The 144179-nt window shown below is 39.2% G+C and overlaps 1 non-coding gene and 3 pseudogenes across 1 annotated transcript; 1 reads left to right on the top strand and 3 right to left on the bottom strand.

The window, feature by feature from the left end:
* Positions 1–3290: 3290 nt before the first annotated feature.
* On the top strand, positions 3291–3391 carry LOC150040133 (U6 spliceosomal RNA). Its single transcript, XR_016534081.1, has one exon. It is a non-coding gene; the product is annotated as a U6 spliceosomal RNA (small nuclear RNA).
* A 31709-nt stretch (positions 3392–35100) lies between these two features.
* LOC150040131 (vomeronasal type-2 receptor 116-like) lies at positions 35101–122863 on the bottom strand (annotated as a pseudogene).
* On the bottom strand, positions 102513–107275 carry LOC150040132 (vomeronasal type-2 receptor 116-like; annotated as a pseudogene).
* An 87-nt stretch (positions 122864–122950) lies between the features above and the next one.
* LOC150040130 (vomeronasal type-2 receptor 116-like) lies at positions 122951–127886 on the bottom strand (annotated as a pseudogene).
* Positions 127887–144179: the final 16293 nt, after the last annotated feature.

The following is a 144179-nucleotide window of genomic DNA, read 5'->3' as shown; positions in this document are numbered from 1 at the left end:
TGTGACAGCTACCATGCTTGGTTCTAATTACTAACAATAAAAACACATGAACAAAGTTTTAATAATTTAAAACATAAGAACAAATGTTTAATAATTTTAAATGTTCATTTTGGGGACAATAGGTGCTTTTAGGTTCCTATTTTCAAATTTCACCAATTTTTTTTAACTTTTTATTTTCCAGATTTAAGAAACTGATAAACTTTAAAAAAAGCTGATTAAGTATTTTTAAAAACCGAAAAGCCTATGGCTGGGGGTTTGGCCTAGTGGTAGAGTGCTTGCCTAGCATGCACAAAGACCCGGGTTCGATTCCTCGGTACCCCACATACATAGCAAAAAGCAGAAGTGGAGCTGAGGCTCAAGTGGTAGAGTGGTAGCCTTGCGAAAGTCCAAGGACAGTGCTCAAGTCCTGAGCTCAAACCCAGGACTAACAAGGAAAGAAATTAATTAATTAATTTTAAAAAAAGCCTAAAAGAAAGCATCCTTGCCAGCGTAACTTTGGACCTGACACTTTGCAAAAAGATTTGACCTCAAAGTTGTTTTTTATGGAGAGTGTATTTCATGCGCAGATCTTGTCATCCTCATCACCTATGCTGAAACAGCCTACACACAGGGGAGAAAGCCAGGCTGTCTGAAAACCCACCAAGGGAAGTCAGGGTGGCCATGTCCCAACTTTTGACCTGAAATGATTCAAGGATAAGAGCAGATTAAACATAAAATCAAAGCAGAGAAATAGGAAAAATGCATCAATTTTCCAAATGTATGAGATCAAAGAGTGGGTAAAGATCGTGTATAACACTTACAGTAGGTATTCGAACAAACATCTTTTATTATCACACACACAAAAAAGAGCAACCAATGAAACCTCAAAGGCGTCTTGGAGCATATTTATTTCCAAGGAGGAGCAATAAATGCAATGTGATATATTTGAGAAATAAGTATCTAGCCTTTTAATTCTCTCACCCTAGCCTTTAAATTCTGTCAATTGTTTTTTCACTCTTATGTCACTGGTGGTTTCATTCAGAAATGTAAATAAGCACATTAGCCTCAACTCAACAGAAAAGTAAAAATTAAGTGGCTATTGTCTAAAATGCAAGGTACGTTATACTCAGAGGAGATTCCCTTTCCCAGTGCATGCCTGACATTTTTAGTACTGACACTAATAGGACAGAGTTCTGAAACAGAAAAGGAGAATGACTGACCCCATTTAGTCTCACTCAAATTAGAAATCACTGTTCTATGAAGCTGACTGAAACAAACCACTTCCTACATCCTAGCCATTGATGTAGAAAGTAGCAGCTGATGGTCATCTTCAGTTTGCAAGGACATAAACTGAACATGATTCTGGAATGATTCTCCCCTTCTGTGGGTGTGCTACAGAGAGTCTACTTCCATCCTCCAAATTGGGTGAAAACCCACAACAGTATCTCACCTGTCTAAGGAAAGAACAAAACTATTAGCTCTCTCTCACACAAGCAATTTGGAATGAGTTATGATGAGCAAGGGTCTGGTTCTCAGTTGTAAAATAATTTCATTGCTTTTCTTTCATGTGTGCCAGGACTGTGGCTTGAACCCAGGATTCTTTCTCTTGGCTTTTATTCTTATAGATACCATGCTGCCTATTAAGTCATAGCACTATTTCTGGGTTTCTCACTGCTTAACTGGAGATAAGTCTCATGGTATTTCTTGCCTGGGATGGCCTGGAATACTGATCCTCAGATCTCAGCCTCCTAAGCAGAGGATTATAGGCATCAGCCATCAAAATCTGGCATAAGTGTTCCTCTCATAAAATTCAAAATGGCGCTGAGTACAGTGGCTGACACTTGAATTGTAATCATAGCTACTAGCCACTAAAGAATGTGAGACTTTTTTTGCCACTCCTGGGCCTTGAACTCAGGGCCTGAGCACTGTCCTTGGGCTTTCTCAAGGCTAGTGCTCTATCATTCCAGCCACAGCATCATTTCTGGCTTTTTTCTATATATGTAGTACCAAATAAAAGAACCTAGGTCTTCATACATGCTTGGGAAGCATCTTACCACAAAGCCAAACTCCTGGCCCAAGAAGGAGAGCCTCTTATCTCCAGTTAATCACCAGAAAATGAGAAATGGGGCTGTGTGTCCAGGGGGAGGGCAGTAGCCTTGAGCTAAAGAGCTAAGGGAACAGCCCAAGGCCTGTACTCTGGCTTTAAGTTCAAACCCAAAAGCTTGCAAAATAAAAAAAGTCTCAAGGACTCTCCTGCCACATCTCAGATCTCAGCCTCCTAGCAGATAGGATTACAGGCAAGTGCCACCACTGACAAGTTTGAATAACTTTCGTGCCATCCCCCGGAATGTGGAATCCCCAAAACACTAGTAGACAAAACACACATGTGTCACAAGGCAGTGGGCACTAACTGCACTCAGGTTTACACATGGGTGTGTGCACAGAACAGCTAGCATCCCATGGGCCATAGGTGGAACAGTGTGCAGTGGGCAAAGCATGGACCCTTTTTCAGGGCCGAGGATACTGAGGTGCTGGGGACAAAGCAGGTCTTGGCCTGAGTCCCAGGCCAAGGCATGTGAGGAGCCCCAGACCCAGGGAGCTGGATACCAGCGAGTCTCCAGCACTATCTGCAAAGCGGGAAGAGATGGACTCATTGCACCAGCAGCAGAGGAGTCCGGGATCTGATCTGGAGTTTCAAGGGACCTGGGCTAAGTGAACCCTGGGTAGCAGTTCCCAGTGCACACCAGTAGATTACCACCCAACCCACCCCTGGCACTTTCTCACCACCAAATGGGTGGGGGGGTGGGGAGCTGGATGTATCATTGAGGCTGTAGGGGGAGGTCTAATGAAGGAACTACCAGATTGCACCAGAGAGACTGGAAAGCTCCACAAGAAGGCAGATCTCCATGGATATAGGTGTTTGCTAGCAAGTGTATAAAAGGGCACCCAAGCCTGCAGGCTCCATGTTGCCCAACACTGGTGTTGGGGGTGGGACTCCCCCCACAGCGCTGACTCAGTGGAAACTTGGACCTGTGGGGCCTTGCTGGAGACTGTGCTCCAGCAGCCTCTGCCTCTGCCATGGTGGAATCTAAGCACCTAACACCCTGAGGAGCTAGGATGATAGGCAGCTGCCAGTGGCTCCCAAAGCTAACCTTATCTTTGTTTTAGAAACACTTTGTCAATAACAGTTCAGTATGAAGTAACAGGATATAGTAATTGGATAAAATTAAGTGGACATACATATGTGAGAAATTTGCAATTTAGAAATAATGTCAGGAATCAAATCTGTTTACACTTGTATAAACAGTAAAATACTTAGGAATAAATACATCTAAAATGAATGATACAGAGAAGATTGGCCTGGCCCCTGTGCAAGGATGACATGCAAATTCATGAAGCATTCCATAGTTTTGTATATATCTTTGTTTATTTGGAATAGGATAGGGAAGTTGGGAAAAGAAGATGATTGGGAGGGGTGGGGGTAGGAAATGGGACAAAAACATGAGAAAGGGGGCCGGGAGTTTGGCCTAGTGGTAGAGTGCTTGCATAGCATGCACGAAGTCCCGGGTTTGATTCCTCAGTACCACATGCATAGAAAAAAGCTGGAAGTGGTGCTGAGGCTCAAGTGGTAGAGATGTAGCCTTGAGAAAGTCCAAGGACAGGGCTCAGACCCTGAGCTCAAGCTCAGGACTGGTAAAAAACATGAGAAATGGTAGCAATGTTTGTGAAGAATGCACGATCTACCCAGCAAATATAATGTGATCCTTCTATTAATTACAATAAAAATATATTTTTAAAATATATCCAAAATGTTGCCTTGGACAATGAAAATTACACTGCACAAATAGTCTTCAAGTATCCCAAGTTTTGCCTGATCTGCTTGCCTCTGAGGAATTTTCTTTTAAGAAAGTAATTTATTAGTTTGTATAATTATACTTGCTGTCAACTTTTTCACCCAATATTTCCTAATCATGTTGTGTGTAAAAAAAATCATCAAAAATCGTAATAAACTGGGCCTGATAGCTCACACCTGTAATTCTAGCTACTCAGGAGGCTGTGATTTGACGATCATAGTTCAAAGCCAGCCGGGCACTAAAGGCCATGAGACACTTATTTCCAATTAACCATGGGAAATGCATAGGTGGCGCTGTGTCTCAAGGGTAGGGTGAATCCGTTGAGCTGAAGAGCTCGGGGACTGTGACAAGACCCAGAGGCAAGCCCTAAATATAACACAACGAGAGAGAGAGAGAGAGAGAGAGAGAGAGAGAGAGAGAGAGAGAGAGAGAGAGAGAGAGAAACAAATAAAAGGAATGACACTTCCCACTGACAGAAATAGTTCATCTAAATAGAACTAATAGAACTAACTTCACCTATCCACTAAAAACAAATCAGTTGATCTTTCAAGATCAGGTGATTTTTGCTTACCCAAGGAAACCAGGTTGCTGCAGTTCCCCAGCTTTACATCTCTATATGGGGTCCTTGAGCAATGTTTAGGTCCTGCCACTCCTCACAACTGAAGTCCACAGCCACATCACCAAATGACACCACCTCCTGCAATGACACATTTCCTTCAAGAAATTAGATTTGAATCATGAGCACATCAGTTCTAGAATTTTATTCTTCTGCATGTGTGCTTTTCTCTTACATAAAATATTTCCAGCTTCCTGTGTTATCCATAGAGTGGGAGAAAGAAAACTCAAAATACACAATTTCCCCAATATTATGGAGATAATTACAAATACAAAGTTTCCCTAATACATTAGAATACATTTCTGCTGCTAGCAATAGAGACAAACAACAAATTAAGGAGGTAATGATTGATATGACAAAGTGAGTTATAAGTAGGTGTCTGATAGAATAGTTTTAGCCCATTTTGATAAAATTCACTAACAAGGAAGTAAACAAATAATAATTCCTGCATGTTCATATCCTGCCTCACTGAAAAAGCCATGTAGAGCTACTATTAAAAGTGCCCTCACAGCTGGGAGTTTAGTCTACTGGTGGACCCAGGTTCGAATCCTTGGTACCACATACATAGAAAAAAGCCAGAAGTGTTGCTGAGGCTCAAGTGGTAGAACTCTAGTCTTGGAGAAAGTCCAAGGACAGTGATCAGACCCTGAGCTCAAGCCCAGGACAAAGAAAAAAGAAAAGTGCCTTCATATGCAATCAAAACCTGCAGGACCTCATAGGGAATACAAACCACATCAGTAGATCTTCAAAAATCATAGCTTAAAGGTGAGTGTTAAAGGGAGCAGCAATACTTGAGAAAGTAGGTAATGATTAATTTGGTCCTTACAAAATTTCATTTAGGTCCCCAAATAAAAATATGCTAAAAAATAAAAGTAAGTAGCACAAAAACATGCTATTGTAATCAATTTTGTTATCAAATTTCCAAAGATTAAGGCTGATCATTGATAGCCTGATATTTCCTTCCTAAGCAAAAGAAACGTTAGCACGAAGTTTTGTGAACATTGCCTACCTGCTACAATACAGAATATAGTTGGAAAATGCATCATGTATTTCTTGATAAAATTTTCATTTATGCTCAGCTATGTTATCCTAGCTGTTAATCAGGCTGAGAGCTGAGGATCATGGTTCAAATCCAGCCTAGGCACTAAAGAATCTGAGACTCATCTCCAATTAATAAGTAGATAGTGGGATTCCTTATCTCCAATTAATCACTAGATCTTATCTCTGATGAGTCCCTAGAGAATGGAAAGAGTGATTTCTAAAAGCATCATAAACTATATCAAAGGAAGCTTAACTTTCAAGTAAACAAAGACCACAAAGTACTTCAAAAGCCTATATGGAGAGTAATTTAAGGACAAATAGCTAACTCATTCCTCCAGAATATTTGAAGGTGTGTTTGACCACACTATTTCATTAACTGCACTAGCACTTAACACAGTTTAATGTTAGGCATGAGAATGAGTTTTCTGATAAGTTGATAGTGAACATTTACCTTCCATGGGAAGTTACTTCCTAGGTGTCCTTGAATCACATAACATGTGTGACTATTTTTTACCAGAAACCAGAAACCAACTGAAGCAAATCTGCATTAACTTAGACAGAATGTAAGATGTTATAATCTGCTGAATCCACAAACCATTTTATCCGACTTATGAACCTGTTCCTAAAGCTGAATCTGTTTTTCTATTTTTAATTCTTGGACACCCTTAGATTCATAAAATGCAATGTAAGAAATAAAAAGCAACTCACAAGAGACTTTGTCATTCTTTCCTCCTGTTGACAATGAACAAAAGATTCTGGAGCATGGATGGGAGAGAAGGCAAATGAAGAGCTCAGGAAAGGACCTGTGTGATTTTGCCCCACAGTTTGTGGAGAAAATCTAGGCACAGTGACTCACTTCTGTAATCCTAGCTACTGAGGAGGCTGAGGCCTGAGGTTTGCTGTTCAAAGCTAGCCCTGGCACTAAAAAGTCCATGAGACTCTTACTCTTACCTTCAATTAACCATCAGAAAACCACAAGTAGGGCTGTGACTCAAGGGGTGAAGCAGTATCCTTGAGCTGAAGAGCTCAGGGACAATGCCTAGGCCCAGAGGTTAAGTCATAAACACACACACACACACACACACACACACACACACACACACACACACAAATTATACATGGGCTGTAAAAGCATAAATCCTTCTTATGGGAGAAGAATCTTTTCTATGTTAAGTAGAATGTTATACTCTCCACTAAAGATGAATCCCCAGTTCATTAGATATAGATTTTATATAAGCAATTCCATTCTAAATATACATACAGAATTTCTAAACTAATGTTCCCATAAAAATAATTCAATAACTGAAATCAATTAATACGAATTACACCTTCACTAAAACTAGTTATTACTGAAAATACTCCTTCGGGATGTATCAACTACTTCTCAATTCATGCTAACTTTCCATATTCACAACTGAGACCAGAAATGTCATGATTGCCTGGTGGGATAATTTTTTACATTAAATCCAACCCATTTGGGAGGGATTCAAAACCACGGCATTAAAGTTAATTGCACTCAGTGAATACAGTTAGGAGTCATTTTAATAGTTGTACAGAGATAGCTCTCTGCCTTGGGACTGGTTGGAAGCAGCCCTCAGCTTCAGTGGGGCTGAGCTTTCAAAAGGTAAACTCCATATGCAGGTGGTCAGGCAGGTTAAACTGGACTTCTTGATTTAGGATTTGGACTATCCTCATACACATTAGTAACCGAACATCCCTGTTATAAATTACAAGTTTTGTATTTTGGATTATTTTCTTAGAACTATAATTTGTGCCAGGCATAGTGTTTCATTCCTATAATCCTAGCTATTCAAGCATTGCTTGGGCATGGACAGTGTGTGACAGGGGCACTGTGTGACAGGGGCAGTGTGTGACAGGGACACTGGGTGACAGACACAGTGCATGGCAGCTGCTCCTTGCAGAGGGAATGGGGTAAAGCTGACAGGTATGGGTCATGTCCTTTGGAGTAAAGCCCAAGCTCATCCACTACTTTTTTGTTGTTTTTTGTTTTGGGGGTTTTTGTTTTGCCATTTGTGGGACTTGAATTCTGGACCTGGGCTCCTCCACTCAAGGCTGCCACCCTACCCCTGAAACACAGCAGCACTTCCCTTTCTAGTGATGAATTGGAGGTAAGAGTCTCATGTTCTTCAGTGCCCAGGCTGGCTTTGAACATCGATACTCAGATCTCAGGCTCCTTAGTAACTAGGATTAGAGATGTGAGCCATCTCATCCACTATTTTGTGCCTTGCAAAGACCACTTGAGAAGAAGTTTGCTGATTCTCCAAAGAACCTCAAGCCAAGAGGAGGACAAAGACCCCTGAGCCCACCAGGCGGCATTGTCACAACCAAGACAATAGGGACCAACTGTGCGAATGCAGTCACCTGTGAGCCAGGGGGCGCATCTGACTCAGCACTCAGGAGCAAGTGGCTGGCTGAGTTCTAAAGAGTTGGTGGGGACCTCAGAAGACCAGATCACCTTCAATGGAGAGGTTTAGAGGGCCGCCGTGGTGACCTGCAGAGTGGAGTGTTGGGGGCAGAGTGAAGGACCTGTGTGGGCACGGGGCTGGAGGGTGTGTGTTTTGTGGTGGGCTCTACACGCTTGTGGCTTGGGCCTGAAGCAGTCCATGCAGGCCAGGTTCTGGGAGCCTATAGGGCTCACCTGCCAGGCAGGTCCATTCGCCAGGTGGGGCCTGTCACCTGAGGAGGTGGGCTGGACTTTCACATTCTGGTACCATAGACCCCCATCAGGACCTACTGCAGTCCTGCCCACTTTCCACTGGATCCCAAGAAAGGCTGTGTGCCCCATCTCCACTCCACCTTCCCACTCCACTCATGTGCCAGACTCTTCCAGCCTGGCGCCCTCCCAAGGGCTCCACCCCCCGGACTCACTGCCACGCTGGATGCCCTCACCATGCCAGCTGCCCCACCTATGGCCTCACCGCCAGGCTGGATGCCCTCACCACACCAGCTGCCCCAGTGACAGCCTCACTGCCATGCTGGACGCCCTCTCCAGGCTGCCTTCATCAGACTTGTCCCCCCCACCACCTCCCACTTCCCCCCCCCACCTCAGCATGATGAGCTGGGCCTCCTCAGGTCTTCCTTCTAGCCCACCCTGCAGAGGTCTCTGCTCAGTCAGTGGGAGCCTTTTGTTCTGGCATTTTTTTGGGTACAGGGTCCACTGCCCAGGCTGTCTCTTTCATGACTGATTCCTGGCTGACTCCATCTGGTCACACAGCCCATTCTACTGGGGGACTCGGTGGGACCCCCCTGCTTTCTTCCCACTTGGTGAAATTGCAGGCTTAACTGCACACCCGAGCCCCACTCCAGAACCCTGCCCCACATGTCTCCCCTGCAGTGCAGCTACACCCAGCATTGCCACCACCTGTACCAGAACCCACGGGCCATTCTGCACATCGGTCCATCCCAAGACCATTGTATTCGAGGCCTCTAGCCCCTCCTCAGCCAGAATCAACCCTCTTCCCTCTATGCTTAGGTGCATATGTGGCTTCTGTAGCTCCTTTCCACACTCTCAAGAGCTCCCTTGGGACGTCTCAAAGCCTCTGGAAGAAAGCCTCAACATTACAGCCTGTCCTCTGCCTCCTTCTCCAGCACCTACATCCCTGCTCTTCATCCTACCGTCCCTGGAATTCTTCAAGGAACACGAGCCCCTCCATGATCCAAGTGAGTCTTACCTGAGCCGGCCATGCCTCCTTTCAGAGCCATGTGCCCTGAGTGACACAACCTTTCCATGTGGCTATTGATTTTGCTGGTCCTGGGACTTGAACTCAGGGCCTGGGGTCTGTCCTTGTACTTCTTTTGCCCAAGGCTAGCACTCTGCTTCTTGAGCCACAGTTCCACTTCCAACTTTTTCTGTGAGTGTGATGCTGAGGAACTGAACCTGGGCTTCCTGCTTGCTAGATGTACCCTCCATCACTGAGCCACTCCCCTGCCTCCATGTTATTGTGATCACTTTGTCCCCAGACACTCCAATTTGCTGCAAGTTTGATAAAGCAGGCACAATTCCCACTTACCACTGGCATGAAACTAGCAGGATGCCTGCCATACATTTAGCAATAAATATCCTATAATATCACATTATACTATATTAACTATTATATTCACATACTTGGAGGTAAGAAATGTTAGTACAATGGAAAATAAAAATGCTATCAGTAAAGATCTTTTTTTTTCCAGTGCTGGGCTCTGTGCTTGAACTGGCCTGTCTTTGGACTTTCTCAAGGCTAGAGTTCTACCACTTGAGCCACAGCACCACTTCTGGCTTTTTCTATGTACGTGAATCGAACCTGGGTCTTCATGCATGCTAGGCAAGCACTCTACCATTAGGCCAAACTCCCAGCTCTCATGCCGGTAATTCTAGCTACTCAGGAGACTGAGATTAAGGATTGCAGTTCAAAGCCAGCCCAGGCAGGAAAGACCCCATGAGACTAATAAACTACTCAAAAAAGCTGGAACTGTTGCTGTGGTTCAAGTAGTAGAGTAATAACCTGAGCACAAAGAGGCTCAAGAGAGTGGACGGTTCCTGAGTTCAAGCCCCACGTCCATCAAAAAAAATTAGGCCAGCAAAAAAATAGAATGGAAGAAAGACAGCCTCTTCAACAAGTTGTGCTGGCAGCACTGGTTAAGCACCTGCAGAAAACTAAAGTTGGATCCTTCTTTGTCACCTTGCACTAGAATTAACTCCAAATGGATCAAAGACCTGGAGGTAAAAGCTGACACACTGAAAACTTTACAGGAAGGAATAGGAGATACACTAGGCCTCCTTGGCACAGGTCGAAACTTTCTTAATAAGGACCAAGAATCACAACAAATCAGAGAAAGGCTGGATAAGTGGGACTGCATTAAACTGCAGAGCTTCTGTATGGCAAAGGACATAGCTAGTAAACTAATCGGGAAGCCTACAGAGTGGGAGAAGATCTTCACCAACCAAACAACGGACAAAGCCCTCATATCTAAAATATACCAACAACTCAAAAAATTGAATCACTCCAAAACTAACCTCCAAAGTAACAACCATCCGATTAAAAAATGGGCCAAAGACTTAAAGGGAGTCTTCTCTCAAGAAGAAATGAAAATGGCCTATAGACACATGAAGAAATGCTCAACATCTCTGGTCATAAAAGAAATGCAAATCAAAACAACTCTAAGATTCCACCTCACTCCAATTAGAATGGCCAGCAACAGGAAAACGAATAATAACAGATGCTGGAGGGGATGTGGCCAGGAGGGATCACTACTACACTGTTGGTGGGATTGCAAACTCGTTCAACCAGTATGGAAAGCAGTGTGGCAGTGCCTCAAAAGGCTAAACATAGAACTCCCCTATGACCCAGCAATTCTACTACTTGGCATTTACCCAACCATCCACAAACAAGGACATACTAAATCCACTAGCACAACAATGTTCATTGCAGCACTATTCACCATAGCAAAGATATGGAACCAACCTAGATGTCCCTCAGTTGATGAGTGGATCAACAAGTTGTGGTATTTGTACACAATGGAATTCTATGCTGCTGTCAGAAAGAATGACATCGCCCTATTTGTTAGGAAATGGTAAGACTTAGAAAAAATCATATTAAGTGAAGTAAGGAAGACTCAAAGGAACTTAGGCTCAATAGTTTCCCTCATTCTTCATAATCAGTAGAAACCTTGGGCTCTACTAGCAGAGATCTGCAATAGAGCAAAATCTTGATACATAAGGCCATATAATGTGAAGCTAATTGAAAGGACCTCCAGGATAGTGAAACAAAAGCCATATAATGAATGATTGTTGTCCTTAATGTACTATGTTGTCTCTCATCTCCTTTGCTGTACCTTGATTATCTCATATTGGTATAGTATCTCACTTTGTTATCTGATATATTGAATTTATTTGTATTTGGATATTTGAAATTTGATAGGGAAGGGGGGAAAACCAAGACGGGTAGGGGGTGTGGGGGGGAGGGAAATGGGTACCAAGACATGTGAAAGGGTATCAATGTATGTGAATTAATGCACCTTCAATCTGGCAAATATCATGTAACCCTTTTACTAATTACAATAAAAAAATTAGGCCGGGCGTGGTGGCTCATGCCTGAAATCCTAGCTACTCAGGAGGTAAAGACCTGAGGATCAAGGTTCAAAGCCACCTCAGATGCTAAAGTCCATGAGACTCTTATCTCCGATTAATCATGAGAAACTGAGAAGTGAAGCTGTGGCTCAAGGTGTAGGGCTGTAGCCTTAAGCTGAAGAGCTCAACCACCACCACCAACAACAACAACCAAAATTTTAAAGAAGGCCAAAAGTGTGGCCTCGTGGTAGAATGCTTACCTAGCATGCATGAAGCCCTAGGTTCAATTCCTCAGTACCACATAAGCAGAAAAGCTGGAAGGGGTCCTGCGGCTCAAGTGGTAGAGTGTTAGCCTTGAGAAAGCTCAACAACAATGCCCCAGCCCAAAGTTCAAGCCCTAGAACCTTCCCCCCCAAAAAAATTAAAAGAAAAGTCACAGGAGTGCTGCAAATATGAGAGGGACTTAACAAATGGGGTTACATCAAAATAAAAAGTTTCTGCACAGCAAAGGACATAGTTACTAAACTAGAAAGACAAATATCAGACTGGGAGAAGATCTTTGCCATTCATATATCCAATAAGGGCCTACTATCCAAAATAGACAAGGAGCTCAAGAAATGAATCCCACCCAAACTATTAACCTGATCCATACATGGGCAAAGGAGCTGAACAGAGATTTACCTGAAGAAGTAAAAATGGTTAACAGACACATGAGGAAATGTTCAACATCCCCAGCCATAAATAAAATACAAATCAAAACAACATTGAGCTCCCATCTCACCCCAGTAAGACTGGCCAGGACAGAGAATTCAAACAGTAACAGATGCTGGCTGGTATAGGGGGAGAAGACCCCCATTCCACTCTTGGTGAGAATGCAAATGAATACAAACCACTGGAAGACTGTCTGGAGGTTTCTCACAAAACTAAACGCAGAACTTCCCTACTATACAGCCATACCACTCCTGGGTACCTATCCAGATCATCACAATCCAGGAAATTGTAAAGACACTTGCGCATGTACATCCACTGCCACACTATTCACAACAGCCAAGTTATCGAAACACCCAATGCCTACAATAGAGGAGTGAATCAACAAAATGTGGTATATACATGCATCATGGAATTTTACTCATCCATTAGAATGAATAATATTATGTTGCTTTCAGGAAGATGGATGGACCTAGAATAAACCATGTTAAGTAGGCCAGGCTCAGAGAGACAAATGGTGTATGTAAATGGTAGACGTAAAATATCACTGGACATGGTAACACACACATGGCTCAAGGCATTTACACACAAACAAGCTCTGTAAAGGAGGGTTTACTTAGGGGAAAGTGTAACTCCTCTGAACAACTAAGATAGCTCATCAAGATAAGTGCTAGGAAGTGGAAATGTTTTTTGGGGGTGTGCAAAGAGGGGGCACAGGAAAGGAGGGAGGGATGGAGGGTAAAACATGCAGTCCTAACCTAGCGTGGTGGGCAGGGAGAGAGATGATGCAAGGATGAATGAAGGGATGGCACTGATTATGGAGCACTGTGTTCCTAACCTGACTTATGGAAATGTAGTCCCTTTGCAAAACTCTTCAATGGCAATTCAAACAGAGAGTTTGCTCTTCAGGTCTTCAGCTGATTGATCAGACGATCCGTAGGTAGACGGTAACCTCTCTTCTTTCAAAATGCCCTTGCAGCACTGTCTAGCGTGGTATTTACCAAAATCACAGATGACATCTACACTCAGAGCTCAGCTGTCTCCATGGCTGGAGAGGAGCCAGGTGTCATGCCAGTACTCCTCTCCACAGGAGAGCACAGGGCTTTCCCTGCTCCCTGGGGCATCCAGTCATCCAGCCTTGATCTACTCCTCAATGTGAGGTCCAGGTGGACTGCTAAACTCCCCATCCCTGACTGAGCTCCTCCTCCTCCCAGGCCTCTACACCATCTGGGCTGCCCGCTGACCTGAACCTGACTTCACCCTCTGTTTCCGGTCCTGTGAATGGTTTGGGATCCAGTGCTGGCATGAGTGTATGGCCTCCCAGCTGGCCAGTGGGTAGAGGCCCCTGCAGAATGCTCTGAGAGGAGGGAGGGAGCGCCATGAGGACAGGGGGAGGGAGCGAGTGAGCCAGTGCCCTGAGTCTTGAGTTCCTGGAACTGGAAGAGAAAGGCTGGGGAGCAGGGATCCAGGGGCAGAGGAGTAGCCCCTGGGGATGGAAGCTGAATCACAAAGCACAGAAGGCCCAGGATGTCATGGGGAGTCCCAGGACCCACAGCCAAATGAGGAGCCAAGGTGCCCAGGGTCAGAAGAAGCTGGGCGTCCAGGGTGGAGCCCTCTAAGTATAAGGCTGGCAGGGCAGGTTGGGGCAAGCTCAAAAGGGGAAGGGAAAGGACACCCATCCAGGAAGGCAGCAGTGAATTGTCCATGGCTACCTACCTACACCAAGCCAGGCCCTTGCAGCGTGCTGGTCATTCCTGGAACAGGCCCAGCCCCTGCCTTCACTGCGATGCCAGGGACAGCATGAAGAAGCTCGCTGGACAGAACAGGATAAGTGCTGCAACATGGGGCACAGCTGTAGGAGAAGGCCTTGCAGAGGGGCACATGGGGGTGAGGCTGGACAGAGAGACTGGGCATTCCAGGCCATTCAGGGCCTGCACACAGGCCTGTAGGCACAGAGATATCCTGTGATGCAGGGGCAAGTATGTGGGCCCAGCCTCTGATCTCACAATACCCAGGGCCTGCTCGGCCAGCTTTGCAGACTGCAAGGCTCAGGGCTCTGGGCAGCCTCCAGGTGCAGCGCCCTCCCCACTAGCCTGGGGTATGTCTTTACCCATAAATTATGAGGGTCTTTGGCATCAGATAGACAAGCTGGTGCGGGAAAATGAGGAGCTGAAGAAGCTGATGCGGCTTATCCAGGAGAATCAAGAGCTGAAATCTGCCATCAAGACTCAGGCTAGCAGCCTCAATGGTGGGCTTGGTAAGGCCGGGGCCAGCCCTTCCCAGCACCCAGGTAACCAACCAGAAAAGACCATGCTCAAGGACAGTGGGGGGTGATGCCTGGGCCAGGGGTCAGGTAAGCCATAGATAGTACCTAACTTGGGACACGGGACCCAAGTAGGATAAAAGGTAAATCTTTTCCTAATTCTACTCACCTGATAAGGAGCACCTGCCTTCCCCTGTTCCGCTCAACCAAAGCAACACCAAGACTGAAAACCAGCCCTGCTGGTCCAGCCTAGAACTAACCCTCCTGCTCTCCTTTCCTCTCCTCTTCTGCTTGCCTCTCTTCCCCTCCCCTCCACTCTCCTCCTCACTCCTCTTCTGCTCTCCTCCCCTTTTCTCTCCTCCTCTCCTCACCTGCTCTCCTCCCCACTCTCCTCTCCTTTCCCCTCCCCTCCTGCCCTCCTCTCCCCTCCCTGTGAAAGGGGTGGAGAGCCCGGAGGGTGGACATGGATTCCAGCAGGGACCCCATCCCCTGAATTTTTCCCTCATCCCAGACCTCCTGTGCCCTGCGAGGCGTGGCAGCCCTCCCCATACAGGAGCAGCAACCCAGCAGTGGCTCCAGGCACCACACTAACACTGGGAGGGTTGTCATCCTTAGGGGTCCCATTAAACACACGGAGGACCCTTCACCACAGCCAGGAGAGTCCTCCTCCAGTCCTCTTCCCTCATGATCTCCTTGTCTCCTCAAGACCTCCTACTCTTCCCCTTCAAGACCTCCTCCTCCTCCTCCTCCTCCTCAGGACCTATTACTCCTCATCAACACCTCCTCCTCCTCCTCCTCAGAGCCTCTTCTCCTCAGATCCTCTTCCTTCTCCTCAAGCCCTCTTCATCCTCTTCAGGACCTCCTCCTCCTCCTCCTCCTAAAGACCTCTTCTTCAAGACCTCCTCCTCCTCCTCCTCCTCCTCCTCCTCCTCCTCCTCCTCCTCCTCAGCACTTCTGCCTCCTCCTCAAGATCTCCTCCTCCTTCTCAGCACCTCCTCCTCCTCCCTAATGAGGGACCAGAAATCCTCCCAAGTCCCCCTCTGATACACTCTTAATAAAACCCTTAAGTGAAAATTAACTTCTGTATTTCATGTGGCCCTTTCTTTAGGTTACAAAAATGGCTTGTAAAAGATGCTTGCTAAACAATTCTGTAAGAATGCTTGCTAAATGATTTCTGTTAAATAATTGCATAAAAATTATAAATGGAATAAGGAAGAAGTGTATGTGCAAGACATACCTGTGGTTCAACTCTAAAACTGTCGTTTCTGCTTGCTCAAGCAGTCAGTTTGTGGTTTTTGCCTTTAAAAGGACTGTGCAAAATGTAACCTGTAACTCCCCCTACTCCGAGCTAGAGGGTGAGTTCCCAGCCAGGCTGGTTCCCTGCAATAACGATTGCGGTTGCATTTCGGCTCCTCGATCTCGGTGGTCTTCACTGGGGAACCCCTCCACTGGGCATAACATCTGGGGGCTTGTCCGGGATACCCTAGGAACCCCACTGGGACACTCAGGAGTCTGAAAGGTTTGTTGCCTCCCGATCGGTAAGAGTGCTCACTTGTCTGCTTTCTGTTTGTGTCAATCGTCCTTTTACTTTCGTTTTGTAGAGGTCGATCGGTTGCATTTGTATTTGCAGGCTCTCACTGGGGCAGAAGTGCCCGGACAGTGATCCTGGAGGGAACAGGAGACATCCCAATCCCCATTGTGGGCAGGGGTCTTCCAGACCCTAAGCCGTTTGAGGGCACCAAGCTGGTGTCTGTTCAATTTGACAGCGAACCCCAAGGAGGGGAGGAGGGAGTCTCTCTAATTCCTCCTCTCACCAAGTTTAGCGTATTTGGGCAGCTTCCAATCATTTGTGAAGAAGCGCCGTTTGGAAATCCCCAGGGTCGTCCTTTGAAATTTGTTAGTTTGAAATTGTTGACTGTTGTCAGTGTTGTGTTTGTCTTTGGTTTAATTGTGTTCTTTGTTCTTTACGAAATGGGGAATAACACCTCTTCTTCCCTAGATCTGACCCTTGCACATTGCGAGATGTGCAGGAGACTGCTAACAATAATAGTGTAACAATTTAAAAAAAAAAAAGAAAGAAAGTGGGTCACTCTCTGCTCCTCCGAGTTGCCCACATTCAACGTCAGGTGGCCCACTGGTGGAACTTTTGATTTAGCAACTATTCAGAAAGTGCAAGAGGTCATCTTTTGTTTGCACACAGGGCATCCTGGCCAAATTCCCTATATAATTACGTGGAGGGGATTGGTAGAAAAATAAGGAGGACCCTACCCCTGGGTAAGGTCAATTTTTACCTCCACAGGTTTCTAATTCAACTGTTCTGACCACCCGGATCAAAAAGGCACACACTCACGCTCCCATTTTACAGGTGGGCACTAGTGAGATTGAACTTTTCCCCCCTTCCTATGTACCCCCGGCAGCTCCAGATGAACCAGAACGTGCGGCTGTGGCTGTGGCTGTGGCTGCGGCCCCAGACTCACAGGGCTCAGATGAGGGCCCGGCTCGCTCCACCCAGAGTAAATGCACAGGGGCCCCACAAGCCGATTCTACTATTGCCTTGCCCTTGTGTCCTACAGGACCCCCAGATGCCCAGGGCAACCAAAGTTTCCACTACTGGCCATTCTCTACTAGTGACTTCTACAATTGGAAAGCTCAAAACACCCCCTTTTCAAAGGACCCCCAAGATCTTATTAACTTGTTAGAAACTGTTCTTTTCACCCTCCAGCTCACTTGGGATGGTTACCAACAGCTCCTGGGAGTTCTGTTCACAACAGAGGAGCGAAATAGAATCCTGGAGAACTCCCGCAGGCTGGTCCCAGACTTTACCGGGGACCCACCACGGACCCTACTTTGATTGCAGCTGCTTTTCCATCTGAACGCCTCAATTGGGACTACAATGAGGTGGAAGGTAGGGAGTGTCTTCGAGTCCATCACCAGGCTCTGTTGGCAGGTCTCAAGGCTGCAACTCGAAAGCCTACTAATATGGCCAAAGTTTATGATGTAAGACAGGGAGCTATTGAATGTCCAGCAGCCTATTTAGAGAGACGCATGGCAGCTTTTAGGCAATATACCCCTTATGACCCGAGGAAGAAGTAAACAGACAGGCAGTCATTTTAGCCTTTATCAATCAGGCAGCACCAGACATCAGGAAGAAATTACAGTCCTTGGAAAGACTTGGTGAGAAAGGATTAAGTGAGTTAGTAGCTGTGGTGGAGTAAATGTATAATAAAACCTATGTGCCTACTGCAAGAAAGAAGGGCACTGGGCCAAAAGATGCCCCAAGAATAGAAGGAAGGACTTTCAACCTTTGTCTCAGCCTCTGCACTGGGGGCAGATTACCAGCCCAGAGTTCAGGACAGGTAGAAAGAATGAATCTGACCCTAAAAGAGACTTTAACCAAATTGGCCTTAGAGACTGGCATGGACTCGGTGTCACTTCTTCCTTTTGCTCTACTTAGAGTAAGGAATTCTTCCTATCAGCTAGGCTTTACTCCTTTTGAAATAATGTATGGACACCCCCCACACCCATTGTTCCTAGTCTCCAGACTGATCTATTAACTGACCTGGATGATGTTAAACTTTTGCCTAAGTTTGATTATCTACAGCTCATGCACAAGAGTGTGTGGCCCCAACTCAAAGGCCTTTACGATTTTGCCTCCGTCCCTACCCCCATTTGTTAAATTCCTTATGTAATTAAGTTGCCTTGTAAAAAGTTTTGTTTTGAACCTGGTTCTCACCTGCAAGAGTAAGATTGGCAAAACTCTCATGATACTAAAACTTCCAGAAAATGAACGGCCAATATTAATTTTGTTCACTTTAAGATCTTTGAGTATGAATGTGTGTGGGAATGGGTGTGAGTAAACATGTTCAAGGTTAAATTGTCAACATGCTGTATAAAACAATGGATGAGCTCATATTTAAAACACAAAATCAATTGGGTAAATAAATCTAAGTCTAAACTTCAAGAAAATGATTAGGTTTGAATGTTTTACAATGTCTCAAAGAATAATTGCATGGTTTTAAAGAGGAACTGGTAAAAAGTATTTTTCTGAAGTATATTTTTCTAAAGTAGAAAAAGTATTTTCTAAATGAAATCTCCGTTTAAAACTGGTATTGTAATGCATAGAGCTGTTTACATCGTAAACATTGTATCCTGTTTAGCCCAGAGGCATTAGGGAATTTGGAATGTATTTCCTTTAGTTAAAATCTGGAGATAAATATCAGAAATTTAAGTGTGAATTTGTTTATTAATGTCAGAGGTGATGTGATTAGTGTTTTTTTTAATTTCCCCCTAAAATGTATTAAATTGGAAAAATGGGTTTTAAGAGAAATGTTTAAAGGTTTATCTCTTTATGATTTTAGTTTCATGCCACTGGATTGAAATTAAATGTATTTTAGAAAAAGAAGGAAACTAAGTCCAGACTTAAACTTTTGGTGCACTGATGGTGTTTGTAGTTCTTGCATTAAGGAAAAACTTATTTGAGTTAAACCTATTGTTGGAATTCTAGGCAGTAATCAAAACTGCAGAAGAAAAAAAAAGAAGCCTCTTCTAAAGGAGGCCTAAAGGCAATGGGAGTGTCTTTAGCCCATAAGAGTTCTTCAAATGAAAATAAAGTGTTAAGTGTTTAAGCAAACATAATTAAAAGTTTTAAAGAAAATTGAATTATATGAATTGATTTGCATACGTTGATCCATCTTTGCCTCCCTGTGATGAATCCTCTTTCATTAGAAAGTATACTTTTTTTTGATGAGTTGTTGTAGATGTTTGGCCAGTATTTTATTGAGAAGTATTGCATCAATGTTCATCAAAGAATTGGGTCTATAGTTCTCTGACTTTGATGAATCTCTGTCTGGTTTGGGGATGAGGGTTATACTGGCTTCATAGAATAAGCTTGGTAAAGAGCCTTCATTTTTAATTATATTGAAGTGCTTGAAGAGTATTGGTGTGAGCTCTGCTTTGAAGACCTTATAGAATTCAGCTGTGGATCCATGTGACCCTGGGCTTTTCTTAGGTGGAAGGTCTCTTATTACCATTTCTATTTCAGTGATTGAATTAGGCCTGTTTATATGAGTTAGTTCTTTATGGTTCAGTGTGGGTATGTTAATATTGGGTTGGAATTCATCCATTTTTTCTAGATTCTCAAATTTTGTTGGCAAAAATTTTGAGAAGTATTCCCTCATGATACTCTAGATCTTGGTAATTTCTGTTGTGGAAATTACCATTTTCACTTGTGATTTTGTTTATTTCTGTATGCTCCACTCTTTTTTTGGTAAGATATGCGATGGGTCTATCAGTTTGTTAATTTTTTCAAAGAACAAACTCCTTGTTTTGTTGATACTTTCTATAACATTTTTGGACTCCAATTCATTTAATTCTACTTTGATTTTAATAATTTGCTTCCTTCTATTGGGATTAGTGTTGGTTTGTTCCTCTTTTCACAGGATCTTAAAGTGACACATTAAATTGTTGGTTTGCGATATTTTCAATTTGTTATTATAGGCACTCAGAGCAATAAATTTTCCTCTGAGTACTACCTTTGCCGTCTCTGAAAGGAGCTGGTATTTTGTGTGCTCCTTTTTTTAAATGTCATAAAGTGTTGGATTACTGTCCTGATATCCTCGTTGTCTCATTGGTGATTCAACAATGTGTTTTTTAGTCTCCATGATTTACAGGGTTTTCACTGGTGGATATGGGTGTTTACTTCCAATTTGATGCCCTTGTGGTCTGAGAGAGTGGAGGGAATAATTTCAGTGCTTCTGATTCAGCCCAGGTTTGTTGTATGTCCTAAAATGTGGTCTATTTTGGAAAATATTCCGTGTGCTGCTGAAAAAAAAAACGTATATTGTGTTGTTGCTGGGTGGAATAATCTGCAGATGTCTGTTAGATCTAGTTGGTCTATACAGTTGTTCAAATCTAAGGTTTCTCTGTTGAGTTTCTGCTTGGTTGATCTGCCCATAGGTGAGAGTGGTGTGTTAAGTCACCAACAATCTGTGTGTTTCGATCTATGAATGTTTTCAATGAAAGTAAAGTTTGCTTGATGAAGTTCAGTGTATAGAGATTAGGTGTGTAGATATTTAGGTTGGTTATATCCTCCTGGAGGAAAGACCCCTTTAGTAGCATGTAGTAACCTTCTTTGTCTTTTCTCACTAATTTAAGATTGAAGTCCATTTTATCTGATATGAGGATGGCAACTCCAGCCTGTTTATGGGGACCATTAGCCTGATAAACTTGCTTCCAACCTCTCACTTTCAAAAATGTTTGTTTTTTGGGTAAGATGTGTCTCTTGAAGACAGCAGAATGATGGACCTTCATTTTGATCCAACTAGATAGTCTGTGTCGTTTAATTGGGGAATTAAGTGCATTGATATTGAGAATCAGGATTGAGGAGTATTTATTAGTTCTTGCCCTTTTAGAAAGCTTCCATTAGGCCCTGTGTCTTGACAGTTCTTGTGGTACTTAGATGGTATTAGTTTTAGGTGCCATTTCTTTCTCTCTATTATATTTGTGTTGGTTTTCTATGTGTAGAACATTTTTAAGAATTTTCTATAATGTTGATTTGCTTGCTATGTACTATTGAAACTTTTCCCTGGAATGGAATGTTTTTATTGTTCCCTCAGTTATGAATGAGAGCTTAGCTGGGTACAGTATTCTTGGTTGGTAGTTATTTGACTTCAGGGCATGACATATACCCTTCTAATTTCTTCTTGCTTGCATGGTCTCTGCTGAGAAATCTGGGGTTATTCTTACTGGTTTGCCTTTGTAGTTGATTGATCCCTTTCCCATGGCTGCCTTTTGGATCCTTTCTTTGGTCTCTATTGATTCAGTTTGGATTTTACTGCGGCGGTGGGATGTTCTTTTCTGGTCAGATCTGTTTGGGGTTCTAAGAGCTTCTTGTATCTGGATGGGCCTGCCCTTCCGGATATTTGGGAAGTTCTCTGAGATGATTCCCTGAAGTATATTTCCAGTACAATTGACCTTTTTCTCTAGACCCTCTTCAATACCAATTAGCCTTAAATTAGGCTTCCTAATTGTATTTTGGACCTCCTAAATCATTTTCTCATATTTCCTAGATTTGAATTGACTCATTTTCTCTTCTTTCTCTATAACAACTAAATTATCTTCAACCCCCAAAATTCTCTCTTCTCCATGGTATAACCTGCTTCGTACTTTATTCTTCATCTCCTTTTCTACTTGTTTTTTCCTTAGAGATTATGTACAAACTTCTCATGATTTCTGTGCACTCATAACGACTCAGCTGATATTTTGCTGCACATCCATGTAATTATATTTTATACTGCAATTCTTTTTGCTAGACATGGTCTTGATCTCAGGGCCTGAGCACTGTCCTTGGACTATCTCATATTTAGGCTACATCTCTACCACTTAAGCCTCAGCACCACATCCAGCTTTTTCTATGAATGTGGTACAGAGAAATCAAACCCGGATCTTCCTTCATACTAGGCAAGTACTCTACCATTATGCCAAACTCCCGGCCCTAAATTTTTTTTGTACTCAGAGATAACATATATTTTCCTTCTCTAGAAAATTCCTTTAAACAGTTCCTACAGTGCAGAAGCTGGTGATATAGTCTCTTCAGTTTACTTTTCTTCATGAATTTTTTTTGTTTTGGGTTTTTTTTTTTGCCAGTCCTGGACTTGAGCTCAGGGCCTGAGCACTGTCCTTGGTCTTTCTCAATGCTAGAGCTCTACCACTTGAGCCTCAGGACCACTTCCAGCTTTTATCAATTTATCTGGTAACAAGGAATCGACCCTGCGTCTTCATGAATGCTAGGCAAGCACTCTACCACTAGGCCAAATTCCAGGCACCATGAATGTTTTATTTTTTTGTCCTCTCCTCCTAGTGCCCCACTGAGCAAATGTAGTAAAGGCTTCCTTAAAGTGACTTTGTACATGCATAATTTCTCTGTAGGATTTCTGATCATTTCTAGTTATTCCTTAATATTTCTTATACATGCATAATTTTCCTTTGTTTCTGAGGCTTTCTTTTTCATTGTCATGCCTGTGAACACTTTCATTACATTTCCCAATTTCTAGTATGTTGTCTTTTATGTTTTGTTTCTGAGATTTGTTGAAAATTGTTTCATTTCCATTGAGAAATTATTTCCTTGTTTCATTGTTCATGGTTACATTATTTACATTGATATTTTATTTTTTTCATTGTCATTGAAGAGTAGGTATGTGAAGAGTAGAATACTATAAGTTCGATCTCAGATTCACTTTTTTTCAGTGTAGGAATCTTTGGTTTTGTACAGTTCTGAAGTGGTCAGGTATTTGGGAAATCTATTTCATGGCAGAACATTGGCAAAGCCCCAACTTTTCAAGTCAATACTGTGGCCTCGGTGGTTGAGTGTTTGCTCTCTAACACTACTTCAATTCTTGGTACCACATACACAGAAAAAAAGCAGTAAGTGGTTCTGTGACTCCAGTGGGAGAGCACTAGCCTTAACAAAACCCAAGGACAGTGCTCAGGCGCTATGTTCAAGTCCCAGGAATGGCAAAAACAAAACATACCAAAACAAAACAGAAAACCCAATATTTACATCTGGATACTTTACTCTTTTCTACACAATCTCAGAAGAAGTCAGGGAATTTTAACTCTTTGTCAGGGTGACATGGCACAGGATTTTTGTTCATGTTCAGTTTTCAGTATAATTCATTTTTCAAACCAGGGTCTGGTGGCTCGTGTAATCCTAGATACTCAGGAGTCTAAGATCTGCGAACTGTGGTTAAAAGCCAGCCCAGGAACAAAATTGGAGACTCCTTTCTCCAATTAGCTACCAGAAAACCTGAAGTGGTGCTGTCGCCCAAAGTGGTAGAGCAATAGCCTTGAGCTGAAGATCAGGCCCAGAGTTCAAGCCCCACGTCTAAAAGACAAAACAAAATCCCAAACAAGAGAAGGTTATTTTTCCTTTTATCAAAGGGCTGTTAAAATATATGTATTGCAATCTTTAACAAAACATAAGATTTTAAGTCCCTTTTTTTGAAATTCAATGTAAACTAACTATCAAACCTTAGTCCATAAACACAGTATTTTTTCTACTTGAAATGTGAAAATCTTTTTCATTCTATGGAATCAGGAGCTTTGAATAAAATGTTCTCAGAAAAGTCGTCAATGCAATTTTACCATAACTAGAATATGTGAGACTAGTGCAATATATTTGCATTACCGTCCTTACTACTGCATTATGACCAATTTCCTACCAAAGTTCCCTGTATTTTAAAGAGCCTTTTCCTGTCTCTCTTCTAGGAAGTCAGTGTTTCAGCTCCGCTATCACATTGGGGTAAGGAAAGAAAACACAGGCCACATGTTCATTTCAAACTACAGGGAGAAGAATTGAGGCAAAAGTAATGAGACTAGATTTTGCAGCTTATGAAAGACTAAGAGTATGTGTTGTACAATTCTGATAGAAGTATGTTAAAATATAGTATTTATTTCCAGATTATAAATGTAATTGCTAATTTCCTTTTACTTGGCTACTTAAATTTCGTATTTCAAAGAATATTGTTTGATCTTTATCTGAAAAACATCCTTCCTTGTCATTTTTTTTCTTTTAATCAAGAGAAGACTAGGAATGTGAAGGCAAATAGGATCCAAGGATTGTCACATGAACTGAAATATGAAAGACTTAGGGAAAGTTTTGCTACACCCCAGGTGATGCCTGAAAGTCCACTTCACGTGTTCCTGTCCGTGTGTGTGTGTGTGTGTGTAGATGTGTGTAGGGGTCATTGGGACTGGGTGCTGTCTCTGAGCATTTGCACTCAGAGGTTAGAATTCTGCCACATGTGCCACAGCTCCACTTCTAGTTTGGGGAGTGGTGATGGTGAATTGCACTTGAGGGTCTCATGGACTTTCCTGCCTAAACTGGATGTATGATCCTGAGATATCCGCCTCCTCAGTAGGTAGGATAGTAGATGAATCTTGTTTTTATCAGCAGTATATTTGCTATGAACTGTATTTGATCTTGGTTTTCTGCATCTAAAAGAGCTGTTCCTTTTTATTTACTTTTTCTTGTGTGCTTAAGAAGATATTTTCTATATCCTTTCAGCAGGAATTATAATGTTAAAGTATGTGACATCATTCAACCATGATGGTAATGGAGTTTCACACTGATTTTTTGAAAATAAGGTGATCAGAAGCCTGGGGACATCATCCTAATGAAAGGGGACTCAATCCAGTCATACATATGCCCTTTTCAGTGAATGTATAAATACATAAAATACTATGTGTATTTAAGATGTACTTCCCTGGAATACTTGCTACCACTTTGAGTGGCCTTCTCATCTCATGAACTATCATTTGAGGGAGTAGAAAGCCTTTACATGCCCTCTAGATTTATTTTGCCAGTCTTGAGGCCTGAACTCAGGTCCTCAGCGCTGTCCTTGGGCTTTCTCAAGGCTAGCACTGTATCACTTGTGCCACAGCACCATTTCTGGCATATTTTGTGTATGTGGTACCGAGGAATCATAGCCAGGTCTTCGTGTATGCTAGGCAAGCATTTTAACACTAGGCCAAGCTTCTGGCATGTCTGCTTGATTTTTATGCTTATTATCACTATTTTGAACACCAGAGCTTCTATCTACAATGGGTATAACATTTGCATAACACGGATGGGATGTCTTAAGGACCATCACTTTTCTCTTATTCCTTACTCAGGTTTGATAACCTGCTCTCCTTCCTGATGGTCAACATAGACTCTGACTTCTGCACAGTTGATACTGGGGAGTTTTATACTGTGATAATTGTTAACTGGATTGCTACTGCATGTGTAAGCAGTGTTTAACTCAACAATAACAAACTAACCCTGTTGATAAAATTAAGAAGTAAAAAAAATTGAGCTTCATTAGAAACAAAGAGTTTCACCATCTCTTATAAAATATTAACAATTTAGAAATATTTGCTCAGGACTATCCCTTTTAAAAGGAACATAAGCGGCCGGGAGTTTGGCCTAGTGGTTAAAGTACTTGCCTAGCATGCATGAAGACCTGGGTTCGATTCCTTGGTACCACATACATAGAAAAAAAGCCGAAAGTTGTGCTGAGGCTCAAGTGGTACAGCTCTAGCCTTGAGAAAGTCCAAGGACACTGCTCAGGCCCTGAGCTCAAGCCCAAGACTGGCAAAAAAAATAAAAAAAATAAAAGGAACATAAACACAGTGTTATTTTTAGCCAGTACATTGTTATACTTCCAATTTAAAACTAAAGTAATAAAGCCACTGTCAGTCAGTGATTGTCAGTATATAATCACTTACTTATTAGAAACATAAATTTAAATAGGTAAAATAAAAATGAACAGGAAGGTTGGCCATTATGTGACACTATGTCTTAAATAGTTATGTTTCTTTAAACATGTATACAACCCAATAATTCAATCTATTTAAAATAGTGAATAATGCATTTCATAAAAAGAAATGTAACATTGTTATAATCATCAGATAAACGAGTACATATCTAATATATGTATGTTCCGTAATTTAACAATAATTAAACAGAGATTTGTAATAGACCAAAACCTAGACACCTAAGGCCCTATAGTATGACGCTAAATGAAAGGACCTCTAGGATATAGAAACAAAAGCCATATAATGAGTGACCATTGTCCTTAATGTACACTGTTATGTCTCATCTCTTTTGCTGTCCCTTGGTTATTTCACATTGTTACACTATCTCACTTTTTTATCTAATATATTCGATATATTTGTATATGGTTGTTTGAAATTGAATAGGGAAGGAGAAAACAAGATGAGGGTTGGGGGTGGGGGGTAGGGAAATGGGGACTGAGACAGTAGAAAGGGTATCAATGTATGTGAATTAATGTCCTTTCCACCTTCTATCTGGTTGCCGGGGCCAGCCGGTAGCAAACCAGGGTTCACAGATTGGGGTTCCTGAAATAGGGGGCAAGGACTAGGAAAAAATAGAAGAGAGACAGACACACCGGGTCCGGGATGTCTGCAGCCCAAGTAAAGACTAGCTCGTTTATTGTCAACTCCAGCTTATCCCTTCTTGAAACCAGGGAACTTCCAACTGTTACATTCATATGGTAAATCTCAGGTAATTTAAACAGAATAAGGCCATAAAACAATAAGACAATAAAGCCAAAGTCTGATGCAAATCAAGGTACAATTTGATTTTACTCTGGCTCCCAACATATCACCCATTTTTATTTTAAAAGAAACACAAGTTTCTAATTATCCTGTCACATTTTCCAAAAATGACTTTGGTCCCTTCATCTAACGGAGATTGATGGGCGGAGATTCAGCTTCTGTGATTTCTTCAAGCTGACTCAGGGGCGTTGTCTCTGTGCTTGACCAGGGACCTTAAGAAGCCTAGCCTGTATTATCAAGGGGTTGCAAGGATTAGATATCAGGAATAATAATTTACTCCAAACTAGAGATCATATTCAACATTTAACAACTGCACAAACCTTCTTTAGCTACAACAGTTTAGCTTAAAGGCATTTTCCTGATTGTCTGGGGAACTAAATCTCTGCAACCTTAAACAATGCTTTAGTTGTCAGATCTAAACAGATTAATAGAGACACAAACCTCAGATCCACAAACTTTCCTGAATTTGTGGCTGGAGTCAAATCAAACTTTACTCAGTTAGAACTTTAAACTACCCACTATCACAGATGATTGACAAGTTCCTGCCCAGTTATGAAAGGCACGGGCATTAGTAAGGCATGATTACAAACTATTCTATGACCTCCCTGCTCTGATTAATTTGAGTGGCCAAGCACAAGTGACTCTAAGATCTGACACCATCTCTGCCATCCAAGCAGAGGCTTTCCTGTCCCAGCAGTGTCTCTCCACACAGGGATAAACATGCCATTGGCATTTCACTTTGTTGGTTGTTGTATTTGAACTCGGGGCCTGGGCACTGTCCCTCAGCTCTCCAGCTCTAGGCTAGCACCCTGCCACTGTGAGTCCCTAGCTTGGTGCTTGAGGGCTTCCCCCCAGCTCTTCAGCTCAGAGCTAGCACTCTGCCACTTCGAGCTCCAAAGCAACTCTGTACCAACATCCTGCTGGCAGATTAGACACCACAGTCTCACAGGGACTTTGCTTTGCCCGGGCAGGCTCAAAGCTGCGGCTATCAGATCAATGAGTCCTACAAAAGGCCATGTTACTCCAATTAAAGCAACAAGGTGGTCAACTCAGAAATAGTCTAAGCATGATCTTACCTGGAACCTGGTAAGAGCCAAAATTACATCTGAATAAGGGTTGCTGACCTTCTCCATGGGCCTGCTGGAGATTGCTATAAAGTAACTTACAAGAGTGAGCTGAAATAGCAATTAAGCAACCATTTTGATAGTCCTAATTTTCCTTGTTTCTTTTTTAGAAACAAAACTTTAGGACAACTTTACTTTTAAATTTTGTTCAGAAACCATTTCTACTTTGCTTTAACTTTTACACTTTTTAACTTAAACTATTAACACTTTGGTGTTTATTTGCATTTGAAAAACCTTTAAGGCTAAAGGAATTCCCTTTGCCTCCAGGCCCCATAGGGCCCAGGTCACTCCCCTTGCCTTTAGAAGAGGCTTTTTGTTTTATTCTGCAGTTTAGATTATTACTGCCTAGAACTCCATCAACAGTTTAAAATCAAATAACAGTTTTCCCCTAATGCAAGAATTACAAACGTCAGTGCACCAAAAGACTTCCATGGTCAGTCTGCAAGAAAAGACAGATAGGCAAAGTTTCTGACATTAATGAACAATTTTACATTTAAATCTCTAATACATGTCTCCAAACTTTAAAGGTAATAAATCCCAAATTCCGTAATACCTCTGGGTTAAACAGGATACAATGTTTACAATGTAAACAGCTCTAAGTATTACAAAACCAGTTTTTTTTCTTTAGAAAAGTACTTTCTACCAATTTCTCTTTAAACCAATGTAATAATCCTTTGAGACATTGTAAAACATTCAAACCTAATATTTTCTTGAAGTTTTAAGCTTAGATTTACCCAATTGTTTTTGTGTTTAAGTATAAATTTATCCATTGTTTTATACAGCATGCTGACAATTTAACCTTGAACATGTTCACTCACTCATTCACACACATTCATACTCAAAGATCATAAAGTGCACAAAATTAATATCAGCCATTCATTTTCCTGAAGTTTGTGTCAAGAGAGCTTTGTCAATTTTACTCTTACAGGTGAGAACCAGGTTCAAAACAAAACTTTTTGCAAGGCAACTTAGCTGGAATTTATTTTTCCAGGGCTTGTTACAACTGCAGACATGGGGAGCGGCCATTCTAGGCCCAGAAATGTTCAAATAAATAACAAGGATGTGTGCTTGAGTACGCAAAGAAAAACCATAAAGATCCATACTTAGAAATGGTATCAATTTTAAAGACAAAATTGGACAAGGAAAAATATGTAACACGAGCAAGACAGAGAAACGGAGACTTTTAAATAATCAGACATTGACATATAAGAAGAAAATTGGACTCAATCAGATATAGTTAACACAAAAAACATGAGCTCAAATGAATGTTTTCACCAAACAGCTATTTTTAGATTTAGACATGTCTTGCTGGTGGGACTCTCAGATATGCCTTGTTATCGACAAGAAACTCAGAAGGAGGGGGTCAAGGCGTCCCTTGACCACCCAGGCCTCTGTTTTAGGCCCACAGTGCACCTTTTCAAAAATAAAATAAAATAAAATAAAATAGAACGCAGACATACAGGGGGTCGGCCGACTTCTACTTACCTCTGGAGGCCTTTGCTTTTCACCTGGGCATCTTTTACAAAAAAGGTTATTAAGAAGAGGGATGGTAAAGACAAAATAATGTCACATATTAAATTGTGTAGAGTCAATGAATATGTTAAAAGGTCCCTACATAATAGTAAAAGGAGGAGAAACACAGCTCATTTTCTCCATGTGAAAAAACACATACGTGCCCTCGACCCCAGGTTAGAACAGGATCGGGTCCGTGCCAAGTACCAGTTAGGGGATCCTTCCACTTTACTAAGGCAAAAGCACGCTGCTCTCTTTTTTTTCCCAGAATCGCTGAGCAGCAGATAAATTATTTGAATCCAAATTCAAAAAATTTAAAACAAATACAGCATGATTAAGTATATTCACAGGGGTAGCGGGATACGACTCTCCTTTCTGTATTTTAGCAATTTGATGTTTTAATAATTCATTAGCTCTCTCCACGATGCCTTGACCTTGAGGATTGTAAGGAATGCCTGTAATATGAGTGATATTATAGGAATGGCAGAAGGATTGAAATGCTTGGCCTGCATAGCCAGGGCCATTATCTGTTTTTATTTGCGAGGGAATCCCCATCACAGCAAAGCATCGAATGCAGTGAGAAATAAAATGTTTAGTGGCTTCCCCAGCAAGGGGGGTGGCCAGGATAAAATTAGAATAAGTATCTACAGTAACATGAACATATTTTAATCGGCCAAATGATGGAACATGTGTGACATCCATCTGCCAAATGTGATTAGAAAGCAGTACTCGTGGATTTATACCTAAATGGGGGGCTGGTGAAAAAGGGACACAGTTGGATCAAGTCTTAAGTATTTGTCGTGCTGCTTCTGTAGATAATTTAAACTGTCGGCACAAGGCTCGACTGTTTTGATGGCGGATGGCATGTGACTGCGTAGCAAGTTCAACCTGAGTTAAGTAAACTCTGGTGGCAGAGTCAGTGACTGCATTGCCCTCACTTAAAGGGCCAGGAAGATTAGTATGAGCTCGAACAAAGCCAAAAAAACAAGGGTGGTTGCGAGAACAAAGCAAAGTTTGTACTTGGTGAAATTGGGTCTGAATATTGGAGTTATTAGTTCCAATAAAGGGAACAGTTTCTATGATGAAGAGCACGGATTACATATTGACTGTCTGAGTATAAGTTAAAGGGCTCGTCTTGTAACAGGACGAGGGCTTGTAAGACAGCCTCTAATTCCACCTCTTGGGCAGAGGAAAAACCCGTAACCCAAGATTGAGTTTTCCCATTAATGGTCAAAGCAGCCATTCCATTAGAGGATCCATCTGTAAATACTAAAGCGGCAGAAGATAAAGGTGAGGCCCGTACTATGGAAGGAAATAGAAATGTATGACACGCAGCAAATTGGAGAAGTTTGTTAGATGGGTAGTGATGCAAAATTTTTCCCGTATAATTGGCCCAAGCAATGGCCCAAGGATCGCAATGGGCGAATAGCCAATCTTGTTGTTGTAGATTATTTGGGACACAGATAAAATGAGATTCCTGACCTAAATATTTACGGGAATCCACTCGGCACATATGTATCAGATTAGCTACCAATTCGTAGTAGGGGGTCAGCACTTTGCCGGGTGTTGATGGTAGATAAAGCCATAAAAGTGGGCCATCTTGCCATAATACAGCAGTTGGGGAGTGAGAAGTAGCTAAAATGTAATCTCCCCATGGTTTAGAATAATCACAATAGGTCACTTGTTGCTGGGAAATTGCCTTTTCTACGATTTGGATGGCCCTCCTGGCATCGGGATATAATTTGCGCAAGGATGTAGGGTTGCTATCTCCTTTTAAGAGATCAAAGAGGGGTTTTAACTCCCTGTGGACAGCTTTAGATAAGGCCGAAGCCAATTTATATCTCCTAAGAATTGCTGAAAATCATGAAGAGTTCTTAAGTGTGAAGTTTTTAATTGTATTTCTTGGCTTTTAAAATAGTGTGGGCCTAATATATGGCCTAGATACGTAAAAGGGGGGTGTTCCTGAACCTTTTCAGCTGCTATTATAAGCTCAAAGAGTCTCAGATCTTGCTTTAGTTGTCCAAAGGCTTGTCGTACGACGATAGGGTCAGAACAAGCCAACAAGATGTCGTCCATATAATGAACAATATAAACAGAAGAAAATTTTTCACAAGTGGAAGAAATGGCTCTAGCTACAAAACTTTGACATAAAGTTGGGCTGTTTGCCATACCCTGTGGAAGCACAAGCCAGTGATATCGCTTCATGGGTTCTTTAAAATTAACAGAGGAGACGCTGAAGGCAAAGCGCTTACAGTCTTGAGGCGCCAGGGGTATAGTATAGAAACAATCCTTCAAATCTATAATAATCTTTTTTTTATTTTTTTAATTATTTTTATTGTAATTAGTAAAAGGATTACATGATATTTGCCAGATAGAAGGTGCATTAATTCACATACATTGATACCCTTTCACATGTCTTGGTACCTGTTTCCCTCCCCCCCCCACACCCCCCTCCCGTCTTGGTTTTCCCCCCTTCCCTATCAAATTTCAAATATCCAAATACAAATAAATTCAATATATCAGATGACAAAGTGAGATACTATGTCAATATGAGATAACCAAGGGACATTAAGGACAACAATCATTCATTATATGGCTTTTGTTTCACTATCCTGGAGGTCCTTTCAATTAGCTTCACAGTATATATCCTTATGTATCAAGATTTTGCTCAATTGCAAATCTCTGCTAGTAGAGCCCAAGGTTTCTACTGATTATGAAGAATGAGGGAAACCATTGAGCCTAAGTTCCTTTGAGTCTGGCTTACTTCACTTAATATGATTTTTTCTAAGTCTTTCCATTTCCTAACAAATGGGGCGATGTCATTCTTTCTGACAGCAGCATAGAATTCCATTGTGTACAAATACCACAACTTGTTGATCCACTCATCAACTGAGGGACATCTGGGTTGGTTCCATATCTTTGCTATGGTGAATAGTGCTGCAATGAACATTGTTGTGGTAGTGGGTTTAGTATGTCCTTGTTTTTGGGTGGTTGAGTAAATGCCACGTAGTGGAATTGCTGGGTCATAGGGGAGTTCTATGTTTAGCCTTTTGAGGCACTGCCTCACTGCTTTCCATAGTGGTTGAACGAGTTTGCACTCCCACCAACAGTGTAGTAGTGATCCCTCCTGGCCACATCCCCTCAGCATCTGTTATTATTCATTTTCCTGATCCTGGCCATTCTAACTGGAGTGAGGTGGAATCTTAGACTTGTTTTATTTGCATTTCTTTTATGACCAGAAATCTTGAACGTTTCTTTATGTGTCTATAGGCCATTTTTGTTTCTTATAAGTATCCTTTGGGATTGCCATGGGTGAAGACAAGCCAGGCTGTAGGGCCCCCATCAGTTCCATAGTTGCATTTACCTTTCTCAGATCCTGTAACAGCCTCCATTTACCTGACTTTTTCTTTATAACAAAAATTGGAGAATTCCATGGAGAGTTAGAAGGGGCCACATGTCCCAAGTCCAGCTGTTCCTGTACCAGCTGCTGTACTGCAATGATCTTTTCTAGTGAAAGAGGCCACTGTTTGACCCATACCGGTTCTTCAGAGAGCCAATTTATGGGATCAGCATGAGGGGCTGGACAAACAACAGCCCCCGTTAAAGAATACCCTAATCCTTGTCTCGGGGGTGAGACTGGGGTTGGAGTGGCTCTGGCTCCCCCTGTGCTGCTCGGCCTAGTCCCCTAAAGATACTCAATATCTACTGGTTGTTGTTCCCTTTTCAAGATCTCACTTAGACTCTCTTGGGCTGTGGCATATGGTTCAGCCTCAGGTTTTTCAGAAGGGTCCTTTAACTCATAAATTTCCCTTAATTCAAGATTAAGTTCAGCATTCTCATGTTGAGGATTTATGCATTCACTTACTAAATTCCATACATCAATAGCCTCTACTGGGGTCTTTTCGGGGCCATATACATTATAATATTCTTGAATTCTTTTTCCTATCCGCTGCCAGGTTTTTTGGAATTCCTCCTCTATATACCTCGGGCATGCCTCCTCGACAAACTGTAGGAAGCTCTGAAGCACCCCTTTTTCCACCCACCTTCCGTGGGCTTCAAGTAGGCCTGTTAAGATTGGTACATATGACCTATGGCTATTAACTTGACCCATAATTTTTACTCCTGACTATACACTCTCTTAAGATCCTCTCTTAATAGTCCTATGATGTGTTACTCACCACAGGGGGGGGGGGTCCTTCACCTTCGTCCCAGATTTTCAGGGTCCCTGTTCGGGCGGCAGTTGCCGGGGCCAGCTGGCAGCAAACCAGGGTTCACAGATTGGGGTTCCTGAAATAGGGGGCAAGGACTAGGAAAAAATAGAAGAGAGACAGACACACCGGGTCCGGGATATCTGCAGCCCAAGTAAAGACTGCCTCGTTTATTGTCAACTCCAGCTTATCCCTTATTGAGACCAGGGAACGTCCAACTGTTACATTCATATGGTAAATCTCAGGTAATTTAAACAGAATAAGGCCATAAAACAATAAGACAATAAGGCCATGGTCTGATGCAAATCAAGGTACAATTTGATTCTACTCTGGCTCCCAACATCTGGTGAATGTAATGTAACCCCTCTATTAATTATAATAAAATATATGAAAAAATAATTAAACAAGGATACTTTGAAAAGCATATCCAGCAAAGTATAAGCAAACTTAGGAATCTACATTTTGCCTCAGCTATTGCTTCATTAATCTAATACATTATGATATACATTAGAAGTAAATTTTTTAGGATATATAAGCAATACTGAAATTCTAAAACCATATAGAAAAAGAAGCCATATAGAAAACCATATAGAAGGGGTAGGAGGAAGAAAAAGAGGGAAAAAGAAAAGAGAGATGGAAGTGAACTAGGGAGAATGGGGAAGATAGATTAATTCAAACAAACAGATTTATAAATACAGCAAAAAGCAGATGTGCGAATAGAAACTATTAAATAAAATGCAGTAGTGTGTATATGAAATCATGGAACATGTTAATAGGAAAACATTATTGAAATGTATTTGAGGACCAAGTAGCATAATGATATTAATGCAAGAAATTAATGTGTTTTAAAATTTAGTTCCTAGGTACTCAAAGAGCTGGGATCTGATTAACACAGTTGGAAACCAACCTGGACAAAAAAGCTCATGAGAATTTTATCTTCAGTTAACCACCAAAGATCCAACAGTGAAGCTGTGGCTTAAGAGGTAAAGCACTTAGCTTTGAACAAAAATACTCAGTGACAGTACTCAAACATTAAGTTGAAGCCCCAGAACTGACACAAAATAAGAAATTTTAGGCAAGTTATTTATAAAGCAATATAAGAAGTCAGAAGTGAATATATAATGGTGAAGCTGGTTGTGGTGGCTTATGCATATAATCCTAGCTACTCAGGAGGCTGAGATATGAGGATCAAGCTTCAAAGCAGCCTGGGAACAAAAGGAACTGAGAATCTTATCTCCAATTAACCTCTAGAAAATGGGAAGTGGGACTTGACTAAAGGGTAATGTGGTATCCTAGAGCTGCAGAGCTCAGGGACAGTGGACAGGCCGAGTGCAAGCCCTATCATACATGCACCAACACACATACACACCCACACACACAAACACACACACACACACACACACAGAAAATATTATAGTGAAGATGAAAGCAGATGGAAGAGTAAATAAAGAGCAAATAGAAAGAACCAAAAAATACAGAATAAAATTCATATTTACCTGGCTCTGGCTACTACTTGTGACTGTACCATTACTAGAGAAATGAATGTCACTCAATTTTTGAAGTGATGCCAAGAACACAAGTGAGTATATTTGGTCAAATATTTAAATTTCAGCTAGAGGGCCTATTTGTTTGAAGATGTCTTCTGTCCCAGAAGCCATGCAGAGAATTTCTATCTGGCCTTAACAAAATGATGTGCACTTGGGGGCAAAGATTCAGCCCAGAAGCCCAGCACTGGAGGCCAAGATAGAGAAGACCTCTACAGCCACCATGACTTTCCCTTTGGCACTGTGGTACATAGGCAAGAAAATGAGCCAAACACTGAAGAACAACAGCTTTCTGAACGTCAGGAACTTGACTTCATTGAAGGTGTTAGGCAGGTTCCTGGCAAAGAAAGCCACAGGGAAGCTGGCCAAGGCCAGGGAGCCCAGGTATCCCAAGACACAGTAGAAAGCAGTGAGGGATCCCTTGCTACAGAACATGATGAGGTGACCATGTTCAGAGTATGCATGTGTGTCAATAAAGGGAGGAGAGGTTCCCAGCCAAATTCCATAGAGAGTCACTTGGATCAGGGTGCAGATGGGAATGATGAAGCTAGGAGCCCCTGATACCAATAGCCACCTCATCCTTCTCGCTGGAAGAGTGACCTTGAAGGCCAGAACGACAGTTACAGTTTGGCCAAGACAGCAGAAAAAGCTACAGTGAACACAATTCCAAATGTGGTTTGCTATAGAATGCAGAAGACTGTGCTGGAATGGCCAATAAAGAGCAAGGAACAGAGAAATCAGAAGATGAGGGAGATGAGCAGGATGTAGCAGAGAGCCTGGTTATTAGCCTTGACAATGGCAGTGTTCTTATATTTCACAAACACCTGAAGAACAATTGCTGTGAGCGTAGATAAAGAGCCATGCAAGCCAAGGGTTTTCCATAAGCCAGGAAAATTGCAACACTTAGGAAGCACTGATTCTTCTCTGTGTTGGCATACTGTGTTGGCATACTGTGCTGGCATTTCACACACTGCTCCAAATCTCATAAGAAAAATCAAATTCTCATTAGTTCCTTTTCAGTCCTTAAAAAGGAAACATTCTGACATGTGAAAATTTACTAGCATACAATAAATATTACCAGATATGCTCAGTATTACTTTTATGCATTCTTCATGTTCTTACAGGAATTCTTACATTCTCATATTTTAGTATGAGTGAAACTTTTAACTGCCAATGATGATTGTTCATATTATTTATTGCCATTTTAATACCCTACTAATTATTTCATTTCTTCTTCATGCTGACAAAACTCTCAGACTTATGTACATAAGTCCAACCCTCATTCAAAATTTTATATATTGGGACAGGAGTGTTGCCTGGTGGTATAGTGCCTGCCAAATATGCATGAAGCACTGGGTTGGATTCCTTAGGACCACATACACGGAAAAAGATGGAAGTGGTGCTGTGGCTAATGTGGTAGAAATGTAGCCTTGTGAAACACAAGGACAGTGCCCAGTCCATGAGTTCAAGGGCCAGCACTGGCAAAAAAGAAACATTTGTGGAGCAACCTTGCATGTTCCTATATGACTCTGTAGCACACTATGGTCTTTCCTTTCAGTTGTTATGTTTGTCTCTTCTATTCATCTGTACGGGAACAGACAATCAAATCACTCTTTGAAGATATAAAGTCATGCTATGCACAGTACTTGTGCCTGATTCTGATTCTTTTTGTTATTGTTTTCATTCCTGGGGGCTGAAATCAGGGCCTGAGCACTGTGCTTGTGCTTTCCTCAAGGCTGGAGCTCTACCATTTGAGCCACAGCAACAGTTCCGGCCTTTCTATGTATGTGGTACCAAGGAATTGAACCTGGGTCTTTGTGTATGCTAGGCAAGCACTCTAAAAGTAGGCCGAACTCCCAAACCTGTGCCTGATCCTTAAATCACCCCAACCCAGAGCACTTGCTCTGCTGCCCCAAGATTTCTAAGTAATAGGAAGTAAAGTTGTGCAAAATCTTTGTTTTCTTTGTCGTTCAAAGGCAATATTGAAGATATAAATCTTGTTCTTAAAAATTCTTTGCATGTAATGTGATAGAAGTTAAAGTTATATTACTGAGTGGTTGAGTAAACACACATACAACAGACCAGAAAAACTCCTACATGTAAATTAGAGCCCATGTCTTTTTTCTTTCCCCTAAAGAGACGTAGCAACCACTGACACAATTAAATTACTAAGTGAAGGAGGAAGAATTTGAATCTGCAATTCTGCATTTGTACTGAATTGCATGGATGAAGATACTAGGAGACAGTATGAATTTCCCCCTAAGACATGAGCTTACCTGTTCCATTAGCAATCTCATTGTCTGGACAAGGTGTGCAAGAAAAGCAACAGGCAGCCTTTCCCTCCTGAGGAGATTTTCTGAATCCAAGACCACAACTCTCACTGTGGACAGAGTGAGTAGGCTGAAGAAAATCAGATATGTGTCAGTAACTGCTCAGAATTTTACATAATACTCCAAAAATATATCGTTTTAACATAATGTTCCATTAAGCATATTATTTCTTTTTTATTGCCGGTCATGGGGCTTGAATTCAGGGTCTAGGCACTATCCTTGAACTTTCTCCATGCTAATGTTCGAACACGTGAGCCCACAGCACCACTTCTGGCTTTTGCTGTGTATGTGGTAACTAAGGAATCAAACCCAGGGCTTCATGCATGCTAGGCAAGCACTCTACTCCTAGGCCAAGCCATAGTATTTGTAGCTCACCTACCTAAGTAGAAGTTATTGCAGAAGTATATTGCTTTTATCCAACCAAGTATAAATTTTAAGGGTGAAAGCCTACAGAGTAGGAGATCTTCACTAACCATACAACAAACAAAGGCCTAATATCTAAAAGATATCAAAAGCTCAAAAAATTGAACCACTCCAAAACTAATCTCCAAACAACCATCCTATTAAAAGATGGGCCAAAGATTTAGAGTATTCTCTGAAGAAGAAATAAGAGTGGCTTATAGACACATGAAGAAATGCTCGATGTTCTGGCCATAAAAGAATTGCAAATCAAAAGAACTGCAACATTCCATGTCACTCCAATAACAATAGCCAGGATCAAGAACTTTAATAACTGATGCTGGTGGGGATGTGGCCAGGAGGTATCACTACAATACTATTGTTGGCAGTGCAAATTCTTTCAACAACCATGGAAAGCACTATGGTGGTTTCTCAAAAGACTACACATAGAGCTCCCCTATGACCCAGCAATTCCACTACTTGGCATTCCCAAATGGTCCAGAAACAAGGACATACTAAATGCACTACCACATTGATGTTCATTGCAAGACTACTTTCCACAGCAAATCTATGGAACAAACCTAAATGCCCCTCAGTAGATGATTGGGTCATCAAGATGTGGTATTTATTAACAGTGGAATTCTATACTGCCATCAGAAAGAATGGCATAAAGAAATGGAAAGACTTAGGAAAAGTCATATTAATTGAATTAATTCAGACTGAGAAGAGCATAGGGTCAATGGTTTCCATCATTTTTCATAATTAATATAAACCTTGAACTCTCTTAGCAGAGGTTTACAATAGGGCAAAATCTACATACATAAGGCCACATAGGATGAGGCTAAATGAAAAGACATTCAGGATATAGAAACAAGAACCATATGAGGTATTACTGTTGTTCTTAATGCACTATGTTATTTCTCATCTCTTGTATTGTCCCTTGGTTTTCTCATATGTTACAGTATCTTACCTTGTTATCCGGCATATTGCATGTATATTTGTTTATTTGAAATAGGATAGGGAAGGGGGAAAAAGTTGAGGGGAGGGTGAGGCGAGAGGGAAAAGTGGACAAAAGCATGAGAAGGGTATTAATTTGTGTGAAGTGAAGCACCTTCTATCTGACGAATATAATGTAACCCTTGTATTAATTACAATTTTCAAAATATTGTGGAAGAAGCTTCAGTTAACTCAGAGAACAAGTCACATATTAGCTGTGTTGCGATGGGATCTGTCAATCATGACTTTGAATGGAAATGACAGAAATTCTAACAATAAATATTAGAATGGCCAGGTGCGGTGGCTCACACCTGTCATCCTAACTACCCTGGGGGCTGAGATCTAAGGATCAAAGTTCAAAGCCAGCCCAGGAACTAAAGTCTGTGAGACTCATCTCTTGTCAACTGCTAGAAAACTGGAAGTGGCAGTGTGGCTCAAGGGTAGGGTGTTTGACTTGAGGTGAAGAACTCAGTGTCAATGCCCAGACCCAGAATTCAAGCCCCGATGGCCAAAAAAGAGTTAAAATGCCTAAATGTAGCAAAACTCAAGGTCAAAGTATACCTTGATGTCAAGAAATGTACTTCACCATCAACGCCCCGCAGTGAGTATAAGAAAGAGTAGTCCATACAAATGAAATCTAAAAGAAATTTGCCGTATCTTAACATATCGCATCCAACAGACTTGAATCAAAGTGACAAAAAGTGACACAATTGTAATGTAATGAAAGGATCAAATTTACAAGATGAAATTGCAGTGTGAAATGTGTATTTACTTACACACTATCCAAACACTGAACTATGTTAATCAGACTTTGAAATAGTCCTAAATCCAATAATAACTGAAGATTTTATGGAGGGATCATCCAGACAAAATTAACAGGAAGAATCAGAGTACAATTTCACACTTGATCAAGATAGCCTCATACAGACTCACAGTATATTGTGTTCAACATCTGAATAAAACTTTGCTCATCAACATACTGAGCATTCACCAGGAGAAATTACCGTATGGGACACAAAGTTAGTCAGAATTTAAAACATAACATTGAATATGTATTGAGCACACATGCAGATATATGATAAGAAGGCCAGAAATTAATGAGGAACAGATGCATAGTATGAAAGTTAAATGAATCACTTGTGAACCATAATTAAATAGTAAAATAATAATGAGAAAAGTGTTCAAATTTATTAAATAAATAATTTATGATAGTGAATTGTTTTTCAAGACAAATTTCATTAAATAAACTTATCCTTGGAACAAATGAAAATGAAAACCATACGTATATAAAAGGGGGTGGGAGGAATAGCAGGAAACTGTAACCTTTCGTTATATCAAGCAGACAGATACTGAGCTAAAGAATCTGCAGTACATCTTAAGGAACACGAGATTTTTTATAGTACTATTTGCTGTTCTTTTTTCCTCTTTTTTCTGTTTTTTTGCTTGGTTTATTACCTTTCATCATCGCTTTTATTTCTCTACTTTATCTTGCATATAAATCGTCTGATTTGGGGAAGAGAATGTGAAACACAGAAAGGGCAGGACAACGGTTGGACCAATTCAGCAGACATTAGAGAGTATGGTGGAAAAATACTGTACAACTTGGCATGGAGACAAGTCTGAATGTTTAAAACAGAAAATAAGGGAGGGATTTACACTGCTCAACAAGAAATATACTCATTATCTGAATTATGTAACTACTCTGTTCATCATGTACAATAAAAATTTAAAAACTTAAAATAAAATAAAAATAAAAGAAAGTAAGAAAACAGACACTGAACTGAAGAATCTCAAAGAACCAGAAATAACAATCTTCAAGTTAGTAAAAGGAATGAAATAATCAAGCAGAAATGGTAGGTCAAAGGATGAGTCAACTCAGTGACATGAGACACTGTATTCGTAGTGAACTTTACAGTTTTATGTGGGGAGTGTAGTGGAGTTAGGAGGTCAAAGAGTGGGTATAAATGAGGGAAGAGTGTCACTGTTCAAAAAAATGCACTCATTACTTGACTTACATAAATTTAACCTCTCTATATTTCACCTTTATAATAAAATCTAAATTAAAACAGTAAAGGACATGATTTGAAAATGCAGTATCAAGAAAAAAGAAAAAAGAGGAGTTTCTACAAAAACAAAAAGGAGATAAAACAAGTAAAAATTATGAAGAGCTTACTTTCCTGGAAAGATGATACACAAAAGGAAAGTAAGAGTCCTCTTCTACAAACAGGCAGAAAATCACTTAAAGGTAGATTCAAGATAAAATAAAGAAACTAAGGTATTTCTCTTGCATAGGGATAGGAGGTGATGGTAGATGATACAGAGAGCATTCATGTGTGAACATAGAATTCCATCAGCCATGCCCATTCCCAAAACAAATCTGCAAATGGAAATGAAATGTTGAGTTACTTACGGATTGTACTGTTCATCTCCAGAATCATCACTGTTTCTGCGATCTGTTCCCAAAGTGTAGAGAACAAAAAACCCATCAATCATCACATCTTCATCCATGTGTGCTTGCTGCTTCATTGTAGAAAAGCAGCTAGTGCCAGCCAAGAAACTGACAGAGAGAGGAAGCTGAAGAAGAATGAGTATGGGAATCAAATGGTACATCTCTGAATCATCTGCCCCGCTGAAATTCTGGCTGGAAGTGGGGTCCACTGGTTCAGGTATGTGTATTCATAAGTCTCTGTATATGTACATATGTGTCTTTTTATTGACAGAGATGAATGCTGTAGAAGTAGATGTGTAAGCCTATAGTGAATTCCAGGAAGAATGAGTAATCAACTTCCCTAGGGCTCTGCATTTGTGGCCTTTCATGCAGGAGAAAAACACAAGTTTGAAAACATGTTGGCACATTGTCCTTCACTATCCCAGGTGCTGTGATTTCCTCCAAGACACCAGAGTGAATCCCCTGGAGGAGGGTATCTTTGATGTATTTGGTTAATGTCTGTGTCCAGAAACTATGTGCATGAAAGCCATTTTGGATGACTCAGATGGATTGCATCAGAGTATTCCATTTTAGGTATGCAGTGAAATGGGTAGAAAAAAATTGTACGCTAGTGAGATGTCAACCAAAGATATTAGTGCATCATACTCAGATGGACAATTCGTACACCAATTTCTCAAAACAGCCACAGAACTTGGTAGTTGATTCAAGCAGGTTTCAATAAGAGTTCCACATACAGATGCCTCTACACGTGCATCCATTTACTATTGCCTAAGGAAAGAGTGATGATCCTGTAACCACATATTCAATCCACTAATTGTTTACTTGTGCTAAAGAGTCTGATGTAATCCATCTGTCAATTCCCGCTTTTATTTTGTGAGCTCCTTGATGTTACTGCGTAAACAAAATATTTCCTTTTTTTGTTATCCATATTGTAATGGTTTAAGTTTTAGCTCTTTAATATATGGGTACAAGAAAAACAAGGATCATTCACAACTTAGGGTAACCTGGGATGCCTGGTTACAGTTTCCAAGGTGTGAAATGTGTTCATAGAGAAAAAAGGTCTATGAGGAAATAATCAGCACATTTGTTTGTTTTGGTGTGCGCAGGTGGGGGCATATAGAGCTGAAGTATTCCGTATATGTTTGAATTTCTGCTGACAAGCAATTAAAACCTATTAAATTATAAAGAGAATCAGCACATAGGAAAGTGACCTGATGTTAGAATGCTAGATTGTTGTACTTCTGGCTCATTATAAGAAAGTTTGACCTGTGTCAGGGAGACCTATTGTCTCTCCTATTTCTTCTTGTAATGTTTTCAGAGAATCTGATTTATCTCAAGGACTTTTATCCATCTGGGATTAATCCGGATGCAGAGTGACATAGAATGATACAACATTAATTTTCTGCGTGTGCTTACATTATTTTCACCAGATACAAGGTGCATTTCTTCACAAATATTGATACCCTTTCTCATGTCATGATCCCCATGTCCATCCCCCCCACTCATCTTGATTTCCCCCTTCCCCATCCAATTCAAATATTCAATTAAGCATATATAAAATATATCAGATACCAAGTTGAAATATTGTAACAATATATACAGGGTCATTTAATAGTCCATATGAAATTTTGAATTGCCTCTTCTATTTCCATAAAGAATGACATTGGAATACTGATGGGTATTGCATTGAATTTGTAGATAGTCCTTGGCAGGACTGCCATTTTCATGATGTTAATTCTACCAATCCCAGAACATTGGAGGTTTTCCCACTTCTTCAGTTCTGCTTTAATTTCCTTTTTCAGTTTTTTATGAAGTGTTCATCACAAAGGTCCTTTAAATTCTTAGTTATATTAATTCCTAAGTGCTTTATTTTCTTTGGGATTATTGCAAATGAAGTTGCTTTTCTGATTTTCTTCCTTGTCTCTCATTGTTGGCAAATAACAAAGACCTTGATTTTTCAGGGTTAATTTTATACACTGCTACCTGCTCAAGTTCCAAATCAGTTCAAGCAACTTAGGAGTGAAATGTATAGGATTCTTTAAATATAGAATCATGCCATCTGCATTTCTTAGTATTTGGATCCCCTTTATATTTGCATCTTGCCTTATTGCTCTAGCTAGGAATTCTAATAGTACATTAAAGATGAGTGGAGAGAGTGGGTTTTAGTTTTTTGCCATTAAGTATAATGCTAGCAGTGTGTATGTCATACACATCCATTATCTGAAGAATGCTCCATGGATTCCCAGTTTCTCCAGAGCTTTTGGCATGAAGGCATGTTGTATCTTATTAAATAGCTTTTTTGCATCTATTTAGATAATCATATGATTCTTTTACTTGCTTCTGTTGATGTGAATTATATCTACTGACTCTTGTGCATGGAACCAGTTTTGCATTTTTCTGATGAATCCTGTTTGATCATAGTGCATACTTTTTTGATGAGTTGTTGAAGATGGTTGGCCAGTATTTTGTTGAGAAGTTCTGCATCAACATTCGTCAAAGTTATAGGTCTATAGATGTCTTTCTTTGAAGAGTCCCTGTTTGGTTTTGGGATGAGGGATATGCTGGTTTCATAAAATAAGTTTGTTAAAAATTCTTCTCTTTCAATTTCATGGAAGATCTTGAGGAGTATTGGTGTGATCTCGAATTGGAAGGCCTTATAGAATTCAGCTATGAATACATAGGGCCTGAGCTTTTTTGAATGGGATGTCTTGTATTTCCATTTCGATTTCAGTACTCTAAATAAGTCTGTTTAGTTGGTGTAGGACATCTTGTTTTGCGGTGAGCTCCTCGACCAGCGAGGAAGAACGACCACCACGCGAGGATTCTTCTCAAATCATACTTTAATGGAGAGCCTTTTGATTGAAGGGGGAGCAGGAAGCGAAAAAGGCCGAGGCATCAAAAGCAGCAGCTTATATAGGGAACAGGAACACGGATCGCTCCACCATTGGCTGCCGCCCTACAGCCACAACGAGGTGCCGCGGGATTGGCCAGGGATCATCATGTGACTCACGCATGCGCATAACTTAGGACACGTAGTCAAGCACCGCATTGCCTTATGTGAAGTCGTTTACCTCTAAGGAGTCAGGAAACGGGCGCCATCTAATGGCGTTTGTCCCGGCTCCCTACAGCTCCCCCTTCTTGTTTTGAGCATCAGGCAAGAGTAGGGGTCTGTTCTCTGAAGAGGATAAGGACAATGCAAGGCCTCCTCTCCAGGCTCTTTCCCAGAGGGTGACCCGCCAGTCCGATGCCCTTTTTTCAGAGGTGGGAAATTTTGGCATCTACCCACATGCAAACAGACGTGCTCTTCTCGAGAAAAGGCATCTCCCTTTTCCCAAGTGCAATGCATACGCCTCGCATCCTGTTTGCTCCAGATCTTAAGCTGCATACCTGTCCCTGTGCAATGGGATCTTGTCCCCCGGGGTGCAAAGGCTATGCAGAAAAATAGGCTCAATTGCCCTTTAAGGCTGAAAGCCATATTTGGGGTGAGGATCCAACTTCCAAGGCGGCTAATGCTTGCGAAAATCACTACCTTATCCCACTGTGTTTGGGCTTGCAGGCGACAGACCAACCATAGGCAGACCACATGTCCTTTTCTTTCCAAGCATACTTAACCAAACTTGGGGGGAGTCATGCATTTCTAATGCTGCAAATGCCTGTTTTATAATAGCATTATCTCCTTTTCGTTTATAACTCATTTTACATAGCATCCAACACAAAATCCCCAACCCACACATCATTAATCCCAATAAGGCTAAACTTCCAGCCCATTCTTTTACCCAGGAGGACGCCTGTAATATCCAATCAGCAATTTTCCCGAAAAGGGGCCACATTTACCCTGGTTGAATTAACAATCATAATTTCATATCTCAATTGGCTTGTAAGGTTTTCAAAATCATGTGACCATTGTCCAGTTAACATTTGACCTAATTGCCTTGATAAATTAACGGTAAAGACATAATTGTCCAACTGTCTGTCCACGGGAAGAACTGCAATGATGAATTGGTCGTGAAAAGATGCCGGAAACCACGAGCGTCATGCTTCACAGGCACCGGTATTGGAAAGATCTTCATCAGCGCCCACAAAATCCTCTCCTGGGCCAACACTGGATCTGCTAGTATTACCAACAACATGAGAATGATCTTCATCGTCAGTGCCTTTCTCGGGGTCTCCTTCCACCTTTCGCGTCAATCGCAATGGGACCCAAAGCGGTGTTTCCTGCTCCTGTGGAAAAACACAAACAGCTCCCCTGGATCTCCTTACTACGGGATCCGGTCCGCACCAATTATTTGTAATAACATCCTTCCATTTAACCATCTCAGTTATAATTTTTGGGTTTTGGGCAGCATGTCTATCTGCTGCTGACTTATCATCACTATTTAAAATTAAAAAATTTAAAGTAAAAAGTGCAAGGGAAAGTCTTTCCCTGGGAGATGCTCCTTCCGCAATTCCCCCTTTCTGTTTTTGAAGTATTTCTTTTAATTTTTTGTTGGTTCTTTCCACAATTCCTTGTCCTTGCGGATTGTATGGTAACCCTGTTGTATGGGCTACTTGCATTTGCGCACAAAAGGCGCGGAAACCATGAGAAGTATAGGCAGGGCCATTATCAGTTTTTAAGTGAAGGGGTTTTCCCCAGGCCGCCCAGGCTTCTAAACAATGTACTTTTACATGGAAAACCTTTTCTCCTGCCAAGGGTGTGGCATGTACTATACCAGAATAGGTATCCACTGAGACATGTAAATATTTTAATTTTCCAAATTCCGCTAAATGAGTAACATCCATTTGCCATAGAGCATTTGGTTTTAAGCCTCTAGGGTTTATCCCCACATTAGGAGAGGGGAGAAAAATCACACAAGACTGACAGGCTTTAACAATATTTCGTGCTTCATGTCTGGTTATATTAAATTTTATTCTAAGAGTATTAGCAGGTACATGACATAACTGATGAAAAGTTTTTGCTGATTCTACAGAATCAATAGCTGTCAAATCCATGGCCCTAGTTGCCTGATCTACCTGGGCATTAGCCTTAGCCATGGGACCTGGCAACAAGGTATGAGCTCTCATGTGCCCTATATAAAAGGGATTCTTTCTTGCCAAAATAAGGGATTGAATCTGTAATAATATGTTAGAAACCATGCTGGCCTGCCTAATTGAGGCGGCGACTTCAAGAGAATTAACAGCATTAACAACATATTGTGAATCAGAAAAAAGATTAAAGGGCTCTTCAAATCTTTTAAACACCTCTAGAACCACCAGGCACTCCGTGACCTGGGGAACATCCGGTCGAAAATATAACATGACTGGATTTTGACCTTCCACCACAAAGGCACCCTGGCCAGTTTTTGACCCGTCAGTATAAATAGTCAAGGCTGTAGCCAAAGGCTTCTTAGAGGTAATAATAGGAAAATAAACCAAATTTCTCTCTACAAAGGCAAGCAAGGGATGCTTGGGATAATGGTTATCAATAATATTGGGAAAGGCACATAATAAAATCGCCCATATATCCACAGTGGCAGCCAAAGTTTCCACCTGATTCCTGGTATAGGTAATAATTAATTTATCAGGTATTTTAGCAAAATGCATCAAACAATACTTTAGGCCCAATAGGGCTTGAGTTGCAACAAGCTCAGGAAAATATTGAACAGTTCTTGCTCCAAGAGAATTACCATGAAGCCACCACAGAGGGCCGTCCTGCCATAAGACCCCTGTAGGATAATTCTTTGTCTTTAAAATACACAACATAAGTAATTGACCTGGATTATTGGACAATTGGCATAAAGGCTTCAAGATTTTCAAAAACGCGCTCCGCCGTTTCGAGCACACGGGCCACAAAATCGGAGAATGGCTCCGTGACAGCTTGAGTAACTTTGGTGAGGCTGCCAGTGACCTGGCCTTTGTTTGGGATTGCCCTCCAGGACTTGTAAAAAACCTCATTTATTTGTTTATAAACATCCCAGGGGAAGTTTGTCTGATCGGCAGCCCATTGTCCTTGCCCTAGGAGCATGTCCACAGTCCACTCGGGCCGCCCTTCTTGTACATTTACTCTATACTGAGCCTGAGCTCTGTCCATAACTATAGACCTGAAGTCAAGGAACTGTCCATAATTGAGGCATGTCCGCGCGACCTCATACCAATCATTAGGTGTCATAGCATTAGCAGTTAGTCTTCTAAGCAAGGCAGTGGTATAACTGGCCGTAACTCCATAATTACGTACTGCCTCCATCAAATCCTTTAACTGTTTATAGGAGACTGGTTCAAAGGTCCTCTCCTGGGTAACTGGGTTCTCAAAAACTGGGAACGCAGCCGCCAGGCGGGACCACGTGCTTTCTTTTATGAAATGACTTTTTCCCGCCGCCACAGGATAAGGCGGGGGCGCAGAGGGCATGGCTCTCTCTTGCTCATTTGCTTTAGACACTCCGGCCAGAAGAGGTCGCTGAACTCCATACCTACCCTCCTCATACCTAGCAGCCGCCTCCTCCAAGCCTTTTCCCTCTTTCGGGTTCTGTTCCTCATCTGAATTGTTAGTCACTTCCTCATCTGAGTTGCTTAACTCCTCATTTGAATGGTTTAGCTCCTCATCTCTAGACTCCCTTATTTGTAAAAGTTGAAACCTGCCCGGATCCGGGTAAGACTGCCCTGGGGGCGGCTCCATTGTTCTTATGCCTTGCTCCTCCTTATCTCCCTCCTGCCCGGTATCTTGAAAGGGTGCGTCCACCCTCTGTTCTTTGACATAAAGTCTCCCTTTTTTATTTTCTTTCCCTTTTCTTTTTGGCCTACCTTTTTCCTCCCCATTTGATTCTGCCTCGGAGAGACTATCCTGGTGCTTCCTCAATGTCCTACTGGCTCTCTTAACAATCTGTGAGTTGCCGCAATGCAGACAAATGCAACAAAAACACACCAGCAGCAAGCAAGGAAGGACAACAGCAAGCACCCAGAATTGTACCCAAAGAAACAGCATATCTGGGGACCTCAGCTGATCAGGCTGATACTTACCGACGTCTCCTCTCCGTATGTTGAGTTCTGAATCCTCCTCGGCCTTTTCGCTTGTCGTCCTGTCTTCCCAGGGTCCCGGCTCTTCGGCACCAGTTGCGGTGAGCTCCTCGACCAGCGAGGAAGAACGACCACCACGCGAGGATTCTTCTCAAATCATACTTTAATGGAGAGCCTTTTGATTGAAGGGGGAGCAGGAAGCGAAAAAGGCCGAGGCATCAAAAGCAGCAGCTTATATAGGGAACAGGAACACGGATCGCTCCACCATTGGCTGCCGCCCTACAGCCACAACGAGGTGCCGCGGGATTGGCCAGGGATCATCATGTGACTCACGCATGCGCATAACTTAGGACACGTAGTCGAGCACCGCATTGCCTTATGTGAAGTCGTTTACCTCTAAGGAGTCAGGAAACGGGCGCCATCTAATGGCGTTTGTCCCGGCTCCCTACATTGTTTGAGTTGGAGTATGTCAATACTGCATAAAAGTTCATCCATTTGTTCTTGATGCTTAAATTTTTTGGCATAAAGGTGTGGAAAATATTCCCATATGAGGGTCTGTATCTTGGTTATTTATTTGTGGTATTTCCATTCTTTTCCATCATTCTGTTTATTTTATTATGCTGCCAAATTGGGGGGATATTTCCTTATGGTCTGTCAATTTTGTTAACATTTCAAAAAACCAGCTCCTTCTTTTGTTTATTCTTTCTATGTGTTTTGTCTGTAATTCATTTAATTCTGCAATGATTTTTAATAAGTTGGTTCTTTCTACTGATATTGGGATCGGTTTGTTGCTCTTTACCCAAGCTGTGAAGGTATAATATAAAACTGTTGGTTTGAGACAAGATCCAACACCCCTTTATACTAAAAGTTCCGGAGAAACTAGGAATCCATGGAACATTGCTCAGTATAATAAAGGCTGTGTATGACAAACCCACAGCTACCATAATACTTAATGGGGCAAAGCTAAATACTTTCCCTCTAAAATCATGAACAAGACAAGCATGGCCAGTCTCTCAACTCCTCTTAAACATAATATTAGAATTCCTAGCCAGTACAATAAGGCAAGAAGCAAGCATAAAAGTGACCCAAATAGGAAAGAGGAAGTGAAACATTCCCGCTTGGAAGATGACATGATTCTGTACTTAAAGAACCATATCCACTCCACTCCCAAGCTGTTTGAGGTGATTCAAAACTTTGGCAAGGTAGAAGGGCATAAAATTAACCCTGAAAAATCAACTGCCTTTCTCTATGCCAAAAATGAGAGGAACGAGGCAACAATCAGAAAATCAACTACTTTGCCAATAGCCTCAAAGAAAATAAAGTACCTAGGAATTAACTAAGTATGTAAAGGACCTTTTGATGAAAAATTTAAAACCCTGAAATAGGAAATTAAAGCAGAACTGAGGAAATGGAAAAACCTCCCATGCTCCTAGATTGGAAAAATTAACATCATGAAAATGACAACCTTGCCAAGGGCTGTCTACAAATTCAATGCATACTCACCAATAACCCAATGTCATTCTTTAAGGAAATCGAAGTGGCAATCCAAAATTTCATGTGGAATAATAAAAGACCCATATAGCAAAAAATTCTTAGCAGAAACAACAGCACTGGAAATATATCAGTACCAAAGCTTTGACTATATTATAGAGCTCTAGTAACCCAAATAGCTTGATACTGGAACAAGAGTTGCACCAATGCAATAGAACTTAGGACTTGGATATTATCCCACAGACCTATGGCCACCTAAACTTTGATAAGCGTGCCAAAAATATAGAATGAAAGAATGACAGCCTCTTCAACAAGTGGTGCTGCCAGAACTGGTTATGAACCTGTAGAAACCTAAAGTTGGATTGATCTTTGTCACCCTTCACCAGCATTAATACAAAAGGGTTCAAAGACCTTGAGGTAAAAGCAGATACACTAAAAACTTGACAAGAAGCAATAGGAGGTACATTATGTCTCCATGGCATAGGACGAAACTTTCTGGAAAAGGACCCAGAAACACAACAAATCAGAGAAAGTCTGGATAAATAGGACTCCATTAAACTGCAGAGCTTCTGCAGGGCAAAGGACATAGCTAGCAAGTTAAATAGAAAGCCTACAGAATGGGCGAAGATCTTCACTCACCATACAACAGACAAAGACCTCATATCTAAAATATATCAACAGCTCAAAAAATAGAATGAGTCCAAAACTAATCTCAAAAGTAACAAACATCCCATTAAAACATGGGCCAAAGACATAAAGAGAGTCTTCTCTGAAGAAGAAATAATAATGGCCTATAGACACATGAAGAAATTCTCAACATATCTGGCCATAAAAGAAATGCAAATCAAAACAAATCTAAGATTCCACCTCACTCCAGTTAGAATGGCCAGGATTAAGAAATCTAGTAACAACAGTTGCTGGTGGGGATATGGACAGAAGGGTCAGTACTACGCTGTTGTTGTGAATGCAAACTCGTTCAACCACTATGGAAAGCAGTATGGCAGTTCCTGAAATGACTACACACAGAGCTCCCCTATGAACCAGCAATTGCACTTCTTGGAATTTACCCAATCATACAGAGACTAGGCCATACTACATCCACTAGCACAACAATGTTCATTGTAGCATTATTTACCATAGCAAAGATATGGAACCAACCCAGATACCCCTCAGTTGATGAGTGGATCAACAAGATGTGGTATTTATACACAATGGAATTCTATCCTCCTGTTAGACATAAAGGCATCACCCCATTTGTTAGGAAATGGAAAGACTTAGAAAAAATCATATTAAGGGAAGTAAGCCAGACTCAAAGGAACATAGGTTCCTAGGTTTCCCTCATTTCTCATAATCAGTAGAAACCTTGGGCTCTCCTAGCAGAGATATACAATAGAGCAAAAACTACATACATAAGGACTTACAGTATGAGCCTAATGAAAGGACCTCCAGGATGTAGTATTAAAAGCCATATAATGAGTGATTGTTGTCCTGAATGTACTATGTTATCTCTCATCTCTTTTGCTGTGCATTGGTTATCTCATATTGGTACAGTATTTTTCTGTTATCTGATATACTTTATATATGCTTATTTGTTTATTTGAAATAGGATATGGCAATGGAGAAAACAAGATCAGGGGTGGGGATTGGGAAAGGTCATGGAGACCACGACATGAGAAAGGGTATCAATGTTTTTGAAGTAAAGTACCTTTTAACTGGTGAATACAATGTAGCCCTTCTATTAATTACAATAGAAACTATGTTTAAAATCTTAGTAAAAGAAAGTGAGTTCCAGGATTTTACCTCATTTTTGGAAAGCTGAAGCAGAGGATCAGGAGATCGAACCATAGTATGGTGATAGAGAATTATCTGTTTCTAGGGAGACAAAGATCACTTACACACACACTCACACACACACACACACACACACACACACACACACACGACTAAAATGAACCTGAAATAATTCCAATATCAGCTACTCCTGGGTCATTTGAAAAGTCAAAGTCTGTGTCTTCCCTGTGTCAGGACAAAATTATCATATAAATGGAAAGAGAGGGGCTGGAAGTTTGGCCAATGATAGAGTGCTTGCCTAGCATGCATGAATACCTTGGTTCAATCCTTGGTGGCACAAACATAGAAAAAGCCAGAGATGCTTCTGTGGCTCAAGTGGTAATGCTATAGACTTTAGAAAACCCAAGAACAGTGCTTAGGCCCTGAGTTCAAGCCCCTGGACTGGAAAAAATAATAAAATAAAATTTAAAAAGGAATCAATTTATAAAACAATATCCTTAGGTCATTATAAATCAAGTAGCATTGAACCATGCATTTATTTAATCTCTGAATTGGCTGCGAACAGCAATAATTCAGGTATGTTCTTCAAATAAATCATGTGAAAAACATGTCCCACATCACATTTTAAAATTCAGAAAGAAATATATCCATTGGTTAATCAGTAAAAATTATCTATCATACCAACATGAGAATTTCAAATGAATAGCAAAAATAGACAATAGAAAATAGAGACACACAGATAGACAGACCGACCGATAAACAGATAGATAGATAGACAGACAGACAGACAGATATATAGATTATATACATACATGCATGCATGCACGCATGCATACATACACACACATACATACATACATACATACATACATACATACATACATACATACATACATACATACGTGTGTACATACGAAAATACATAGACAGGTACATAGATGGATGATGTATGGATTTATGGAAGATAGATACCAAAAAGACTAATGATAAATGGTTGGGTGGATGATAGATACATAGATAGATATATAGATAGATACAAAGCAGAAAGATTGATGATAGATAATAGAAAAATAGAAGATAGTCAGGGGGGGCTGGGAGCATAGTCTAGTGGTACAGTACTAGCCTAGCATGCACAACCACCTGGGATCAATTCCTGAGTACCACATACACAGAAAAACCTGAAAGTGTTGGTATAGTTCATGTGGCAGAGCGCTAGTCTCAAGCAAAAATGTCCAAGAACATTGCCCAGGCCCTGAGTTCAAGGCCAAGGACTGTCAAAGAAAAATGAAATTAAATCAAAAAAGAACATAGAGACATACATACATACATACATCATATTTTAGTTAGTTTTAGATCCATAACAATTTCTCATTTAATCTCTTTGTAACATTATGTGAGGTATTGACTATAAATGTGAAAAACAGATCTTACACTAGCTTCCATGAAGCAAGCTTAGGATAGACTGCTCAGACATCTGTGTTTGCAAGTGTGTGTTTGTGTGTGTGTGTGTGTATGTGTGTGTGTGTGTGTGTGTGCGTGCGCTCGTGCGTACAAGCGCTAGTACTGGCGCTTGAACTCAGAGCCAAAGTTCTGTCTCAGCTTTTTCACTCAAGGCTGGTCCTTCATTCTTGAGGGATAGTTCCACTTCACGCTTTTTGATTGTTACTTGTAAATAAGAGCCTCATTGTTGGGAGTCAGAGTAAAATCAAATTGTACCTTGATTTGCATCAGACTTTGGCTTTATTGTCTTATTGTTTTATGGCCTTATTCTGTTTAAATTACCTGAGATTTACCATATGAATGTAACAGTTGGAAGTTCCCTGGTTTCAAGAAGGGATAAGCTGGAGTTGACAATAAACGAGCTAGTCTTTACTTGGGCTGCAGACATCCCGGACCCGGTGTGTCTGTCTCTCTTCTATTTTTTCCTAGTCCTTGCCCCCTATTTCAGGAACCCCAATCTGTGAACCCTGGTTTGCTGCCAGCTGGCCCCGGCACCTCATGATCTTTTCTTCCTGGGCTGGCTTTTTACTCAGATCCCAGTCTCCTGAGCAACTACAACTACAAATGCAAGCCTCCAATTCCTAGCTTTCAATGCACTTTCAAGTTGGTGAATACATTAGTGTAAGTCTTTAAGAAATGTCTAGTGTGATGATGTCTTTTTACAACAAACCAGACTGCACTCTGCCAGCAGACTAAGGTTTAATTCTTAGCTCTGCCATTTAGAGAATGCATGGCTATATAAAACACTCTGGGATCTGCTTTAACTATAAATTAAGTTCATTGTATTACTCTCATAAGGTGGCTGAGCCAATGGTGCCTGAGCATAGCCCAAGACAGGCACAGTCAATAAATGTTAGTTTCTGCTCTTCATTTGAAAATTTACATGTCATCACTTTCTCATTATAGTTAAGTTTTATTTCCATGGTAGATAAAAATAGAGTAAAATAATATAAACTTATGGCAAGACACCAGTGGCTCATGTCTGTAATCCTAGCTACTTAGGAGTCTGAGATCTAGGGATTAGAGTTCAAAGCCAGCCAGGGCAATACAATCCATGAGACACTTATCTCTAAATAATCACTGAAATGTTGGAAATGTTTGTATACTTCAGGTGGTAGAGCACTAACTCAAGGACACTGCCCAAGCCCTGAGTTCAAGCCCCAAGACTATCACAAAGGAAAAACAAAACAGCAACAAAAGGAAAAATCCAGAAGAATATAGATTTATCTTAACTCCTAATCAGTAAATCTGAAAATAAACAAAATTGATACGTAACAGCTTCAGGAAGTGAAGGATTTTCTCTCTGTCTGTCTGTCTGTCTGTCACTATCTCTCTGTCTTTCTCTCTCTCTCTCTCTCTCTCTCTCTCTCTCTCTCTCTCTCACACACACACACACACACACACACAAACACACACACACTGGAAGAGAAAAATATAAAGTCCTCAAGCCCCTATATACTCCTGCTTACTTAGAGAGCATTTGTTTGACTGCATTGGAAGTCTTGACACACCTTGGCCTTGGGGTCTGACAATCACTCAGAGGAAAGATGATCTGAGAATCTGGGAAATATTTCCATGATTATAAGAGCACAGGAGAGGAGAGAGCTGCACAAACACACAACTGTCAGAAACTCCAGAAGGATGCCTACAACTTTCCATTTGATTATTAATTAACCAAGTAGAGAAGGAAATTACCCAAGGCTTTGGAAAAATCCAACAGAAATTATTAGGAGAGCAATGTCTATACCTCAAAAAACGCTAAGATGTTTGTTTAACCAAATCCACAAAATGGAAAGCTTTATAGATTATGGAATACTAACAAGGGTTTGGCCTCAGTCATATGTAAATAATTAACTCTAGATGAAACATTTCTTTAGTAGTTGTTGATAAAATTTAAATCATGACCCAAAAGAATCAACTTCCCAAATATCTTCAACATATCCCAGAACAAATATCAAACATAAACACAGATAATTTTTTCTCAAACTATCCAGCAGCCCCTTCAAAATGAAAAAGATCTAGGATCTGACTTAAAATAACAACAATTAAAAACAAACAAAGCAAAAATTTCAAAGCCAGGTGAAGGATGCTCACACTTGTAATTAAGCTGCTCAGGAGACTGAGATCTGATGAAAGTTTGAAGCCAGCCTGAGTAGTAAAAAGCTGGAAGTGGAGGTATGGTTGAAGTAGTAGAGCCCTGAGCAAGCAGCCAAGTAATAGTGTGATTCCCTAAGTCCAAGCCCTAGTACTAGCAAAAAAAGAAAGGAATGGCAAGAAAGGCAAGGCAAAGCCAGGCTTGAGCATATTAAATAGAAAGCTAGAAAATACATAAAAAGAATGGGGCTGGGAGCATGGCCTAGTGGTAGAGTGCTTGCCACACCTAGCATGCAAGAACTCTGGGGATGATTCCTCAGTAACACATACACGGAAATAACCAGAAGTGTGCTGTGACACTCAAGTGGTAGATCATTAGCCTTGAGAAATTCCAAGAACAGTGCCCAAGTTCTGAATTCAAGTTCCAGATCGGGCCAAAAGAAAAAGAAAAAGAAATGAATTCAACTATCAAAGATGAAATCTATATTCAGATCAAAATATACTGGATTAATTTGAGAAAGGATGAAATATATCAAAATAAATATTGACTATCTTAAAGACATAGATATTGAAATTATTTAAAATAAACCCAAATAAGAACAGAATATTAGCTGGCTGGAACTGGTGGCTCAAATCTGTAACCCTAGCTACTCAGGAGGCTAAGATCTGTGAATCACAGTTCAAATCCAGCCCAAGCCTGAAAAGTCCATGAGGCTTTTAAGTATTTAAATACTAATTAAGCACCAAAAAGCCAGAAGTGGATCTCTGGTTCAAGAAGTAGAGTGATAGCCTTGAGCAAAATATTCTTAGAGACAGTGCTCAGGCCCTGAGTTCAAGCCCCGTGACCACAAAAGAAGAACATAATCCTATGATGTTCATCATATGAAAGAACTGGTTAAGTAATTAACCGAGTCTCAAACAGAGCACAGAAGAAATGATGGAACCGATGTGAAGAAATTCTAGCCAAAATTTTCCCAAATTTGATTCATATTTAACTTATAAATGCTGAGATTTAAACAGATTAATTTCCTACCATAATTGATGAAAAGATGTCTAAGGCTAAATTTACCATAATACTATGCTTGAAATTAAAAAAAAATGTCTTTTATATACTTGTTGCTGTTGAATATTCCTTTTTTTGTTACTGTATTTTATTGCCATGGTGATATATACAGGGGTAACAGTTACATTCATGGATAGTGGGTAAGTTACTTTTTGAACACTGATACACCTTCCCAGGTTTTTTTTCCCATTTTTGCTTCCCCCACTCTCTCCCAATCATCTTGTTTTTCCCCTTTGCCTTTCTTCTTTCAAATAAATGCATTTACAAAATGCTAGGTAACAAAGTCATACAGTAGCAACATGATGTAAACCATAAGGGAAAAAAAGAGAACAGAAATAATTTCACATTGTATATTAAGAATAACAATTAACAAGATAAACCTCTTGTTTCCATATCCTGGAGTTCATTTCTCTTGCTCTCATCCTATATGACCATATCTACAAAGCTTTTTTGACCCTCTGCTAGGAGAGTCCTAGATGTGTACTAAGAATTACTAATGAGGGAAATCATGGATGTTTCTTTGGGTCTAGCTTATTTCACTTAATAAAATGTCTAAAAAGTCTTTGGGGATTAGAAACATTACATACAAAAGTGATGCAAACAGCCATATTTTTTCTAGTGAAATGCTGAAGTCTAGAAGGAACAACAAACCAGAATTTAAAAAAAAATTCTCTGGGCCTAGAAGTTGTTACCTGGTAGAAAATACCTCTCAGAATTAAAACATTAATAACAAGTTTTCCCAGGAACATAAAAAGAGTAAGAATTTGCAACCATCTGTAATCCTTTCTACTTAGGAAGATGACATCTGAGGATAATGATACAAATCCAGCCCAAACAGAAAACTCTGTGTGACTTTTACCTTCAGTTAACCAGAAAGAAAGCTGGAAATGACAATGTAAGCCAAGGGCAGAGCACTAGCCTTGAGCAAAAGAAGCTCAAGGATAATGCCCAGACCCTGAGTTCAAGCACCTGGACTGACAGAAAACACGGGTGGGGATAGTAGTAATCAAAAGCCAGGCTTCATACTTCAAAATATGTGAACAGAAATGCTTCAAGCAGTATAAAATAACTGAAACCAAAAGTGCTAATAAATTTGATAGATAATAAAGAATGTACTTTATTAATTAAAAGTCTTGGAAAGTTAGTGATTGAACAAAAAGATTAAGAATCATTGTAATGTTTATAACCTATCCACAAAGGGAAAAAAAGTGCACAAATCCAAGTGTTCATAGATTTCGTTTTTTCTACTGCGGATGAAAACAAGGTTGTTCCGGTGTATGCAATGTAATAACTCTGGTCCTACTACAATCATTTTATGGTGACAGCTGTTTTGAAAATGCTGCAGTTAAAGAGCTTTATTCAGGCTAGACAAGTCCTCAATCACAGGAGCCATGTGCCTAAACTTATGAGGTTTGTGGTTTTTGTTTTGATGATGATGATGGTGATGTTTTGACCCCACTAATCTGAGAGGACAGGGCTATGTTGTATCACACAAGATACAAGAGCTAGGCCAGCCATTGTTGATTCTATAACAGAAATTTTACAATACCTTATGATTGTAATAAAATTGGATTCAATGCTAGACTGTAATCAGTTAAAGATGCACAATGAAATTCCCAAGAAAGTAAACACACACACACACACACACACACACACACACACACACCAAAAGTGTACAAAAACTAGGTAGAACTAATAGGTAAAACTACTCAATAAAAATATTAATTAGGAAGAACATGGAGAAAAAACTTAATATAAATAGAAAATCAGTGACAAATAGTAGGTTAAGCCAAGGACCAGTGACTTAACCTGTTATCATAGCTGATTAGGAAGATGAATTCTGAGTTTTCACAGTTCATTGCCAGCACAATTAGAAAAGTCCACGAGACTCTGATCTCCAATTAACAAGCAAAGAGTCAGAAGTGTAGCAGTGGCTCAAGTAGTAGACTACCAGACATGAAGGGAAAAGCTAATGCACAAATGAGGGAGACCATTGGGCCTATGTTCCTTTGAGTCTGGCTTACTTAACTTAATATGATTTTTTTCTAAGTCTTTTCATTTCCTTACAAATGGGGTGAGGTCGTTATTTCTGACTGAAGCATAGAATTCCCTTGTGTAAATATCAAATCTTGTTGATCCACTCGTCAAGTGAGGAACACTTGGTTTGGTGCCATAACTTTGCTATGGTAAATAGCCCTGCAGTGAGCACAATTGTGCTAGTGGATTTAGTATGTCCTTGTTTCTGGACGGTTGGGTAAATGCCAAGTAGAGGAACTGCTGGGTCATAAGGGATCTCTATGTTTAGTCTTTTGAGGAACTTCCATACTGCTTTCCATAGTGGTTGAACGAGTTTGCACTCCCATCAACAGTGTAGTAGTGATCCCTCCTGTCCATATCCCCTCCAACATCTGTTAACAGTTTTCTTGATCCTGGCCATTCTAACTGGAGTAAGGTGGAATCTTAGAGTTGTTTTGATTTGCATTCTTTTTGGCCGGAGACGCTGAGCATTTTTCATGTGTCCATACACTACTACTATTCCTTATTCAGAGAATTCTCTCTTTAAGTCTTTGGCCCATCTTTTAATGGGATGATTGTTTTTTGAAGATTTTTGGACTTTGGAGATTTCAGGTTTTTTTAGCTATAGATATATTTTAGATATTAGTCCTTAGTCTCTTGTATGGCTAGCTATGCCCTTTGCCATACAAAAGCTCTGCAGTTCAATGCAGTCCCGTTTGTCCAAAATTTCTTTAATTTGTTGTATTTCTGGGCCTTTATTAAGAAAGTTCCAACTTGTGCCAAACAGTCTACTGTATTTCTTATTCTTTCCTGCAAAGTTTTCAGGATATTTACTTTTAACCTCAAGGACTTTGACCCTTTTGGGATTAGCACAATTGCAGGGTGACATGATCCAACTTTACTTTTCTGCAGGTATTTAACCAGTTCTGCCAGCACCTATTGTTCAGAGGACTGTCTTCTTTCCATTGGATTATTTTTTGGTTCCTTATCAAAGATTGGGTGGCCATAGGCCGACAGTTGTCTTCTGGGTCTTCATTTCTATTCCATTGGTCCTCAGGCCTATTCTTATACCAGAACCAAGCTATTTGGGTTACTATATCTCTATAATAGGGTTAAAAGTTTGGTATTGATATTCCTACAGCACTCTGCATTCAGCTAAGATTTTTTTTTTACTATACAGGGTCTTTTTTATTCCATATGAAATTTTGGATTACCTCCTTTATTTCCTTAAAGAATGACATTGGGATACTGATGGGTATTGCATTGAATTTGTAGATAGCCCTTGGCAAGATTGTCATTTTCACAATGTTAATTCTTCCAGTCCGGGAGCATGGGAGGTTTTTCCACTTCCTCAGATCTGCTTTAATTTCTTTTTTCAGGTTTTTAAAGTTTTCATCATAACGGTCTTTTACATTCTTAGTTAATTTAATTCCTAACTACTTTATTTTCTTTGAGGCAATTACAAAAGGAGTTTCTTTCCTGATTTCTTCCTTTCTCATCGCATTGTTGGCGTATAGGAAATCAGTTCATTTTTGAGGATTTACTCTTTTCATATCCTTTATTTTAATTAATAGAAGGATTACATTATATTCACCAGATAGAAGGTGCATTACTTCACGAACATTGATACTCTTTCTCATGTCTTCATCCCCTTTTCTCTCCCTCACCTCCACCACTCATCTTGTGTTCCCCCTTCCCTATCAGACTTCAAATAACCAAATAAGCATATATACAATATATAAGATAACAATGTAACATACTGAAACAAGCCTGCAACATTGCCAAAGTTTCAAATTAGCTCAAGCAACTTGGGAGTGGGGACTAGAAGTATTTTTTAATAAAAGAGAATCATTTCATAATGATAAGGTGGTCAACAGATCAGATACCACAAAAGAAAATTCAAAGACAAAATAACACACTTTGCAATATGTGAAACCACAACAAATTTGTAAGAAATATAAGATAAAGGCATGATTAGAGGTAGGCAGTAACTCCAATACTGGTTTTCTGTGTTATTAGATGATTGATGGTTGATAAGTCTACAATGTCATTCTGTTTGGGGTTTCAGGTTTTTTGCTTGTATATGTCTACTTGTCTTAGGGTTTCAACGTAGATCCTTGGCACTGTCCCTGAGCACTTTTGCTCAAGGATAGTGTTCTACCAATTGAGCCACACTTCTGGATTTTTGGTGCCTAATTGGAGGTACTGTTGCTGATAGACATTCCTGCCTGAGTTGGCTTTGAATTTTTATCCTCAGATCTCATTATCTTGAGATGAATTTCAGCTCAAAGCCAGCCAGGCAGTAAAGTGTATAAAACTTCAATTAATTAAAAAGAAAAAAAGAGCCTCTTGAGTAGCAAGGATTTACAGGTATAATCCACCAGTGCCCAGCTATATTTGACTCTCATAAGAAAATTCTGCTCCTTGTTGTTTATTCATTTATCACCATGTTATATGTGCTACTGAGAAACATTTTCGAACAGTGAATTACCTCACATCAAGCACCTGTATAACACTAAATGCGAAGTCTGATGTAATTTTTCTGGCCAGAATCCTTTTTAATCTACTTACAGAAAATCCCAGTCAAGATTATGACAGTTTTTCTGCCTTTGGTAACCCTGAGAAAATAAAATTCATGACCTTTCAGCTTAGCTGGCAAACCAGAGTTATAGACAATATTTCTTGACATTTGAGAGCTAGTTATCTAATAAATACAGAGAAAAGAACCACTGATGGTATATTGTATTGTATATGCCTATAGTTTAAGAAGCATATGATTTATGGATACAGTAATTTTAAATAACAAAAATGTATACTCTTTATAGAAAAGCATTTCAAAAAGTATTTTATAAGTATAATATACTATATATATCATACCCCATCTATGAGATGTAACATATAATATATATTATAAAATAAATTAAATATAAATTACACATTATATATATATATACAATCAGTTCTAAACAAAGATATTCTCTTTCATGTATTTTTATTTTAATTAATAGATGGGTCTCATGATATTTGCCAGATAGGAGGTGCATTAATTCACATACATTGATACCCTTTCACATGTCTTGGTCCTCATTTCCATCCACCCACCCCCACTCCTCATCTTGTTTGCCCCCCATCCCTTTCTAATTTCAAATAACAAAATACAAATATATCCGATATATCAGATTACAAAGTGAGATACTGTAACAATATGAGATAACCAAAGGACAGAAAAAGAAATGAGAGATAACATAGTACCCTATGGACAAAAATCATTCATTATATGGCTTACGTTTCTCTATCCTAAAGATCCTTTCATTTAGCCTCATACTATACTGCCTTTTGTATCAAGGTTTTGCTCTATTGCAAATCTCTACTAGGAGAGCCCAAGGATTCTACTGATTACCAAAAATGAGGGAAACCATTGAGCCTAAGTTCCTTTGAGTCTGGCTTACTTCACTTAATATGATTTTTTCTATGTCTTTCCATTTCCTAACAAATGGGGCGATGTCATTCTTTCTGACAGCAGCATAGAATTCCATTGTGCACAAATATCACATCTTGTTGATCCATTCATCAACTGAGGGACATCTAGGTTGGTTCCTTATCTTTGCTATCGTAAATAGTGGTGCAATGAACATTCTTGTTCTGGTGGATTTAGCATGTCCTTGTTTCTGGATGATTGGGTAAATGCCAAGCAGTTCAAGTGCTGGGACTTAGGGGAGCTCTATGTTTATCCTTTTGAGGAAATGCCATACTGCTTTTCATAGTGGTTTAATGAGTTTTCACTGCCACCAGCAGTGTAGTAGTGATCCCTCCTGGCCACACCCCCTCTAGCATCTGTTGTTATTAGTTTTCTTGAACCCGGCCATTCTAACTGGAGTGAGGTGGAATCTTAGAGCTGTTTTGATTTGCAGTTCTATTATGACCAGAGATGTTGAATATTTCTTCATGTGTCTATAGGGCATTTTTGTCTCTTCTTCAGAGAAGAAGGCCTTTGTATATTGTATGTTTGGTGAACATTCATCAGTATAATAAAGGCTGTGTATGACAAACCCAAAGCTAGTATTATACTTAATGAAGGAAAGCTAAAGCCATTCCCATTAAAATAAGGAATGAGGCAATGATGCCCCTCTCTCCACTCCTGTTTAACATAGTATTAGCATTCCTACCCAGTGGAATAAGGCCAGAAGCAAGCATAAAGGTGATCCAAATAGGAAAAGAGGAAGTAAAACTCTCCCTCTTTGCAGATGACATGATCCTGTATTTAAAGAATCCTATAGACTTTACTCCCAAGCTCCTTGAGATGATTCAAAACTTTGGAAGTGTAGCAGGATGGAAAATTAACCCTCAAAAATCAACTGCATTCCTCTACACCAACAGTGAGAGGAATGAGGCAACAATCAGGACAGCAACTACTTTTCCAATATCCTCAAATAAAGTAAAGTACCTAGGAATTAACTTTACTAAGAATGTAAAGTACCTTTTTGATGAAAACGTTAAAATCCTGAAAAAGGAAATTAAGGCAGAACTGAGGAAATGGAAAAACCTCCCATGCTCCCGGATTGGAAGAATCAATATTGTGAAAATGACAATCTTGCCAACGGCTATCTACAAATTCAACTCAATACCCTTCAATATTCCAATGTCATTCTTTAAAGAAATACAAGAGGCAATCCAAAATTTTATATAGAATAATGAAAGACCTTGTATAGCAAAAACAGTTCTTAGCAGAAAGAACAGCGCTGGAGGAATTTCAATTCCAAACTTTAGACTCTATTACAGAGCAATAATTTTCAAAACATCTTGATTCTGGCACACGAACAGTCCTGAAATCCAATGGAATAGAACTGAAGACCCAGATATTAAACCACAGGCCTATGGCCACCCAATCTTTGACAAGGGAGCCAAAAAAATAGCGTGGAATAAAGATACCCTCTTCAACAACTGATGCTGGCAGAACTGGTTAAGCACCTGCAGAAAACTAAAGTTGGATCCTTCTTTGTCACCCTGCACTAGAATTAATTCCAAATGGATCAAAGACCTGGAGGTAAAAGCTGACACACTAAAAACTTTACAAGAAGGAGTAGGAAATACACTAGGCCTCCTTGGCACAGGTCAAAACTTTCTTAATAGGGACCAAGAAACACAACAAATCAGAGAAAGGCTGGGTAAGTGGGACTGCATTAAACTGCAGAGCTTTTGCATGGCAAAGGACATACCCTACAGAGTGGGAGAAGATCTTCACCACCCAAACAACAGACAAAGGCCTCATATCTAAAATTTATCAACAGCTCAAATAATTGAATCACTCCAAAACTAATCTCCAAAATAACAACCGTCACGTTTAAAAATGGGCCAAAGACTTAAAGAGACCCTTCTCTGAAGAAGAAACAATAATGGCCTATAGACACATGAAGAAATGCTCAACAGCTCTGGTCATAAAGAAATGCAAATCAAAACAACGCTAAGATTCCACCTCACTCCAGTTAGAATTGCCAGAATCAGGAAAACGAATAACAACAGAGGCTGGAGGCGATGTGGCCAGGAGGGATCACTACTATACTGTTGGTGGGAGTGTAAACTCGTGCAACCACTATGGAAAGCAGGATGGCAGTGCCTCAAAAGGCTAAACATAGAACTCCCCTATGACCCAGCAATTCCACTACTTGACATTTACCCAACCATCCAGAAACTATGGCATACTAAATCCACTACCACAACAATGTTCATTGCAGCATTATTCACCATAGCAAAAATATGGAACCAACCTAAATGTCCCTCTGTTGGTGAGTGGATCAACAAGTTGTGGTATTTGTACACAATGGAATTCTATGCTCTGTCAGAAAAAAATGACATCGCCCCATTTGTTAGGAAATGGAGACTTAGAAAAAATTATATTAATGAAGTAAGTCAGACTCAAATGAACTTAGGCTCAATGGTTTCCCTCATTTTTCATAATCAGTCAAAACCTTGGCCTCTACTAGTAGAGATCTGTAATAGAGCAAAAACTTGTTACATAAGGTCATGTAGTATGAATCTAATTGAAAAGACCTCCAGGATATTGAAACAAAAGCCATATAATGTATGGTTTTTGACCTTAATGTACTATGTTATCTCTCATGTCTTTTGCTGTCCCTTGGTTATGTCATATTATTATAGTATATCACTTTGTTATCTGATATATTTAAGTTTTTTGTATTTGATTATTTGAAATTGGATCGGGAAGGGGTGAAAACCAAGACGGGGGGGGGGAATGGGGACCAAGACATGTGAAACGGTATCAATATATGTGAATTAATGCACCTTCTATCTGGCAAATATCATGGAACCATTTTATTAATGACAATAATATATATATATATATATATATATATATATATATATATATATATATATATAATCTGGAAGTGCGTGCGGGGCAGAAGATGGCCATACTTCAGTGTGAGACGTACTGAGCTCCCTACCAAGATTCAAGTTCTGGAAGTGTAGGGGACAGTTCTTTTCCAGAAATTGATCTTAAGTAAGTTTTAGCAGCACAGAAATCTCAGTCAGAGAGGAAAAAGGCAGAATACTGGCACAAGAAGACAGCGTGGAGCCCCGCCAGCCGCAGGGCAGACAGCGCTTCATGGTGGCACAGACCCACGGGCTGCAGAAAGAGCCACACAGAGCCTGCAGGAGCCAGAGCCACACCCAGCCGTGCACGGCCCTGCCAGCTTCACGGAACCAGAGAATCCAGTAATTTGTATCTCCGAAGAGAAGTTTCCACTTCTGCTCGTGGAATGGCATTGGGAGGGAGTCCCTCACCTTCCAGTGAGAGCAGTGTCATATTGACTGCTGGCAAAGACCAGGCTTAAGCAATTGGAGCCTGAGAGGTGTTGCTGACAGCGCCATCATACTTACTGGCAAAGGATTTTCCAGAGATCCCTTAGCCAAAAATCCGGCCCCAACGCTGCTGAAGTCCATCCACTCTGCCAGCCACAGACCTGGTAAACAAAGCCCCCCTCCGATCTTTCAGCTTTGTTTTACCAATCAAGCAATTTGATCCAAAAAACCACAAAGCCAAATCACAAGATAAAAAGACTTTGTGAAGTTTTTGGATCCCAAATTTAGTGGAGACACAAGTTTCCTATCCTGCCCCCACCCAAAAAAACCTGAAGAATACCCTTTTTCTTTTTGTTGTTTCTTCTTCTACACCTTTTCATTTGCATTTTTAGGTGTTCTTATTTTTCTCTATCCCATTTTACCTACACCTTTTTGTCTCTTGATATGATTGATTCCTTTCTTTTTCTCCTCTTTTTTCCCGCATCCTTTCTATCACTGTGGTTTTTCCTAGGAACACAGTGAAAGATCTGGGTACACTCTGAATTATAATGATATCCATATTGGTACACTCACCTGCTTTTTAAACTCGTGGTTCTCAACCCTAGTATCTTGTGGGTGACAACTCAAAATAGTGAGGAATCTCCCCCACCTTTTTTTGTTTGTTTGTTTTGTTTTTGTTTTTTTGGGGGGGTTGGTGTGTGTATGTCCTGTTTTCTTTTATTTTATTGTTCTTTTGTTTCTTTTTTCTTTTTAAAATTTGTATCATTGAAATCTCCTATATCTACCTCCCTCTTTTCTCTATATATTCTTCTTTTTACTCTTTTTATTTTATAAGTTTTATTTAATTTCATCCAAATTTCTACTCAAATATTCTACCTATCACCTTATTTCAGTTATCATTACACAATACTTTTTCTTCATTACTGTAATAACTTTACACTCCTGCAGTATTCTTTGCCTACCTCCATTGTTGACTCTCATTTTATTTTTAAATCTCTGGTCCTCCGTTCATCCTTCAACTCTTATATGCATGGAACTATATCTCATGGTTGTTGAGCAATGCTGTGTCCCTAGGTGTTCAATTATACTCTAGGTCCAGAGGGACTAAAATACAATAGAGTTTGGATTGAGGAGGTTATTGTTTTGGTGATAAATCGGTAATCTGTGCTTGTATTAGATTTGTATGTAAGTGCACAAAAAGAAAGAGAGAGTGATATTACCAATTTAAAAGTGTGAACATCTATTGTCAGCCAACTAAAAAGGTCTAGGTTGGTTATATCTGAAAAATTATAATCTTGTTTAGTATTAATCTAGCTCCAATTTTCAAATGGGCAGAACAAGAAAATCAAGTAAATTGTCATATCAAGGAATAGCATGTGCCACTGAACAAAAACAAGCAATGGAGCAGTCAGTGGAAACTCTAGAAGAGAATCTTCCAAGTGCTATATAAATACAATTCATAAACATCATAAATGAAAAGTGTGAAAACTTAAAGAAATAGATAGGGGAGGAAGCTGTAGCTAAATAAGAGGAAACCGTAAACAAGGTGATATGTGAAAAAGGGGAAGCCATAAAGGAGGTCATAATTTCGGTTTTTCAAAGAAAAATGGATGAATTCATAGAACAAACAAACAAAAAGGTAACTGAACTCCAACAAATGTCCAAAGAGAATAAAGCTGCTGAGCTAACCAGTGAAATGGAAATCAAGGAGCTAATACATAATCCAAAACAAGACATGCAAGGCATCAAAAATGAGTAATTAGAAGCAAGGGAGATGAAGAATAAACTAGACAGCTTTGATAGCAGGTTAGACAATGCCAAAGAGAGAATTTCTGGGGTTGAAGATAATTTAGTTTTTATAGAGGAAGAACAGTTAATGAGTCAATTCAAATCTAGGAAATATGAGAAAATGATACAGAAGTCCAAGATACAATTAGGAAGCCTAATTTAAGGCTAATTGATATTTAGGAGGGTCTGGAGAAAAAGGTTAATGGTATTGGAAATATACATCAGGGAATTATCTCAGAAAACTTCCCAAATATCAAGAAGGGCAGTCTATCCAGATTCAAGATTTGAGAAGCCCAAATAGACCAGATCAGAAAAGGACATCCAATCGCCATATTGTAATCCATACAGGATCAATAGAAGCCAAAGAGAGGATCCTAAAAGCATCCAGGGTGAAGAGAACAATCACCTATAAAGGCAATCCAATCACAATAATCCCAGAATTCTCAGCAGAGACCAGGCAAGCAAGAAGATTTTGGAAGGATATATGTCATGCTCTGAAGTCAAATAACTACCAAACAAGAATACTGTACCCAGCTAAGCTCTCATTCACAACTGAGGCAACAATAACAGTCCATTACAGGGAAAAGCTACAACATTACGTAGCAACTAAACCAATATTACAGAAAATTTTCAGAGATGTTCTACACATAGAAAACTAACACAAACATAATACAGAGAAAGAAATGGCACCTAAAACTCCTAATATCTAAGTACCACAAGAACTAAAAAGAAACAGGCGCTAATGAATACTTATAAAAATGTCAGGAACTAATAAATATTTCTCAATCCTGACTCTCAATATCAATGGACTTAACTCTCCACTTAAACGACAGAAACTACCTAGTTGGGTCAAAAAGCCAAATCCATTGTTCTGCTGTCTTCAAGACACACATCTTAGCCAAAAAAAGCATTTTTGAAAGTGAGAGTTTGGAATAAATTTTATCAAGCTAACGGCCCCCATAAACAGGCTGGAGTTGCCATCCTCATATCAGATAAAATAGACTTCAAACTAAAATTAGTGAGAAAACTCAAAGAAGATTACTACATACTACTAAAGGGATCTTTCCTCCAGGAGAAAATAACCACCCTAAATATCTACACACATAATCCTAGAGCTCCGAACTTAATCAAGCAAACTTTACTTTGACTGAAAGTGAATTGTGATTGTTGGTGACTCCAACACACCACTCTCACCTATGGACAGATCAACCAGGAATAGACTCAACAGAGATACCTTAGAATTGAACAACTGTATAGATCATCTATATCTAACAGACATCTGCAGATTATTCCATCCACCAACAAAACAACATATGACTTTTTTCAACAACACATTTTCCAAAATAGACCACATCTTAGGGCATAAAACAAACCTGGGTAGATTCAGAAACGCTGAAATCATTCTCTGCAATCTCTCAGACTACAAATCAGAACTGAACACCCATCTCCACAGAAGAAAACTCTGTAACTCATGGAGAATGAACAACACATTTGTTGAATCAGCAATGGATTGGTCATCGAAGAGATCAGATCAGAAATCCAACAATTTATGAAATTTAACAAAAAGGAGCACACAAAATACCAGTTACTTTGGGAGACGGCAAAGGCATTACTGAGAGGAAAATTTATGAATCTGAATGCCTACAATAACAAATTGCAAATATTGCAAACCCAGAATTTAATGTGTCACCTTAAGCTCCTGGGAAAAGAGCAACAAACCAACCCTAATTTCAGTAGAATGAAGCAAATTATTAAAATCAAAGCAGAATTAAATGTATTGGAGTCCAAAAAAATCTACAGAAAGAATCAACAAAACAAGGAGTTGGTTCTTTGAAAAAATTAACAAAATTGACAGAACTTTTGCAAATCTTACCATAAAAACAAGGGAGCATACCGAAATAAACAAAATCACAAACGAAAATGGTAATATCACGATAGAAATTACCAACATCCAGAGTAACATAAGGGAATGTTTCTCAACCTTTACACCAACAAATTTGAAAATCTTGAAGAAATGGATGAATTTCTAGCCAACATTAACATATCCACTCTGAACCAAGAAGAACTACCCCAACTAACATTCAATCCCATGGAAACTGAACAACACACTTCTGAATAACCCCTGGGTAAGAGATCAGATCAGAAATGAAATTAAAAATTTCCTTGAATGTAATGAAAATCAAGAAACATCACAAAGAAACTTATGGGACACAGCAAAGGCAGTTCTAAGAGGCAAATTTATCACACTACTAGCGCATATTAAAAAGACAGAAGAAGAGCACGTAAATAACCTTAAAAACAAACTGAAACACCTAGAGGAGCAAGAAAGACTTAACTCTAAAACAGCTAGAAGGACAGAAATAACAAAAATAAAATCAGAAATTTCAGAGATTGAAATAAGATCTACTATACACAAAATTGATAAATCAAAAAGTTGGTTCTTTGAAACAGTCAACAAAATTGACAGACCCTTGGCAAGATTAATCAAAAAGAGGAAAGGGGAGACTCAAATAAACAAGATTAGAGACCCCACGGGAACAATCACAACTGATTCCCAAGAAATCCAGTCCATAATGAATAGGTACTACCAGGGCCTATATTCAAAGAAACAAAAAAATCTAGTAGAAATGGATGATTTCTTAAATAAATATAGGCTACCCACACTGAACAACGATGAGGTAAACAAATTGAACAGACCAATTTCTTACAACGAAATTGTGGAAGCAATCAGGGAAATGCCAACCAAAAAAAACCCAGGTCCAGATGGTTTCACTGCGGAATTCTACAAGATATTTAAAGATGAAATAACACCTATACTCTTGAAAGTCTTCCAAGAAATAGAAACAGAGGGAGCAATACCAAGCTCATTTTATGAAGCTAATTTTACTCTCATCACCAAACCAGGGAAAGACCCAACAAAAAAAGAAAACTACAGATCTATCTCTCTAATGAGCACAGACGCAAAACTTCTCAATAAAATATTAGCCAACAGAATCCAGAAACAAATTAAAAAAATCATACACTATGATCAAGTGGCTTCATCCAACAAATGCAAGGCTGGTTTAACATTCGCAAATCAAACAATGTAATACATCGTATCAATAGAGCTAAAGATAAGAATGATATGATAATTTCTCTGGACGCGGAGAAGGCATTTGACAAAATACAACATCCATTCATGTTGAAAGCACTAGAAGATATAAGAATAAGAGGTACATTCCTCAAAATAGTGAAAGCCATATATGAAAAACCTACAGCCAGTATTATACTAAATGGTGAAAGACTGGAACCAGTCACCTTAAAATCAGGAACTAGACAGGGATGCCCACTCTCTCCACTTCTCTTCAATATAGTGCTGGAACCCTTAGCCAGAGCAATAAGACAAGAAAAGGACATCAAAGGGATCCACATAGGGAAAGAAGATATTAAACTATCCTTATTCGCAGATGACATGACCCTCTACTTGTGTGACCCAAAATACTCCACTCCCAAACTACTAGAATTAATAAGCCACTCTGGCAAAGTGGCAGGATACAAAATCAACCTTCAGAAGTCAGTAGCCTTCTTGTACACCAACAATACACAAACAGAAGGCCAAATCAAGAAAATGATCCCATTCGCAATAGCCCCCAAAAGAATAAAATACTTAGGAATATACTTAACCAAAGAAGTAAAGGAATTATTCAATGAAAATTATAAAAGCCTAATGAAAGAAATTAAAGAGGACACTAGGAAATGGAAAGACATCCCATGGTCATGGCTAGTGAGAATCAACATAGTGAAAATGGCTATACTGCCAAAATTGATATACAAATTCAATGCAATCCCCATCAAAATCCCAAAGAAATTGTTTATGGAAATTGAAGATATAATCCAAAGATTCATATACAACAAGAAAAGACCTAGAATAGTCAGAACAATTCTAGGCAAAAAGAGCAATGCTGGTTGTATTACAATACCAGATTTCAAATTCTACTACAGAGCCATAGTAACAAAAACTGCTTGGTACTGGCACAAAAACGGACCAGAAGATCAGTGGAACAGAATAGAAGACCCAGAAATAGAACCATATACCTATAGGCAACTTGTATTTGACAAAGGAGCCAAAGATATACAATGGAACAAACACAGTCTATTCAATTATTGGTGCTGTCAAAACTGGGCAGCCACATGCAGAAAACTAAAAATTGACCCTAGCCTTTCGCCATGCACAAGCATTAACTCAAAGTGGATCAAAGACCTCAACATCAGACCGGAAACCATGAAATTACTACATGATAATGTAGGAGAGACACTGGAACTCATAGGCACAGGCAACAGATTCCTTAACAGAATCCCAGGGTCACAACAGATCGGAGAGAGACTCGATAAATGGGACTACCTAAAAATAAAAAGTTTCTGTACAGATGAAAACATAGTTGCAAAAGAAGAGAGACAGCCAACCGACTGGGAGAAGATATTCATCAACAATACATCTGAGAAATGCTTAATATCCAGTATCTATAGGGAACTCAAGAAACTAATCCCCCGAAAAGCCAATAAACCATTCACTAAATGGGCAAGGAAACTAAAGAGAGACCTATCAGAAGAAGACATTAAAATGGCAGAAAAATATATGAGAAAATGTTCATCATCTATGGTCATAAAGGAAATGCAAATAAAAACAACCCTAAGATACCACCTTACCCCAACAAGAATGGCCAAGATTTTGAACTCAGACAATGACTGTTGCTGGCGGGGTTGTGGAGAAAAAGGAACCCTACTGCACTGCTGGTGGGATTGTAAACTACTTCAGCCACTCTGGAAAACAGTGTGGAGGTTCCTTAAAGAACTGAAAATAGACCTTCCCTATGGTCCCGCCATACCACTTCTGGGCATCGATCCTGAACAACGTGACACAGGATATTATAAAGACACCTGCTCAGCTATGTTCATCTCTGCACTATTCAAAATAGCCAGGTTATGGAAACAACCCAGATGCCCTACTGCAGATGAATGGATACCGAAAATGTGGTATATATACACAATGGAATTCTACATAGCCAACAGACAAGATAAAATAATGGCATTCGCAGGGAAATGGATGAATCTAGAGCGAATCATGCTGAATGAGACAAGTCAAGACCTAAGGAACAAAAGGTGCATGGTATCCTTAATATGCAGTTATTAAATCCAAAGTGTATAAGAGCGAGGAGTCAATAACTGCATATCCAAAGCAATGGACATGGTAATGGAAATACAAACATAACTGTATAGACAAAAATACCTATGACTCTATAATCATAATGTTTTATTTTATAAACTGATATGTTTCTATGACATAGAGACCGTTAGCCTAATTTTGATTAAGTTCTAAAGACTAAGTCCCAGAGAATGTAATTAGAGATTTCCTCCTCGCACAATTGTTTGTTAAACTTGTCATTTAAAATATGATATAAACATAATCCATATAATTAATTATTGTTATTCTTAAGGTACTATGTCATCTCTCATCACTTCTACTGTCCCTTGGTTATCTCATATTGTTACACTATCTCATTTTGTTATCTGATATATAGGATATGATTGTATTTGGTTATATGAAATTGGATACTGAACGGGGGAAAACAAGATGAGGGGTGGGGAAGGGAGGAAGGGAAATGGGGACCACAACATGTGAAAGGGTATCAATGTGTGGGAATTAAGGCTCCATTTATCTGGCAAATATCCTGTAACCCTTCTATTAATTACAATAAAATATATTTAAAAATCAACTGCCTTCCTCTACGCCAACAGTGAGAGGAATGAGGCAACAATCAGGAAATCAATTACTTTTTCAATAGCCTCAAAAAATATAGTACCTAGTAATTATCTTATCTAAGAATGTAAAGGACTTTTTTGATGAAAATTTTAAAATCCTCAAAAAAGAAATTAAACAGAACTTAGGAAATGGAAAAAACTCCCATGCTCCTGGATTGGAAGTATCAACATCGTTAAAATGACAGTTTTGCCAAGGGGCATTTACAAATTCAACATATTACCCATCAATATCGCAATGTCACTCTTTAAAGAAATAGAAGATGCAATCCAAAATTTCATATGGAATAATAAAAGACCCAGTATAGCAAAGACACTTCTTAGCAGAAATAACAGTGCAGGAGGAATTTCAATACTAAAGTTTAGAATCTATTACAGAGATATAATTATCAAAAGAGCTTGGTACTGGCACAAGATCAGGCCTGAAGACCAATGGAATAAAACTGAGGACCCAGATATTAAATCACAGACTAATCGCCACCTTATCTTTGACAAGGAAGCCAAAAAAAATAGAATGGTATAAAGACAGCCTCTTCAACAACTGGTGCTGGTAGAACTGGTTACGCCCCTGCAGAAAACTAAAGTTGGATACTTCTTTGTCCCCCAGCACTAGAATTAATTCTAAATGGAACAAAGACCTCAAAGTCAAAGCCGACACACGGAAAACTTTACAAGAAGGAATAGGAGATACACTAGGCCTCTTTGGCACAGGTCAAAACTTCCTTAATAAGGACCAAGAATCACAACAAATCAGAGAAAGGCAGGATAAGTGGGACTGCAGTAAACTTCAGAGCTTTTGTATTGCCAAGGACATAGCTAGTAAATTAATTTGGAAGCCTATAGAATGGGAGAAGAACCATACAACCTACAAAGGCCTCATATCTAAAATATATCAACAGCTCAAAAAATTGAATCACTCCAAAACTAATCTCCAAAGTAACAGTCATCCCATTACAGATGAGCAAAGACATAAAAAGAGTCTTCTCTGAAGAAGAAATAAATATGGCCTGTAGACACATGAAAAAATGTTCAACATCTCTGGTCATAAAAGAAATTCAAATCAAAACAACTCTAAGATTCCACCTCACCCCCCCACACCGTTAGAATGGCCAGGATCTAGAAAACTAATAACTACAGCTGCTGGAGGGGATGTGGCTAGAAGGGATCACTAATACACTGTTGGTGGGAGTGGAAACTCGTTCAACCACTTTGGAAAGCAGTATGTCACTTTCTCAAAAGACTAAACATAGAGCTCCCCTATGATCCAGCAATTCCACTACTAGGCATCTACCCAATTTTCCAGAAACAAGGACATGCTAAATCCACTAGCACAATAATGTTCATTGCAGCACTATTTACTATAGCAAATTTATGGACCTAACCCAGATGTCCCTCAGTTGATGAGTGGATCAACATGTTGTGATATTTCTACACACCTTAATTCTATGCTGATGTCAGAAAGAATGACATTGCCCCATTTGTTAGGAAATGGAAAGACTTAGAAAAAATCACATTAAGTGAAGTAAGCCAGACTCAAATGAACATAGGCTCAATGGTCTCCTTCATTTTTCATAATCAGTAGAAACTTTGGGCTCTCCTAGCAGAGATTTGCGATAGAGCAAAACCTAGATACATAAGGCCATATACTATGACGCTAAATGAAAGGACCTCTAGGATATAGAAACAAAAGCCATATAATGAGTGATTGTTGCCCTTAATGTACTATGTTATCTCTCATCTCTTTTGCTGTCCCTTGGTTATCTCATATTGTTACAGTATCTGATTTTGTAATCTGATATATTGGATGTATTTGTACTTGGTTATTCCAAATTGGATAGGGAAGGGGGGGAAAACAAGTTGAGGGGTGGGAGTGGGGTGGTAGGGACATGGGGACCAACATATGAGAAAGGGTATCAATGTATGTGAATTAATGCACCTTCTATCAGCCAAATATCATGTAACCCTTCTATTAATTACAATAAAATATATGAAAAAAATTCTGGAAGTGGAACCGTGGCTTAAGTGATATATAGATTGCAAGCCTTGAGGGACAAAAAGCTCAGGGACAATGCCCAAGTCCTGAGTTCAAGTCCCAGGCCTAACAGATGAGGTGAGGTGTGAAGAGATAGAAAAGACATGCATTCTTTTGTCTGGTCTTTAGAGAAAATATTTCCTATCTATATGTCACTTAGATCAGATCATGAAATCCTAGTAAAAATGAAGTCTTCTTTGTATTGTTTCAAACTGTCCAGTGAAATGACACATAGAAATTTGGGTAACAATAAGTGTCATTGTATGTGAAGGAAATTCTTTTAAAATATGACAATAGCTAATTTTTTGTTAGCACTTTCATTATGCCAAGCGTTGACACTAACATTTTCTTTGCCCAGTTACTTTTTTTTCATATATTTTTTATTATAATTAATAGAAGGGTTACATGATATTTGCCAGATAGAGGGTGCATTAATTCCCATACATTGATACCCTTTCACATGTCTTGGTCCCTATTTCCCTCCCCCCCTACCACCCCTCAACTTGTTTTCCCCTATTCCCTATCCAATTTCAGATAACCAAATACAAATATATCCGATATATCAGGTAACAAAGTGAGATACTGTAATAATATGAGATAACCAAGGCACAGCAAAAGTGATGAGAGATAACACAGTACCTTAAGAACAACAATCATTCATTATATGGCTTCTGTTTACATCATATTTTAAATGACAAGTTTAACAAACAAGTGTTCAATGAGGGAATTTCTAATGCCCATCTACTTTTAATGAAACTCGTAAAATCCTTAATCCCTAATTCAACTTGCCCCAAGCAGCTTGACCTCAGTTTTGTCTAGAATAGTCATCACCAAAATTTCCCAGTAGAAAGTGGACCAAAACATGGTCTTCCATTTGTATCTCAGCCACATGAAGTCCCTCCGTGAATTGCATATCTGCTTCCAGTCCTCTTTCCTTTGCAAAGTCATATTCTACAAAGAAATTAATAGATGGCAAAAGAATAGAGTAACAGCTGGAAGTGGATCTGTGGCTCAAGTCGTACAGCCCTAGCCTTGAAAAAGCTCAAGGACAATGCTCAGGCTTTGAGTTCAAGCCCCAGGACTGGTTAAACCAACTAACCAAACAATACAGTACTAGATGACACTGATCTACATGCGTTGTACTTATGAACAGACACATGGAATTGAAATCTCTTTGTGCACTTACTTAAAGATACAATTTTTAAAGTCCTTTCTTAATAAAAATTAATAATAAGACCAGGACTGGGCATCTTGTACCTGTAATCCTAGCTACTCAAGAGACTGAAATCTGAGGATCACACTTCAAAGCCAGTCCTAATAAGGAAGTCCACGAGATTCTTTAATTCCCTACAAAAATAAAGCTGGAAATAGAGCGTTGGCATTGAGTGATAAAGCTAAAGGAAAGCTCCCAGGCCCTGGGTTCAAGTCCCATTACCAGCATAAATAAAGTAATAAATGGAAAAAGATATATTCTCAATTAGAATTTTATATGAATATAATAGAGATGGTAGCCTGGATTCTGAGAAAGGGTCTGAAGACCAAGATCTTAGACTTAAAGGAATGACCATCTTAGCAAAAAAGACAGATAATATTTAATATATAAAACACAAAGTACAGACATAAATTCCATGTATATAAGAGAAAGTACCACCTCAGATCCAGTTGACCACAATCCTTGTATTTGAATTGTATAACTAAGGTTTCAGATAAAATTTTATGGAAGAATCATAAATCAATCAATCGATCAATCAATCTAGTTGGGTACTGGTGACTCAAGCCAGTCATCCTACCTATTCAGGAGGGCTAAAATCATGAAAATCAAAGTTCAACGTAAGCCCAGGCATGAAAGTCTGTGAGATCTTTATCATTGATTAACTACTAAAGATTCAGAAATATAGCAGGGACTGAAGTGGTAGAGTGTCACTCTGTAAAGAAAAACCTAAGAGTCTGTACCCAAGCACTAAGTTTTAAGGAAGAGAGAAGGAAGAAGAAAGGGGGGAGGGGCATCAAGGCCTTAGGATCTTTGTGATTTAAAGGAATTTCTGTGTTACTGTGTACTTTTCCAGTTAAATAATAATAATAATAAAGACAAGATAACATATCAACTTAGTTAATTTCAAAGCTAACTTCCCTGAGTCTTCTTTTTATTGTTTGATTCACATTAAAAGGAGTTTAATATAAACAATATTTCTAGCTAGCCAAGCCATTACATTCCGTACTGCCCCCCCACACCCCGCCCTTTTCAATACATTTAAATTTGGCTGCTATTAAATATAAAAACAAAAACATATTACTCAATATTTTTCTTCTTACTAGAAGTACAATAAGTAAATAATTGATTTAAATTATGAACACATAAGTCAATTCCAGAACCTCAAGAGCTGTAACTATTTAGGAATCACTTGTAGGCATAAAGGAATTAAAATGACCCAAAGCTGTACTTGTGTCTCTCAAAAACAAAACCCCAACACAAAAGTACAAAAGATGGGGCCAGGAGTGTGGTCTAGAGGTGGTGTGCTTGCCTACCATGCTCGAAGCCCTGGGTTTCATTCCCCAGTAGAATATACACAGAAAATGCCACCAGTGTTGCTGTGGCTCAAGTGGTGGAGCATTAGCTCAAGAAAATAATTGATGGCAAAAGAATACAGTGACAGCTGGAAGTGGATCTGTGGCTCAAGACGTTCAGCTCTAGCTTTGAGAAAGCTCAAGAACAGTGCCCAGGCCAACTTTAAGCCTGAGGACTGGCAAAAAAAACTGTAAGGAAATGGGAATCCTATTTTTTTCAACGGTCAAAGCAAGGAACACTCAAAATTTTTGCCAGTCCTGTGCTTGAACTCAGGGCCAGAGGGCTGTCCTTGGACTTTCTCAAGGCTAGAGTTCTACCACTTAAGCCTCAGCACCACTTCTGGCTTTTTTTCTAGGTATGTGGTACCAAGGAATTGAACCTGGGTCTTAGTGCAGGCTACGCAATGTAGTCTACCACTAGGCCAAACTCCAGGCCCCAACACTTAAATTTTTATAGATAAATATTTTTAAGAAAGAATCCCACAATGCAAATAAGCATTTTTGCAATTTATAAAGTAGAAATAGGGGAGATAATAAAGATGAGTCATGGCACCTGTTTCCTCCCCACCAAAAAAAATTATTAAAATTCCACTATGGAATAAACATCTTGGTTAAAAAGTTAAGTCAAAGGTTTTATACCCTTTGGTTCGCATCATTGCTAAAACAGAAGCATTGTATCTTATTTGTTTTAGAATTTGTTTTTTTCCTGAAAGTATATTGTTTCACACAGTGCTTAAAATATACAACTTTCATTCCACTGAGCAAATAGACTTCGTGTGTGTGTGTGTGTGTGTGTGTGTGTGTGTGTGTGTGTGTACGTGTGTGTGTGAAACCTGAACTAGTTACATGGTATCCATGAGATTTAAAGGGAGGGGTAATTTCCTACGTACAATAATGAAACACATAATAACTTTAATAATCCATGGAACCATCCATCCAGAATTTCCTTGAAATTCGTCAGCTTTTGTTGCTTACAGAACCTGGACTGGGGTTCCATAAATCACAAATAAGATACTCTCCTGAATGAATTAGTATCCGGAAATTTCTCCAACTGGCAACTCCCTAAGTTAACCTGATTGGATTTTCTTAAAAAAGCAAAGCAATGAGGTTATTGAGAGAAGAAAAACAAAATAAACGACTCCATCCAAAACCCAAAGTCTGGCACTCAGTGGATCCATCAAAACAGATGGCACCAATTCTAAGAGAGTAATAACTTACAAAGGAATGGTAAATTGATACCGAATGGGAACATTGGATAAATATATCCTGAAGTCAGGCTGTACTCGTTTTATGTACAGTTTTTATTTCTATATTTTAATTTTCCCACATAACTTGTCACATATTTATTGGCAATGAAGGCTTGGATATTTTATTTTTGCAAGAATAAAGACAGATCTAAACTCATTTAAATAACAATATTAATTCCTCAGTGAAAAAAAGCAAACAAACAGTGATTGGTGGCATGAAAGTGGTTGGGGTTATTTCTTCAGGCATATTCTCCAGTTCTTTGAACTTAAAGGTGTTTAAAAGTCCCCAAGTTTCATTGAATCTGCATTTGCATTCCTGCAGTATGGGTGAGGGTAGAGGCAGGGAAGCCAGAGTAGACCAGGCTGCTGAGCCTGGGGGACTGACTGGTCTCTGTTTTGTGTCTGGATTTTAATAACCACTGCAGAGGGCAGGAGTTCTTCAGGTGAGAAGTTTATCAGCCCAGGGGCTCTTACAAAAGCTCCACACTAAAGAATGGCCACCCAGGGAGCAAAACCGAACCCCCTCCATCATCTGATTTCTGCTTGGGATTAGAGAAGTCTTTTAAACAGCAGACATGTTTCCTTAGTGCTTGTGCATGCTCAGTTGTATTGCTTCCTTTAGTAGCTATTGAACCGAATGAAGGTGGGGGGGGAGGAACCTACAACAAGAATTTCCTTAGCAACCCTGAAAGGTCCTCAAAGCACTTTCCTCCTCCAGAATTTTTTCTAATCCTTTCTCTATTAATTTCATCTCTGTGGCCTTCTCGGCACAAAGCAAATATTTTTTACAAAAGTGCAAAAAGCTGGCCCACTGACCAAAAACAGGAAAAATAAAAAAGACTCATTGGAAGAAACACATTACTAATGATTCCAACCATTTTATTCCCACGGTCAGCTCCTAAGCAGTTCAACAATTCCAAAGCCTTCGTGCACATGTCAAGTGTCCACAGACTGAGTAGCATTTTTTTTAATAAGCAGATTTTTATATATAATTAATTGCCATTCAGGAAAAATAATACCTTGTTTGGGTGTTGGTTTAGTTTTAGTGTTTCTAATTTTGGGGTGTGTGTGTATGAGTGTGTGTGTGTGTATAAGAGTGTGTGTGTGTGTGTGTGAGACAGAGAGAGAGAGAGAGAGAGAGAGAGAGAGAGAGAGAGAGAGAGAGAGAGAGAGAGAGAGAAAGGAAAGAGAGAGAAAGACAGAGGATCTTGCAATACAACCTAGGCTACTTTGATCTTTGAGACTTCCTGCCCCCAAAATGCTGTGATTGTAGGCATGTAGTACTTCATGCAGCTTTAAATATATATATATATATATATATTACACAACCTTATTTAATAGTATATATGAACTTTTAATACTTTTAATAATAATGTATATAACCCCCCTCTTTTTTGCCAGTCCTGGTTTGAGCTCAAGGCCTGAGAACTGTCCTTGGGCTTTCTCAAGGCTAGAGCTCACCACCAGAGCCACAGAACCAGTTCCAGCTATTTTTCTATGTGGTACCTAGGAATGGAACCCAGGTCTTCATGTGTGCTAGGCAAGCACTGTACCACTAGGCCAAATTTCTAGTCCTATATAACCTTTGTTTATATATAGTATATAAAGTATATATTATATATGTAATATAAATAAGGTTAAATGTCAGATTACAAATGCAATGTGGTAAGTTTTATATACGTATATATACATATATAAATTATAATGTAATGTAAATATATAATATGTATATACAATATATAAAATGTAATATAAATATATAACATAAAATATATTATAAATGTAATGATATGTATATGTATACAATATGTATATATATGCATAATAAAATTATTTATATTATATAACCGTCCTTTGTTTCAGTTTGTTTAGCTTTTTTGTTGTTATTTTTTAATGTGCTAGGTTTAGGGCCTGTGTTCTGTCCCTGAAATTTCTTTTTCTCCCTCAAGCCTGGTGCTCTACTACTTGAGCCGTACCTCCACTTCTGGCTATTTTGCTGGTTCATTGGAGACAGAAGTATCATGAACTTTACTGTCCAGGTTGGCTTTGAACTTTGGTCCTTAAATCTCAGCTTCCTGAACAGGATGAGGGGTGGGGGTGGGGGGAGTGAAATCATGACTAACACATTAGAAAGGGTATCAATGTATGTGTATCTGGCAAATAAAATGTAACCCTTCTATTAATGACCATACAAATATATGAAAAAAATACTCATGGACCTTACTATCCAGGTTAGCTTTGAACTTTGGACTTTAAATGTCAGCTTCCTGAATAACTAAGACTGCATGTGTAAGCCACCCTTTAAAGAATATTACTTAGGGCCATGAGTGTAGCCTAGTGGTAATTGTGCTTGGTACCACATACTAAGAAAAAGCCAGAAGTGGCACTGTCCCACACTGGTAGAAAACTAACAAAAGAAAAGAAGAGAGAAGAAAAGAAAAGAACAGTACTTATTCCGATCACTATCCATGATGGCGAATAATATTATGATTGGTATTCCTATAATGGTAAATATATTAAAAGCCTGTCTCTAAAAGGCAATATTCTAGTTGTATGTGATCTTTAGATACTCCAATATTACATTTTATATAGTATATATGTAATGTAACATATATATTATATTATTTTAAAAAAATTAATATTAAATACTTCTATTTTTAACACTGGTATATCTAGTTTGACTATTCTCTTAAATAATGTATGTGGGTTTCCATTCTGACAGCCTGGGCTCAGATTCATACTGTATATTTTGTATGGCCTACTACAATTCGCTGTGCCTGAAGCAAACAATTCTGACTTGCAAATAAGTGTGTTTGTTTGCTTGGTTTGGTTTGAGTTCATTACTAAGAACTTAATATCAGGATGTGGGCACTGTCTAGCTTTTTCACTCAAGGCTGATGCTCTACAATTTAAACAATAGCTCCAGTTCCAGTTTTGCTGTAGTTCATTGGAAATAAGTGTCTCATGGACTTCCGGGACTGGGAGTTTTGCCTAGTGGTAAAATGCTTGCCTAGCATGTATGAAGGCCTGGGTTCAATTCCTAGGTATCACATACACAGAAAAAGCTGGAAGTGGTGCTGTGGCTCAAGTGGTAGAGCCCTAGCCTTGAGAAAGCCCAAAGATATTGGTCAGGCCCTGAGTCCAATCCCTAGGACTGGCAAAGAAAAAGAATGAAGGAGAAAAAGAAAGAAGGAAAGGGAGAAAGTAAGGAAGAAAGAAAGAAGGAAAGAGAAAAGAAATTAAAATGGACTTCTTAACTGAGCTGACCTGAGCCATGAGCCTCAGAGCTCAGATTCCTGAGTAGCTGGGATTATAGGCATGAACCATCAGTCCCTGCCTTGTGTGGATTTCTATGGATTTCTTCCCTCCCTGATTCAGATGACAGATTAAGCATCTTCAAAGGAAACATGACTACATGTCAAACTCTAATAAACTCAAGGTACAAACATGTGATACAGAACTTGATCTCACTTCTGATACAAAGCAACAAAGCAGAAGAAAATTGGCTTTGTAGTCAGCCTGACGCAGGTTTAAATCCATGTACTGATACTTAATCGTCTAAATGAACTCGGACAGATTAATTTACACTTTTCTGGCTTCTTGAAATAAAATTAATCAAATGGAGTTACTGCTGGTATTAAGGTCATGACAATACAAAATAATGCTAGAGTTCAATCCTCGTCTGCCATTTTTTAAAAAAATTTTTAAACTAAAGCAACACAGTATGAATCATTCTGTATCTAGAGACCTTTATTTGCAACATGAGGATATCCATATGATTTCTCAAAGGACTTTAATATCAATAGGTGCTGGAATTTAAATTGCAGCCGCAGCAACACCTTTTAATTCCTTTTTCAGGCAAATGCTTCTGACCACCTCTCTCTACACTGGCCATTTCAAGGGAACTTTCAGTGAAAGTGAGGTTTGACCCCATGGCCAAAAGGCTCTTTCTTTTCTTCCCTTTTTTGGTCTTTTTCTTGTCTGGTTTCTTTGCTTCCTTGCTTGCTTTGTGGGTTATGGGGCTTGAACTCTGGGCCCCAACCCTGAACTCTTCAGCTCATGGCTACTGCCCTATCCCTGGATCCACAGCCCAACTTCCCATTTTTCTAATGTTTCCGTGGAGGTGAGAGTCTCAGTTCCTGTAGTTGCCAGGCTTGTTTGAACTGCAGTCCTCAGGTCTCAGCCTCCTGAGTAGCTAGGATGTTCAGACTTGAGACACCCCTCCCCAAACCATCTTTTATCCTCCCTCCTCCCCCAACTCATTCCTCTCCATCTCATACTTTATGACTTAACGACGGAAGGTGGGCAAGCTCACTGGAAACATGCATCCTACCTTGTATTTCCTAAGGATAGTTAAGGAAATGTATGGTATGGTATTGGGGCATCCTCCTACAGTTTATTTTTGGAACTGTTAGGAACCTCAGTTGGGCAGGGCTTTCACCCTTGAGCCCTGCCCTCCTCTCATAAGTTATCACCATCCCAACTCAACAGACAGGGAAGCCAGGAGCACCAGGGAACTCAAGACATGAGGGTCATTTCACCTATGGGGAAAGCCTGAACAGGAGGAACTCAGTCAGCTTTGTCTAGGAATGTGGTCCCAAGGAATGGGATCCATCTAGGCAAGCACTCCATTGCACTGGGCCGAACAACTGGAGCCTGTCTTTCCTTGCGTATTTGTTTCTCTCTTTTGGTTCTTGTTACGGTTTTCTTTGTTTTTCATGTGGTGTTCCTGTTTTTCTGTTTAGGGTTTTGGGGGGGAGGAGTCATTCACTTTTTGGTTTTTGGTTTCATTTGGGGTGGGGTGTGTTGTTGCTTTGTTTTGGCTTTTGTTTTTTGGAAGATGCTCTTGTGTTTGGCATGGTCTCTTCTGGACTGTGATCTTCCTGTTCATCCATTTTCCCATAGCAGAGACGACAGGACACAGAGCCCCTGGGTTACCTGTTGGTTGAGTTCGGATGGTGATCACTTGTGTTCTGGGTTCTCGGGTGTGGAGTTCTCAACACCAGGAAAGGCTCTCTACACAGTGCAATGGGTTGCCCCTGTGAAAAACGGGCCTGAACGGAAATTGCAGAGTGCCATTGGGGAATCTCCAGATAAGGAACCTTTGGTGACATTCCAAAAGCTCACACTCCCACTGTCCAGGTCAAGGAAGACCCCAACCAGGTCCAGAGGCATCTGCATGTAGTGAGACACAAGTGGAGAAGTGGTATAAAGACTGTTGTAGGTGTTGGATTTCATAGTTGAGAGAAGAAAGAGATCCTGAGATTCATCCATGGGGAGGTCTCTCCCCACCTCCGTGTCCCTACAGACTCCTACAGTCCAGTTGGAAGAACCATTGGCACTGAACTCCCAGTAAAGTCCCGGAGCTGAAGACCTGTCCCCGAAGGCGGTTGAGTCGATGGAGTGTTCAGCAGGATTCCCAAGAGCGTCTCCACGGGCGACTCCAACCTCTTGGGGAGGAATCGGGCAGCTCATCTTGATTGCAGGCAGCCTCTCGCAAGAAATGCCCCCATGGTACTGGTTGAGTCCCTCCAGTACTTCGGAGACTGGAGCAGCACTGAATTCTGGCCTCAGAGGGCCAGGCCAAAATCCAGCACTTCCTTACAACTCTCCAGTGACAAGTTGATAGCCTGGAGAAGTTCCAGGTCTGGCTCCTGGTACCTCTGAATCAGCTCCTGGTAGGTTTCTCTGAGCTGGCACCTCTTCTGAATCATCTGGGTCTCCATTTCACTGAGTTGCCCTAAAACCTGTCTTCCTTGGCTGAGAAGTCTCTCTGAATGGTGCTTTTCCTCCTCGTGGCATTCCTGATCCAGCATTGCAAAAACCTCCTTGGTGGTCCCTTGGTATAGGTTCACATAGTGATCCCACTTGATGATGTGCCCCAGCCTTCAGTGTAGTCATATAGAGCTGGAGGAGGAGTAGACCTAAATGAGAGGGAATCCAGACATCATAAAGGAGACCAAGACAGTTTTCTGATCAAGGTCTCAATCTTTATCTTTGCAGAGCACAATATATAATTTTAGTAGAAAGGTGATTGATGCAAGCAGGTAGCCTAGTGATATTGCTTAGTAACCATCTCTATACAAGATTTACCTGAAACAAACCTGGGGAGGGGTTCTGGAGTTGGTCAAAATGTTTGCCAAACAGGATACATAAATCAAGTTCTTTTTGCTTACAGAATATTGCAGTTGGGTTTTCATGGAAGGGTAGGTAGAAACAATTAGCAATTCTTTTAATTACAGATTCTTACAGTTAATAAGTTCTTTTAGTTTATTACTTAATTCTTTCAGCTTACAAAATATTATGTTTTCTGCATGTCATAGCAATAGCTGTTTTGTGCCCAGCCTCTCCTCCGTTTTTACTTAATTTATTAAAAGGCCAAATATTGTTATAATACAGGTGAAGCAGCTTTAAGCAAAACCATATCTTACAGAAATCAATGTTTTAAGCAAGAGAGGCATTAACCCTTGGAAGGAAGTAGGAACCCATCCCCCTGGAAAGCGTTACAGGATCCTTTTTGAGGGGAGGGGATTTTTTTATCGGGATCCAACCCCTATGCAGATGGGTTTCCTTCCACGAGCCTGACCGGCACTTTTCATTGATCCCAAGTCAATAGGTACTGCTCGGTTCTGGCCTTCCATAGGTGCCGATGGCCTACATCTAGCCGGTTCGTGTTCGGCCGCCTTTGTAGAACTGCTGTTGTTTGTTGATCTGCTTGATGACAGCAGCAACAGCAAGACTGACATTTGTAGGATCCACAGCAGTTTTGACGATTTTCTAGCATAGAAGAAAGGGTTTTTGTTCTCAGGGAGCTAGCCTTCCCTGGAAGGTGAGTTATCAATGGGCTTTATGAGTCGTTCTGGGAGCCAACGAGCGGCGCCTTCTTTAATATCAAATATACACGCTGATCCTCTTCCCCAGATCAACACTGGGTCAGGGCCCTTCCATTGGGTAGTCAGAGGATCCTTCCAAATAACAGTTGCATAATTATTAATAGTTTGGGGGTGAAAAGGCGATCAGCTGCAATTTTTCATTAATATCCAGTGTTAAAAAATTAATAACAAATAGAGCATGATGAAGAATATTTTTGGAGTTCCTTCTGTGGGAAAAAAGGTTTGTGTTCTTAACTTTTGAAAAGTATTTTTAAGGGTTTGATGAGCTCGTTCAACAATTCCTTAACCTTGACGATTACATGGAATACCAGTGATGTGTTTTATTTGCATCTAGTGGCAGAAATGTTGAAAATTTATGCCAGTATATCCGGGGCCATTATCAGTCTTAATAATCTTAGGCTTTCCCATAACTGCCATGCAGTTAAGTACTTGGGTGATAACATTTTTGGAGGCCTCACCAGAATGTGGTGTGGCAAAAATAAATCCAATAAAGGTATCTACAGTAACATGAAGATATTTATGAGTAACAAAAAAAGGGAACCTGAGTAACATCCATTTGCCACAATTCATTAGGAACCAATCCTCAGGGATTAACACCCAAATGGGGTATTGGCAACAGGGTAATGCAATTTTGGCACTGTTTAACAATTTGCCGTGCCTGCTCTCTGGTGATTTTAAAAAGATGATGAAAGGTCTGGGCATTAAGGTGATGTAGCGAATGAGCTTCTCTGGCCTGGGCTATCAGGTCATTTTTAGCTAAAAGTACCAATTGGGTAGCTTGGTCTATTGTTTCATTGCCCTTTGTCAAAGGTCCATGGAGGCGAGAGTGGACACGGATGCCGCCTCTAAAGAAGGGGCAACTTCTAGTTTGAATATATCATTGAATTAAGAAAAATAGGGAGCAGAATTTGTAGTTGGCTTAATAAAAGGCACTGTTTCAAGCAATGGTATAGATTGAGCAATATAGGCACTATCAGTGTGCAGATTAAAAGAAGAAATATGTAACTAAGCAAAAACTTGTAAGACTGAAAGAACTCAACTAACTGGGCAGAACAATAGGGGGACTTTAAGGACGTAATTTTGCCATTAATAGAAAAGGCAGCTTGCCCATGGAGGAGCCATCTGTGAACACAAGGGAGGCTTTAGCAAGGGGCTTTTGGAAGGTCTGTACAGGGAAGGTAATGGGTTGATATCACAAAAACTGAAGAAGTTTATCAGCAGGATAATGATTATCAAAAGTGCCTAGAAAGGAAATGTATGAAACAACACAATCATCATCATTTTGAATTAACCATTGAATCTGGGAGGGAGTATATAGTAAAACTATTTTATCTGGGTCTTTGCCAAAATATTTTCTGCTTTGTTCCCTTCCTATTTTAATTACCTCCATCACCCACGTAGTGTAGGGTGTAAGGACCTTAGCTGGTGCAGCAGGCAGGTATACTCAAGAAAGTAGTTCTTTCTGCCAAAAGACTCCAGTGGGTGTGAAACTAGATGCACAAATGACACACTTTAAGGGTAGGTCATAATTAACAAAAGTAATTTGCTGGTTAGAAATGGCTGCCTCTACTCTGGAGAGAACTTCTCGAGAAGGAGCATCCAAAGTGTGTTTAGAAAGGGGGTCAGAATCTCCTCTAAGACTATCAAACAAGGGTTTAAGCTCACCTATAGTCAGTTTAAGATAGGGGTGGAGCCAGTTGATGTCACCTAAGAGTTTGTGGAAATCATTTAAGGTTTTAAGATGATTAATCCTAAGTTAAATTTTTGGGATAATATTTTATTGGAAAAAAGCTCAAAGCCTAAAAATAGATATGGAGGTTTTAACTGAATCTTATCTGGTGCAAATTGAAGACCTGCACTGGTAAGAGCATTTGATAGTTGCTGAGAAAAATGGAGAAGGCTATCAGCATCTGGTCCAGCAAGAAGAATATCATCCATATAATGAATTACATAGAGAGGGATCCTTTAATCTGAATGGATCTATAATTTGAGCAACAAATTTTTGACATAATGTAGGGGTATTGGCCATCCCCTGGGGTAAAACTTTCCACTGAAACCTAGGCATAGGGCCTTTAAATTTCACTGCTGGTAGACTGAATGCAAAGTAGTGGCGATCCTCAGGATGGAGAGGAATGGTGAAAAAGCAATCCTTTAAATGAATACCAATTGTATAATATCCCTTGGGAATGGCAACTGGAGTAAGAAGGCCAGGTTGAAGGGCAACCATGGGAATAATGGCCTTATTAATTTCCCTAAGATTTTGAAGAAGTCTCCACTTTCCTGATTTCTTTTTTATTACAAAAATGGGTGTGTTCCAAGGGGAAGTAGTAGATTCAATGTGGCCTGCAGCAAGCTGTTCCCATACTTAAGCTGTGGCTGCAGCCAACTTTTCAATTGTTAGAGGACACTGATCAACCCACACAGGATCTGTCCTTTCCCAAGAAATTTTGTCTGCATGGAGTACAGGCATGTCAATGGCCACTAAGGAAAATTTTTATAGCCTATGCCAGCGCGATCAGCCTTAGCATCCATCTGGATGGGTGCTGTAAGACCCTGAGAATTCTTTCCCAGCCCTTGACCTGGGTGATATCTTTGATTAAGTATCTGCTGAGTAATTAATTCATTGGGGCTGCCCATAATGAGTCCCATCTGAGAAAGAATGCCTCTGCCCCATAAGTTAACTGGGAGGTCGGTGACCACATAAGGCTGCACCGTGCCTTTATTCCATTCCTCGTCTTCCCACAAAATAATTTTAGAACTTTTAAGTGAGTCATGGCAGGGTTAAGGGGCCAGGCTGAAGGCCAGTCCCTATTGGAGATGATAGTAGCATCTGCTCCTATATCAACTATGCCCTCAAAAATCCTAATTTTACCTTTAATAAAGGTTTCCTATGTGTAATTTCCTGTACCCAATAGTTATCTGAGGAACCAAAATTATGAGTGCCTCTCCGGCTTTCAGCATTGGGGTTATTAATAATGAGAGGAAGCAATACCAATTGAGCAATCCTCTGGCCAAGGAAAATAGTTATAGGTCCTTGAGAAGCAGTTGCCACTATTTTGATTTCCCCAGTATAATGATTATCAATAATTCTTGGTGAAATATTAAGACCCTAGATGGTGGAGCTTCCATGTTCCAAAATTAAGCCAAATGTGTTTAGGGGCAAAGGGACAAAAATTCCAGTGGAAAGGATCTGAGTCCCAGAATCAGGAGTCAATATTGAGTGGGAGGTGGCAAGAGGTCCAGTCCTGCCCTTCCTGGCATTACTCGCATGAGGGAGATGCCATTAGATAAGCTGGAGATTGGGCGACGAACCAGACAGCCCCAGGGTTCAATCCCAGTGTTGGCTTGGGGCCCTGGGGTGGACCCCTCATCAAGTTTCCCTGCTTCGGGGGCAATGGTTTTCCCTTGTTATCAGTTTTGGACTTACACTCTGAGGCCCAATGTTTTCCTTGTTTGCCTCGGGGACAAATTGATGAAAGGGTAGGCCGCTATGCCTTAGGGGCCGGGTACTCTTTCAAAAAATGACCAGGCTATTTGCAGTTAAAGCATGTCTTAGCCTTGGGTCCCTGGGTAAAATCTTTGAAGGCAACTCCAATAGCCAATCCAATATTACGTGAGGCTGGGTCAACATCAGCATAAAGTCTGATATAATCAGAAAGGGTTTTGCCACCGCAATGAGGAAATATTGCAGCCTGACAGGCAGAATTGGCATTCTCAAAGGCAAGATGTCTAATGAGTTCATTATGTGTCTCTTTGACCCCTATAAATTGCTCCACGACCTCAGTAAGGCACCCCACAAATTCACTGAATATCTCCTGGGATCCCTGACAAATTTTTGTTATGGAAGAAACAGCCGACCCTTGAGGAGGGAGGCTCTTCCAAGCCTGAAGGGCTTCATGCTGAATTTTAACCAGTGGCCCTGGGAGAAATTTGGCTTGTTTTTCATTGTTATCATAGGGGCTTTGTCCTAATAATTTAGTTAGGGTTCCTGTCTTAGATGGACCTGTAGCAGTTATATTTGCGACTTGCAATCTCCTGACATCTTTCAGCATAATCAGCTTTCCATGAAAGATAATGGCTTCTGCTGAGTGCAGGTTTAGCTAGCGTTCCCTAGTCATTTACTGTAAGCCGGTCTTCATTCATGGATTCTAAAAGAGAGAGAGTGTAAAGGGGGCAACTGGGCCATACATGGAGACAGTGCTTTTAAGTTCCTTAATATATTTGAATTTTCAGGGATGATATTTTTGGCTTAAATAATTAGGGGGTTATTTTCTTCATCTTCTCCTGAGGTTTCTTCTTCTTTACTACCTGGATCCCTTTCCTACCCATCCTCTTCCTCCTTATCTTTCCCTTCACTGTCTCCTTGGTTTTCGGTTTTATTAGGGGGCCTCTTGGCAGACTTTTCCTGAGATCTAGTTACGGGGAAGGCATGAAGAGTTCATCTATCCTTTGTCTTACTTTTCAGTGAGTTATTGGATGAGGAACTTATTTCTATATCTAGTTCTCAAGGCTGTTTAAGCAAAGCAGACTTTTCCTTTTTAATTTGAATATGAGTTTTTAAGAACTGGGCTTCTCTAGCAACTCTTACCATGGCTTGTCGGGTAACTTCTGTCAAATCATTTATGGGCACAGGGGCAAGGGCTGGAGTACAGAAGGGAGAGGCCGTTTTATAGGATGGGGGCTTGGTTGAAAGGGAGGCTGTGGGAGGCTGATCGGAGTTATGATATTTGGCTGCCTCTTCCTCTAGTGAAGCCTCCTCTTCTGGGGAGAGGACATCATCACAAATATCACCAAAGTCTATACCCGAAAGAACAAGATTAATGGATTTAGCTTATAGGGCTGAGCACCACTACTATTTGAGGGCATAGGGATGATGATGGATGGACAAGTAGAAGCGGGAGGAGGGGGATTGCAAATTTTGGAATATTCTTTTTGAGGAGAAGACTGGCTTCCCTTACATTTATGCTTTAGGGAATTTTCACCATTTTTCACTACCTCAGAGACATCTGCTTGATAGTGGCACACCTGCAGGACCTCATTTAGGTGGTTCCAGTACGAGAAGGCTTGAACAGACACTTTTTCGGGCCGAAATTCAGTCTTTAAGACAATCACCTACATGCTGCCATCTGTTTTCTTCTATAGTTCCCTCTTGTGGGAACCAAGGACAAAGATCCTCCAGAAACATAAAGAAATCTACCAAATCTTTTTTCTTATCCCTTTTTCCTCTGGCCTTGAGTGAGGTTTTAAGCCTTTGAATAAACAACTCATGCTTACTCTTTGTCCCATAATCATCGCTCTCCCTACCTTCCTTGGGCCTGTGACACAGATGGGTCTCTCTGTGGTGGTCCTTATTCCTGGGCCTGTGTCACAGACGGTTTCTCTGGTGGTCCTTATATCGGTCTTCTCTTACCTTCCTGGGCCGGTATCGCCAATGAGACCCTCTGTGGTGGCTGTTTTGCAGGTACTCTCTTACAAAAGAGGGCGACCTAAAGAAAACAACCAGCTTTCCTAGCGATGTTCACCTCAGTTTTCCGTGCCTCGAGCCCTATTTGGGAGCCAATACCCCGTCCTCCAGGGTAGTCAACCAAATCTCGAGGAGGAGTGCACCAGAATGAGAGACAAACCAGACATGAGAAAGGAGACCAAGACAGTATTCTGATCAAGGTCTCAGTCTTTATTTTTGCACAGCAGAATATACAGGTTTAGCAGAAAGGTGATGTAGGCAAGCAGGTTGCCTAGTGATATTTCTTAGTAACCATCTCTATAAAATATGTACCTGAAACAAACCTGGGAAGGGAGTCAGGAGGTGGTCAAAGTGTTTGCCAAACAGGATACATAAATCAAGTTATTTTACCTTACAGAATATTGAAGTTGGGTGGTCAAGGAAGGGGTAGCAGAAACAATAAGCAATCCTTTCAATTACAGAGTCTTACAGTTACTAAGTTCAGCTTAAAGAAACTTATAGTTTCTGCATGTCATAGCAACAGCTGTATGGTTCCCAGCAAAGATGAGTCTCCTGTTCTTGTGGATGTTCCTCTGGATTTCTTGTATCTTGTTCCAAATGGTTGGCATCAGCTTGCAAATGGCCTCTCCCTGCTCTTCAGCAGCCCTTTCCACAGGATGGTGGCTGTGAGACTCATGCTCCTGAAAGCAGGAGCACTGCACACACAGCAGGTCCTTGTCGACCTGGCAGAAGATGTGCCTTGTCTCCTTGTGTGGGCCACACTTGTGTTCCTCCGGGCTCAGGAATCACCAGAGGCTGCCATTTCTGGCGAGGGCCACCAGGCTCTTCAAAAGGACGTTAGACTTGAGGTCTCCCTGCTGAGTGGGTTTGCAGCAGTCAGGGTACGGTCCTGGGAGGGTCTGCCTTTCTTCCCAGGACAGGCAGAGACAAGGTCGACAGAAACTGTGGCTGTAGTCTATGGTGACTGGGTCTAGGAAGGTATTTCTGCAGACAGCACAGCTCAACTCCTTCTGGAAGGCTTGCAGAGCATCGCTGTCCATAGTTGAAACTAGGGAGCCGGGCAGCGCCTGCTCAGACCACTGATCTGAGGTACTCGGGGGCTGAGATCTGAAGGTCTGGTCTTGCGGCTTGCCCACACAGGAAAGCACGCCTGACCACCTTATCACCTCCCTTCTATCAACTACTCATTAATCAGCCACAGCGCTGTGGCACAGTGCTAGCCCAGAGCCCAGAGGACCTAAAGGATAGCCCTCAGGCCCGGTTGCTAGCCCCACAATCGACTGAGACCGACCAACACAATGACCGAATGAATGAACGAACCAATCCTCCAAGCGATCAGATAAAAGATGAAAGCAAAGTTCGACAAGAATGAAAAGAAAAGATCCTACTGCTCTCACACTCAGCGGCTGCTATCCAAGCTCCCAACGCAGATGGTCTCGCTGGGCTATCCCTTTCTCCAAGAGGCCTGAAACGCTGACCAGCACTCTTATATATGCTGAGAGGGGCGGGGTCCCTGGAAAGGCTTGCAACAACTCACAGTGTCAGGCAACTTGATTGACATATCAGTAGGTGCTGGAATTTACATTGCAGCACCAAGAACACCTTTCAATTCCTTCTTCATGCAAATGGTTCTGACAACTGCTTTATACCCTGTCCATTTCAGGTGAATTTTCATTGAAGGTGAGGTTTGACGCCATTTCCAAATGTTTTCTTTTCTTCCCTTTTTATCCTTTTTCTTGTTTGGTTTCTTTGCTTCCTTGTTTGCTTTGTGGGTTATAGGGCTTGAACTCTTTACACTGTCCCTGATATCTTCAGCTCATGGCTACTGCCCTACATGCAATCTCCTTGTAGTGAGACACAGGTGGAGAAATGCTGAAAAGACTGTCATAGGTGTTGGATTTCATAGTTAAGAGAAGAAAGTGGTTCTGACATACATCCATGGGGAGTTCTCTCCCCACTGCCGAGTCCCTGCAGACTCCTATATCCTAGGTGGAAGAATCATTGGCACTGAGCTCCCAGTAACGATTCCCGGAGCTGAAGACCTGGGCCCCGAAGGCGGTCGAGTCAATGGAGTGTTCAGCACGATTCCTAAGCGTGTCTCCACGGGTGGCTCCAACCTCTTGTGGAGGAGTGTGCAGCTCATCTTGATTGCAGGCAGCCTCTCGCAAGGAAATGCCCACTCGGTACTGGTTGAGTGTCTCCAGTACTCCAGGGACTGGAAGATCACTGAGCTGTGGCCTCAGAGGGCCAGGCACGAAGGCTAGCACTCCCTTACAACTCTCAGTGTCAAGTCGACAGCCTGGAGAAGTTCCAGGTGTGGCTTTGGTAGGTCTGTTTCAGCTCCTGGTAGGTTTCTTTGAGCTGGTGCCTCTTCTGAATCGTCTGGGTCTCCATTTGGGTGAGTTTCCCTAAACCCTGTTTTCCTTGGCTGAGAAGTCTCTCTGAATGCTGCTTTCCTCCTCGTGGTGTTCCCGATCCAGCATTGCAAAAACCTCCTTGATGGTCCCTCGGTACAGGTTCACATAGCGAACTCACTGGACGATGAGTCTCTTGTTCTTGTGGATGTTCCTCTGGGTTTCTTGTACCTTGTTCCAGATGGTGGACATCAGGTTGCAAATGGCCTCCCGCTGCTCTTCAGCAGCCCTTACCATGGGTGGTGGTTATGAGACTCGTGCTCCTGAGAGCGGGAGCACTGCACACAGAGCAGATCCTTGTCCACCTGGCAGAAGATGTGCCTTGTCTATTTTTGTGGGCCACACTTGTGGTCCTCAGAGCTCAGGAATTGCCAGTGGCTGGATTTTCTGGCAAGGGCCACCACGCTCTTCAGAATGATGTAGAATTTGTGGTTTCAGCTTCCTGTTTGGTTAAGGTGAGGGACAGTGTTCAGGTCTGGGTTAGATTGAGAGTTTAGGTTAGTATTCTCTTTAGGTTTAGGGTTAGTCTGACTTTTCAGGTTCGGTGTAGGTATGGGGTAAGGGTTCGTATTTGGGTTAGGTTCGGATTCGGGTTAGGGTTAGGGTTAGTGTTCAAGTTATGTTTAGGGTAGGGTTATGAGTAGGGTTCAGGATTGGAGTTCTGTTTGAATCGGTGTTATGGTTAGGTACAGGTTTTTGGTTAATGTTCAGGTTTCAATTAGGGTTAGGATTCAGTTAGCCTTCGGGTTAGGGTCGGGTTTGCATTAGGATTATGGTTAGGGTTAGGTTTCGATTTAGGATTTGAGTTAGAGTTAGGGTGTGGGTTCTGTTTAGGGGTAGGGTTTAGGTTAGGTTTAGGTTTGTCTTTCAGGTTAGGTTTATGGTTCCGTTTCAGAATACGTTTCAAGTTAACGTTAGGTTTCTGTAAGGGTTAGGGTTAGGTTTAGAGTTTGTTTTAGTGTTAGGATTTGGGTTAGACTTAGGGTTAATGTTAGGGTCAGGGTTTGGATTCGGGTTAGAGTTTGGGAAGGCGGTTATGTTTAGGGTTTGGGTTAGAGTTAGGGTTAGGGTTTGGTTTATAGTTATGGGTAGGGTTAGGGTTACAGTTTGGTTTATAGTTATGGGTAGGGTTAGGGTTACAGTTTGTGTTATGGTTTGGTTTAGGTTTAGGGTTTGTTTAGAGTTAGGGTTCAAGTTTGGGTTAGGTTTAGAATAAGGTTTCCACTCATGATTAGGGTTTAGGTTAAGGCTTGGGTTAAGGTTGGGTTAGTGTTCAGGTTAGGGTTAGATTTTGTGTTAGCATTAGGTTTCAGGTTAGAATTCAGGTTAGGGTTAGGTTTCAAGTTAGGGTTCAGTTTTGGTTTCAGGCCAGATTAGGGTTTGGGTTAGAGTTAGGATGCTGTGGTAGGATGCAGTTTAGGATTACAGTTAGGGTTAGGGTAAGGTTTCATAGTCGAGTTCTGGTTGGGGTTAGGGTTAGGACTCTGGTTAGGGTTAGGCTTAGGTTAGGGTTAGGGTTAGGATTATTGTTAGGGTAGGGTTAAGTTCGGGTTCAGGTTATGGTTATGGTGAGGGTCAGGTTCGGTTTCAGGTTCGGGTTAGGGAAAGGGGATTGCTTAATCTTAGGGTTAGGTTTAAGGTTTGGGTTAGTGTTTGTTTTAGGGTTTGGGTTAGGAATCAGGTAAGGTTAGGGTTCTGGTTAGGGTTAGGATTAGGATTACGAGTAGGGTTAGGGTTGGGTTTGGGTTCAAATTCCAGTTAGGGTTAGGGTTTTTATTAGGTTTGTTTTAGGGTTAGGGTTAGGGTCAAGGTTATGGTTAGTGATATGTTTAGGATTTGGGTAAGGTTTAAGGTTAGCGTTAGGATTAGAGTTTGGCTTATGATTGGGGTTAATTTTCACATTCATCTAAGTTAGAGTTAGGTTTTGGTTTTGGTTTAAGTTTGGTTTTGAGTTCGAGTTAGGGTTCATGTTTGGGTTAGATTAGGGTTAGCTTTCTCCTTTGGATTAGGCTTATGCTTAGAATTAGGTTTAGGGATAGGATTAGGAATTGTGTTCAAGTTTGGATAGGGTTAGAACTCGGTGTAGGTTTCTATTTAGGGTTAGGGTTAGGCTTTTTATTTGGATTAGGATACAGTTTAGAGTGGATGAAAAGCTGCCAGTGCTATAGCACACATTTGCTTGGAGAGCTGAAGCTATATGATGGTCATTCCAGGGTTTTTCTTTGACATTGGCTTCATAACAAAAAAATAGAGGCGTGATTTACAAGCATCCATATCAGAATTTATGCAGCCCAAATCTCAGTAGCCAGGTTAACCTCTAGCAAGACTAATCTCTAGCGTGGAGTTTTAGTTTGCAGAGTCTATTGGAAGTACCAGCAATTTTCATGGAATGTTTTGAAATTTGTTTCTCTCTGCCTCCAGCATTTCACTGACTTGTTTTCAGGAATTTTAGATTAAGAAACATACTGCTTCTCTGAGTCTTTTCTCTGGGTTGAGGATTGTCATCAGGGAATAGACACCCTTTACCTAAAAGGTTTTTGCCTCAAGGCTTGTATCCTACTACTTTGAACCACAGCTCTACAACTGGTTCTCTGGTGGTTAATGAAGATAAGTTTCTCAGGAGCTCCTGCCAGGGCTGTATTTGAACCTCAGATCTCAGCCTCCTGAATAACTAGGTTTAGTATCGTGAGCCACAGAGCTTTGCTGATTCTAGTAATTTCCAGCAACCTTGATACTAAGGATTTCATTTGAGCTTAACACTCTGTGTCTAAAAGTGTTGTTGATTTTTATTTCATTTTTTTCCTAGTGTACATGAGCATATGGCTTTCTGTATCCTCACAACAGGCAGTATAAAGTAAAATTGTGTGATATCATTTAATCCAAAAAGTACCAGAGTTTTTCTGTTTTTGTGCCTCTTATGAAAATAAGGTGAGCCAAAACCTGGAATACATTTTAAAAGATTGAGTGACCGGTGAGCCCTCATCTTAGTGAGCAGTAAAATTTTGAATATTCTGTCATTTTTTGATGTTTGATTATCACCAATGTCAACATCAGAACTTCACCTCTCTAATGACTATAACATTTGCACATCATTGACGAGATATCTAAAGCACCATCTCTCGTGTCATTCTATTAATTAGACTTGACAACCTTATTTCCTTTCTGATGGCCAACATGCATACTGACATATGAATAGTGGGTATTTGGGAATTCATGTGTTCTGATGAGTATGAATGGATTTTTACTAAATGGGACATCAATGTATTACTCGTGATTAATAATCCAACGCCATTTAATAAATTATTAAAATAAATCAGAAAGTAAAATATGAACTTCAATAGAAACTGAAATATTGTCACCATATATTTAATGAAAAATGTTAACAATTTAGAAATATTTGCTCAGCAGTGTGCCATTTAAAACAAACATAAACACAATGTTTTTTTTGAAAAATATATTATTATATTTCCAGTATAAAACTAATATAATAGATGTCTATTGGAAACACAAAGGTGAGAAAAAATGTACAATGTAAAAAATTTGTAGTGCAATGTGTAAATGAATGTGAAAGACAGACATTATGTAATTACATGTGTTAAAGAGTCATGTGTTTCTTTAAGTAAGTAGAACACAGTAATTCAATCTGTTTAAAATAACTAATGATAAAGTCCTGGAAATATAATGTCTTCTTGGTATAAACTGTAACAACACAAATTGATAAGATAAAAAGAAAAAATACATATATATAAAACATATAACTATATATACAAAATGTAAAGTGATTAAAAGCAATTTGAAAAATGCATTCAGCCATTTATTTGTTTTTTTTGTTTTTTCTCCTCATATCTCAATTTTTTACATATATATTTTTATTGTAATTAAAAGAAGGGTTACATTTTATTTACCACATAGAAGGTGCATTACTTTACAAACATTGCTATACCTTCTCATGTCTTCGTCTCCATTTCCCTACCCCGACATCTGCCCTTCATCTTGTTTGTTTTTTTCTCTCTTTTTTATTTTAATTAATAAAAGGTTTACATGATATTTGCCAGATAGAAGGTGCATTAATTCACATACATTGATACCCTTTCACATGTCTTGGGCCCCATTACCCTTCCCCCACCTGCCCATCTTGTTTCCCCCATTCCCTATCCAATTTCAAATAACCAAATTCATATCTATCCAATATATCAGATAACAAAGTGAGATACTGTAACAATATGAGATGACCAAGGGACAGCAAAAGAGATGAGAGATAACATAGTACATTAAGGACAACAATCACTCAGTATATGGTTCTTTTTTTATCCTGGAGATCCTTTCATTTCGAGTCATACTATATGACCTTATGTATGTAAGTTTCGTTCTATTGTAAATCTCTGCTATGAGAGCCCAAGGTTTCTACTAATTATGACATATGAGCGAAACCATTGAGCCTAAGTTCCTTTGAGTATGGCTTACTTCACTTAATATGATTTTTTCTAAGTCTTTCCATTTCCTAACAAATGGGGCAATGTCGTTTTTTCTGACAGCAGCATAGAATTCCATTGTGTACAAATACCGCATCTTGTTGATCCAATCATCAACTCAGGGTTGGATTCCATATCTTTGCTATGGTAAATAGTGCTGCAATGAACATTGTTGAGCTGGTGGATTTAGTATGTCTTAGTTTCTGGATGATTGGGTAAATGCCAAGTATTGGAATTGCTCGGTCATAGGGGAGCTCAATGTTTACCCTTTTGAGGCACTGCCATACTGCTTTCCATAGTGGTTGAATGAGTTTTCACTCCCAGCAACATTGTAGAAGTGATCCCTCCTGGCCACATCCCCTCCAGCATCTGTTGTTATTAGTTTTCCAGATCCTAGCCATTCTAACTGGAGTGGAATCTTAGTGTTGTTGGATTTGCATTTCTTTTATGACCAGAGATGTTGGGCATTTCTTCATGTGTATATAGGCCATTTTTTTCTTATGTATTTATTTTTTATTGTATTTAATAAAAGTGTAACATGATATTTGCCAGATAGAAGGTGCATTAATTCACATACATTGATACCCTTCCACATGTCTTGGTCCCATTACCCTCCCCCCACCCTCCTCTTGGTTTTCCCCCCTTTCCCTGTCCAATTTCGAGTAACCAAATACAAATGTATCCAATATAACAGATAACAAAGTGCGATATTGTGTCAATATGAGATAACAAAGGAACAGCAAAAGAGATGAGATAACATAGCACATTAAAGACAGCAATCATTCATTTTATGGCTTTTGTTTCAATATCCTAGAGGTCCATTCAATTAGCTTCCTACTATATGGCTTTACGTATCAAGTTTTTGCTCTATTGCAAATCTCTGCTAGTAGAGCCCAAGGTTTCCACAGGTTATGATGAATGAGGGAAACCATTGAGCCTAAGTTCCTTTGAGTCTGGCTTACTTCACTTAATATGATTTTTTCTAAGTCTTTCCATTTCCTAACAAATGGGGCGATGTGGTTTTTTCGGACAGCAGCATAGAATTCCATTGTGTACAAATACCACATCTTGTGGATCCATTCATCAACTGAGGGACATCTAGTTTGGTTCCACATCTTTGCTATGGTGAATAATGCTGCAATGAACATTAATGTGCTAGTGGATTGAGTATGCCCTAGTTTCTGGATGGTTGGGTAAATGCCACGTAGTGGAATTGCTGGGTCATAGGGAAGCTCTATGTTTAGTCTTTTGAGGAACTGCCATATTGCTTTCCATAGTGGTTGAACGAGATTGCACTCCCACCAACAGTGTAGTAGTGATCCCTCCTGGCCACATCCCCTGCAGCATCTATTGTTATTAGTTTTCCTGATCCTGGCCATTCTAACTGGAGTGAGGTGGAATCTTAGACTTGTTTTGATTTTCCTCTCTTTTATGACCATAGATGTTGAGCATTTCTTCATGTGTCTATCGGCCATTTTTGTTTCTTCTTCAGAGAAGACTCTCTTTAAGTCTTTGGCCCATCTTTCAATGGGATGGTCGTTACTTTGGAGATTAGTTTTGGAGTGATTTAATTTTTTGAACTGTTGATATATTTTAGATATGAGGCCTTTGTCCCTTGTATGGTTGGTGAAGATCATCTCCCACTCTGTAGGCTTCCTAATTAGTTTCCTAGCTATGTCATTTATCATACAAAACTCTGAAGTTTAATGCAGTCCCACTTATTCAGGCTTTCTCTGATTTGATATTGATGGGTATTGCGTTGAATTTGTAGATAGCCCTTGGGCAAGATTGTGATTTTCACAACGTTGATTCTTCCAATCCAGGAGCATGGGAGGTTTTCCATTTCCTCAATGCTGCTTAATTTCCTTTTTTAGGCTTTTAAAGTTTTCATCAAAAAGGTCCTTTACGGGGCCGGGAGTTTGGCCTAGTGGTTAAAGTGCTTGCCTAGCATGCATGAAGACCCAGGTTCAATTCCTCGGCACCACGTACATAGAAAAAAGCCGGAAGTGGTGCGGAGGCTCAGGAGGTAGAGCTCTAGCTTTGATAAAGTCCAAGGACAGTGATCAGGCCCTGAGCTCAAGCCTAGGTCTGGTAAAAAAAAAAAAGGTCCTTTACAGTAATTCCTAGGTACTTTATTTTCTTTGAGGCTGTTGCAAAAGGAGTTGCTTTCCTGATTGGTGCCTCGTTCCTCTCACTGTTGGTGTAGAGGAAGGCAGTTGATTTTTGAGGGTTAATTTTATAGCCTGCTACCCTTCCAAAATTTTGAATGAGCTCAAGGAGCTTGGGAGTAGAATCTATAGGATTCTTTAAATACAGAATCATGTCATCTGCAAAGAGGGAAGTTTTTACTTCCTCTTTCCCTGTTTGGATCCCATTTATGCTTGCTTCTTGCCTTATTGCACTGGCTAGAAATTCTAATACAATGTTAAATTGGAGTGCAGAGAGTGGGCATCCTTGTCTCGTTCCTGATTTTAGAGGGAATGGCTTTAGCTTTTCCCCTTTAAGTATAATACTAGCTGTGGGTTTGTCATACACAGTCTTTAATATATTGACAAATGTTCCATGGATTCCTACTTTCTCCAGAGATTTTAACATAAAGTTGTGTTGGATATTGTCAAATGCCTTTTCTGCATCTATTGAGACAATCATGTGATCTTGTCCCTGCTCCTGTTGATGTGTTGAATTATATTAATTGATTTGTGTATGTTGAAACAGCTTTGCATCCCTGTGATGAATCCTGTTTTATCATAGTGTATAATCTTTTTGATGAGTCTTTATAGATGGTTGGCCAGTGTTTTGTTGAGAAGTTTTGCATTGATGTTCGTCAAAGAAATTGGTTTATAATTCTCTTTCTTTGAGGAATCTCTGTCTGGTTTGGGGATGAGCTTTATACTGGCTTCATAGAATGATTTTTGTAAAGAACCTTCATGTTCAATTTCGTTGAAAAGCTTGAGGAGTATTGGTGTGAGCTCTGCTTTGAAGACCTTATAGAATTCAGCTGTAAATACATCTGGCCCTGGGCTTTTCTTAGGTGGAACGTCTGTTATTGCCATTTCTATTTCAGTGCTTGAAATAGGCCTGTTTGGGTTAGTTCCTCTTGGTTCAGTGTGGGTATGTTAATATTGGCTAGGAATTTGCCCATTGTTCTAGCTTTTCAAATTTTTGGCGTAACAGTTTAAGAAATATTCCCTCACGATACTGTGGATCTTGGTAATTTCTGTCGTGATATTACCATTTTCATCTGTATGCTCTCCTCTTTTTTTGGTAAGATTTACTAAGGGTTTGTCAATTTTGTTAGTTCTTTCAAAAAACCAACTCTTTGTTTGTTGACTCTTTCTATAGTTTCCTTTTGGATTCCAAATCATTTAATTCTGCTTTGATTTTAATAATTTGGTTCCTTCCACTTGGATTAGGGTTGGTTTGTTGCTCTTTTTCCAGGAGCTTAAGGTTACACATTAACTTGTTGGTTTACGATTTTTCCAACTTGTTGTTGTAAATAGTCAGAGCTATAAATTTTCTCCTGAGTACTGCCTTTGCCGTGTCCCAAAGGAACTGCTATTTTGTGTGCTCCTTATTGTTTAATTTTATAAACTGTAGGATTTCTGTTCTGATCTCATCGATGACCCATTGGTGATTCAACAATGTTCAGTCTCCATGAGTTACAGGGTTTTCGTTGGTGGAGATGTTTGTTCAGTTCCAATTTGATGCCCTTGTGGTCGGAGAGCATGCAGGGAATAATTTCAGTGATTCTGAATCTGTCCAGGTTTGTTTTATGGCCTAAGATGTGGTCTATTTTGGAAAATGTTCCATGTGCTGCTGAAAAAAAGATATATTTTGTGTTGACGGGTCGAATATTCTGCACATGTCTGTTAGATCTAATTGGTCTATATGGTTGTTCAATTCTAAGGTTTCTCTGTTGAATTTTGTCTTGTTGAATTGTCCATAGGAAAGAATGGTGTGTTAAAGTCACCAACAATCACTGTATTGATCTATGTATGGTTTCAGTGAAAGTAATGTTTGCTTGATGAATTTTGGATCTATGGGATTCGGTGTGTAGCTATTTAGGATCCTTATGTCTTCCTGGAGGAAAGATCCCTTTAGTAGTATGTAGTCATCTTCTTTTTATTTTCTCACTAATTTTAGTTTGAATTCTATTTTATCTGATGTGAGGATGGCAACTCCAGCCTGTTTATAGGGGCTGTTAGCTTGATAGAGTTTATTCCAACCTCTCACTTTCAAAAACTGTTTTTTGGGGGCTGGTTAGATGCGTCTATTGAAGACAACAGAATGATGGATCTTGCTTTTTGACCCAACTACACAGTCAATGCCATTTAATTGGAGAGTTTTCTCCATTGATATGAGAGTTAGGATTGAGAGATATTCATTTGTTCCAACCCTTTTTGAAAGCTTTCATTAAGGACTGTTTCTTGACAGTTCTTGTGGTACTTAGATGGTATGATGTTTAGGTGTCATTTCTTTCTCTGTATGGCATTTATGTTGGTTTTCTACATGTAGAACATCTTTGAGAATTTTCGGTAATGTTGGTTTCTTTGCTACATAATGTTGCAGCTTTTCCCTGGAATGGAATGTTTTTATTGTTCCCCCAGTTATGAATGAGAGCTTAGCTGGGTACAGTATTCTTGGTTGGTAGTTATTTGACTTAAGGGCATGACATATATGCGTCCAATGTTTTCTTGCTTGCATGGCCTCTGCTAAGAAATCTGGGGTTACTCTGATCGGATTGATTGGAAGATGGCAGCGGTTCAGTGTGAGTCTTTCTGAGCTCTTGTCAAGATACCAATTTTGGCAGCGTAAGGGACAGTACATACCGCAAATCGATCCTAAGTAACTCTAGCGACATACAGAGACCTCAGCCACAGAGGAAAAAGGAAGAAATCAGGCACAAAGGAGACAGCTGGGACCGGTTCCAGCTGCTCAGAGTGGCCATGGAGACAACGTGGCTCTTCTGAAACTGAGCAGAACCGCTGCTCAGCGCGGCAGACCCATCAGCTGCATACAGAGACACACAGAACCTGTGCGAGCCCAGACCCGACACGCAGATGTGCAGGGACTTGCCAGCTTCACGGATCCGGAAAATCCAGCAATTTATGAGTAACTCCAATGAGAAGTTTCCACTTCTGCTTGAGGATTGGCATTGGGAGGGAGACCCTCCCCCACAAGCTGAGAGCAGCGCCATCTTGACTCCTGGCAAGAACCTGGCCAAAGCAATTATAACCTGGGAGGTGTTGCTGACTGCACCATCTTTCTTACTGGCAAAGGATTTTCCAGAGATCCCTTAGCCAGAAATCTGGCCCCAGTGCTTCTGAAGTCCATCCCCTGTGCCAGCCACAAGCTTGGTAAACAAAACCCAGGTGCAAATCTTTCACCTTGTTTTCACAAACAAACAATCAGAACTGAAAAACCTCATAGCCACATCACAATAGAAAAAGACTTTCTGAAGTGTTTGGAACCCGAATTTAGTGGAGAAACAAGTTTTCTTTCTGGCCCTGACCCACCCCCCCCAAAAAAAAATCCTGAAGAATAACTTTTTTTTTTTAAAAAAAAAGGTTTTTGGTCTTTTCTTTGTTTTGTTTTTTTTTCTTTTTTTCTTCCATCCCTTTTTTATTTGCATTTTTAAATATTCTATTTTCTCTTTACTATCCTACATACACCTTTTTTTATCTCTTTCCTCTCTTGCATCCCTCTGTCACTGTGGTTGTTCCTGGAAACATAGTGACAGCTCTGGGTACAGTCTGAATACAAATGACATCTATATTGATACAGTCACCTGCGTTTGAATCTCCTAGTCTCAACCCTAGTATTTCTTTTTTTTTCTTTTTTTATTGTAATTAGTAAAAGGGTTACATGATATTTGCCAGATAGAAGGTGCATTAATTCACATACATTGATACCCTTTCACATATCTTGGTACCCATTTCCCTTAACCCTAGTTTTTCTTAAGAGCTCACAATAGTGAGGAATCTCCCCCCAAATCTTTCTATTTCTTTTCTGTTTTTTCTTTTGTTTTTTTCTTGTTGTTTTTGTTGTTGATTTTGCTTCTTTGTTTTTGTTTTTTTTCTCTGTTTTTCGTTCTGTATGTTTTTTTGTCTTTCTGTGCTTGCTGTTTGTTTTTTCTTACTTTGCTTTTTCCCTATTTCTTTCTTTTTAAAATTTTTTGTCATTGAAATCTCCTATATCTACCTCCCTCTTTTCTCAATAAATTCTTCTTATTACCCTTCTCACTTTCATAAGTTTTATCTAATCTTTCCAAACTTTGTACTCAAATATGCTACCTGCTTATCAACTTAGGTCAGACATCCTTATGCTATAACTTTTCTTCAGTATTATAATAATCTTACACTCCGACGTTCTTCCACTCATACCTCCCCTGTTCTCTCTAATACTATTTTTCTATCTCTGGTCCTCTTTTCATTTTTCAACCCTTATAGTGCACACATTTACACTTGATGTTTTTTTGAGCAATAATGTATATATAGGTGTTCAATTATATTATAGGTCCAGAGGGACATAAATACAATAGATATTGGATTGAGAGCTTACTGTTTTGGTCATAAATCGGTTATAAGTGGTTGTATTAGACTGGTCTGTAAATGCACAAAAAGTGTGATAATACCAATCAAAATTTGTGAACATCTAGGATCTGACAGCTAAAGAGGTCTAGGTTGGTTATAACTGAAAAATTATAAACTTGTTTAGTAGTAATCTTGCTCCCATTTCAAATGGGCAGAAGAAGAAACTCAAGAAAAATGACAAATCAAGGAATAACATCCCTGAACCAATATAAACAGACAATGGAACAGTCACTAGCAAACCTAGAGGAGAGTCTTCCAAGTGCTATACAAATGTAATTGATACATATCCTTCATGAAAAATGTGAAAATATAAAGAAAGGGTTAAAGGAGCAAGCCATAGCAAAACAAGAGGAAACCATAAACAAGGTGATATGTGAAAAAGGAAAAGCCATAAAGGAGGCCATAATAAAGGTTTTTCAAAGAAAAATGGATGAATTCATATAATCCACAAACAAAAAGGTCACCCAACTCCAGCAAATGTCCAAAGAGTATAAAGCTACTGAGCTAACTTCTCAAATGGAAATCAAGGAGCTACAGAAATCCATACATGATCTAAAACAAGAGATACAAGGCAAGAAAAATGAGTAATTAGAAGCAAGGGAGATGAAGAATAAAGTAAATAGCTTTGATAGCAGGTTAGACAATGCAGAAGAAAGAATTTCTGAAGCTGAAGATAATTTAGTTGTTATAGAGAAAGAACAGAAAATGAGTAAATTCAACTCTAGGTAATATGAGAAAATGCTACAGGAGATCCAAGATACAATTAGGAAGCCTAATTTAAGGCTAATTGGTATTGAGGAGGGTCTGGAGAAAGAGGTCAATGGTATTGGAAATGTACTTCAGGGAAGCATTCAGCCATGATAAACAGCTATTTTTTGTTTATTTTTCTTTGGCTATTAATCCATAAATGTAATACATTCTGAGCATATGAAAATATGGAACATCTTTTTTACCGTATATTTTTATTGTAATTAATAGAAGGGTTACATTATATACACGAAATGGTAGGTGCCTTACTTCACAAACATTGATACCCTTTCTCATGTCTTGGTCCCCATTTCCCTCCCTCCATCCCTGCCCCTCATCTTGTTTACCCTCTTCCCTTTCCTATTTCACATAACCAAATAAGCGTATATAAAACATATCAGATAACAAGATAAAATACTGTAAATGTATGAGATAACCAAGGGAGAAGAAAAGAGAAGAGAGATAACATATTATATTAAGGACAACAATCACTCATTTTATGGCTCTTGTTTCTAAATCCTAGATAAATGAGTCCATGTAGGAGCATTCTTAAGGGGAAAATGCTAACAAAACATATGTAAGAATTTAACAACATAGTGAAGTATAGGCAGAAAGTTAGTGTAATTTAAAATATGGAATAATATCTATAATTCTAGACACTCAGGAAGCTGTTGATTGGTGATCACGTTTGAATACAATCTGAAGAAAAATTCTTACCTCTAATTGCCCAGCAAATAGCCAAATGTGATGTTGGTGGTTGAAGTGGTAAATCCCCAGCTTTAATCAAACATCCAGGGATGATAGCCAGGTTTTAAGTTCAGGCTCCAGGACAAGTAATCAAAACACAAATTTTAGCAAAGAATTAGGAAAAGAAAGTAAATGAAGAGGCAACAGTAAAAATATAGTAGTGGAAATGATGAGATAAGTCCAAACTAATTAAAAAGCATCAAAAATACACAAATTTAAATTGAATTTTTGCTATTTATGGCTAGAACTATTTAGTGTAACATTACTAGAGAAAGGCATAAGAGTCACTTAGTAACTGTAGTGATTCCAAACATATGAAGTGATATTTGATAGAAAAATTCAGAGTAGATTTATTCTAAAACTTCTAAACATTTGAATAATCATGTTGGTTTCATATTAAGAGGGTCTGTTACTCCCAGTCCATGTTCTCCCCTGGAATCCATGCAGACAATTTCTATCTGGTCTTCACAAGTTGATGTAGCATTTCGGGGCAAAGATGCAGCCCAGGAGCCAAGCACTAGAGACCAAGATGGAGAAGGCCTCTACAGCCACCATAAGCTTCCCCTTGTCACTGTGGTAGATAGGCAGGAAAGTGAAGCAGATATTGCAAACCACCAACATGATGAAGTTCAGGAAATTGGCTTCATTGAAGGTGTCAAGCGGCTTCCTGGCCATGAAAACCACAGTGAAGCTGGCCATGGCTAGGGAGTTCAGGTACCCCAAAACACAATAGAAAACAGTGAGGGAGTTTTTGTTACACAAGATAATGTTGTAGCTATGTTCAGAGTGTATATCTTTGTGAATTAATGGAGGAGAGGTTCCCCGCCAGATTCCACAAAGAGTCACTAGGATGATGGTGCAGATTGGAATAATGAAGTTAGGTGCCCCTGCCTGATATCAGCAGCCACCTCATCCTTCTCCCAGAAGAAGTGGCAATAAAAGCCAGAACTACAGTTATAATTTTAGCCAAGACTGCAGAAACAGTTACAGTGAATGAAACTCCAAATGCGGTTTATTGTAGAATGCAGGTGACTGTATTGGGATGGACAATAAAGAGCACAGGACAAAGAAATCAGAAGATGAGGGAGATGAGCAGGATGTAATTGAGAGCCTGGTTATTATCCTGGACAATAAGGGTCTTCTGGTGTTTCACAAACACCCCAAGAACAACTGCTGTGAATGTAGAAAAAACAAGAGATATACATGTTAAGTCATCCCTAATGGCTCTCCCTAACCCAGGATACTTGTTGCACTTTGGAAGCACTTCTTTCTCTCTCTTGGCATACTGATGATCTGGGCAACTCACACATTGCTCCACATATGGTGCAGAACTCAAATAACAATCAGGCCCACTTAAAGAATTTAAAGGGAAATTAATAAATCCTTATGTAGATATATATTTGACATCTCAATAATTACTAGCAAAAACAATATTTTTACTAAATATTATAAGGTATGCTCATGACTATTTTTATATCTAATATGTTCTCATAATGATTGCCACAATCCAAGTTGAAGTTGTTTACTTGAGATGATTAGCACGCATGTTGTGTCTTGCATATCTAATAACCTAATAATAATTCTCTATATTTCTTCATGCTTCCATAATAATTCTCATCCTTTCATGCACAACTCAATGTACTCAACAAGGTGAATAGGAAAGATTGTACTGTCCTGTATGTCTATGTGCAACATGAATACTTGCCCTGTGGCCCTTCCTTGCAGTTATATTTGTCTCTGCTACTCACCTGTCATGCAGTAAGGAACTCTGAACCAAATCATTTATAGAAGGTATAAATTCGTGATATGTACAACATTTGTAGCTTCTTCTTATATCAAACCTGACCCAACACTTGCTCTGTTTTAAGAATATATCTGCCCACAAGAAACAAAGCTGTGGAAGATCTGTGTTTCCTTTATAATATAAAAATAATTTGGAGAGAACTGAGACCTTGTAATTAAAAGTGTTTTTCACATAATATGGCAGAGATCAAATTTAAATTACGGAGTAGTTGAATAAACATGAATACAATAGACTCCAGAAAACGTAATTGTATATGTAATTCAACACCCACTGTATTTTTTTCAAAAAGCAGCATTAGGGGCCAGGAGTTTGGCGAGTCATAGGGTGCTTGCCTAGCATGCACGAAGACCCGGGATCCATTCCTTGGTACCCCACATACATAGCAAAAAGCCGGAAGTGGTGCTGAGGCTCAATAGCTCTAGCCTCGGAAAACCCAAGGACCGTGCTCAGGCCCTGAGCTCAAGCCCAGGACAGGCAAAAAAAGCAGTATCCTCCATCCATTGTCACAATTAAAATAATAAGTAAAAGAAGGAAGACAGATTCTTGATGCACAACATTGTCACACATTTGCATGGATTTGGGGGGGGCACTAGGCAGGAGTATAAATTTCTCCCAAAGCCGAGAACATACCTGTCTCATTAGCAGTCTCATTCTCTGAGCAAGGATTACAGTCAAAGCAACAGGCAGCCTTTTCCCTCTGAGAGGATTTCCTGAATCCAGGAGCACAACTCTCACTGCAGGTGGAGTGACTAGGCTAAAAAAATCAAATGAGTGCCGGAATCTATTTAGCCTTTTTCCTAATTCTCCCAAATTTCTATTATTTGATGTAACTGGATTATGAAACACAGTACTTCTACACAGTCCATTAATTAAATGATGTTATGGTTTGCACATCATGAGACCAAAAGGCTTATGTGCTATCAGGTTGTTCTCTAGTCTGTTGAACTACTTATAAATATGAAATTTTTAATATTCAGAGATTAATATTGAGAATGTAAATCTTTCTGGAGCATCCTTGAATTCATGTCATTTCATGTCTCCCACTCATCTGTGAAATGGTAAAGAGCAAGGAGGAAGAATTAAAAAATATGCTATAAGGTAAAGCACAGAGCTCCCTATTTAGGATCATGTGAACCACCTATATATATTATGTTCTTGCTTTTCCATTATCTTGACTGAGAGAATGTTTTTCTCACAAATTCAATGATTTCATTCAATGATTCCTTTCTTTTTTTAATTTTTTATTGTAATTAGTAAAAGGGTTACATGATATTGGCCAGATAGAAGGTGCATTAATTCACATACATTGATACCCTTTCACATGTCTTGGTACCCATAACCCTCCCCCCCCATCCGCCCCACCCGTCTTGGTTTTCCCCCCTTCCCTATCAAATTTCAAATAACCAAATAAAAATAAATTCAATATATCAGATAACAAAGTGAGACACTGTAACAATATGAGATAACCAAGAGACAGCAAAGGAGATGAGAGACAACATAGTAGATTAAGGACAACAATCATTCATTATATGGCTTTTGTTTCAATATCCTGGAGGTTCTTTCAATTAGCTTCATAGTATATGGCCTTATATATCAAGATTTTGCTCTATTGCATATCTCTGCTAGTAGAGCCCAAGGTTTCTACTGATTATGACGAATGAGGGAAACCATTGAGCCTAAGTTCCTTTGAGTCTGGCTTACTTCACTTAATATGATTTTTTCTAAGTCTTTCCATTTCCTAAAAAATGGGGCGATGTCATTCTTTCTGACAGCAGCATAGAATTCCATTGTGTACAAATACCACAACTTGTTGATCCACTCATCAATGATGTCATTCAATGATTGCTTTCTTAAAAATATCTGTGTAGCAGACCAACCTACAATTAAACGAACTCCCACAGAAGAGATCAAAAGAAACCATTCAAACACATAAAGTGATCCCTCAGATAACCTATAACAAGGTTAGAACATGCTAAGAAATATGCAAATTGTATTTTTGATTAATAAATATTTAGAAACAAATTTACACTCTCTTAGGGGCTGCTGATTTTGGAGCTTGAATTCAGGGTCCACACAATATAACTGACCTATTCTTACTCAAATTTAGCACTGTACCATTTGACCAAGAGCTCAAGATTATTTTATTGGTTATATATTGACAGAGTCTCACAGACCTTGCTATCCTGTTAGGCTTAAAATTCGTGTGTAGTTTTATATCTGAGCAATTCAGCCTCCTGATTAGATAGGATTACAGGCATCAGTCACCAGCACACAGACCTGATTTTGTGTTGGTTAAATTAAGATAACAGTTGTCCAGATATTCCTGGTTGGATTGACTTCAAACCTGTGATAGTCAGACCTGAATAGCTACCATTATAGGAATCACTTGTTCCCATCCAATCAGCTATACATTTTTAGGGTAAAGTTAACCTCTATATCCTTAAAACATCACTGTTAAATGCAAACAACCTCTGTTGATTCTATGGCCCACTCTATCATATCTTCCGATAAAGACAGGTGATGACCATGTAGAACATTTGGAGAAAATTTTCCTATTTTCACATCAAGATCAAGACCTTCTGGAAAACTCCAAATGTTCACAATGTTATATTCTGCCACCGATTTTCTGTTGCCATCTAAAATCACCTGATCTCCACCAGGACTGTAAAATAATAATTTTTCAGAAAATAGTGTATCAGAAAGAGATACATTATCTTATGGTGAAGTATATTCCAAGGTTCAGATAGAAAACCTGAACTGATAAAAGTTCCTGATTGCTTTTAATCTCTGATTCAGAATTCAAGGATAGAAGAAATATCTAATGTACTCAGAGGAAAATCTTTGAAGGAGTAAAAATAATTTTTCTGCAACTTGATCAATTGGCAAAGGCGTAGAAAGCATTTTCTCAAGAGACTCTTATTTCACATAAATAATCATAAATGAGACATTTCTCATATAGCTATTTCCAGTTTGCCACAACATAAACTCTATCAGAGTCTATACTTTGAGTTCCTGAAATTGTAATACCTACAGTAGAATGCAACTATGTCACTTACAAATATATATGCATACACACATACATATATATATGTATATATATATATATATATAGTTACTTTTGTTCAGAAGACCGTAGAAACTAATAGGGAAGTGTATACATTTGTTCTTATTTTTAAAACATTAGTTACAAATATATTGAGTCTATTAGTAACTTAAAGAATTTGTAAAACATGGAATTCATTTCATCATTGTTATTGGCGTGTTCTTCCTTAAGAGCACATGAACACATGTTTAGATTGCCTAACAAACATTTACAGAAATATAATTTCTTCAGTTTTGGAAAAATATTTGAAATATTTAATGTGATATGGTAAGAAATACCTCTAGGAAGTGACTTGACTCATAGTTTGAGTCATCCAAAAGAGAAGGCCTTACCTGTACAGAGGAAGATACTATCTCTTTCCTATTTCCCATTGTTTCTACTTCAGTTTGATGAAGAAGGAGTTCAGGCAGAGCCTGGGCCGCAGCATACACAGCATTATATATATTGTTTCTGTGTTCAGACATAGTCATAACAAAAATGTGCCTAGGCAACCAACCCAAGAAAGCTTCGTGAGGACAGTTTTTCTATGTTACACAGTCAGACTCAGAATGTGAACAATTAAAAGAGAGAGATCACAGCCTAGCAAGGAACAAGTCTTTTGGGTATTTGGAAGGGCTAACTGCCTTAACGAAATCTGTGAAAAAAATGTATGGCACATGAAATGAATCATGCATGAAATATGTTCTCCTTGTGGTTAAATCCAACAGTGAGTTCATGATACAAACTTTGCCTTTTATTGAATACTGCTCAATACACATCATTAAATTTAATAGTGATACATTAACAGCATACATGATGAGGACATTTGCTGAAGTATTATTAATTTGGTTATAAAGTGCCATAACTTTAAATGACAGGGTATAGTTTGGGATTGTTTGCACAAAGGCTAAAAAACTCTGTTGTTGGCCATCTGTTCTTTCAACTCAGGAACAATCCGCAAACCATTCTCATCTTGTAAAGTTAACAATCCCACCTAGTTCCAGGTGAAGTGAAGCAATAAGGAGACCACAACAGTAGCTATCCATGTATCCTTTGAGGCCATCTGATAGAGACCAGGAAACTTTTGATGGTCACTCAGGGCTAGATCAAAAGACCCAAAGGTAAGTTAAAGGGAATGAAAATTGGATTGTAAATGAATGAGAAAATTTCTATACAACACAATCTCAGTGAAGATACATGTTAAGTAATCAGTTAAAGTAAGCAAAAGTTGTGTTTTGCTTTCAGGTTTCAAAAAACATGAAAAACTGTTTTAGTTATACGACATTTTATTTGCATGTAAATTGTCTCTTGAACTTTGTCACTGATTCTGTCAACTCCTTCCTTCTTTATCAACCGAACCCATTCCCTGACTTTCCTAGTTCCATTGTCACATATGTACGTTGAATATTGTGTTGTATTTTCCAACATATATATTCCCTGTTCTTCGAACCCCATGCAAAACCCATGAGCCCAACCCCCCTCAGATAAGATATGACTCCTTTATATGGTGTTTGGTTTGTTTTTATATTGTTTGCTATTTGATTGGAGAGATTATGCCCTGGAATTTCACCCCATATGTAACATTCTTTCCACATTAATCATATACATACATGTGTGTGTATGTTTGTGTATAAGTATTAATGTAAATTGTATGTTTCTCTGAATTTTTTCTAGTCCTGGGGCTTGAACTCTGGCCTGGGCACTGTCCTTGAGCTTTCTCATGGCTAGCACTCTACCATTTGTAAAACAACACCACTTCTGGCTATTTTTGGTGTATATGATACTGAAGAAGTGAACCCAGGTGTTCATGCATGCTGGGCAAGCACTCTACCACTACACCACCCTCTGGGTTGTTCTGCATGCATACCCTATTTTATGCTCATGGTTTTTATTTAATATTTACATAATAGGAGCCTGACTTACTTCATTCAACATAATAACTTGTGCATGTGCCTCTGTGCCTGTGTGTGTGTTTCTGTGAGCATGTGTGCACACATGTGTTTTAGTGTTTGGTAACACAGCTCCACTGACCCTAAGAACTTTATGAAGTTTCTTTGCTTTTTCCCTCAAGGTTAGAACACAAGGGTATACCACACTTTATTGTCTGCTTTTTGTTAGTTAATTAGATAATTCCTTTGTAGCTATGATTACAGGTGTAAGAAACCAGCATATCTTTGTACTTTCAAGCCATTTTTTAAAGAAAATTATTGATAAGACATAAGATTCCAAATAATCTCTTTGTCTGATCTAAATTTCCAATCCTTTTTCAAAGAATGGGACCATACTCAGCCCATTTCCTTGAATACTCACTCTTCCGTATCATAAAATTTGCTAGATTTGTAAATCTGGTCCCTTATTTTAATTGTCTTCTAACACCTGAAATGGCACCAAATTATACACCTTTAAATATTGCCCCACTCTTCCCACCCTCACCTGTGGAAACATGTAGAGACCCAGCAGTATTCCTATCTGTGTAGATGTTAATCATGACTGTCGTGTAAGTACTGCTATAGACTTGCTGTTGCTCATACAGGAGTAGTTTGGACTATTGTACTTCCCAAAGAGGCAAATGAAGAGATTTTTAAATGCCATTGGAAATCCAAATTGAATATTGCAGATATGAAATCCCAGAGTCAAATTATGTAATAGAACAGGGTTTTGGTTGATCTCTTCAATTGCAAATGTCAAGGCCACAAAAAACTGGTAGTTCTTGAAGATTAACGTGTGATTAGTATAGAAATTTAGGAGAATTATTTCACAACTCATAATTTGATGAATAGAATTCTTGGTTCTCTGCCAAGGAATATTAAAACATTACTCCTAATTAAGATCAAATGGGAATATTGTGTCTTATCCTTGTATATATGATTAGATAAGGACATGAAGAGAATTTGTTACGAACGTGATTCAGAAAAAAACTTGAGTCAAGAAAGACAACTTGCTTAGTCCCTGCTACCTTACATTTCACAATAAATCTGCTGTGTATTAAACATAAAATTGTATTTCATGGATTTTGCTCTGCAGATAATACATTTTTATATATTTAATGATTTTTACATTTTATTGTTATTGTGGAGTTGATATGTGGTGGGATTAGTTACATGAATCAGGAGTGAATAGCAAGTATAATTCTTTTTGAACCATCTCTCTCCTTTTATCGCTCTCTCCTGGTTTTCCTTCCTGTCTCCAGCCACAAGATATACACTTCATTTCCCACATAGTGTGTAGTGAGTAACACAGTTTACTTTTCAACTTTGTTCTACCATTTACGTAGAACAAACACGGTTATGTAGACTAAACAAGGTTAAAGGAAATGAAAACTAAAAATAGCAACAATGCCAACTGAAATATCTGTTGTCTCATTTTTTTGCAGTTAATTTCATAAAATATTTCTTATATGATCAATTGAACGAATCTCCTAAGGCTTTTTCAACCACTCCATTAGGTATGATCCTTTAGCCTCTGTGTGTGAATGTTTAGAATACTATATAATTCACCAGAGACACCAAATATTCTTTTGTCTTTCCCTTGTAATAAGTAACTAAAGTCTGTGAAAACTCTTGTGTTTTGAATCAAAGTTTATGTTATGTGGTTACATGGCAGGCCAGGCTAATTAACAAATATTCACTTTTAGAGCATCTTTCAAATATAAAGTATCCCTTAAGCAAAAGTCTATAGAAAGCTGTACTAGCAGATCCAAATTATTGAACAGCTCTACCTGCCAGATCAAACAGAAAAAGAATTTATATATCAGGCCAGTGAATTTTATTTTTATTTATCTAATGAAACAAAACACTTTCAACCAACTTTGAGTATTTCCTTATAGAGGAAGGAGCCTCCAACATGTGGGAAGAAGAGAGAATTGTAAGTAAGCTTTACATTGAAATCCCAGTGCCATGGTCACTATTGTAAAATGCAAAGATAACTACAGTCTTCCTAATATATTTATCAATTGAGAAACTGCAATGAAAATAATAGATGAGTAAAGATGATGTAAATATCAGTTTTCTTTCCTTCATCTGTGCAAGGGTTTGTGTGAATATACACACATTATGAGGAAATTAATATTAAATCAAAATACATTTTTAAAGAGGAAACAATGGAGGCAAGATAGAAATGCAAGAGAGAGGATGAATTTGCTCTAAACAAAATGTATGTATGTGTCACATTTCAAAATGAATGATTATCATTCTCATCATATATTCCAAGAAGAAGAAAATAGTGAGTGTGAAGAAAAACTAATTGAACATACACATGTGGAGCAGCAACCTGATAACATTATTTCAAAAAGCAAACATTTGTGTTTTGGAGATTCAAGTAAATGGTTATGAAAGCAAAAGTTGAAATGATTTTTATTAAAAGTAATGACAAAGTTCGAAATTCCCAGTGTAGAGAAGGATGCTTATATAACCAGTCTGAAGCTGAAAGGTCATCAGGTATTTAACCAAGACATCTACACATGTACATCAAGGTGCCTTATGTGTATACATGTTTATGGAAGCTTCTCTAGATTAGAAGAGTAAAGAGAGTGATAACAATTACATGCACCTATGTCTGTAACAGCTGGTTCTTCACTAGAAATCACGCAAGCAGAAGAGCATTGTAAGACATGTATTCAGATAAAAATAAAAAAAAACTATAAAGCAAAACTCTAAGGTAAAATTACAAACTATTCACCAAGATCCCTAAACCTAGCAGAAATATCATTTCAATATGTAGCTTAAAAGGATAATAATATTCCCAGACAAGACAAGTTAAGATAATATATTTCACCAGACCTGTACAAGATACATGAAATTATCCTGTCCAGTGGCAGAGCTATTTACAAACAAGAAGAATATACAAGAATGTATCTTTTATTAGTCCATATGAAATTTTGGATTGCCTATTCTATTTCTTTAAAGAATGACATTGGGATGTTGTTATCTGATATATTGAATTTATTTGTATTTGGATGTTTGAAATTTGATAGGGAAGGGGGGAAAACCAAGACGGGTGGGGGGGGTGTGGGGGGGCAGGGAAATGGGTACCAAGACATGTGAAAGGGTATCAATGTATGTGAATTAATGCACCTTCCATCTGGCAAATATCATGTAACCCTTTTACTAATTACAATAAAAAAAAACTTAAACTAAAAAAAAAAGAATGTATCAAACTTACTAGTAAGAGTGTGTATACAAGAGAGCTGAGAATATTTTAACATTATAAATGTGTTAGAAAATCATACACAATTTTTGGCTATGAGTAAATATTAATATAACTATAATATTAATATAACTACATAATATATTTTATAATATGTATGTTATATTATATATTATATAATATATATTTTGCAATGGGTAAATATTAATACAACTATAATATTAATATAACTATATAATATTATATATTATATGTATTATATTACATATATTTTATTATATGTAATATATATAATATATATTTTGCAATGGGTAAATATTACTACAACTATAATATTAATATAACTATGTTGTATTATAATATATTTTATATAATTTATAATATAACTATATAATATTAACATAACTATATTTATACGTTTTTATAGAACAGCATAAAATTATATGTCAAGAACATCTATAATGTAGAAGTTAAATCTCCCAATTCAGAAATCACCACATACATAGAAAAAAGCCAGTAGTGGTGGTGTGGCTCATGTGGTGGGATTCTAGCCTTGAGAAAGGCCAAGGACAATGCTTAGGCCCAGATTTCAGTCCCTACAAGTGGCAAAAAATATATTCCCCCAAGAATACACAATGCTGGGTGTCAGGACTGAGTGCCAGCCTGGATAACACACGTTCTTACTTGTAATCCATTCACATTTGTGCTGAATCTACTTCTGTATAAAACCAAACAGCAAGTTTTCATGAAAAAGTTCTGTAAAACAGAGGTAGATACTCAAAATCACTGCTAGATTTCTTTAGTAGAAAATCTATGAAAGAGGAAGCAAATTTAGTTCAAATGTAGTGTGCACATATATAGAACTATCAGAACGAACTCCTTCTTAATATCATTTGTAGTAAGTTAAATATAAGATAAAAATTTTAAGAATGCTCTATTTCAGTAAAGAATGTCTTTGGGATTTTGATAGGAATTGCATTGAATTTGTATGTCAATTTTGGCAGTGTAGTCATTTCCACGACGTTGGTTCTTCCTAGCCATGAGCATGGGATGTCTTTCCATTTCCCAGTGTCCTCTTTAATTTTTTCGTTAGGCTTTTATAGTTTTCATTGAATCATTCCTTTACATCTTTGGTTAAGTTTATTCCTAAATATTTTATTCTTTCGGGGGCTATTGTGAATGGGTTCATTTTCTTGATTTGGCCTTCCATTTATGAATTGTTCTTGTACAAGAGGGCTACTGATTTCTGAAGGTTAATTTTGTATCCTGCCACTTTGCTAAAGGTGTTTATTACTTCTAGGAATTTGGGAGTGGAGTTTGTTGGGTGACTCAAGTAGAAGATCAGTGCATCTGCGAATGGGGATAGTTTAATTTTTTCTTTCCCTTTGTGGATATTTTGATGTCCTTTTCTTGCATTATTGCTCTGGCTAAGGGTTCCAGCACTGTATTGAAGAGAAGTGGAAAGAGTGGTCATCCCTGTGTAGTTCCTGATTTTAAGGTAAATGGTTCCAGTCTTTCACCGTTTAGTATAATACTGGCTGTAAGTTTTTCATATATGGCTTTAACTATTTTGAGGAATGTACCTCTTAGTCCTATTTTTTCTAGTGCTTTCCACATGAACGGATGTTGTATTTTGTTTTCCTCTCTTCCCTATCCAATTTCAAATATCCAAATGTGCATATACACAATACATCAGATAACCAGGAGAAACCAAGGGACAGCAAAAGAGATGAGAGGTAACATTGTACATTAAGGACTATAATCATTCATTAGAAGGCTTTTGTTTCTACATCCTGGAGACCCTTGCATTTAGCGTTATACTATATGGCCTTATGTATCTAGGTTTTGTTCTATTGTAAATCTCTGCTATGAGAGCCCAAGGTTTCTACTGATTATTACCCATTGAGCATATGTTCCTTTAGGTCTGGCTTACTTCACATAATATGATGTTTTTTCTAAGTCTTTCCATTTCCTAAAAATGGGGTGATGTCATTCTTTCTGATAGCAGCATAGCATTCCATTGTGTACAAATATCACATCTTGTTGATACACTCATCAACTGAGGGACATCTGGGTTGGTTCCATAGCTTTGCTATGGTAAATAGTGCTGCAGTGAACATCATTGTGCTAGTGGATTTAGTATGTCCTTGTTTCTGGACAATTGCATAAATACCTCGTAATGGAATTGCTGGGTAATAGGCAAGCGTAATGATTAGTCTTTTGAGGAACTGCCATACTGCTTTCCAAAGTGGTTGAATGCATTTGTACTCCCACCAACAGTGTAGTAGTGATTCCTCCTGCCCACATCCCCTCCAGCATCTGTTGTTATTAGTTTTCTTGTTCCTGGCCATTCTATCTGGAGTGAGGTGGAATCTTAGAGTAGTTTCGATTTGCATTTCTTTTATGACCAGAGCTGTTGAGCATTTCTTCATGTTTCTATAGGCCAATTTTTTTATTCTTCAGAGAAGACTATCATTAATTCTTTGGCCCATCTTTTAATGGGATGTTTGATTCTTTGGAGATGATCATGTGATTTTTGTCCTTGCTCCTGTTAATGTGTTGAATTATATGAATTGATTTGAGTATGTTGAACCAGCTCTACCTCCCTGTGATGAATCCTCTTTCATCATAGTGTATAATTTTTTTTGATGAGTTGTAGACGTTTGGCCAGTATTTTGTTGAGAAGTATTGCATCAATGTTCATTAAAAGAAATGGGTCTATAGTTCCCTTTCTTTGATGAATCTCTGTCTGGTTTTGGGACGAGGGTAATATTGCCTTCATAGAATGAGCTTTGTAAAGAGCCTTCATTTTTAATTTCGTTGAAGAGCTTGAGGAGTATTGGTGTGAGTTCTGCTTTGAAGACCTTATAAAATTCAGCTGTGAATCCATCTAGCCCTGGGCTTTTCTTAGGTGGAAGGTCTCTTATTGCCATTTCTATTTCAGTGCTTGAAACAGGCCTGTTTAGTTGGGGTAGTTCTTCTTGGTTCAGTGTGGGTACATTAATATTGGCTAGGAATTCATCCATTTCTTCTAGATTCTCAAATTTCTTGGCATAAACGTTTGAGAAATAGTCCCTCATGATGATCTGGATCTTGGTAATTTCTGTTGTGATATTACCTTTTTCATCTGTGATTTAGTGTATTTCGGTATGCTCCACTCTTTTTTGTAAGATTTGCTAAGGGTCTATCAATTTGTTATTTTTTCAAAGAACAAACTACATGTTTTGTTGATTCTCTCTATAGCTTTTTTTGGACTACAATTCATTTAATTCTGCTTTGATTTTAATAATTTGCCTCCTTCTACTGGGATTAGGATTGGTTTGTTCCTCTTTTCCCAGGAGCTGAAAGTGACACTTGAAATTGTTGATTTGCGATATTTTCAATTTTTTATTGTTGGCACTCGGAGCTATAAATTTGCCTCTGAGAACTGCCTTTGCCATCCCCGAAAGGAGCTGGTATTTTGTGTGCTCCTTTATGTTAAATCTCATAAACTGCTGTATTTCTGTTCTGATATCCTCGATGACTCTTTGGTGATTCAGCAATGTGTTGTTCGGTCTCCATGATTTACAGGGTTTTCTTTCGTGGAGATGGGTCTTCAGTTCCCATTTGATGCCCTTGTGGTCTGAGAGTGTGCAAGGAATAATTTCAGTGTTTCTGATTCTTCCCAGGTTCTTTTTATGCCCTAAAATGTGGTCCATTTTGGAAAATGTTCTGTGTGCTGCTGAAAAAAAAACATATTTTGTTGTTGCTGGGTGGAATAATCTGCAGATGGCTGTGAGATCTAGGTGGTCTAGATAGTGGTTCAAATCTTAGGTTTCTCTGGTGAGTTTTGCCTGGTTCATCTGTCCATAGGTGAGAGTGATGAGTTAAGTCACCAACAATCTGTGTGTTTCAATCTGTGTATGTTTTCAGTGAAAGTAAAGTTTGTTTGATGAAATCAGTGTTCCGGTATTAGGTGTGTAGATATTTAGGATGGTTATGTCCTCCTGGAGGAAAGACTCTTTAGTAGCATGTAGTAAACTTCTTTGTCTTTTCTCACTAATTTAAGTTTGAAGTCCATTTTATCTGATATGAGGATGGCAACTCCAGCCTGTTTATGGGGGCCATTAGCCTGATAAACTTTATTCCATCCTCTCACTTTCAAAAACGTTTGTTTTTTGGGGTAAGATGTGTCTCTTGAAGACAGCAGAATGATGAAAATTTCTTTTTGATCCAACTAGACAGTCTATGTCATTTAATTGGGGAGTTAAGTCCATTGATATTGAGAGTCAGGACTGAGAAATATTTATTAGTTCCTGCCATTTTGGAAAGCTTTCACTGTCTTGACAGTTCTTGTGGTACTTAGATGGTATCAATTTTAGGTACCATTTCTTTCTCTGTATTACATTTGTGTTGGTTTTCTATGTGTAGAACATCTTTAAGAATTTTCTGTAATGTTGGTTTGGTTGCTACATAATGTTGTAGCTTTTTCCTGGAATGGAATGTTTTGATTGTTTCCTCAGTTATGAATGAGAGCTTAGCTGGTTACATTATTCTTGGTTGGTAGTTATTCTAATCTCTTCTTGCCTGAATGGTCTCTACTGAGAAATCTGGGGTTATTCTGACTGGTTTGCCTTTGGAGCTGATTGATCCCTTCTCCCTGGCTGCCTTTAGGATCCATTATTTGGTCTCAATTGATCCAGTTTGGATTATAATGTGGGGGTGGGATGTTCTTTTTTGGTCAGGTCTGTTTGGGGTTTTAAAAGCTTCTTGTATCTGGATGGGCCTGCCCTTCCAGATATTTGGGAAGTTCCCTGAAATGATTCCGTGAAGTATATTTCCAGTACCTTTGACCTTTTTCTCTAGACCCTCCTCAATACCAATTAGCCTTAAATTAGACTTCCTAATTGTAGCTTGGACCTCTTGAAGCATTTTCTCATATTTCCTAGATTTGAATTGACTCATTTTCTGTTCCTTCTCTATAAAAACTAAATTATCTTCAATCCCCAAAATTCTCTCTTCTCCATTGTATAACCTGCTTTGTACTTTATTCTTCGACCCCCTTGCTACTAATTGCTCATTTTTGATGCGTTGCATCTATTATTTTTGATCATGTATGTACTTCTTTAACTCCTTCATTTCCATTTGAGTGGTTAGCTCAGTAGCTTTAATTTCCTTGGACATTTGTTGGAGTTGGGTCACCTTTTTGTTTCTGGATTCTATGATTTCATCCATTTTTCTTTGAAAAACCTTTATTATGGCCTCCTTTATGGCTTCCCCTTTTTCACATATCACCTTGTTTATGGTTTCCTCTTGTTGGGCTATGGCTTCCTCCCTTATATCTTTTTTCATGTTTTCACACTTTTCATTAATGATGTTTATCAATTGCATTTGTACAACACTTGAAATACTCTCCTCTAGATTTGCCACTGACGGCTCCATTGCCTGTTTATATTGGGTGGGAGATGCTATTATATGATTTGACAATTTTCTTCAGTTTCTTGTTCTGTCCATTAGAAAATGGGAGCAAGATTAATACTAAACAGGCTTGTAATATTTCAGATATAACCAACCTAGAACTTTTTAGTTGGCTGACAATAGATGTTCACACTTTTAGATTGGTAATATCACTCTCTCTTTCTTTTTGTGCACTTACATACAAATCTAATAAAAGCACTGATTACTGATTTATGACCAAAACAATAAGTCCCTCAATCCAATCTCTATTGTATTTAAGTCCCTCCCATCCTAGAATGTAATTGAACACCTCGGTACACAGCATTGCTCAACAAACTTCAAATGTACATCCATGCATTGTAAGAGATGAAGGATGACCAGAGGATCAGAGATAAAAAATAATATGAAATACAATAAGGGAGGTAGGAAAAGAATAATGCAGGAACGTAAGTTATATAGTAATGAATAAAAGGTATAGTATAAGGATAATTGACCTAGCATGATAGACAGGTATAATATTTTTGTTCAAAGTTTAGAAGAACTTAGATAAAACTTATGAAAATAAGAAGAGTAATAGGAAGAATATATAGAGAAAAGAGGGAGGTAGATATAGGAGATTTCAATGATACAAATTTTTTTTAAAAAAAGAAACAAAACAACAACAAAACAAAACAAAAGAGAACACAACAAAAAAGGGGAAAAAAGGTTGGGGAGATTACTCAGTATTGTGAGGTTTTACCCAAGAGATTCTAGGATTGAGAACCAGGAGATTAAAAAGGAGGTGACAGTGTCAATATAGATATCATTTTTATTTAGACTACACCCAGAGCTGTCACTGTGTTTCTCAGAACAACCACAGTGGCAGAAGGAATGCGGGAAAAGAGAAGAGAAAAGGAAAAAGAAAAAAAAAGGAATGAATCATAACGTTTAATAAAGGTGTAGGGAAAATGGCAAAGAGAAAATAAGAACTCCTAAATATGCAAATGAATAGGGGTAGAATAACAACAACAACAAAAAAGGGTAATGTTCAGTTTTTTGGGGGGAGGGTGTAGGAAACTTGTGTCTCCACTAAATTCGGGATCCAAACATTTCACAAAGTTTTTTCTCTTCTGACTTGGCTTTGCTGGTTTTTGGATCAGAGTGTTTAATTGGGAAAACAAAGCTGAAAGATTTGTGGGCGGCTTTCTTTACCAGGTCTGTGGTGCAGCGCTGGGGATGGACTTCAGAAGCACCAGGGTTGTATTTCCGGCTAAGGTATCTCTGGGAAATCCTTTGCCAGTTAGAATGTTGGCACTGCCAGCACAACGTCTCAGGCTCCAATTGCTTTGACCGTGTCTTTACCAGCAGTCAAGATGATACTGCTCCCAGCTGGTGCATGAGGGGGCACCCTCCCAATTCCATTCTGTGAGCAGAAGTGGAGACTTCTCCTCCGAGGTACCCATAAATTGCTGGATTCTCTGGTTCCGTGAAGCTGGCAGCTCCGTGCATGGCCGGGTGTCGGCTTTTGGCTCCCTCAGTCTCTGTGTGCCTCTGTCTGTATTCAGATGTTCTGCGCCAATCAATTTTTGGTAGAGAACTCTCCCCTAGGCAGCCAGAACTTGTATCTTGGTGGGAGCTCAGAAAACTCACATTGAACCGCCGCCAACTTCCGCCAATCTCCTCCTCATTGAAGTAATTTCTATATTATTAACTAATGTAATTCCAGGAAAGAAATACGGATTAAGTTCAGATCTTCTATCACATGACCATTCACATTAGTCATGTAGGGTAGGCTTTGTTCCTCTAGTATGTGTTTTATATCTGAAGCCATGGACGGAATTTCTTTCTGGTGTTAACATGATGAGGTAACATTTGGGGGCAAAGATGCAGCCTAAGAGCCCTGCACTGGAAGCCAGGATAGAAAATATCTTCACAGCTACCACGATCTTCCCCTTGGTGCTATGATATACTGGCAAAAATTAGCCCAGACACTGCAGAACACCAGCATGCTGAATGTTAAAAACTTGGGTTCATTGGAAGCATCAGGTAGGTTCCTGTCAAGGAAAGCATCAGAGAAGCTGGCCAGGGCCAGAGAGCCAGGGTATCCCAGAACACAATAGAAAGCAGTGAAGGAACCTTCATTGCACAGGATGAGGATGTGGACATATTTATAGTGTGCATCTGCCAATGAAGGAGGAGAGGCTGTAACCCAAAATCCACAGATTGCCACCTGGGTAAGGGTGCAGAGGGGAATAATGAAATTAAGAGCCCCTGATAACAACAGCCACTTTATTCTTTTTCCTAGAGAAGTGGCCTTGAATTTTTGGACCACACTCATAGTTTTTGCGAGCACTGTGGATATTGCTAAGGTGAAAACAATTCCAAATGTGATCTGCTGCAGGATGCAGGTGATTGGGTTGGGACGGCCAATAAACAGAAGGGAGCAGAGGAAACAGAACATAAGGGAGATGAGAAGGATGTAGCTGAGAGCCTGGATATTGGCCTTAAACATTGGAGTGTTGTGGTGTTTCCCTAAAACACTTAGAACAATAGAAGTGAGAATAGAGAAGCAAATAGTCATACAGTCCAGGGCCATCCCTAAGATTTCTCCATGAGCCATGAAACTTACAGATTTTAGGAGTCAATTGTTTCTCTCTGGGTTGGCTTATTGATTGTCTGGACATCTCACATATTGCTTCATATCTAGTGAGGAATATGAATTATCATTAGTCTGTGATCCATAGTTTCCTTTCTTTAAAGGAAATTTGGCAATCACCATTTAGAGGTAAATTTAACATGGCAGTATTTCTGATGGTAAAAGCAAGAATTCTCAGATACTTCAAGAAATATCTGCTATTCTTTTTCTATCTCTCTCTACCACCATAATTCACCTTGATTCCTATGTTCTATTTTTTAGTGTTAAGAAACCTTTCCAGATATTTATTAAGTGAAAAAATAAGCAAGAAGGTAAGCAAAGAAGCACAAGGATAAGCAGAAAGGCAGGGAAACACTCTGTCAGAGTTTGGGTGCTGTCAAAGGGAGAGAGACACCATGCTCTATTTTTTACTTTCTGAATGCAACTCCTTTTTACCTTTAGTTCTTATCATACATAGTGATATTGTGATAGTTTTGTAATTTCTAGTATCTTGACAATAATTATTACAATTTATGATGCTACAATATTAATGTTCTTTACTGTATACACAAACCAGTGAACACCATTCAAAATTATCGATAATAAAACTTATATTTTCCTATGTTTTTTCTAACATTAATAGAAGACTTTTAGCCCTCCCTTGAATTTAGCACGTTTTTTTCTCACCTCTCGTATTGTAGAACAAAACCAAATAAATCATTAAAGCTCTGTAGTCATGTTATGTATGCATAACTGTTGTGTCTACTTGGTTAAGTATACTCAGATTTCTGATTACTTGCTCTGTAGAAACAGCGGTTGTAAGCAGTGGGAATAAATTTTTATGGGTTTTATTGTAGTTGAAACATTATTTAAATAAAACATGGAGACACTATTCCAAATAATACTTCACATTATTTTTGATAGAGGTTCAACTCAACTTGCTGAATAGAGAGAGGAGAGAATTTCTTGAAATAAACACCTATACATTCAAACTCCACAGTTTGTGTTATAAAAAGCAGTTTTCCCAAGTTCCAGTGGCTCAGTCCTTATGGAAACTTAGAAAGATATTTTCAAGATCTCAGTTTGAATTCAGTGGGACAGAATATTCTCAATTAACCACCAAAAGGGCTGTAAGTAGAATTGTGCCTCAAGTGTTAGAATATTAACCTGGAGTAAAAAAGATTAGGGACAGTAGCAAGGCACAAGAGACACACACACAACAAACACACACATACACACACACACACACACACACACAGAAGAAATATCATAAGGATAGAACTATTTTTTTCCTAGCATCGTAATTTAGAACTATTTTATCAAGTTAGATGAATTGAGAAAAATGTGGAGAGAGTTGGAGAATGACTACATAGGACATATGCTTTCTAGTCATATTAGAAATTTCATTCTCTGGGCAAGGGATGCAATCAAAACTACAGTCAGCCTTTCCCTCCTGGGGGAATTTCCTGAATCCAGATTCACAACTGTCATTGCAAACTGAATGAGATATCTGAGACAAAGAAAGGAAGAAAGATATCAGTAGCTACTTGGAAATTATCTAGAAATCTTAAATGTTCACTGTGGTGAAATAATTCAACTGTCAAGCATAATACTTCATGCCTAAAACTAATCATTGCATTAAATTCTGCTATAGATTCCAAAATAAAAATTCCACATAACTTGTATACTACAATCTTGACATTCAGCTTATTGAACTATTGAGGAAAGTGGAGCTTTTAAAGATCATGGATAATGGTGAAATTTCATTATTGTGTGCTTTAAGTATAGAAACTGTCTTGTTTGAATTGACATCACATATAAATACAAATCCATGTCCCATACTAGGTAAAAAATGCACAAGTGAAAGGTGATTCTAAGTGACTCTTCATCTGCACAATTAATTGCCACATTTGCTGGATTTAGTCTGGATTTTGGAAGTCATATAATGGCAATGATTTATAATCTAATTCAGAAATCAATTTCTGTGCTTTGAGCGGATGAAATTGTCAAGTCTGGACTTTGTCTGTGTGCATGAAAATGGTGGCCACTGCTTTCCCTATGGACATATGTGATGGGACTATGTGGTTGTCAGCCAATGTCCTCACCAATACATTCAGCCATGAACAGTCAAGGAAAACATCAATATGCCTTACTGCTGAGGAGTTCTTCCTTTTTGACAGAGGAATTCATTTTATTTGTTTTCAAGAATTCCAACAAGACCCCTGCATACCATTCAGGTGAAGATATGTACAAAGACAAGGAACATCTTGCCAGTACATTAATTTCTGCAACCACAGATAACCCTTTAACAGGCCAATAAACCACTGAATGATTTGCCCACAAAAGTGATCAAATGAACCTTTCAGCTTTATAAATTTATACTCAGGAATACTGTCACAAAGATGGAAACTTGTTAAAGCAGGCTTTATCTTTGATTATACATCAACATTCCAAAACTTACTGATCCTTGCCACCCAGGACTCAAGAATAAGAAAATTTTTGAAGTTGGATATAATTAAATGTACAATGGTGGGGCATAAATGAGAAAGAGGGGCATGAATTTCAGATTTTTGCTTACTTCTGTGTAATTGAAATTATGATGATTTTCATCAAACCCACCTCGGTACTTCCTAAGGCCCACTCTATCCTATATTCTGATAATGACAGTTGATGACCATGTGGGGGATCACTTTACGTTGAAGACCTTCTGGAAAATTCCAAATGTTGAAAATATCATACTGTGCCTTTAATTTCTTTCTTCATCCAAAATATAATTGTTTCCAGCAAGATGGTGAAACTGGATACTCTTTAAAAAAAGGGTGCAGTTATTAAACCAGGTGTGCTGGCTCACATCTGTAATCCTAGCTATTCAGGAGGCCAAGATCTGAGAATTAAGGTTCAAAGCCAGCCTGAGACGCTTATCTCCAATTAACCCAGAAAATGGGAAGTGGAGCTTGGCTGAAGGGTAGGGTGGTAGAGTTGAGCTGAAGAGATCAGGGGAAATGCCCTAGCACAGAGGTAGGTTGGTAGCCTTGAGAGGAAGAGCGCAGGGACACTATCCAGGCTGAGTTCAAGCCCCATGACCTAAAAAATTTGGGCATCTTAATGGTATATATATAAGTACAGATTATAATTGCAGGTAATATTACACAAACTCAAAGACTACAACCAGATACCTAATTTAGAATATAATAGCTGTGAGCATGCTGATTTATTTGAATCACAAAAAATTAAATGGAAACTGACATTCATTTCTTTTATGTCAAAATTGTCTTTAAGTGCACATGAACACAGGTTAGGAGTACCTTCAAATATTTAAACAAATAAAAGTATCTTTTGTCAGTTGCAAGTGTCTCACACTTGTATCATCCTAGCTACTCAAGAAACTAAAATATGAGAATTGAAATTTGAAGCCAACCGAGTCAAAAAAGACCCTTTGAGACTCCTATTTCCAAGTAACTACTCAAAAACTGGTAGTGAAAGCTGTGGCTCAAAATACTACTGCTCTAGCCTTGAGGAAAAAGAGCTCAGGGAAAGTATCCAGAGTTCAATCCCCAAGACTGACAAAGAAAATAAAAAGAAAAGAAGCTGCTCTTGACCTTTGCAAAAATGGTCTGAAAGTACTTCATTTAATTCTCTATAAAATCCCCTTACAGAATGCTGCAGAAAAATTTGAACCAATACAAACATGATACTCACTACACTCTATGTTAGAAATGAAGTTTACACTTTGGAGAGAGGAGAGTAGGAATGGGGAAATAGGGGTAAAGAAGGGTGGGGTAATAATTTTAAAAATGAATGTACTAATACATGATCTTTACAATGAAAATTTAAAAATAAAAATAAAGCATAAATTAAAAGCTAAATTATTTACCATAGAAAAAGAGACCAGAAATAAACAAAATATCTGAATCTGCTGTTCCAACAAAGGGAATTACCTGTGTAGGGGAAGGCAGCATCCCTTTCCCATTACTCATCAGTGCCAATTCTGATTGATCAACAAACGTTTCATGGAGGGCATGGGGCACAGCATACACATCATTATATACATTGTAACTCTCTTCAGACATGGCCATGTCAAAAATATGCCTTGACCACCATAAAGAAGGATCATGAAGACAATTCTCCCATGTAACACAGTCTGGCTCAGAAACTAATCATTTAAATAAGAGAAACCACAGCCTTGCAAGATAAAATCCTCTGGGAATTTTGAAGGATTAACTATCCTGACAAAATCAGTGAATCTGGTAATATATAAATGGTGGTGTGAGAAAATGTGAGGTATATGGAATGAGCCTACCATGAAATACCTCCTGCTGAATGTTAAATTCTGCTGTGAATTTATCATACAAAGCATTCCTCTCATTAAAAATTGCTCAATAGCATGGAACTTCATCAAGCAAACATTACTTTCACTGAAACCATACACAGTGATGGACAGATCAACCAGGCAAAAATTAAACAGAGAAACCTTAGATTTGAACAAGTGTAGACCAACTAGATCTAACAAACTTCTCTAGATTACTCCACCTAGCAATAACACAATATATGTTTTGTTTTTTTTCAGCAGCACGTGGAACATTTCAAAAATTGACCACATTTTAGGGCATAAAACAAACCTGGGCTGATTCAGAAACACTGAAATTATTCCCTGCACTCTCTCAGACCACAGGGGCATCAAATTGGAACTGAACACACATCTCCACCAATGAAAACCCTGTAACTCATGGAGACTGTACAACACATTGCTGAATCACCAAGGGGTCATCGAGGATATCAGAACAGAAATCCAACAGTTTATGAAATTTAACAAAAAGGAGCACACAAAATGCCAGCTCCTTTGGGACTCAGCAAAGGCAGTACTCAAAGGAAAATTTATAAATCTGAGTGCCTACAATAACAAATTGGAGAAATCGAAAACCAACAGTTTAATGTGTCACCTTAAGCTCCTGGAAAAAGAGCAACAAACCAACCCTAATCCTAGTAGAAGGAAGAAAATTATTAAAATCAAAGCAGAATTAAATGAATTGGAGACCAGAAAAAGTATAGAAAGAATCAACAAAACAAGGAGTTGGTTCTTTGAAAAAATTAACAAAATCGACAGACCTTAGCGAATCTTACAAAAAAAAGAAGGGGGCATACCAAAATAAACAAAATCACAGATGAAAATGGTATTATCACGACAGAATTTACCAAGATCCAGAGCATAATGTGGGAATACTTCTCAAACGTTTATGACAAGAAGTTTGAGAATGTAGAAGAAATGGATGAATTTCTAGCCATATTAACATACCCACACTGAACCAAGAAGACCTAAACCAGTTAAACAGGCCTATTTCAAGCACTGAAATAGAAATATCTAAAGAGACATCTACCTAAGAAAAGCCCAGGGCCCGATGTATTCACAGCTGAATTCTATAGGCTCTTCAAAGCAGTTGGCAGAGTACCATAATTTATAATAATATAACAATATTTTTGGAACATCAGTGGGTGTAGAATTGAGTCCCATATCTAGCCTACTAATATCTAATTGCAGTAGTAGTCCACTTATCTACAGGAAAGTATTTCCTGAGAAAACATTGCCATCTGTGCTCAATACCACACATAAAATTGTATTTAATCCAAACTACACTTCTCTTCATATCTATTGATATCTAAGAAACACCCACCGGCTGAAAGTATAACATTTAATGTTTCTTAGAATACTAATAAAAATAGTCAGACATATTCTGGGCAATTAAGAGAAGGAAAATCAGCAAAACATGGGTAGATAGAGTTAAGTAAGAAATATATGCTAAGCTGGGTACTGATGCTTCATGCCTGTATTTCTAATTTCTCTTGAAGCTGACATCTGGGTAATATGCATTGAACTCATCTTAGGCTTGGTGTCTGGGAGACTCTTAATTTAAAGTTAACAACCAAAAGTGCCACATATGAACCTGTGGCTCAAGTGGTAAGGCAATGTCCTTGAGCCAATAAGTTCCAGAACCGTTCCCAAAAGCAGCAGAACAGAAATAAAGATAAGAAAACATACCAGCACCATATAAAGATATATATTTTTCTATACCAGGGAAGAGAATAATTTTTAGCACTGCCACCTTGTCTTCAAATTATTGGAGGCAATCTCAGGATACACTTGTCAAACAAGCAATTGAGAAGAATGAAAATATAGAGGCAATGACATCTTATCCTGCAACACTCAAGGAATACGTTTCCAGATTATCTTGAAATTATGTTCTTTTTTTATTTCTTGTTATTAGTAAAAGGGTTACATGATATTTGCCAGATAGAAGGTGCATTAATTCCTATACATTGATACCCTTTCACATGTCTTGGTACCCATTCCCCCCCCCAAGAAATTATGTTCTTTTCTTGAATTTCTTTACTTTTATACAGCCATTTATTAGTGAGAGATGTTTATTAAAGTGTGTGGGTGTGGGAGTGAGAGAGAGAGAGAGAGAAAGAGAGCGAGACAGACAAACAGACAGACAGACACACAGAGAGAGAGAGAGAGAGAGAGAGAGAGAGAGAGAGAGAGAGAGAGAGAGAGAGAGGTGGAGAGACAGAGAGAGAGAGACAGACACAGAGAGAGAGACAGAGTGAGAGACAGAGAGAGACAGAGTGTGTACTTGTGCATGTGTGTTTGTTCTAGAGCATGAAATGAGTGGCAAAATGTTCTTTGTGAGTTTGTTTTCTCAAGGCTAGGATTTTGGCACTTCAGTTACAGGTCTCCTTCCATATTTGAGTGTTTAAATGGAGATAAAAGTCTCATAGGCTGGCTACAAGCCTCAATCATCAGACAGAAGCCTTCTTAGTACTTAGGATCACAGTCATAAGCCACCACCCTACAGTAATAATTTTATAACTACCCTCACAATGTAAGTATTAGCAAATAAATCTCAGACCACTGGTCATCATGGAAGGAAATGTGTCTGCAGCCTTTCAGTACAGAACTCATGCCAGTGATTCAGTCTGTTTGTAATAGCATTACTTCGTATTGTACATTGACAGTTGGTATGGAGGAGATACAGGGAACCTGGAATAAAGTGTAGATGTTACATTCCTGGAAAGACACCAAACCCCAAGTCCTCTCCTAACACCAGATAGAAAATTACTCCACAGTAGGTACAAAATGATACAATGAAAGTAATCTACTTCTTTTTTTTTTAACAATTTATGTTTAACAGTGTTATATATGGCGAATAGATATTGACTAGAAGCCCTGGTGTACAACTACTTTAAGATAGTTAAAAATCATAAAAAGAGTAATAATTTAGACTATATAACTTTGTTCACTTCTTTTATTTTATTATTTTCTTTTTTACCCTCTCCCCACACCCCCCACCCGTCTTGGTTTTCCCCCCTTCCCTATCAAATTTCAAATAACCAAATACAAATAAATTCAATATATCAGATAACAAAGTGAGATACTATAACAATATGAGATAACCAAGGGACAGCAAAGGAGATGAGAGAGAACATAGTACATTAAGGACAACCATCATTCCTTATATGGCTTTTGTTTCAATATCCTGGAGGTCCTTTCAATTAGCTTCATACTATATGGACTTACGTATGAAGGTTTTGCTCTATTGCAGATCTCTGCTAGTAGAGCCCGAGGTTTCTACTGATTATGACAAATGAGGGAAACCATTGAGCCTAAGTTCCTTTGAGTCTGGCTTATTTCACTTAATATGATTTTTTCTAAGTCTTTCCATTTCCTAACAAATAGGTCGATGTCGTTCTTTCTGACAGCAGCATAGAATTCCATTGTGTACAAATACCACAACTTGTTGATCCGCTCACCAACTGAGGGACATCTAGGTTGGTTCCATATCTTTGCTATGGTGAATAGTGCTGCAATGAACATTGTTGTGCTAGTGGATTTAGTATGCCCTTGTTTCTGGATGGTGGGGTAAATGCCAAGTAGTGGAATTGCTGGGTCATAGGGAGTTCTATGTTTAGCCTTTTGAGGCACTGCCTCACTGCTTTCCATAGTGGTTGAACGAGTTTGCACTCCCACCAACAGTGTAGTAGTGATCCCTCCTGGCCACATCCCCTCAGCATCTGTTATTATTCGTTTTCCTGATCCTGGCCATTCTAACTGGAGTGAGGTGGAATCTTAGACTTGTTTTGATTTGCATTTCTTCTATGACCAGAAATGTTGAACATTTCTTTATGTGTCTATAGGCCATTTTTGTTTCTTCTTCAGAGAAGACTCTCTTTAAGTCTTTGGCCCATTTTTTAATGGGATGGTTGTTACTTTGGGGATTACTTTTGGAGTGATTCAATTTTTTGAGTTGTTGATATATTTTAGATATGAGGCCTTTGTCCATTGTCTGATTGGTGAAGATCTTCCCCCACTCTGTAGGCTTCCTAATTAATTTACTAGCTATGTCATTTGCCATACAAAAGCTCCGCAGTTTAATGCAGTCCCACTTAACCAGCCTTTCTCCAATATGTTGTTATTCTTGGACCTTATTAAGAAAGTTTCGACCTGTGCGAAGAAGGCCTAGTGTATCTCCTATTCCTTCCTGTAAAGTTTTCAGTACGTCAGCTTTTACCTGCAGGTCTTTGATCCTTTTGGAGTTAATTCTAGTACAGGGTGACAAGAAGGATCCAACTTTAGTTTTCTGCAGGTGCTTAATCAGTTCTGCCAGCACAACTTATTGAAGAGGCTGTCTTTCTTCCAGTCTATATTTTTTTGGCTCCCTTGTCAAAGATTAGGTGGCCATAGGTATGTGGTTTAATATCTGGGTCCTCAGTTCTATTTTATTGGTCTTCAGGCCTGTTCTTGTGCCAGTACCATGCTGTTTTGATAATTATAGCCCTGTAATAGAGTCTAAAGTTTGGAATTGAAATTCCTCCAGCGCTGTTCTTTCTGCAAAGAAGTGTTTTTGCTATATGGTGTCTTTTCTTATTCCAGAGGAAATTTTGAATTGCATCTACTATTTCTTTAAAGAATGCCATTGGGATATTGATGGGTATTGCGTTGAATTTGTAGATAACCCTTGGCACGATTGTCATTTTCACAATGTTGATTCTTCCAATCCAGGAGCATGGGCGGTTTGTCCATTTCCTTAGTTCTGCTTTAATTTCCTTTTTTTTAGGGTTTTAAAGTTTTCATCAAAAAGGTCCCTTGCATTCTTAGTTAAGGTAATTCCTAGGTACTTTATTTTTTTCAGGCTATTGTGAAAGGAGTTGCTTTCCTGATTATTGCCCCATTCCTCTCACTGTTGGCGTAGAGAAAGGCAGTTGATTTTTGAGGGTTAATGTTATAGCCTGCTACCCTTCCAAAATTTTGAATCAGCTCAAGGAGCTTAGGAGTAGAGTCTAAAGGATTCTTTAAATTCAGAATCATGTCATATGCAAAGAAGGAGAAGTTTACTTCCTGTTTCCCTACTTGGATCCCCTTTATGCTTGCTTCTTGCCTTATTGCACTGGCTAGAAATTCTAGTACTATGTTAAAGAGTAGTGGAGAGAGTGGGCATCCTTGTCTCCTTCCTGATTTTAGAGGGAATGGCTTTTGCTTTTCACCATTAAGTATAATACTAGCAGTGATTTTCTCATACACAGCCTCTATTATATTGAGGAAAGTTCTATTGATTCCTACTTTCTCCAGACCTTTTAATATAAAGGGGTGTTGGATCTTGTCAAATGCCTTTTTCGGATCTATTGACATAATCATGTCATTTTTGTCCTTGCTCCTGTTGATGTGTTGAATTATATTAATTGGTTTGCATATGTTGAAACAGCTTTGCCTCCCTGTTATGAATCCAGTTTGATCATAGTGTATAATTTTCCTTATGAGTTGTTGTAGATGGTTGGCCAGTATTTTGTTGAGAAGTTTTGCATCGATGTTCATCAAAGAAATGGGCCAAAGACTTAAAGACAGTCTTTTCTGAAGAAGAAACAAAAAAGGCCTATAGACACATGAAGAAATGCACAACACCTCTGGTCATAAAAGAAATGCAAATCAAAACAACGCTAAGATTCCACCTCACTCCAGTTACAATGGCCAGGATCAGGAAAACGAATAATAACAGACGCTGAGGGGATATGGCCAGGAGGGATCACTACTACATTGTTGGTGTGAGTGGAAACTCAACCACTATGGAAAGCAGTATGGCAGTTCCTCAGAAGGCTAAACATAGAACTCTCCTATGACCCAGCAATTCCACTACTTGGCATTTACCAACCATAAAGAATCTAGGACATAATAAATCCACTAGAACAACAATGTTCATTGCAGCACTATTCACCATAGCAAAGATATGGAACCAACCTAAATGTCCATCAGTTGATGAGTGGATCAACAAGTTGTGGTATTTGTACACAATGGAATTCTATGCTGCTGTCAGAAAGAATGGTATCGCCCTATTTGTTAGGAAATGGAAAGACTTAGAAAAAATCATATTAAGTGAAGTAACCCAGACCTCAAGGTAAAAGCCGACACACTGAAAACTTTTCAAGAAGGAATAGGAGATACACTAGGCCTCCTTGGCACAGGTCAAAACTTTCTTAATAAGGACCAAGAATCACAACAAATCAGGGAATTCTATGCTGGTGTCAGAAAAAATGACATTGCCCCATTTGTTAGGAAATGGAAAGACTTAGAAAAGTTCATATTAAGTGAAGTAAGCCAGACTCAAAGGAACATAGGCTCAATAGTTTCCCTCATTTGTCCTAATTGGTAGAATCCTTGGGCTCTTATAGAGGAGAGTTGCAATAGAGCAAAACCTAGATACATAAGGCCATATATTATGATGCTAAATGAAAATACCTCTAGTATATAGAAACAAAAGCCATATAATGAGTGATTGTTGTCCTTAATATACTATGCTATCTCTCATCTCTTTTGCTATCCCTTGGTTATCTTATATTGTTACAGTATCTCACTTTGTTAACTGATATATTGGATATATTTGTATTTGATGATTTGAAATTGGATAGGGAAGGGGGGAAATCAAGATGAGGGGTGGGGTTGGGAAGGAATTAAATGGGGACCAAGACATGGGAAAGGGTATCAATGTATGTGAATTAATGTACCTTCTATCTGGCAAATATAATTTAACCCTTCTATTAATTACAATGAAATTCATGGTAAAAAATAAAATTCCTGGTTGCCTGTAATTTCTGATTCAGAATGCAATAATAACAGAGCCACCTTATGAAGTAGTTGAGAAAAAATACATATAGGAATAAAATTAATCTTGCTGAATCTTGGTCACTGATTAAAGAGAAGATGGAGTCTTTTCAATACTACCAGATCGTGTAGCTGGTCATGAATGCCATGATTTTCTTTTTCCTAGCTACAGTTTGCCACAATCACTAAGTTCATGAATGTCAGTTTGAGGTTGATAAAACTTTAATACCTAAGTGGAATGAAAGCAGCACCCTTATGAAAAGTATGGATAATTCTGTTTTTCAGGACATCTTTCTCAAATACATAAGAAACTCGTAGGGAAAAGGTAAATTTACAGTTTTCAAAAGATCTGCTATGAATATGTGAGGCTATCTGTAACTAAATGAATTTAAAAAATGTCCATCAAAAAACAAGTATTCATTAAGTGGAGTTGACTTGTCCCTTGACCCTTGTTATGGCCTACTTTGTCTTAAGAGTACTAAAATATGCATCAAAATTACCTCACAGATATTTAAATGGATATCATGGGTTTTGGAAAAAATATTTGGTTACATTTTATTCAATAAGAAAACTAGGAAATAAAGTTTATAATTTGTGCCATCTAAAACAGAAGGTCTTACTTGTGCAGGGGAAGGCAAGATCCCATTTCTGTTCTCCATTGTTTGTACTTCCATTTCTTGAAGAAGAATCTCATGGAGAGCCTGGGCTACAGCATACACAGCATTCCATATACTGTAAGTGTCTGAAGACATACTCATGTGATAATTGTGCCTCAGCAACCAATCCAAGGAGGCCTCATGAGCACATTCTCCCACGTTACACAGTCAGACTCAGAATCTGAACAATTAAAGAAGAGAAACCACAGCCTAGCAAGGAAAAAGTCTTCTGAGCATTTGGAAGGTTTAACTGCCTTGACAAAATTTGTGAATCCAGAAACATCTGGGTGTGAAAAAATGAAAGGTACATTCAATGGACCTAGTATGAAATAGTTCTTCTTTATGGTGAACTCCAATTGTGAGTTTATGATACAAACTTTGCTTATTATTAAAAATTGCTCAATACACCTCATCATATCTAGTAAGGCTTCATTTTCACCATGTATGATGAGAACATTTGCTAAAGATTTATCAATCTGCTTCTAAAATGCCATGAGTTACAAAATATATGTCAGGCTTGACGTAGGAAATGCTGACTCAAATTCTACACAAATTTTATTCTTGTCCATCTGTTCTTTCAATTCGGGAACAATCCACAAATTATTCTCATCTTGAAAGGTCTACAGTCCCACCCAGTTCTGGCTAAAATGAAAGAATAAGGAGATCATAGCAGTGTCTATTGAGGTGTCTTTTGAGGCAATTTGATAGAGAGCAGGTAAGTGGTAATTGTCACTCAGTGTATGATCAAAAGTCCCAAAAGTTACCTGAAGGGAATGAAAATTAGAAGTTTAATGAATAAGATTTCTGTCCATCATAATCTTAGTCATAGTGTATATTAAATAACCATCGAAGTAGGTGGAAGATAGTTTAAAAAATTTTTCGTTGCTTTTAATATTAGTAAAACATTTCAATTTGTTCATATGATGCTCCTTGATCTCATCAGTATTTCTATCAATATTTTCCATCTATAGCAACCTCACCTATTCCTCAAATTTCCTAGGTCCATTGTCATACATAGAAACAAACATACATATACACATATATTGATACATATATATTTACACATATGTTGCATTTTCCCACCCATCTACTCTCCTTTTCTTTGCCCCTTTCCATATCTCCTTTACATTTCCCTCTTCAGGCAAGTGATGTTTCAACTTTCTTGTGCCTGTTTTTGATACTGTTTGTTGTTCAGAGAGTTTATACTACGGAATTCCATCTCTATATGTACCATACTTTACAGATTAATCAAGTATATGTGTTAATGCTTATTTGAGATCTCTGTTTATTTCATATTGCAGGTTTACATTTTAGATGTAAATTCACGTATGAGAGAATATATTCCCCCTTCTCCTTGTGAGCCTGCCTTACTTCACCCAACATAATATCTTGTGTGTGTGTGTGTGTGTGTGTGTACTAGTGCAGGGGGATAAATTCAGGACTACATGCACTTTCTCAACTTTCTTCTTCAAGACTAGTTCTCTACCACTTGAACCACACAGCATTTTTTGCTTTAATCTGGTTAGAGATAAGTCCATCAGCATCCATCTCAACATAATTTTATACTTTAATGTCATTTTCCATTTCCTGATTTTAAAGAAATTTAGTGATAAGCTTTAAAAATACAAATAATCCCTTTGTCTGCTCTAACTTTTCCTTCCACTTTCCAAACAATGGCAGTGTAGATGCTCCATTACCTTGAATTCTTACTCCTTGCTATGGCAAAACTTGATTGGTTCTTATATTCATTCTCTTCATATCATTCCCTTCTAACACATAAAATGGCATAGGTTGGGCACTTTTTAATATCCCTACACCCCTTCCACGCTCACCTATGGAAACATGTACAGGTCCAGCTATATACTAATCTGGGCCGATAATAATCCTGATGATCCTGTAATTACTGCTATAGACTTGCTGTCTCTCATAGAAGAGTAGTTTGGAATGTTGTAGTTCCCAAAAAGGCTCGTGAAGGGATTTTTAAACACTTTCCAAATGTCCCTCTGAGCATTATAGATATTAAATCCCAGGGTCAAATTATGTAGAAGACCAGGGTTTTCATTGAACTCTTCAATTGCAAAAGTCAAAGCCAATAGATACTTGTACTTGTATATACCTGCATAATGAGCACAGGAAATTAAAACTTATGAATTTAATGGGCTAAATGCTTGCTTCTGTGCCAATGAATATGTTAAAGGATTATTGAAAATTAGTATAGAATTCGAATGTGGTGTCATATTTTTGTATACAGGAATATGTATGGATATAAATGCAATTTGCCACCCATAGGTAGCATTATACTTAATGGTCAAAAACTAAGAGATTGATTTGTTCAGTTTGTTTACCTCTTCATTGTTCAGTGTAGGTAGCCTATATTTTTAAAGAAATCATCCATTTCTACTACATTTTCTTGTTTCTTTGAATGTAGGCCCTGGTAGTACTTATTCACTATGGACTCAATTTCTTGAATATCAGTTCTGATTGTTCCCGTGGGGTCTCTAATCTTGTTTATTTGAGTCTCCCCTCTCCGTTTTTTGATTAATCTTTCCAGGGGTCTGTCTATTTTGTTGACTCTTTCAAAGAACCAACTTTTTGATTTCAGTTTTGTGTATAGTAGATCTTATTTCAATCTGTGATATTTCTGATTTTATTTTTGTTATTTCTGTCCTTCTAGTTGTATTAGAGTTAATTTTTCTTACTCCTCTAGGTGTTTCTGTTTGTTTTTTAGGTTATTTACATGCTCTTCTTCTGTCTTTTGAATATTCGCTCCTAATGAGATAAATTTGCCTCTTAGAACTGCCTTTGCTGTGTGCCATACGTTCCTTTGTGATATCACTTGATTGTCTTTACATTCAAGGAAGTTTTGAATTTCTTTTCTGATCTGGTCTGTAACCCAGGAGTTATTCAGAAGTGTATTGTTCAGCTTCCAAATGCTTTAATGTTTTTTTACTTTGACTGCATTGTTTAGAATTAGTCAGACTTCACTGTAGTCAGACAGAGTGCATGGGATTATATCAGGACAATTGTATCTGCTTAAGTTTTCTGTATGAACTATTATATGATCTGTTTTGGTGTGTGTTCCGTGAGCTGCTGAGAAAAATGTAAACAGTTTCGCCGTTGGGTGGAAGACTCTGTGTATATCTCTTAAGCCCAGCTGGGCTACAGTGTTGTTTAAATTGATGGTGTATTTGCTTAACTTTTGTTGAGTTGACCTGTCATTTGTTGAGAGTGGTGTATTGAGGTCTCCTACTATGATTGTGTTTGAGTCTATCTTGTTCTATAATTCTAAGAACGTTTGTTTGATATATTTCTGTGCTCCCAAAATAATGTTTATAACATAATATTATGGGTATGTATTGTACTCTTTACTAATATGTAATGGCTGTCTATATCTTTATGTTCCATTTTACTGAGAAGTTAATTTTGTTGGAGATAAGATTGCTACTCCTGCTTTTTTTGCTTGGCGAATTAGAGTGGAAAATTCGTTTCAATCCTTTTACTTGAAATTTTTTCTGTTTTTGGCAGTGAGGTGGGTCTTTTGAGGCAACATATGGATGGATCTTCTTTCTTAATTCAGTCTGCTGCTCTTTGTCTTTTAATTGGATTGTTCAGCCCATTCACATTTAGGGAAATTATGGAGAAGTGGTCAGTATCCATTGTTATTTATTTTTTCTTCTAAATTTCTTTCTATTTTTCCCCTTTTGTGTTTAGTGAATTATAGGTAATTGTTTCTTGATGGGGGTTCTTGATGATCTGCAATTTGCTCTCGATTAATAAATATTTTTAATGCTGGTTTAGTGTGCACATATTCATATAGCTTCTCTTTGGAGTGATATATTCTTGTTTCTCCCTCAAATGTAAATGCTAATTTTGCTGTATCTATCAGTCTGGGTTGGCAGTTGTTGGTCTTCAGGACATGAATGATGTTTTTCCAAGCTTTTCTTGCATTTAGGGTTTGCGTATAGATGTCTGCTGTTATTCTAATGTTTCCCATTTCAGTAGAGCTCTTTTTTTTTAGCAGCATTTAAGATCAATTCATTGATATTCAAGTCTAGTGTCTTTACTATGATGTGTCTAGATGAGTTCCTTCTAGGATCTTGCCTGTTTTGAGTCCTGAAACCTTCAATAATGTGAGTATTTTACATTTTGAGGTCAGGGAAGCTCTCTGGTATGATTCTGATGAACAAGGGTTGCATTGTTTTGTCCTGGAACTCGGCCCACTCATTGATGCATATTATATGAAGATTAGATTTCTCAGCTGCATCTGCTGGGTCCTGGAGTTCTCTTGGGTGAATTCTGACTGATTTCTCCATACTGACTTGGATGGAGAATAAGACATCAGGAACAGAAGATAGAACGCAAGAGGTGGAACAGAGAATCATCAATCTTTTGCTTAATGCATCCATTTTTGCTTGAATTGTGGACAGTGAATTGCTAGTGTCCGCTGACAGGGCATTAATCTTTGCTTCCATTTCTCTTTTGAATTCGAGGAGCTCTTTGGTAATTCCCTGGTTATGTTCCTGGAATTGTTTCTGGAATTCTGCTTTAATTTCTTTGGTCATGGCCACAATCATCTCCTTGAATAGAGTCATATTTCATGTCTCTACAGGTGTCATTTCTTGGGATGGTGACACCTTTCTTGTATCCTCGCTGTTCTTTCCTTTTGGGCTTTGTGTGGGACTTTGAGTATATATATATGTGTGTATATATATATATATACACACATATATATATACATATATATATATGTCATAATACGTCATTGTGCTTTGCTGTAGGTTCACTCTGTAGTCGGTAGGTGACAGTCTTTACTTGGATTGGGACTGGTGGTTGTGGGAATCAGTGCATACTTGTGGTTCAGAGTCAAATTGGTTCTCCCACTGAGTAGGTCAGAGTTTGTAGATTTTACCGGTGTTCAGCCTGTTCCCAGAGGCTGCGTGCTGCTGCAAGGCTAGCTTTCAGCCCTACAAGTGGTCTCACAGTGGGCAGTAGGATGGAGATGTGCACTTCAGTCTCAGCTAACTCTGTGGAAGAAAGGCAGACCCTTCGAGGAACTTGCGCTGCCTGCCGGGAACCCACCCAGCACGGAGACCTCAAGTCTGACGTCCTTCTGAAGAGCCTGGCAGTAATTGCCAGAAAAGCCAGCTTCTGGCGATTTCTGAGCTCAGAGGAACAGAAGTGTGGCCCACACAAGGATACAAGGCACATCTTCTGCCAGGTGGACAAGGATCTGCTCTGTCCACAGTGCTACTACTCTCAGGAGCACCAGTCTCACAGCCAACATCCTGTGGAAAGGGCTGTTGAAGAGCATCAGAAGGCCATTTTCAAGCATATGCCAACCATCTGGAACAAGATACAAGAAAACCAGAGGAACATACAGAAGAATAGGAGACTCATTATCTAGTGAGTTCGCTATGTGAACATGTACCGAGGGACCAACAAGAAGGTTTTTGCAATGCTGGATCGGGAATGCCAGGAGGTGGAAAAGCAGCATCCAGAGAAACTTCTCAGCCAAGGAAGAGATGTTTTAGAGCAACTCAGCCAAATGGAAACCCAGATGATTCAGAAGAGGTGCTACCTCAGAGAAACCTACAAGGAGCTGATCCACACATACCAGAAGCCAGATCTAGAACAACTTCAGGCTGTCGACTTGACACTGGAGAGTTTTAAGAAGAAGTGCTGGCCTTCATGCCTGGCCCTCTGTGGCCACAGCTCAGTACTTTTCCATTCCCTGGAGTACTGGAGAGACTCAACCAGTATTGAGGTGGCTATGAGACTCGTACTTCTGAGAGTTAGAGCACTGAGAACAAAGCAGATCCTTTTCTACCTGGCAGTAGATGTGCCTTGTCTCCTTGTGTGGGCCATATTTGTGTTCCTCAGAGCTCAGGAATCACCAGAGGCTGGCTTTTCTGGCAAGGGCTGCCAGGCTCTTCAGAATGATGTCGTACTTGATGTGTCCCTGCTGGGTGGGTTCTTGGCAGGCAGGGCACGTTCCTGAGAGGGTTTGCCTTTCTTCCCAGGACAGGCAGAGACAAGGTCGACAGAAACTGTGGCTGCAGTCTATGGTGACTGGGTCTAGTATGGTATTTCTGCAGATGGCATAGCTCAGCTGTTTCTGGAAGGCTTGCAGAGTGTCACCATCTATCGTTGAAACTGGGGAGCCGGGCATTGCTGGCTTGCATTGTTGGGGTTTTTAGTCCGTCTTGACTCCTGACCCGCAAGAGGGACAGAGAGAACAAACCCGGACTAGGCCCAAGCCGAGAAAGGAAAGGGCTGGCTAGCGACCCGCCCCCAGCCCTCCCTCGCTGGAGGGAGGACACTTAGACGGGCCAGGGAGACTTGTCAGGGCAAGACTCGTTTATTGGGAAGTACAGTGGGTTAACATAGGATGCAGGAGCCTATCAGCATAATGGTTGGCAGGGAAGGGGGAGATAGGTGCTGTCCGAGTGGGCTGATGGGCCAATCTCAGAGGTAGCCTAAACCACAGACAAGCCTTCCAACCAGGTAAACAGGCAGGTTGAGTCCCTAAACCAGGAAGTGAACACATTTCCCTGATGTGATGTGCTCCACATCTCCTTCCTTTTTGTTTTATTAAGCAGGTGTTTGCCTTAATCTAGAGGTTGCCTTACTTGAGAGGTAGTACCCCTCTGGGGATCTTACCCGTCACTGACTACCACTGTAGATCTTCAGACAATTTAACTTTAGGGTTAGAAAACTCAAATGGAGATTTGAAATAGGGTGGGTGGCCAACATCAGTATAGGAAACCCTTCTGCACACCTGCATATCCTGGTAAGGGCCAGGGCCAACCTCATAGGGTTCCCAGTCTGCCATCTCATAGCACAGCATATTGTTACTAGACCATCATTAGATGAACAGCTTTAAGCTGATGCTGATCTCTGAGAAACTGAAGGAGCTTATTGATTACACAAGGTCTGAATGTGAATACAGAAAACACTGTAACCAAGGGGCCCACCCACAAACGGGAGAAGGTAAGGGAGTCAACCATTTAGTCCAGTCCGTAGGTAGTTTGCACTGAGTTCATTTTGGCGGCAGTTGAGAACCTCCTGTAGCGTTTTTAGGCACATCAAGGCCTGGACAATTTTGGAGGACTACTGCAGTCAGGAAATCAAGTTGATAGGTACAAACTAGTGTGTTTGTGGGCAGCCTGGATAATGATACACAGGATGAGGAGAAGGAAGGCAACTGAGGGATCCAACCACAGCTAATTGCTAAGCAGAGCATCCAGTATGGTCTCCTCATTCCTGTGAGTGAGAGGAAGAAGGAAAATTATACCTCAAGACGGGGTGCTCTTGGGTAATTATTTTTGAGTTTGCTGGCAATATTTTAAATCTCTAGCCGATACCCAAATTCGGTTTGGTTCTCCCACTGGGAAGACACATCCAAATCCTCTCCCCACACTAATGAGGTGATCAGCGCCTCTCCAGTAAGTGGATCTCTCCAACAGACTTCAACCTTTAAGTAAGGTGTCTCATTAGACCAATGTCTCTGAAAGGCAGTCAGAGGCTGATCCTTGGAGAAATTTAAAATATTTAATGTAAGCATGGCTGTCCTCAATTGATCATGGGGGTTGCCTCCCCCTTTTTTATTAGTTGATTTTTTAATATTCCAAATGTGAAAAAAAAATTAAGTGTTTATAGGGACCAGGGGGAATCTTTGATGCATCCCTCTCCAATTTAAGTGAGTCAGTTCACATGGCAGGGATCTGACTTGAATTATTAGGTGGCAAGTTTAAGAATTACTAATCATATCACCCACTTTACCATCAGATTTCCAGTGTCAGTCTGCAAGGAAGGACAAAGACAGTCCACTCAGTCCATTTGACCAGGTTTAGATGAGCAGCGTTTATGCCAGCTTATTTTATCCAGAGCTGGACCTTTGCCTGTTCACCTCTCCACCCCCAAAGATTGTCACACAGGACTATCTTAAGTTCTCTTGGTCCTTTCTCTTGATGTTTGATTACCTAAACAGTTTTAAGAGACAGGCAGGCAAAGCTTCTGACACTGATAAAAAAAATTACATTTAAATTTTGATACTTATCTCCAAACTTTAACTCAAGGAAATAAATTCCAAATTCCCCAATGCCGCTGGACTAAACAGGATACAATGTTTACAAGGTAAACAGCTTTATGCATTACAATACCAGATTTTTTTATTTTCCTGAAAAATATTTATTTTTAAATAGTTTTTGAACAAAAGGAATAATACAGGTTTATTTACTGACTGCCAATTATTTACCCAGTTTATGCAACTTATTTTAGGAGAAAGGGAAACCTAATAGGATAGAGGGATTTGTAGGAGTATCCAGGTGTTGAAGAGTCTGTCCTTTCATTGATTTTCTCAGAAGTGGGATTTCTGCAAAAACTTGACCATTGTTCTTGCTGTTCATGGATATCTAGTTATTATATAAACAAGATTCTACTGAGTCTCCAACATATCCATTATGTATGTGTAGTAGCTTATTCTGATCACGTGATTTGCATACTTTTCTCATTAGTTTCTTTCACTAGAGGAGACCTAGAAATTATGAAGGAAGTAGGGATTCTTT

This window comes from Megascapheus bottae, unplaced genomic scaffold (assembly GCF_031878675.1).
Source record: "Megascapheus bottae isolate mThoBot1 unplaced genomic scaffold, mThoBot2.hap1 HAP1_SCAFFOLD_48, whole genome shotgun sequence".
Lineage (NCBI taxonomy): Eukaryota > Metazoa > Chordata > Mammalia > Rodentia > Geomyidae > Megascapheus > Megascapheus bottae.
Note: the sequence above shows the minus strand (reverse complement) of the source record. Positions and strands in the feature narration are given on the sequence as shown.